This window comes from Phaethon aethereus, assembly GCF_964289735.1.
Source record: "Phaethon aethereus genome assembly, chromosome: 26".
Taxonomy (NCBI): Eukaryota; Metazoa; Chordata; class Aves; order Phaethontiformes; family Phaethontidae; genus Phaethon; species Phaethon aethereus.
The window spans coordinates 3206842-3332720 of NC_138602.1; the positions used below are offsets into that span (position 1 = coordinate 3206842).

The following is a 125879-nucleotide window of genomic DNA, read 5'->3' on the forward strand; positions in this document are numbered from 1 at the left end:
AACCCTGTCTCCTCTGCCTGTCGGCAGCCAGGAAACCCTGCTCCTCTGCAGCCCTGCTGCTAGCTTACAGCTCTCATTTCAGCTGCGTCCTGGGGTCTGCCCACGGATGAGGCTTCTGCAGCTACATGCTTCTCAGTTGTCCCAGTCCTGTTTGGATTCTGTTGAGAGGAAAGAGTGCAGGTATGTCAAGGATTTGGAGGATCAGGCCCTTATGTTGGGTCCCACTTTTAGGTGCAATTCCTTTCCCTGCTCTGTGGTGCGTCACAGCTCAACATCGTCTCTTTGGGGACCAGAGGCCACATGTGACACTGAAGCACCCCATCTGCAAGTGTTCATCTACTGCAACGGAAATGATCTTGTTGATCTTCCGTGGCATTTACTCCATTAGTAACCTGCCACGATGCCATGATCACCTTCCCCGGGGCAGACACAGGCACGAGAAAAGATGATTCAAGGGTGAGGAATGCACTGCTTTGACTTCTGTTCCTCCATTAAGTCAAGCCTGGGCTTCCAGCAAACTGTTTGTCCCTCTTTTAGGAGCTGCAGCGCGGTGTTGTCTGGAGCCCAATGAGGGGACAAGTCAGCCTGTGGTCTTTGCCATTTGTTGCTGTGCAAAGTCCACAACATATTTGCTGACAGCCCCATCTGTCTCCACTGCCTGGAGACTCTGCTTCCTCATGTCCCTGTCTTCCTCTCCTCCACCGCTTCCCCTTGCTGGGAGTGGTCCTTGGGGTAGCAGTGGCAGAAGTAGTTTCAGCTGGTCACATCAACTCAAAGCACTCTTTCCCCCTCATGCTCCAGCTTCCTGTCAGCTGCAGCAGCCTTGTCCAAGGCCACACTCTGAAGGAATGGTGAGTGTCCGTGAGACGATCCTGCAGTGCTGGGTGTCTGGATCCACAGCAGTGATGGAGCAGGGCCATGGCAGAGATATCCTGTCGTGTGCTACCCATCTGTTAGTCTCTTTCCCCAGTCTTTGCATGCCAATCTCTGAAAGCAGCAGCCTTCAAAGTGCTATGGCCTTCTGAAAACAGCTCTCCGGTGAAGTACCGAAAGCTTCAGCCCGACTCTTGCCTCCCAAGAAACCCCCCTGGTCTCTCCAAGACTTCAAAGTGCTTTCCTCGTTCAGGGCATGCTGCAGCTCTCTGCTGCCCTCACCCTGCATCAGCAGAAACAGGAGTTACCTGTCTCGGGCTGCCTGGCTGCCCAGCTCACCCTGAGGGTTTCCCAGCCCCTGCTTCCCTTCCAGCAGCTTACCTACCCTAGCATAAGGGCAGGCGGCAGCAGCTCAGGCAGGTTCCTGCCCTAAGCCCCAGCCGGCTTTGCCCTCGCTGCAGGGAACAGCCTGATGGGTTCTTGGCTGTGCTCCCAGTCTTCCAGTTCACCTTTCTGCCGGTTTTCAGACTACAGGCTGGTTTTCTGCACACCCTTCTGTTCCTCCCTCTACAGCTGCACTCTTGCCTCACACTGTGTCATCTGGGCCTGCTAAGTGTGTCCTCTCCACCTAGGCCATTTCCGAGACCCCTATTTTTGCTCCCCCAGTAATCAGAAACACAGGCTTCCTTTACATTACTCTGCAGTCTTGGGGTTTGGCAAGCTTGACCCCAATTATTTTGGAAATTGGAGCATTAGGGAGGGCAGCATTTGTCTTGGATTCCAGCATCATCTTTTCATTTTGGTCTTCCGATGGGTGGCAAAGATCTTGTCCAGGACAACTGAGTGCAAAACAAATAACATCTTTGAAATACATTTGCTTAACCTGTTGTCGATATCTATCATGCAGCTGGCCTTCTGCAAGCTAAGCAACTTGGTCTTACCATGAGCCTTTTAACCATTTAGAGTGTTTGTACCTCTTGTGATGCTTCTTGTGGTTTTATGGGACCAGCCCCCCTGCTATTTTTCCCAGAAAGTGCCATAAAGGCATTATAAGGGCTGGACTATGAATCCTAATAACTGTAATGGGGAGACTGTGCTGCCTACCCAAGGATAAATTGGGCCCCCTTGGAATTGATAAGATTGCCTATCAATTCTTCTTCATTCAAGACTTGTTTTAGTGATGTTTCTCAGCTGGTAGTTCTTATGTACATGCCTGGACTTTTGTTTCTCCTAAAACATTGTGCCAAAATGTCACTTTGAGTAGTATTTCCATGGGCTGTGAGACTGGTAGAATTTTGTCCTGCTAATTGCAGCTTTTTGCAAATGAATTCAACAATGCTTTAAGTTTTCATAAACTGAACTGGATATCCCTGCTGGCAGGAGGACCGAGATATTGTTTCCTCACAGCATGAGGCATTTACCAGATGGCAGAACAGTGTTTTCAATCAGAATTGTAACTCCAAAGAAAAGAAATGCCTCAATCTGAAAGGGAGGAAACTAAAACTCATCTGCCTCTTAGAAAACTGCAATATAACGAAGTCAATGTTCTTTTTTCTGACTTTCTATGGAAACCTGAGGCTCACAGGGCTTTATCTCACTGACACCAAGTTCTCTGTAAGTTACTCTGGCAATATTCTTGTTTTAATGGAAGAGAGGACCTTAAAAGGAGAGCATATATAATTTAACCTCTGATGAAATCAGTGTTCCATTACTACAATGATCTAGAATTGAGCCTTATTTTAAGTGATTTCTAGACCCAACCGAACAGTGTGTAGGCTGCAGCACAGTTTTTGCAGTATGTGGATTCACTGAATGAGTAAAAGGTTCTCTAGAAAGTGGGCTGCTTCTCTTCTGACTATGATAGTTCTCGGGATGCTACTAGTCACACGCAGCAACTGGCTGGAGCCTTTTCCTTGAACAGCCCGTGTCTTACAGTAAGACTGTGTTCCTTGCACGGTGATGGGAACTGCCGAGGGCAAAAGAAAATGTCCTATGTATCCATACACACTCAGATATGTGTATATAATTCTTAAATGGACATGAGACACGACCCTAATGGGGGATACGGTAGGGTGAAATGCAAGGGAGTAAGGTGCTATCAGAAATGTATTTAGCATCTGAGTGTCAAAAAGTTGACATGAACAGCTAACTGTTCAAATACACAATCCTTGTATGTCAGCTTCATGGGACAGAGAGCACTCAAGGAAAGAAGGGTCAGGTCTGTATCTTAAAGTGGCTTTTTTTGACCTTCCTATGGTACTTCTATAGAGATGTAAGTGATGCTGGAAAAAAGTCTGAAAGAGGGTAGTAAATGTCTGTCGTTAAACTGTCCTGCATCTGGAAGTCATGAGGGATGTGGGTTCTCCACTACTCTGGAAATGGGTGACCGAATATGGATCCAGGTATGCTGTTAGGCACCGCTAATTTGAACTTTAGGCTAGGAGATCCAAAACTGAGATGCTTTAGATATGCAACCCTGTTCTTATATAGGTGAAAATAGTTTTTCCAATACTCAGCCTTTCCTCCTGCTCCCTGCCAGGTCTGTAATGTCTGATAACCCTCTCAGGCTGTGAGAAGGTCTTGCTGCTGTGGTAGGTCAAGGTTAAGACTCTAGTGCATCTACAAGGGGAAAAAATGACATTCTGGGAGGAAATGAAGCCTGACTGCGGCAGGTCGCAGGTCAGATTCGAGGCTTTTGTGCGTTGACACATGCCTAACCTTTGGTACTAACCTAATCTAGGCCAGTGACTTTCAACCTGTGATCTGTGGTTTTTACTGTGGGATCCCCAACAGATCCTAAGAAAGGAGGGGAATAAGGAAGAGGCGGACGCCGCTTAGGAGGCTTTCGTGTGCCGTATGCATTCTCTACAGTGGTCTGCAAATCAGGGGGGTGAGCGGGTGCTGCAGCCCTCTGATTCTGTATTTTTTAATGTGAGAGGTTAGCTCAGTGGGTGCAGGGCAGGGTATAACACGGGAAATACTGTTTTGCATTTATCTTCAGTGCGCCTCGTGTTCTCTTTGTCCGTAGAGGCAGGGCAGCGGCTCTGTGGGGCCTCGGCAGGCTGCAGTGTTGGCGGAGCTATTCTGGCAGCGCCGAACCCGCCGCCATTCCCGCTTTCTCACCGCGGAGTCTTTCTCTGCCACAGTCACCAATTTTCATGCTTTTATCCTTCTTTTGAAGCTGACTCTTCTCAGAAACTTCTTGGTTAATAAACTGCTTACGGTTTATTCCATCCGATGGCCACCTTAAGCAAACTTTATAATTTTTAATTTCTTCGTAGTGTTAGTAGTTTGGGGGAAAAACATACCCCCGGACCAGCCCTTTTTGTTGGCACACGCAGCCACGCGCACGGCCCTGCTGTGTCACCCCGGCCACGTTTTCATGAGTGGGACCATACACAAGCCCCAGAAACGACCCGGGAGCTAACGGCCTGGGGAGTTAGAGGCCTTTTGATGGATTATTCGGATTATTCGGATTATTCGCATGGCGGCAGGGCCTGCAGCTCCCTGGGGGCACTAGACTCCTCGGGTGAGAGGGTGCCTTGGGAGGGCGGCTGTTGGAGGGGGAACCATTTGGGTCTCCTCTCCCGCAGGGCTGTCCGTGGCCTGGTTTTTAGGACAATAACCGGCACCGTGGCCGCAGCCCCGGAGGGCGAGTGGCTTTCCCGGCGGCGGAGCCCGCCTGGCGCGGCCGCCTCGGGATTTTGGGGGGGTGGGTGTTTGCCCTCCTTGGCAGCGGAGCGGGGGCGCCGGGCCGGGCCGGGCCACTCGCCGGGGATCCCCGGTGCCGCCCCCGGGGAGCGCCGGTTCCGCCGGGTCCCTCCCCCTTCCCCGCGGGGCGGTGCTCCCGGGAGGTGGCGGCGGCGGCCCCGCCCCGCCCGCTCGTTCCCGCCAGCGGTGGCCAATGGGCGGGCGCCCGCCGCGCACGGGGCTTTTCCGCGCCAAACTCCAAAGCCCGGGGAGAGCGCGGGCGGCGGCCTCCAGCACCGCCACGCCGGTGAGTCCCGCCGGGCCGCCCCATCCCGCCGCGGGACGGGGAGCGGCCGCCGGTGGCACTGAGAGAGGGCGCAGAGGTTTTTGCCGCCCTCTCTCCGTATCCGTGCCGGGGGCGTTGCGGGGAGCGGCTCTGCGGCGCCCGAGCCGGTGACAGCTGCCGGGGCACGGTGCGCGGGTCCGTTGCTCCCCCCGCCCGGCTCGGGGCGGGTCTCACCGGGGGGTGAGCGCTCCGGTGCCGGTTGGCAGGACCGACCCCCCCCCGCCCCGGCCCTGAAACGGGACCGCGGGAGGGAGCGGTGTGACCGGGAAGGGTGGTGACCGGCGGCGCCGGTGGCGGGGCGCGGCCCGGCATCGCCCCGCTTGGCTTTCGGGGCTGATGCGGATCGGACTGGCGGCGCCCGGGCCGGGACCGGGGGCGGCGGGGGCCGCTGACAACCTCCCGTTTTTTCCGGGGCCGGAACGAAAGTGGTTCTCCCCCCACCCCGGTGTGAGCGTGCGGGCTGTGGGGCTGTAGCCTCCGGTACCCTCCGCGGCGCGATGGGCGGGGGCTGTGTATCCCCCCTGTACCCCGGGCGGGAGCTCCTACCGGCCCGCGGTAGGAGGGTGGGGGCCGCCGGCCGGTGAAGGCCCCTTTAAGACCGCCCGCTCCCCCTCTCATTTGCATGATCACGCGAGACTTGGGCCGTTGGCTGCGGAGGGCGGGGGGAGCGTTTCAATTGTGGCGCGAGATACAGTTGGCGCGCGCCGCCCGCCCGCGAGGCGGCAGAGAGGCACGGGCGCAACCAGAGCCGTTAGGCTCAGCGTGGGAGGGGCGGGATTAATCCTCCAGTAACCAATCGGTGCCAGAACCGGCCGGGCTATCGACCAATAGCGCGGGGGCGGGGGGGTAAGAGGGAGGGCGGGCCGGCCGGCTGGCTGGCGGGCCGGGCGGCGGGGCCGGGACGGCGCGGTAGGTTGAGCGGTCTCATTGATTCGGTGAGCGTCGGGCCGGACTTCGGCGGGTACCGTCGTTTAAACACCGTTTGTTTTCTTCCCGGTGTAAACAGAACCGGCGCCATGTGGATCCAGGTGCGCACCATGGACGGGAAGGAGACCCACCGCGTGGATTCGCTCTCCAAACTCACCAAGGTGGAGGGGCTGCGTCTACGGATACACGAGGTTTTCGGTGTCGAGCCCCACCAGCAACGTCTCTTTTACCGCGGCAAGCAGGTACCGACGCGACGGGGGGGGATTTGACAGCCCCAGCCCCGCAGCAACGAGGGAACGAGGGCGGGCGGGGGGGGCCCGCAGCTGCCTTATCGGCTGCGGGCCCCCCCTGCCCGTCCCCACCCGTCCCCACCCCCTCCAACCGTGTCCCCCGCTAGCTGGAGAGGGATATTTTAATTAATTTTTTTTGTAATTGCTTGAAAACGGGGTGTTTTGCTGCCATCTACTGATTCCGGAGGATTCAGCAAGATAGTGGTTTTTGGGTGTTTTTTTTTTTTTTTACTTGCAAAAGGTGGTGAGTTTTTTCCCCCCTTACTATTTTTCATCTAGTCTGCTGCTTTTCTGTCTTGACACCGCTCTGCCGAAGTCTCTGAAAATACAGATATGACCAGAGGTTTTGTGGTCTTAAAGTGCTTGAAGTTTTTTGAGCCTTGCAAATTTTACTGCTCTGAAAGCCGTAAAGATCCCGTTTCCCATTTTTCTTTGTAAATTGGGATAACAGCCCGTGATTTTTAAGTTCTTCTGCTCTTACATCACAATCTCATTAGGTACAGAACCCGCTGTAAAACCTTGAGTGGTTCATTAGCATATTATGTTCTCGACAGTCTGTTTATTAACTGTACAACTGCGATCGTAATGCACCTAAATTAGTATTAAAAACAACTGAAACTGTTTTCAAATACATTTTCCGTATCCTCCACAGTACTGCACTGCTAAACTTGCATGCTAAACAGACTTCTGAAACGGTGGTTTGTTGTTTAAAGAAATTCATTTCAGAAATAGCGGGCTACTTTAGACTGCAATGGGAATACTGTGAGATGGGTGGAGTTCGACAATTTCTTCTAGTCCCTTTTTTTCCACCTTTCCCTCCCTTTTAGGATAACTAGAGCTAGCTGTACATTATAATTAGTAGATGTGGCTGTAGGATATGGAAATACACCCGGATTTGCTTTAATCTAGCAAGCTCGGGTACCAGTAGTAGTAAAAAAAGAGGCTTGTAGGAATATGTAGCATCTCTGAAGGGCTTGTCACCTCGGTTTTGTTGTTAGTGTAGATTCGGGTGCAGTAATTACCCATTTGTTGTTGTAGATAAAGCGATAAGGGAGGATTGGTCCAGGGTACATACCAGCTGTCAGCCTTACTTACACTGAAGTCTGTGCAGATAACTAGGGTTGAACAGATTTTCAGTAGAAGTGATAGCTTTTTTCAGAAAGGATGCACTTGCCTTGTAAAGATGATTCCTCTTTGTGTAACTCCAGTAGTTCTTAGTTTAGGTGTGGTTTTAGACAGAAACATTTATCCAGTGTGATCTAACCTCTCTTACTCATCGTTCCCCTGCTGTGCTCATTTGTGCTTTGTCTGGCTTTTTGAATCGTTAGAAATGTTCTAACTACTAGTAGTAAAAATTTTAAAATTATGTTAGGAAAATAGTTGTTCATTAAAAAACCTGCCTCCTTTGTCAGAGGTACGTTTTCAGATGCTGGCACTTCTTGCAGACTCTCCTTTGAACTCCCGCAGTTTCACGCCCTGTTCGTGCGCTCTGCTTTTCCATTTCTGTGTGCACCTGTCGTCACTTGTGTTCTTTGGTGATAACTACTGTTGCTAATGATACCGTATTTGTAATATTGTCTCTTTGTTAAGAAGAAACAACCGATTTCTGGTTTGTTCTTGTGTATCTCCGTGAGTTTTCATCTCTAAACCAGAAAAAGTCGAGATCGCTCCCTGCACGGTCAAATTTCCAGGGATTGTTCCATAGCCATTTTATGCCATAAATCAGAATTGAATTATCATAGTGATTCCCGTGAAGTGTAAATTTTTGTGGTTTTGCTCTGTTTCCCCCTGATAGAGAACAAAGCTCTGGGGATTGCATTTTCTGGTGGTTTGGGCTGGAAGGGGATGGTCATTTCCTGTATAATTTCTTAGTCAGACCTTAAATATGTGGTGAAGCTTGTCTAAACTTATAACTGCACTGTGGTCTCAAGTATTACATTTTAACTCTAAAACGGTAGTGCTCCTCAGAGTTCTTGAAAGGTAATTGAAAAAACTGTTTGGTCCTCTGTGCTTCTCTTACTTTTTGCAGGGGTAGGATCTTGATTTGACTTGCAAAATAAACTCTTAAAATTAGACAGAGTGTGAAATTAGGGCATGCCTGGCTGTGCTACAACGTGATTGGGTAGTTTCAAGTTGAATTGACTCTTTTTTGATTTTACTCTCAATGGAAAAATTGTGTGCTTGCCCAGAGAAAAGTAGGTGATTAACTCTTTGGCTTCTAGTTAATGCCACGTTTAACAGAGCGATGTTGTAACAATGACATACACAACTACAATATAAAGACCAGTCTGCGTTAGTGTTCATGTTATGGGATGTGTCTGATTTAAGGAAGAAAGAGCTTCCTTTCGAGTTTGTAGGTCACGTGGAATTATCTTTAAATCCTGATAGGAATTTAGGGGATCTGTAGTTCTTGAAGTCCTTCTTCCCAGAGTTGCTATTTCTAGGGAATGTACTGCAAACCTTTTCAGACCTCCTAGAATGCTGTGGCTTAATCTGGGTAGCAAGTCTACCGCAGCATGGAAGTCTTGTTTTTCTAGCTTGGAGAGTCTCTTGAAAAAAGAACATTTTAAATATGAAGAACAACAATCTATAAGTAACTGTGATGCTGAAGAACTGCCAAGTTCCTTGATTGTTAATGGTTTTCAAGCAACGTGCTCTTTCTTGGCACACAGAGACAATTACAGCATGATGGGTGGTTTTGAATTGGAGAATCTCTGTTGAACGAAATAACCAGATTATTTTGATGCTTTCCCTGTAGATGGAAGATGGTCACTCCCTTTTCGATTACAGTGTTGGACTGAACGATATTGTTCAACTCTTGGTCAGACAAAGCCCAGCAGTGCTTCCTGCTGTTAGTAAGGAAAAGGATTCTGAACTCTCTGACACAGACTCTGGCTGTGGCTCAGGCCAAAGCGAATCTGACAAAAGCTCTCACAATGGAGAAGGTGCCATGGAACTGGAGGGACAGCCGAGCACAGCGGCGCAATCCGACTGGACTGACCCGGGATTTGGTCTCTATAAGGTGAGTTGATTAAAAAGCTAAGATTATTTAAAACTTGCACTTTAGGAGGGGAGTTGTTTCTCTGTAGTTGAGAATTTCTAAAAATCTTTAATGCCCCAATTGTGTGGGTGTTTTCCCTTTTTTTTTCTTAAACGCTCCAAGAACAAACAAACAAAAATACCAACCAACCCACAAACCAATTGAATGCAACATGTTGTAGGTCAAAACATTTTATTTTTCATTTTATCCTTTTAACTAAAACTACAATACATGAATTGATTGGCGGGGGGGGGAAGAAAAGGCATTGAGAGTGCCTGTTTTGATTTAAAAAATTTTCCCAATATTTTTGCTTGGAGTCACTGCATTTGTCAAAGCTGAAACTTTCTTGAATGAACAAAAGAAAATCTCAACCAGCTGTTCAGAATAATTTTACTTGTCTCTTTCCATGGATTTTATTACAGATCTAGTGATGTCTTTGCCAGACTATGAGCAAGACAGTCCTGAAAGTCTGTTATAGACTAACTAATAATGATTTATACTAGATAAGAAAGCTGTTTGTACACATGGTGGTGCAGAATGTATATTTAGCCTTAGAGGTTCAACCTGAGAAGACTGTAGGGGTGCACAATGGGATCAGGAAGGCAAAGGAAATCTTAATTTTTAAGATGATCTGTTAAATATCTTGATAATGAAGTTCTTGAAATGGTTAAATCTTCAAGTAGACTTGGAAATTAATACTTAATTTGAAAATCCATTTTTGGTGATCTGTACGCTTTGCTTTGTATAGATCAATGACTTGGTTGATGCTCGAGATATGAATATGGGAGCTTGGTTTGAAGCCCAAGTTGTAAATGTAACCAGAAGAAAACCTGCAAATGAATCGGCTGACATTTGCACAGATCCTGATCAGCCAACAACCATTCCTGAAGAAGATGTAATATACCACGTGAAATACGAAGAGTGAGTTTTGTTACCTTCTTGGTTAATAAAGTCATTTGGATCATGATGTTGATGGGAAATTTTATTGTAGAGATCCACAAGGTAAAACAGAACTGGGCTGGCACAGTTGTTACATGGCTGAACCCTGTTAACTGTAAGTTTGTCTTACAGTTGGAATTCCAACTGGAATTCTACTGGGCTGGAATCAAGTTTTTAGAAATATGAAATGCCGTTATCCAAGTTTTAAATGGTATACAATAGTAGCAAAGTTAGACTGCCTGATTCTGGCTGTGTCTGTGTGGGAGAGGGGGATTTTGTTCCTGATGGTATGCTTGTGTGTTGTGTGTGGCATCAGTTGTTAAATTGACCTGTCTGGATAAAATCTATCACTTATAACAACTTGTGATGTTGAATCTGATTTTTCTTCTCTATCCCCCCCTGCCTCTCTTCTACTTCAAGTTATCCAGAGAATGGAGTCGTAGAATTGAGTTCGAATGATGTACGGGCTCGTGCACGGACTATTTTGAAGTGGCACCAGCTAGAAGTAGGACAGGTGGTGATGGTCAACTATAATCCCGATGAACCAAAAGAGAGAGGTTTTTGGTACGATGCGGAGATTCTGCAAAAAAGGGAAACGAAAATGATCAGGGAGATAAATGCAAAGATATTACTTGGGTAAGCAAATTCATAAAGAATAGAAATGTGGAATAAATTGAACTCTTCAACTCTACTTAAGCTTTCATGAGGTCCAAGTGATTCTGCCAAAAAAACCAATGCAACGCAAATGGTGCAAGAGAAGTGCTGGGGAGACACGAGAAGCTGGGCTGTCCTTTTTGGGTGATTGACTTCGTCGTACTGCACTTTTGATTAACTTCTACTGGAGAAATTGGACACTTTAAGGCAACAACAGGGCACGCTGATCCGTGGATTCACATAATGCTGGGAGGGTGTGAAGCCCCATATTCACCAAGAGGCGAAGAATTGTTTACTGTGTTAACTATCCATAATGGTTTTACAAAAACTTCAGTGCAATGATTTGTACTAGATATAATGTAGGCAGAACCCTCACTTTGTAAAGATGATGATAAATTACTCCGATTTTCACCTAGAGGAGAAAATCAGCCTGTATATAAGGGACTTTCATCTTCAGGAGAAAAAAGTATATATTTTTTTAAAATTTCAGACAAGTTTCACAAGGTTGTCACAATATTCCTCCCTTCTCCTCTCACCACAGTGATCTTGACTTTTTAACTATAAAATGAGAAGACTTAGTATGAAATATTTGGGGAGGAGAAGAGTCACTAATGATAACTGGAATGTTACAAGTGTCTGGATTCTTATTGCGACAAAAGGGGTTAAGTTTTAATCGCATGAAAACGATTTGACTCATGCTGATGCTGTCCCAGATAATGTAATGCTGTAACAGGTTTCTTGTGATACAGGACTAATACCAGACCAGTCTGCATTACCGATGTACATGTACAGCTGTGAATTCATGCCCTATGATACTTTCAAAGTATGATCTTTTTTCACTTTTACCAACTTATAGGGATGCTGGTGATTCCTTGAATGACTGCAGAATTACATTAGTGGATGAAATTTATAAAATTGAAGAACCAGGCAGTGCTTGTCCAATTAGCACCGGTCTGTTAAAACGTGAGTCTGTTGCGTAGTTCTTGCATGTCTCAGTCTCGGCTTTGTGAGGATCAGAGGTCTAAGAGTTCCGAGACACTTGTAGTTGTGACTCCTTTGACTGTTTCCAGTATATCTTGGCACTTTCTGGAGCCTGAATATGTACTGAGGTTTCTTTTTGCTAACAGGACAAAATGGACCTGTGTGTAAAGCGTGTAAGGACAACCCAAACAAGACCTGCAGAATTTGTGCTTGCCATATCTGTGGAGGTAAACAAGATCCGGATAAACAGCTTATGTGTGATGAGTGTGATATGGCTTTCCACATCTACTGCCTCAACCCTCCCCTTAGTAGTATACCAGATGATGAGGATTGGTAAGTTCTAAGTATGTGTGTGTGGTATCGCAATTACCATCTAATTAGGAGCAGAAAGTGAGGTCTAGGGCTTCATCTTGCCCTTAGGTGGCAAGATTCTGACTGTACAAACTGAAGAGATGTTTGTGCGGTTTTGGGTTTTTTTGGTAGGACTTTATAGCTTTTCTTGAGCATCAGTTTAGTGAGAGTATGTTCTAAGCTAGTGGTGTTCGAATTTCTTTTCCTAGTTTTGGGACCTGTATGCCTATTTGAAGAGAACTGGAGCTACCTATAAACCAAGTGCAAACCTGATGCCAGGAGGCTTAACTTGTATAATGGTTTTTATGGGTCACTTACAGGTAGTCCACAGGCCCCATCATCATATTAGACTGATGATATCTACTGTTTTATATATGAAATATATATGGTTATAGATATATAGAGATAGTGAAATACATCTATCTATGTACATATAGTGAGGCCAGCAGGGACTAGGGCAGTGATTGTCCCCCTGTTACTTGGCACCGTTGAGGCTGCACCTTGAACACTGTGTTCAGTTTTGGGCCCCTCACTACAAGAAAGACACTGAGGTGCTGGAGCATGTCCGAAGAGCAGCAGCAAAGCTGGTGAGGGGTCTAGAGCACAAGTCTGATGAGGAGCGACTGAGGGAACTGGGGAGTTTGGCCTGGAGAAAAGAGGGCTGAGGGGAGACCTCATCACTCTCTACAACTACCTGACAGGAGGGTGTAGCGAGGTGGGTGTTGGTCTCTTCTCCCAAGTAACAAGCGATAGGACAAGAGGCCAAGTTGCACCAGGGGAGGTTTAGATTGGATATTGGGGAAAATTTCTTCACCTGGAGGGTTGTCAAGCACTGAACAGGCTGCCCAGGGAAGTGGTGGAGTCACCATCCCTGGAGAGATTTAAGACGTGTAGATGTGGCTTGGCAGTGCTGGGTTAATGGTTGGACTCGATGATCTTAAAGGTCTTCTCCAACCTAAACAATTCTATGATTCTATATAGAGAGTGAAATATACTGTTTTATTCCTTGAGTCCTGTTTCAGCATTTTATACCATGTTTTTTATGATACAGCCGACTTCCTGACACACCTGCAATGGCTTAGAAGATTGTGCAAGGATACTAGCTAATACAGGTCTAATTCCAGTATGGAGAGTTGTTTCAGTGTCCTGTCTAGTTTCACATGGGGAAATTGTAACATAACTCAGTATGTTTTGAGGAAATTCTCTTTTAATTTAAGGCTTTGCTACTAGTTAATTTTCATTGACTGGTGACTTTAGGTATTGCCCTGAATGTCGAAATGATGCAAGTGAGGTGGTTTTAGCAGGAGAGAAATTAAAAGAAAGTAAAAAGAAACAAAAGATGGCATCTGCTAATTCATCCTCGCGGAGAGACTGGGGCAAGGTCAGTTCAAAAGCTGTTTTATTTTGAAGAATAGTGTGTGTTAGTTCCCTGTAATTCTTGGCTGATTGGTCTTGCTCTTTGAAACAGGGTATGGCATGTGTTGGTCGCACAAAGGAATGTACCATTGTCCCCTCGAACCACTATGGACCGATTCCTGGGATTCCGGTTGGCACCATGTGGAAGTTCAGAGTTCAGGTAGGAAGCTGAATCCTGGCCTGAGACACTGTACGGAAAAATGGGAATGATCTATGTCTTATGAGAACCTGAAACAGTTAATGCTGGAGTGTATGTCACTGGATATTTAAGTGCAAAAAGGAACGAATTCTGGCTTTGTGTAGACCAAGTGTTCCATAACTAATGCTGCATTGTCCAGGCATTTCAAGTGTTTTTTTCCTCTAGTGCTTTTTTTGGTAACTCAAAACTCCCAAACCAAATATATGTGTTTCCAGTAGTTTGTCTTGGAGGTGTGTAGTATCTTCCACTTGTTCTGTTGGTAAGGGTGTCTCTTGGATATCTAGATACATTAAACAGAAGTTTTTCTCATCCTGTTAGAAATTTGGGGAAGAAAAAGCACTGACCTATCCAGATCTTGTTTTCAAGTATTAGATGAAGGTTGCTATTGCAAGTCTTTCAAACCCAATCCCCTTTTACAAACTTTTAATATCTATATTATTCTTAAATTCCTGGAGCTTTTTAATAAGCAATCTCAGGAAGATCCAAATTTCTAAATTCACATAATAAAAAAATCCCATGTGCTCAATTCACTGAAATATTCAATGGCTTATTTTTTAAAAGCATTTTTCTTTCTTCTATTTGGAGCTTTTTGGATGATAGTGGTGAGAGCACAATTTTACCCTGTAATATATGCAAAATGAATTTGAAATAGTACTATTAGTTAACTTAGTTCCAAGACCAAAGGGTAGTCATACTGTCTGTAGCCTGTTGACAGCAGTTGCCCAGCAAACGTGTTTGGCTTTTTTTTTTCCCCCAGGTGAGCGAATCCGGTGTTCACAGACCCCACGTAGCAGGCATACATGGCAGAAGTAATGACGGCGCCTACTCCTTGGTTCTGGCAGGAGGCTATGAAGATGACATAGTAAGTGAATCTTGATTATTTATGCCTGAGAACCAATTACCTTGTAGTTAAAAGAAAGACTTGGCCTTAGTTAGGTTTTACACTCTGTATCAGACATTTCCCCATCTTGATGGGGGAATAACACTAAGAAGAAGAACTATGTTCTTCAGAAGAAAACTAGGCGAAGGAAAATTACAATCCAGTAATATGTGCCAACCTGAGAAACAGGATCACCTGAATTATGTTTAATACCCATACGACGGCTTTCAATCCAAGAGTCCTTAGCTGCCTTTTTGGGGTCTCCATGGCATCCACAGTTTGGACAGTCTCACGGTATATGCTTCCTGTGTCGGGAGAGTGTTCAGAACAAAACTAGGGACAGAAGTCCTACTTCTGAATACACCTTTTGGTTCTGCTAGCCAAACCTAAGCTGTACCAGGCTCTACTGCTTGTTCTTTTTTGCAGATCACTGGTGCATTACTAGCCTGTACACCCTTACCCTATTAGAACTCGGGTAACAGGTAGCCCACAAATCTCAGTAGCTGTTCTAAGTCTTAATTCTGAGTGAGGCACAAGTTACACTATCTTTATCTAGAACATGCCCCTGCACTTCCAAGCAGATTCTGAGTGGTGTGCCGCTCTCTTGGCGGAGGTCTCTGTGCTGTTAACATGTGTGACAAGGCAACAATTGTCACCTTGGCTCTTTTGCCAATGTAACAGAGGAGCATAGACTGAGTCTGGGAGCTTAAATGGAGGAAGCATCTTTCCTTTTTTCAGAACAGCCTATTAAAGCTACTTGATTAAAAGACTCTTCTGCTTTTATTGAATTATTTTTGTGAATGCGTTGAAACCATCCATGTACGTTTCAGGATCATGGAAATTCCTTCACATATACAGGGAGCGGAGGGCGTGATCTCTCTGGAAACAAACGCACAGCGGAGCAGTCTTGTGATCAAAAACTCACCAATATGAACAGGTCGGCAACATTCGCACTCCATTCCTAACCCTAGTGGCTGGCAATCTGTCAACCTGAAAAATCGTTTCTCCTGTTTGTATCAAAAGAAACTGGCTAAGTGGAAAAGCTGTTGAAATTGTTTCCACTGTGGTGTACGCTGCAGATCAGTTGCACGATAGAAGTGCTTCTTATAGCACACTATAAATGAAACAAAATTGTAAATGGTATTGGGCTTGCATTTAATGTTGACTGAAACTTAAGGAACAGAGTAGTAAATTAGTGTAGACGTTTTCATACTCTCTTCTGAAGACCTTTGCACTCACTGGTGTATGAGTCACCTTGGGAGTCGAGATCATTTGTAATTCTGAACTGTTACTCTCACAAATAAGTGTGGACTTAAGTGGAGGAGGTGGTCCACGCAATTACGTTCAGGTAATGTAATGAATACTGAGCGTATTTAAAACGTGGTCCCCACTCAGGAGGCTTAATTACTATCTTCCAGAGTTCTTAGTGTTATACAAGATATGTGAAAGTGCTAGTATTTAAGACAAACAAACAAAAGCCTGGCTATATCCTTTTTCCTTGGAAGAGATTCGGAAGGGGCTCCTTCTGTATCTGCAAAGTGGCAGTAGCTTCCAGTTTTTTGGTAGCCGTTGCTGTGGTTCAGCACAATGCCAGTATGCTGCTACTCTTATTATTGTACTCAACTGTATCAACGTGTTGCTCTGAGTTAAATAGTACGGTTAAATTTATAACTTGTTAGTAGTTGGTTTACCATGCAAGCTTTGCTTTGCTTTATTTTCCTGCTGATTCTGAAGAGTTCTGCCTGGGAAATACCCTCAGTTGATTGGACTTTCTCTTGCAGAGCTCTGGCTCTGAACTGCAGTGCTCCCATCAATGACAAAAATGGAGCTGAAGCCAAGGACTGGAGAGCTGGGAAGCCGGTCCGAGTAGTGAGGAATGTAAAAGGAGGCAAACATAGCAAATACGCTCCTGTAGAAGGGAACAGATATGATGGAATATATAAGGTAAGAAGGATTTGAATTTGAATTGGGGAAAAATAATTTGGCTATGGACAAGGGGTTTTTATATTGTATGATTGACTTGCATCTGACTTTTTTTTAGGTTGTGAAATACTGGCCTGAGACAGGGAAATCTGGGTTTTTAGTGTGGCGTTACTTACTTAGGAGGGATGATGAAGAACCTGCTCCTTGGACTAAAGAAGGAAAGGACAGGATGAAAAAGCTTGGCCTAACAATGCAGGTACACTTTTGGAACATCATCATGGTTCTCCTAGACAAGGAACTTGATGGATAGCAGGAATTTTTCTATTACACATTCTCATTGAGGATGATCTTCTTCGCCTTGCATAAGAATCAAGACAGCCCCCCTTAGACTGAGGGGCACACCAGTGCTTTCAGTCTTATGGTTTGTTTGTTTTCTTTTTACATCAGGAGGCTAAATGGACAAAACTCACTTTCTCATAGAGAATTTCTATAGTCTATTCAGTACCTTGCAAGAGCAGGGATCTGCTGCTGCAAATAGAGAACCCCTGGAGCAGTTCCAGAGGTCATCTTTCTGACTGGCAGTAGTCTACCGACACGTTTGCATTGGATGCTTTTTGTTTTGTGTTTCTGTAGTATCCTGAAGGGTATTTGGAAGCTGTTGCAAACAAAGATAAGGAAAAAGAAAATAATGGAGATGAGGAGTTTGATACCCCGGGAAAAGGAAAGAGGAAAAGGAAATCAGCAGGTTTGTGGAGTAGGCAAGTGGATATAGAAACCCTTGTAGGTTTTTGTGCATTTTACCTAGTTTCTCTTTTTCTGGTTGCTTTTTGTTTGCTCTTTTACAAGTTCATTGTGTTTTCTTTCAGGTGGGGAGGAGAAACTCATTACCTCCCCTACAGGGACTCCAAAGAAAACTAAAGTTGAGCCATACAAGCTGACATCTCAGCAAAAATCTCTTATAAAAAGTGATGAAGCCAATGAAAAACTGTGGAATGAAGTACTAGAAGCTCTCAAAGATGGACCGGTAATGTCATGCTTTTTTTTCCCCCCTGAAATAAAGTGACAACTATTGTACTATCCCTAGACACAAACCTTTTAGCTGCATTAAAGAAACAGCCTCAGACGGATAAGTGTTTTTTTAGTGTAGACATCCACAGCATAACTTTAAAGCCCTGTATTTGATGTCAGTAAGACAGTTATCAGAACTCGTTTAACGTGACTACTTTTTTTCCTTGCTAAGCTTTGTAGAAAAACTTTCTATGACTAAAGTAAGCCCTTGCATTTAATGTGAGGTGGTTTGTTTTGGGTTTTTTTTTTCTGTATCTTCCAGAGAGTAGTAGCAATAAATTGATTAAAATGTTCTCTTTACAGAAATTTCTAAATAAAGTTGAAGAGGCCTTCTTGTGTATCTGCTGTCAGGAGGTTGTGTTTCGGCCAGTCACAACTGTATGCCAACACAACGTGTGCAAGGTGAGTAGCTGATAGCACTAAACAAGTCAGCTTAAGGCTTGTTGGCTTAACAGACCTCAACAGAAGAGTTCTGAGAGAGGAGTGTGGGGGGTGTCTAGGTTGTTTTTTTTGCCAGTAGTCTTTTAGTATGAGTCAGGTTTATATATTAAAACTTTATGATTTGATAAAAGTTCTTTGATACAGAAAAGTCTGTGCTTTAAAGGAAGCTCCACTATTGTATTGCCACTATCTGATTCTTTTAAAAGATGATGAGAGCTTCTCTGTGGGCTCAGTGATGCTGGTAGGTGATGCTGACAGATTCAACAGTGTTATGGAGCGTATGGGGTTTTGTTTTTTAAAGAGTGAAGTGTTTTTGCAGAAGCTTCAACGGTCTTTAACAGCTGCAGGGGATTTCTTGATCTTCAGAAATGTAATTGAATGAAATCTCTCTACCATATACCTCAACACCGTGTCTGTGACTAACGTGCTCTGTTGAAGTGCACGTGCTGTTGCACATAATGAAGAAAGTTTTCTCTCCAACTGCCAGCCTTGCATTGCTCTCGGCCTTTCTCAGCTCTTGTCAATACCTGGGTGAACTAGGATATAAAAGGAATCTCATTCTCTCCAGTGGGGGCTTTGTAGAATAAGTGAAACTGCACAAGCCTCTTTCTTAACCAATTTTTTTTTTTTGTCCTTCACCAGGATTGTTTGGATAGATCCTTCAAAGCTGATGTATACAGTTGTCCAGCCTGCCGCTACGATCTTGGCAAAAATTATACCATGCAGGTGAATGAAACACTGCAGACCATTCTAACTCAGCTCTTTCCTGGATATGGCAATGGACGGTGATTCTGTAAAGCACTTCTAATTTTCTTTTTTTCAAACTTATGAATGGATTTTCAATGGGCTTAATTAAAAAAAAAAAAGTAGTCTGTGTTCTCCCAGACCCCTAAAAAAGTTTAAAGTCTTCCTCGTTTTTAAAAAACTATAAACTTCAAGGAATATCTTTTTGTATGTTTGTGGATTTTGTTTTTGTTCTAAATGTTGAACTCTGCGTTCTCCCTCCCCCCAACTGCCATTCATCAGCACAGAATTATTTTTCTTTAATGGACTTACAAAGTGTTTCCGGTAAGGCTGCTAATGATTATGAAAGTTCTCAGAGTGCCTCCTGTGCCCCCTCTTTTTTTTTTTTCTTAATTCAAAAAAATGGCTTGGTTGCTAGAACAATCTTCAATGTTTGGGGATTTGGCCATAAAGGTAGACTTGTGCATCACCTTGGCAGCATTTTGATGCTCAATTTGTACAAGATGGCTCCTGGCTTAATGATCTTTTTACCACAAGTGTGTATTTGCTACTTTTTTTAAAGAACTGTTTTTTATACATTTGACAAACCTATAAAAAGCCATTTCCTACGAATTTTGTATATCAAAAAAACAAAGCTGCTTGTGTATAGCCAAGTGGTTGGAGCAATATGAAGTACTACCTCAGCTGGACTTCTTTCTTATTAGGGAACTAGTTGTTCAGCCAGGTGCTGTCTTCTATCCAGAAATGCCATTGTGGAATATACTAAAGCCATTCTTAAGTGCCTTTTGTCCTTTTCTGAAAGACTGGGCTCTGAACCACCATATATATATTTTTCATAAGCACTGAATTGTTTAAACTTGCCAACCGGATTTTATTCTTTGGATAAAATATAACACTGTAGCTGTAAATGATTAGCATGGATTTGCAAACTTTCAGGTTTCCTCCTAATGCTAGGTGTATTATGGTAACAAGAGGGTTTTTTTTTTCTTTGTTTCTCTGCATTTCTATCTGGAAATGGAGAATAACCAATTCTGACTTTTTTTTATGAAGCATTTTGTTTATTGTACATGACACCGAGAAGGCGTACTTTTGTGAATGGGTTGTCTTTTTCTAACATTACCAAAGTTTGCAGTTTGATACCTCAACAAGACAGGGATGTTTTTAATCACACTTTACTGCAGACAGACTGGAACAAATGTGCCTATTTTTGGTTTTCTTAACTCTTACCCTTTTTAAAATTATAATGTTAATATGTTAGGGAAAAAAACACAAAACATTTTATAGTTTTTTTCTGAATTTGTCAATTTTTTTGTACAATGTGCAAGTCGAAGTTCTCAAAATAAATATCTTTTCAGATGAAAATGACTGTTTTCCTTAATTCTTTTTATTTGAAGCAGGTTTCCAGACGTAATCGCTTGTGCAGGAATTTGTATTTGTGTTCCATTATGCTAAGCCTTTTGTTTTCTAAGGCCTGTTATTTTCGTTAAGATTTTTTTCCCTACCAAGAACTTGGGAATATACTAATTTGATACTCTTGCCTCCAAAATATTTGCTTCTAGGCACTAGTGAAAGGCATATGTCATGTTCAACTAAAAAACCCAAAGATTGCCCCAATCTCTCTCTTTTGGGGACATAACTTGCGTTAGATTTCTACAGCACTGAAATCCAAATACCAACTGGCAGTTGGAATTGCCTGCACACTTAATGAATAAACCCAAAATTGCTAGAACGTCGTGTCATGCATCATATTGGCAGTGTTTATAGCAAGTAGCGTGAGCATCTCCATCAGCGTTGCAAACCAGGGAAATAAATTAAAAGACTGAGGTTTTCATAAACAAATGCAGGTAAGTAAATGCAGATGAAGTAAATGAAGAAAACGTACAGGCATTTAAGATGTTGAAAGCAAAAGCTGTGAAATTGTGCAACTGCTGCTTAATCTGCCATCTTTAAAAATAAGTTGATTTTAAGGTTAGTATTAACTTTAAACCCCTTCAATTTCAGCTGTTTAGATTCCATTGAAAATGTCCTTCCACTTTTTAACCTATATTGTGATGAGAAGAATTTGGGGTGAGTGGGTGAAATTGAAGAAGTGTGCATATGTGTATTTAAATTGAAAGAACCTATTGCAATGACTTCCTTAATATATTGTTTCTATTATTATTTGGAATTTGGAAAACAAACTTTGTTTTCCTATATAGGTTTCAGTCTACTGTTCTGAGTGTTAGTGTGTGTTTAGCATGAATTAGAATGTCTTTGCAGATGAGACACTTTATAATTTGAGGCTTGCAGATCTCAAATCTCCAACAGGAAAATCACTGTGCTATAAAGTGAGCTGGTATGTGGCTTTGGATATGAAGGCATTGTGTGCTTTAATGGTAGAGGTTATTAGTAGGATGATGCTTCATTTCCTGTACATTTGTGTTGTGAAATTCTGGAGTAAATAACCAATACGTGACTTGGTAGAGTAAGTGTTTTGTGGATAAGGAATCTGGAAGCAAGAATAACAATGTTGGAAAAAAGAACCCCAAACCAACACAATCTTTCTTCTATTTTGGGAATTCCCATCTTGCTTCACAGCAAGTATACAAAAATCTATGGTCTGCACAGTTTAATTGAGCGCAAATTAAAAAATGCCCCTGATAGTTCTTCGTCCTGGCAGGCTTCCATGGTCCTGTAATTGCAGCCAGTTTGAAAAGAGTTATCTGTTACGTGGCGATGGTGGCTGCTGGAGACCGGGATGTGAGCAGACGGCGGGAGCTTGGGGCATGGGTACTCACCAGGACCTGTGGCATCCCTGCAGCAGCAGGGGAAACTGCAGCCCTGAGTCCGGTCCTCTGGGAGGAGGATGCCACCCCCAGCTGTCTGAAATTGGGTTGCCATGATAGCATGGTACTGCTGTGTCTTCTGGGGGGGGGAACTGGAATCAAGTGTAGGTAAATCCCACTGCTTTTAAAGAATAAACTGGTGGGGAGAGGCTGATTCAGTGTACTGGCAGTAGCTAAGTTAATTTTTTTCTTTTTTAAAAAAAGCTCCAGGTACTGGGGTCTACAAGGAGCCTAAAAGCACCACCTGAACACTGTGAGAGCTTGAGCACGTGTACTCCCATCTCATCTTTTCATCTTCATTTCGCCCATGAGGTGCTGCGGATCCTCTGGTCCTTCTGGGGCTGCCCAACCCCCTCGGGGTGCAGGTGCCAAGTAAGAGGGGAGGCGGGGGGCCCTGAGCTCTGCCCTGGCTGTGTGCTGAGAAAACCCCAAGTTCGCCAGAGGCAGACAGGCCGGGCGTCGATGGCGCTGTGACTATCTGTGAAATGTAATGTATGCCATCTTTTAACATCCTCGTGCTACCCCCCCTGCGGGCTTCCCTCAGGGGCAGAGTGCCTGCAGCGCCCCGAGGGCCACAGCCGCGGGCAAGGGGCCCGGCGGGCAAGGGGCAGCTCGGGCGTGCGTGGGTCTGCCTCAGCATCACTCCTTAGGGTGCGACGCCATGGCCCCGAGGCCTGGGCGCCAGCCCCGGCGGAGAGGGGCTGGGCTGAGGAAGCAGGGCAGAGTTAACGGCGGGCTCAGCCCCCGGCCTCGCCGAACCGCCCCGCCGGCCACGAGGCCGCCACAGGCCGCGGGTGGGGGCGGGGGGCAGTCCCTCCCCGCCCCATTGGCGCAGGGCGGCCGCAGCCCCCCCCTCCCCGCGCGCTGCTGTGCCGCTCCTCACGTACTCACCGCCCCGCGCCCCCGCTGGAGCGCAGAGCCGTGGGGCGCTGACAGGCACCCCGCGCCGCCTATCGAAGCCCGCCTTACCCCGCTCTCGCCCAATAGCAGCTGAGGGCGAGCCGCCGTCTCCCAACGGCCGTGTCCTGTTGGCGGAAAGCGACCGAGCGACGTGAGAGCGACCGGCTGCTCCGCCTGTTGGTGGGCGGGCCGTTACACAGAGCAATTCGCCAATCAACGGGCGCTCTCGTCTTGTTGTTCGGTGACCGGCTTCACCATGGGCAGCAACAGCCGCCTCTCACCGGCCATGCGCCCAATCGCCGCGAAGGTGGTGCCGGCTGCAGCCAACGAGCGGGGCGAGGAGGCGGGCGGCAGGTGCTGGCCGCGGGGTGCTGCGCTCTCTTCGCCGCCCCCCTTCCGCTCTGCCCCCCGCGCCGGGCCGCTCGGCGCTCTGCTGACGGGCAGCCCGGGGCCGCCGCCGCCGCCGCCGAGGGGGACCGCTGGCGGGCTCAGGTACGGGGGTGGCCGGCGCCTGCCCCTCTCCCTCTCTCCCCTCGGGGGCCTGCCGCCGACTGCGGCTCCACCCCCGGGACCGCGGCGCCGGAGCCCCCCGCCGCTTGGCGTTGCCCACCCCTCGGTGCGCCGGTGCTCCGTCCTGCCGGCCTTCTCCCTCCTTTTCCCGGGGCGAGCCCCTTCCCCATCGCTTCTTCTCAGGGCCGGGCCCCGGCTTTGCCTCTCGCTTCCGGACGGCGGCCCTCCTCGTCCTCGCGGCCCGGCCCTCGGCCGCCGCCGGGCCCCGGCCCCGGGGGGCCCCGGCCCTGTGCGGCCAGGGGCCGGGCCGGGCCCGCTGCGGCCCGCTCCTCCCGGCTCCGCCGTCCGCTTTGTCTCAGGGGTGGCGCGGTGGGAGACCCCCCCCCCCCCCTCCACTGCCGCCTCCGTATCCGCCCCTCGCCGTGTCCCCCCGCCGCACACCCTGACCCGGGGCTCGCCGGGGTGTCCGCGGAAGACTCCGCGTCTGGGCGCGGTGTGTCACCGCAGGATTTTTGGTGTGGAGCGGGGGGTGAGGCCCTGGGTGGGCCCTTACACCCCCCCCTCCGGCGGTACCGGCAGCGGGCGCCGGCTCGGCGACGGTAGTTCACCGCGACCGGGGGTTTACCGAGGCGGTGGATAATCCGCCGGCTGGTCGGCGGCTCTCGGCGGGAGCTGCGCTGGGTGCGGTGGGCTGTTGGCGACTAAAAGCTGCCGATGGGTCTGTGATTCGGGCTTTGACCTCACGGCGCTGTGCAGCAGGCCCGGGTGTAAGGAAACCCGGTGGCAAGAATGGGATACCGGCATTTTTTTCCTCTTCCCCCTCCCGGCACTGTCAAAGTCCAGGGCCAAAACTAGCTGGTTCTTTTTTTTTCTTTTTCTTTTTCTTTTGTGGTATTATTACCAAAACTGACGTTAATAGAAAAAACGGTGGCTCTATGCAGAGGTCCTTCCTCTTGCCGGGAGCCTTGAGCACAGACGTTGCAGGGTGAAAAAGTGAGGTGACGGGCTCTGAAACAGTCGTGGTCTGCAGAAACTGTTTGTCCGGTCACGCTTTGGTGACTTGCCGTGGGTTTTAGCTGCTCGGTTTGCCCTTTTTTTTGGTAGTAAAGAGAAGATATATTAGGCTCTTTTGGGGTGTAGTATGTGCTGGAAAGGGGAAACTGTTCAGGAAACCCTTCATTTTAAGGTAGTACTTTGCTTTCCTTTAAAGCCGGCTTTGATTCTTGTTCTTGAAGATAGTGTATATAGCTCTGTAGCAGCTAGCCATAGACTATTTTGGTCCCCTTTGTTTTAAAGGGTTAAAGTCATGGATTAGATTTAGTTCTATACATGTTCTTTAACTTCTGTGCTTTTTAATAAAAACCTGCTGTAGCGAATGGGTGCTGTTAGGGGCACAAACTGTTTTTGTGTTGCTGTTAAGGCCATTGGAGTTTTGCTGCGGGACTCGGTTGGCTTCGTACTGGGGCAGTGTAAATACGTTACCATGTTATATAAAGCTTGACCCTTCCAGTGTTAAGTTTCCTTTAACCAAAAGGAGTTAATTTTAAGGAACTCCGGTCATCGGAAACGTAGTAGCGTGGTGTTTTTTTTTTTCCCTTTTCACACATAAGTCACTTCTTTCTGAGGAAGTTTTCCTTTTTTCTATTGTTTCCTTTTCCCATTTTATTAAAGTTCACGTAATCACTAGAAATTTTAAGACTCGAATTAAAAACTTACAGTTACATTTCAGCAATTCCATAAAATAACGGTTGGAGCATGTAGGGGTAATTGCTTTTTGACAGTAAGTTCCTAATTCTTAGGTTCCCCTGTAATAAGTGAAAGAAGCTGAGGCAGGTAGACTGACTCCTCCAGTGCCAAAAGGAATCAACGGCTTGTTTCTCATTAGTGGTAGGAGTTACTCCTATGCAAAATACACGTAGGTGGATATACGTGATTCCTTGTTACAGAGCTTCTGTTCACGTAGAAGACGCTCACTGAAACATCTTTTAACAGAAAAATGCTGTCCAACACTCAGTAATGTATTACTCTTTCTCCTTGAAAAGGGAGAATTCACTTTAACCTATCCAGTAGGACCAGCATATATATGGTCTGATATATAAAAAGTATATATATAAAGTTAGTTTTGTCAGTAAGTTAGAATACATGGGTAAATGTATTTGTGTACCTGTCAGTACACAGGTCTGACATTCAAAGTTTGACTTTAGGGTAAACACGGGCTTTTATAAGTAAGACCTTACATATGTAAGAGGTTTCATTAGCTTTTGAGGAAAAGTTGGTAGGAAAATGCACTTTCAGGGAGAATCCCACCTATTTCCTCTAGATAACGCTGGTTATTGGTTTGAGGCGAATAGAGTATTCCCAAATACTGGGAACTACTTAATGGCCTGTTAAACTGAACTGTTGGGGCAAAATGAAGTGAAAACTATTTCTAGCGATAGCATCAACTCCTGTCATTTACCAGATAACATAGAGTGATTGTTTACAGATCTGCAGGCACTAGGCATTTTAAATCATCAAAAATACAGACAACTTCTGAAAACTTTGAACTATTTCCATATAAGAGCTCTCAAGAAATTTTCTATGAGTTGGGAGAACCAGTTTGTCCAGACATGCTGGATAAGCATGTTAGCTATATGGGGCTTTTTTGTGCATCTATCAAGACTTATGTATTCTTATTTTCTACTAGAACGTCCAGCTGTGATACAATACACAATGTGTTGGCACGCAGGTAGCTGTAATTAGCCTTCAACGTTTACATCTAATTTCGATGAATAGGGAAGTTCACATGTAAGTAGAAATAATAGCTGTCTTGCTGCAGGCGGAGACAACCATGCATCAGTTAACACGTTCTGAAAGTCTCTTTGCAGTCATAAGAGTTAGAAAATTTATTTCCTTTTAATTATTTCTAGGCTATATAGAAGGACTGCAGACTGGTGAATTTTCCACCCTTTCTGACTCGCTTTCTAATGTTCTACTGTGTGCTGTTGAAAAGGATTTGCAACGCCTGTTACTGTCTGTCCGGTCGTTGTCTGCTCGTGCTATGCGCAGCGTTACTTGCAATTAGCATCTGTTAATATCAAAGATGGATGACAGCTAAATATGTCACTGCAAGTGAGGGATTTGCTTAATGTATTTGGATGCCATCAGGATTCTCTGTGGCTGTGCAAGGCACTGTTTGAAGTAATTATTTGTCATCTATTTAAGAAGCAAAAGATGGTTTGTCCATTTGAGGCACTGTCAAACTGAAATTCTTGAGTACTGCAAAATATTGGCAGGAGTCTTGCCATTTTACATAGGTTTAGTGATGTTGGTGTCATGTTATTCTCAGTATAAAATCATTGTGGGATGAGAAAGGTGTTTTCCCATTTTCGGTATTTTTCAGTAAACTGCTCATTGCTTAGTAGTTTTTTTTTTTAATCTTTGTTTTGGACCTAATATGTTCTGTCTTGTCACAACTTGAGGATACAGTCACTTATTACTATTACTTATTTTCATTTATATTTTCACGGAGCAAATTACTCTGTTTTATAAATGAAGCAGCTCCTCAGTTATATTCTTACTGAATGGCTGCTAACACAGAATGCATTTGTATTCTGTTGTAATATTTTTGCTAGTAGAAGATCCTTACTTAGCCTGTGTGTGCCTCAGTCATGGCAAAAATGACGTGCAAGCTAATTATTGTTTTTTCTTTGCTGCGTCAGAAGGCTCATGAACAAGTCATAATTCCCAGTTTCTTGGGAAGTATAGGCTTGCTCTTTTGTTTCCTAAACCTATTTGATAGAAATACTGTATTTGAATATGGCCTGAGACAACACTATTGGAAGTTGGTGGTGTGTTAAGACGATTTTCTGAGGTGTTCTGATATTCCTTTACAATTTCCGATATGCATTCAGAGTAGTTGGGAGGATTCTGGTGGGCCTCTGTGGTTTGGGGTTTTTTTTTGTAGATAGGAAGCTTATACGAAGTTTGCCATATTTGTTCTCGGTTCTGTGTGGGCAAAACAAGCAGTGCAGCTTTGGCTGTGATGTATGTGTTAAGGTTTGGAGCTGTAGCTTCAAAAGAGAAGAACTGGATAAAATTGAGCCGGGAGAGATTAAAATTGTCGAATGTTACCTTGAAGCTGCTGTGAAACTAGCTTGGTGTTCTCCTGGGTTTTGCTTCAACGTAGGTTTTAAAGTGTCACTCCTTTTGGTTGCAGCTTTGGTTTAAAAGTGTTGCATGGATATGAAATGAGATACGAAATGCCGAAGAAAAGACACTGAGGTTTTCCCCACTCCTCTCTGTGCCCGTGAGGAGTTGAAGTTGTTTACAGGTGCAGCTGAGGATGGGTGTTCTGCCGAACGAAGTGCTCTTCTGGAGCTGTACCAGCTCTGTTACGCTTCTCGGTCCTCTTCTCTTCTCCCCCTGCTAGCTTTGCCTCTTGCTCAGCCTCTCCCCGAGCACATAATTTTCTGGCAATGCAGCTGCTCTTAAGCCTGGAATCTGGGTCAGTGTGTCACACCCACTCTAGGCAAGACCTAAAGCACCTTGTGCAAAAAAAAATGTGACCAAGATTTTGATTTTTATGTTGGCAAAATAGTCGAAAGCAGTTACAACAATCGCATTAGTTGAAATTTTGTCTTACAAAAATCTGAAGCAATCTACGGAAAAAGTTGAGCAAGTTACTGAGAACGTTGCTGCAGGCTTGTAGTTCTGGCAGGTTTGTTGAAGGAAGGCTGTTGGGAATTAGTCCTCATTAAGGTATTAATCTGATAGAGGAATTACCTTTTTGTACAAAGCGGTGCAGTTTCCTGAAATGCATGCAGTTTCTGATAAGAATAATAGACTATGAGCTTACTTTACAGCATTTTAAGGGTTGCATCACTGCTGCATTGAATTCAAGTGTCACGCATTGAGACTTTGAATTCTTGTTCAGACTGAACAAGAATACGGAAAGAAGAGGTACTTCCCCCCCCCCCCCCGCCCCAACTGCTCCAGGTCTGGGCAGGAGGTTTCTCCTTTCACTGTGGTCTTGCAGTTTGAAATGGTGAGCTCCTAAATGCGGCTCGTCATGTTCTAGCAGGGTGAACCCAAAGATCCAAGTCACAGTAGAGCTGCTGGGAAGAACCAGTCCAGATTAAACGCCCCCCCCCCCCAACTTCTATAGCCTTGCAGTAAATATAATGAAGACAATAAAAGACAGCAGAGATAACTGTTGTGTCATGGCAGTAAACCGAACCAGGTATTTTACGAACTTCTAGATTCTGTCTCTGTAGTGGTGTGCCAATTTGTGTGGTTTTTCGTATGAGTTTATCTTGCATAGTCAGTAAAACAGTGAATTTGAGGGGGGAGAAAGTTGGATACTGATTCTGAATTTAGTCAGAAATAAACATTACAGAAGGCTGTTGACTACCTTGCTTCAGGCAATAATGAACTGTTTTAATTTCTTACAGATTTATTGCTCTTAAATCTAAGCACTTTCTGCTTTTAAATGCTGTTTCTGACTAAATGATTTTGCTGCCGTTTGAAGAAATGTGTGAGTAAGTGTATGCTTATATAGCTAAGAGGATTTTTTGAGGGGAAATCTTATTTTACTTTAATGAGCTACATATGGTGCTTGATTTCAAGTACAGGAGAATCTGGAGTTCTGGAGAAGCCTTGTGGAGTGTAAAATTTAATAGAAGGTACTCTAATTTGTCAAATCCCCAGCACTGTAGATCTCGATCCGCTCGGCTGGTGGCTGCTCGCCGCGCCCGTGTGGGAATGTTCCTCCTTCCCAAATCTTTCCTTTCTTATGTTTACTTAGACCTTATCAAGGATATACAAAAGTCAAAGCAGTTCGGAGATTAAGATTGTAATGAATTGAATATATAAATAATTTTGAGAAAAAGGTGTTAGTTTTAAATTCTTGCTGTAATCTTACAGTCATTTAAAACCGGGCTGGGCAGCACCACAACGGCCTGCAAACTTACAAATTTACACTCTCTTTGTTTAAATGCTGTAATCTGATTCTCGGGAAGAAAGGAAAGTTGTCTGTCGCAGCTATGCTTGCAACACATGACCCTTATCTAAAACTGATGATACATAATTGCCTATTTTATAGACAGTGTTGATGTTTTGCAAAAGTCTCTTTTGGCCTGCGAAGAAACTTTTGGTAGTGCCTGATCCGTGAGAATCTAGATGTAAATTTGAGTATAATTAGTTGGCTTACTGAGAAAGGAAGTACATGGAAGTAGAAGAATCTGCCCTCTATGTTCCAGCCTAATGCATCCAAAAATGCCATTTCAAATAAACACATGAGGTTTCCATTAATACTTGTGTGCAGTACTTAGTAGTCAAATAATGAGTTAAGAGTAAATTTAAAGAATTCTTTTTTGATCAGGGTTCTTACCTTGTTGTATGTGAAATGCCTCAGAAATACTAAGTGAGTCAGAACAAGAAGTTCATTCAGGCACACTTAAAATCTGTATTTTGTCGGGTTTTGGTTTCATTTTGTAACTTCACAGCGTTTTCGGTGGAGGATCAGATTATATTTTTCCCTTAAACTAAACTTATTTTAAGTTTGTCAGGCACTTGAAGTAGATTTGGGCAAAACTCACAGACCGTGAGCTTTCCTGTTTTTTTAATCCTGAAGGGAGCCTGCGGGCCAAGCCCCGTTGCAGGTCTGAGCCTGGGGATGCGGTTCCCAGGGCTGAAGCTCCCCGTAAGCATTTCTCAGAGCCCTTCTGGCAAAGAGCAGGGAGAGGTAGAAACTTGGAGCAAGGCTGTGAATCCTGATGCCTTGTGCTGCCTACCGCATGTTTTTGTTTTTGCAGAGAACAGTGTGCGTTGCTGCAGGTGAGGGAGGCTGCTCTGCCTCCTCCCACCCTCCATCAGTGCCCGGCTTGGCCTTATCTCCCTGAGAATGGGCATAAAACCAATCTGATTGACAGTTTAATTGAGGACGACGAGATAAATGACCAAGTTTAAGTCCTTTGTTCAGTTTTTCAGTTTTCCAAGCACTGGCAGAAGTAGGTGTGTTAATGTTTTTGCCCACACCTGTGGGGAAAACAATGATGTCCCACCAGCGTGGTCTCACTTGAAAGAGGAGCTCTGGGTACAGCTGCAGAGCCAGGGCACTGTGACCTAAGTGATGAGGTAAGGATGGATTTCCAGCTGTTGAACATTCTGCAGGAGTTTCCAGAGGGTGCACAGGGGTATATGCGTGGTAGCTGGCTTCTCAGTCATGGGGAGGTGAGGCAAATCGTCTTGGCTAATGGGGACTGTGTCCAGGTAATGAGGAATTCTTAATATGCTGTCCAGCCAGCCCTAGGATGAGGAATCCTTGGATGAGTCAAACCTCTCTTTTTCTAGTTATTATTGAAAGGGCAGGGGAGATTTAGTAAATGTATTTGGATCGATAGACGTGAGTTTTCAAGGGAAATTGCCAGGTAAGGCAAGAAGGTTGAACAATTTTGGGTGTTGAAACAAGATCAGAAATTTGTTACCATTGATATTCAGTTTCCCGTTGTGTTACGCAATGCTGCCAGGCTTTGTGCTCAGACGCATCCAGAGGGTTATAGTGAAAAATGGAGGTGAGGAGGGTTTTAAGATTTTGTTGTTATGATTTAAAAACCTTGCTTAAGATACGGCATCTCTTTATCTTTCTAAAATATTGAAACGGTAAATTATTTGCCTGATAGCAGCTTCCTCCATTCAGAATGCACCCAGAATTTCTTCGCCAAAGAAGGAGCTGCTATGTTTTCAGCATTGAAATGAATAATTTGTTATATATTAATGATTTTTGTGCTGGATACATCTTCTTGATGTCCTCAATTATCTAAGCTATTTAGATGTGCCTCATTTAGATCTTCTCATTATATCGCCTGTTTTTTTCATCCTTGATATCTGGGGCTTACTACACTTTCTTGCCTTAGTTTGGCATGCATTGTCCTTAGATGGTCTCCTGCAAGGCTGTATAATTCACTGTCCTTCCGTAGTGTAATGAGCTGTGGAACTTAATTTTCTTAACTGCTAACAGCAGTTTTACTGGTGGTACAAGTGTAGGGATGTTTGTTGTCTGCATTGATTAGATTAAGAGTTAGTAGGTTCAGTGTTCTATAATAAAAGGGCAATTTGACTGAAGAGCACCAGTAACCCTCAGTCCATTTTTTGGCATGTACAAACTCCAGTCTATGTAGGAGTTAACAAGCTCTCCTGTTTGGGGAAGAGAGACTATGTTGCAGGAGTTTTTTGTTAAAGTGTGCCTTCTAGAAAAGTTCGATCCACTAAGACTTTTCCTATAACTGTTTCAGATGTTTGAAACTGTTTGTCACATGCTGAGGCTGTGGTTTGAGACGTTGGTTTTGCACTATTGCTCTAAAAGTCCTACCCCTGCGACTACACGCTTGTTTTAAAGCACAGCCACGTAACCAGTCAGCTCCCTGATCATTTTGCACTGTGGCACCACATATCATCATATTTGGCACAGGAGAAGAACAAATGGCCGTGGATGGGAGCTCGGTAGCTATCCAAGTTGGTACTGCTGTGAAATTTCCTCTTGCTTCAAACTGTGGCCAGCGCTTTGTTTATTCTGTGAAATTTTGATGGCTGTGGTTCTTTTGCCTTCAGCAGGGTGATACCGGTGCCAGCGTGCGTGCCCACCACCAGTGCGAGCAGGCTAACGTGCGTATGTTCTGCTCTGAGTTGGCAGCAGGCTGCAGGGTGCGCTCGGGGGGATATTTCTGTGTGTCTTTTCAGCCCCTTCCAACCACAACCCAAGTGAAATCTTGCAGAGTCGCTGTGGATGCTGTGTATCGTCTTCTCACAAAGTTATTTTTGCTGCCTGTGGCTTGCATGCAATGGTTTTGTCTACCAGATTTTGAACGCCTACTTTCTCCTTTTTTGCTACAGGCATATGTTCCAAAGGGCCTTTTCCTTCATCTTTTGGAATTTTGGTTGTGTGGTTTCAAGGCATTTGGCAGAGAGCCAGTAAGAGTTTTCGGGGGGGTTGATGGTGAAAAACTGCACCTTTGGAGAGACAGCAAGTTGTTGGAAAGTTGTTTTGCCAGTTCTATACAGTGTAACGTATATGGTAGCAGGGCATACATCACTTGTGTAGGAGTTTACGTTTAGACCTGGTGCCTTCTTTAAAGGGCTCTGAAGGTGCACGCATTCTGGTTTATTGAAGAAACCCAGACAGTTTGTTAAGTTAATAATAATCCCAGAGAGCATGTTAAGTTTGTTTAGCAGGATTAAAGATGGTCTTCTAGTGTTACTGTATAAACAAAGCGAGTCCTTGGTCATAAATTCTGCCATGTTTTTACTGTTCCAATCCGGATTGATAACGGAGGGTTTATAGCAAAGCAGCAGGACTGGTTTGCTTTCCGTTTTCAGGCGTTCCCCTGCGTGTAGGTACAGTATTTAGCTCCAGCGCTGGTGCCTAAAGGCAGGTTCATTTCCAGTAATAGTCACTACCTTCAGTGAAAGTTACCCCCGACTCAAAAGCAGAGGAGAACGAGTTGGCATTATCCATCCCTCCTAGATCAATAGCGGGGGACCAGCAGGGAACTACTTGAAAGTCCCAAGCCTTTCCCTGGAGGAAGGATTCCCCATCCTGGAAGTCCTTTAGCAAGCACCAGCCGTTGATCTCGGCTGGGTTTCTTGGTCTTTTTCTGTGCTGTACAAAGGTTTCTATCAACAGGTGTAGGATTTCAGTCACAAAAGTGTCTTAGCACGTATCAGTTTTGGAGGGAAAAGTCTCATGCAGAAGTCACTGAAATTAAAAATTCTGCTCTTTGTGTCCACTGAGATTATCCCTCTGGGGACAAGTTTTAGTGTTGCCTTACCGTGGTTGCAAATGAGAAGGTTTTCATAATATTTCAGGTTGTTACTCTCTCTTACAAAGAAACAGAACGCACCCAGCTGAGAAAAATACTTTAATACTTCTTTTTAAGAACTAATAGGGGGCTTAGACTCTTTCTGCAAAATCATCCTTTTCACTATCAATAACGAAGAGAGAAGAGTTTGTTCATATCGTCCCCATCCACCCTGCTGCACGGCAGAGCCGTGAATGAGAAATGCTTTCAGTGTTCTCGGAATAGTCGGATTCTGCTGTGAAAACTTCCTCAGTGATGCTGGCGAGCGCACTGTTTTATTGAGGCTGTCTCCTGAAAATCCCCCAAGGAAGGTGCAGCGCGGCTGGGCTCCTGCCGCAACCCTGGGCTTGTCCCGCTGTTTTGGCCTCTTGTCCTCCATGAGACCGGGAGCTGGGAGGGAGGTAACGGTAAATACACTAGTGCTGCTATGCGCAGAGCAGTTGAGAAGGAAACTCTTTTTCTCCCAAAGCTTTCTCTGGGGCTTGGGTGTTTCGAGCTCCTTGGGGCTGGTGGGGGAAAGCACCTACGGGCAGGGGCTTTGGACGCTGCTCTGACCGAAGCAGTTGAACTGATTCTGCCTTCCCGTCAGCTCCATGGCTACTTTTTTTTTTAATAGCTCGGTTTGGTTAGGTGAACATACGTTGCAGCAAACGCTATCTAGGGTATGTGTTAAGAGGTTCCGTAGAATAAAGAGATGGGATTAAACATGGAAAAATGTCTTGTGCTTTGCCCTCCCTGCACTACAGGGTTCCAGAGTGCCGAGCGACATTGCTTGTATTGAGGCGGTTAGGCCCTTTAATTCATTGATTAAGCTTTGCATGAAGTAGTTTTCGATCATCCCTCCCCCCTGCCTTGTTGGAGCATGTATTTTGACTATTTGCTCCCAGTTCATTGAATAAAAATTGGAATTGCTTGAGGAAAAGATGGGATAAAACCTGGCTTTGACTACTTTTTTTATTTTTTCTTTTTTCCCCCCTGGTTGTGGGTAAAGCTGCACATACTGGGAAGGCATCCCTGGAGCAGATGGTGCTGGCACAGATCCTCCTCAGGCCAGAATTCAAGTTCCTTTCCCTGAGCCAGATACTCCCGATCAGCCGGTGCGCAGTGCTGCTGCAGAGCGTGACTTGGTGCTTCCCGCTCGGCTGAACTTCCGTGCCATTTCTAGACCCGTTTTAAAAAGAATAGAATTATTCTCAGTCTGTGTCCCACTTCTCCAACAGTCACTTTTCTTTTTCTGCCGACTCTTCGCCAGGATCAGCTGTATTTCCCTGATGAAGAATGTTTTTCTTCAGTAGTTTGGAGAAAACCCATCTCGGGGATGGGAGATGCTGTTTCCTCTCTTGGTATTTCTGCAAAACATTTGTGTAGTAAATTGTTCTTTTGGGTATAGATCAAGTATGTTTCTTATCTTAAAGTGCTGATACTGAAATATAGCAATTTTTTTTTTTTTTCTGTATGGCAAGGTTGGAAGTTGCTGCGGGCAGGGCCACCCTGAAGATGAGAGGGGTTGGTTAAAGGGCCTTCTCGTTTTAAGACTGTGAGAATTTCTGTTGCAAATGCAGTTGTTAATCTGTCGGGGTGAAGGGAGTGAAATGATATGTTTTCCCTCAGTTTGTGGTTCTCCTCCCCCCTTTCTTTTTTTCCTCTGGGATATTATGCAGTGTTGGGGTTTATCGTTTGATTTTATTATGGTGTGTGCTGTGCACGTCTGGCTCCTGGCTTGGGAAGAGCTCTTCTGACATCAGCTTTAGTTTAGGGGTGCAGTAACGCCGCGGTTGAGGAGGCGCCGGGCAGATGCCGGTGGATAGGTAGGATAGGATGAGCATGTGAGAGGCTGCGATTTTATGCATGAAATTCCTTTAAAGACTGCATTGGGGAAGGGCTTACACTTGCAGACCATGGCTTTGAACCAAATTTTACATAAAAGTTACTCTGCAAAATCTGAAAATTTTCTATTTTCTAAAATTTCAAGTCAAAACTCTTCATTTGCTTTTGAAATGCAAAAAAAAAGTTTTACCTAGTTAAAACCGTAAAGGAAACCGTGGTACCGTGGGTGAGGTGGATGTTGAGTCTGTCCAAATTAGTGTGTGATGTTTTTAATTGTAGGAGGCAGGAGAGAGTATCTGCTGTCTCTGGAGAAGTGTGAGTTTTGTGCCATGCTCACTGACTAAAACACAGATATAGCAGTATTTCTCTGCTTTTGTTTTCCCTAACACAAAGAGTACTTTCAGTAGAATCTGGAACACTTCTTGGCTGGTTTGAAACCGGTTTAAATCTAAACATACTTTGCTTGTGATTTAGAAGTCACATTGGACATAGTGTTGCGCCTTTTATTCCTTTAAAGCCCCGCACTGCCCTCTCGTGATAGCTTGAGCATATTGTATGTGCTGTAGCTGCTTTTCTGACATGGAGAATATTTTCGTAGTTACATTTGCAACTGAGATGCTATTAAAACATTTTGTTTGTGTTATAAGTTTCCAGCATAACCTTACAAAGGTCCATTTTAAAACTTGTGATTTCATCCTGAATTGTGTTGTGTGGGGTTTTTTTTCCCCTGCAAATTTTGAAGTAAATTGAGTAATTTTGCTTTTCACATTGAAATATGTTTTGAAATTGTGCATCTACATTTCTCTTAAGAATTGTGTGACACTTCATTTTGTCTGTCTACGTTGCAAATACAAAGTGTAATGAAGTTACATTTTAAAAAAACCTAATTTTAGAATTTTTAATGTAGCCTAGCACATGAAAAAAAAGAACATTGGCCAAGCCTGTTGTTCTTGAACCTAGATATAGAAAAGGATAAAGCCTTCTGGTGGAAAACTTTGAGGGGCAGCTAGTTCCACACACGCACGGAATAGATGCTGAAGGTAGAGAGAAATTTGTTCGTGACCGCCATTCTGATGAGCCGCACTCTCATATGATGAATGGAGAGTGTGATGTTACGTCTCTGATCTCTATGTAGGCCCTATCAGAACTCCCAGATGATACTGGTATCGGGAGTTCCCTGACACCTGATTCTTCTTGGGGCCCTGCTGACAGGTAGACTAAGTGGATTTTTGGTCAGAAGCTCTTCATATCCGTGTTAGAGGATAGTACTTACAAATACTTTCTTGGGGGCCTAGGGGAGAGAATTGAAAAGTATATCCATGCCTTTCTGTGGAATTCACTAAAGCAAGTAGAAAGAAAAAAGTTTTTAACCCGTATTTTTTTTCTGCCTCTCTTCTTTCTTTCTCCCTTTGTGTTTTGCCTCTTCAGGCACTGCCGCCGCGCTAGAAATATGGGGTCGGAAAACCCAAGTCCGCAGAACCCTGGCTGTAAGATCATGACCTTTCGTCCCACCCTTGAGGAGTTCCGGGACTTTGGGAAATACATTGCTTACATCGAATCGCAAGGAGCTCACCGAGCAGGGCTCGCCAAGGTGAGTTGCCCTAGCTTAGGTAGTTGAAAGCTTCCTGAAGGCTGCCTTCCCGAGGCTCTGCTTCATGTAAGATGTCTATGAAGTTATGTCACTCGGAAGCAGTTTGCTTTCGTGTAGTCAAGGCGACTGTAGTTGTGGAAATTGTATTTGCAATCTCCGTTTTGGTTTACCGAGAGAGGAAAGGGAGAGGAGTTACAAGCCTTTCATAAGACTGAAAGAAGTGTTTATTGGCAGGATGTCTTTTCCTGATTCCTGCATGGAAGATGAGGACATTCCCAGTCCTTGCAGAGATGGGTTAAGGGTGTTGCCGTGTCCTGATGCTGTTGCTGAGGATACAGGTAGCGGTAGCCACGGTCCTCAAGGGCTGGAACCGTGAGGCTTTCGGCTCCCCCAGAATGTAGGGTAAAGGATCAGGCTTTTGAAGGCTGCTTAGGTTTGGATGGGGAAGTGGGCCTAAATCGTATCTATATGAATGGGTGCTGACTTCTTACTTTTACCTTTTTTATCTTCTGGGCTACCACCTTATGCTGACTTGAATCTAGACCTGTATACCTGTCCTGTGTGCGATTCCCAAAACACCTGAAAGCCTTTTTGACCTTTAGGAAGCGGTTCTCCAGCCAGCTCTGAAACATCTTTCTGCTTCCTTCCCATCCGCATCTTTAACTGAAGCTGCTGAAACATTATGAGAATTCTTCACGTGAAGTTTCTTTAACTCCAGTACTTGACATACAACTGCTTGGAAAAAAATCAGGACTAACTGATTAGGAAGAGTATTTCTGTGGCCATGCCATGTTGCACCATAGGCTGAGAGAGACAATTTGTTCTGACAAGGTAGTTGTTACATATGGCACTTAGCAGAACTTAATAAAGCACAGCAGCAAAATAAAGCTGTTGGGCATGAAATAATTCTTATTTCTTCTAAAATGTAGGTCAATTACTGCTTTTATTACAGTTCTAAATAGAGCTGGCTGTTGATAAAAAGCTCTCTAGGAAATGTTTCCTTGTCCACTCAAGTGTACTAGCAATTACATTCCATGAGTCTGCTAGGTAGATTATTTTAATAAAGGTTGTTGGTGAATTCCAGATGTTGTGAAGAAATTACTGTACTTGTAGGACTAAATCTCATCATTTTAAGTTAATTTTTGTGTGTCTCTCTTGCAACTGCAGTTCAGAGCCTTGTAGTGGAAGTAGAGCTCATCACGTCCTGGAGGAACCATGCCCACAAATATCAATAACTTGTCCTCCAGCTCCTGTAACTTTTTTTGGTTAATCCTTACATCAAATTAGATTGCAGATATTTTATTTTTTCATTCCACATGTCCACTGAATGTCCTACTGACTGTTCTCTGATCTTGAGCCTAGAATTGTTGGCAGCTCTTCTGTTTAAAATTACAGCTTTTTCTTCCTGATTCAATACTGCTTTGCAGCAGTTGTTTTGCACAGCCTCCAAGAGTGAAGAAAGAGTTCTGGACACGTTCCCCACGGTTTTCTTTTGTTCTTCTCTACCCTTTACCCCTTTTAATTTAAGGACTTGGTCTCTAGTGTGTCACCTACAAATACAGAAACGTCAGCAGCAATAATGCAACAGGATTTTGAGCCTTCCTAGTTAAAAAAAAACAAAACCAAAAAAACAACAAACCAAGCCAGACACCCCCCCCCGAAGAAAGCCCTAATATAAGTGATCTTCCAGATGGGATAGTTGTTCCAACTACTGTAAGAGGTTATGGAGTTGCAGAGGTGCAACATACTAATAAAGCTGCCTGAGTGTTCATGCAGCTTTGTGGAACGGTACGTGAGAGAGGAAAGCTGTTCTGGAGGGAAAGCATGTGCAGGCCTTCTGGCATGCAGCGTATTTCCTTAGTATAACTATATATCTTTTTATCATCACTGGCCGTCTTCTGTGGCACTGTACGGATGGGACTGCTAGCCCTCTAACCATGTCGGCTAGCCCTGCACTTCAGCAGATGCAGGACAGATGTGCTGTATGTGTTGGTTATTTGAGATGTGCTGTATGTGTTGGTTATTTGAGATGTGCTGTTATCTGATAACCTGCAGCAGCAGCATGAAATACCTTCCACTTACACAGTTGTTTCTTCAGTAGAGCTTTTTTTTCCTGTTGTGAACATGAAGTGTTTTTTTTTTTTTCTTTTTTCCCCAATTCCAGGTTATTCCTCCCAAGGAATGGAAGCCCCGAAAAACCTATGATGACATAGATGACATGGTTATCCCAGCTCCTATTCAGCAGGTGGTTACTGGACAGTCGGGGTTATTCACCCAGTATAATATACAGAAGAAACCCATGACTGTGGGAGAGTACCGGCGTCTGGCTAATAGCGAGAAGTATGTCGGTGTTAAGTGATGCGCTTATATTGGGACTGGGGGACTTGTGCAGAAAGCTTTTCTTTCTAGAACAAGCTGAAAAGAAAACGTAGCCTTGCTAAACAGGAAGCATTTTTGAGGAAAGTGCTTTTTCTTGAATCTCAAACAAATTTGTAACTTGATGGCTTTTGGTGTATCTTAGATCTTTTTCTGGGAGTTGATATAGAAGGATTCTTCAAAGTCAGTATTTGGCTAAGAATCTGCCTGAAAAGAATGGTTTGTGACTGAAAGAAGAGCTCTCGGTGTATTAATGGTTGTTCTGGAAAATGCATTCCATTGCTGAGGTAGAAATACAGGTATTTTGCAGTGTCTTCCGAAGTGACTGGGAACTTTGCGGAGCGTTTCATTTGGCTGGGACAAGCCACCTGATACACGCTGCAGTTGCATCCTTTTTCCAGAGTCACTTTCCCAGAGCTCTGGAGTACCTTGGGTTTTAACTCAAGCAATACTGACGTTGTGCAGTCAACTCTGAAATGCTGCTAATACAGCACATACATGAGTGCTTCACCTGCCCTCAGCTCCCTGTGTAATAACTTCATCTCATGCAGCCTTAAGGTGGGATCTGGTGCTTCACAGAAGCCGGCGTCCTGTTTGTCAATATGCCCTAAGAGGTTTTGTAGAAAGATTTAAAAGGCAGTAAATGATACGAATCTGAGTAGAATTAAAAATGAAATGCACCTTCAGTCACCTCCTGCGTGTGCCTACTTTGAAATGCATAATTCTTTTCAGTTGTTTATATGTCTGTGACGAGTGTTCTTCAGCACTTCTTACATCCTTATCTTTTCCACATTCTTATCAGGTATTGTACTCCACGCCATCAAGATTTTGAAGACTTGGAGCGCAAGTACTGGAAGAATCTCACGTTTGTCTCACCAATTTATGGGGCTGATATCAGTGGCTCGTTATATGATGCAGTAAGTGAAATGCTCCTCTTTATTTTAAATATTGCTCTTTTTCTGCGTTACTATTCCTTAATGAGTATTTATTTGATTTAGCAACCTTAAGAAAAGGCAAATAATATCTTTATTTTTCCCTCATTACGAAAGTGTTTGCTAATCTTCCCACCTTCCCTAGAGGTTCAGGATAATACGAGTCAATGGAAGCTAAGAAAAGCTTAGTTGTACTAGAAAAATGAGGAAAAAAGTTATTTAAACAAGTTCTTATGAAGTGTGTGGCCAAAGATTGTGTATAGCTTACAGAAAACTGGACTGGTATCATAATGATATGCCCAGATACATGTGATGGTATGCAGGTAAACTAAAAGCAAGCTACTGATCCTCATCTCTATCATGCTAGGGATTTGTGTTTTGTTTGTTTTGTTTTGTTTTTCAGGGAATAAAATAGAGATTTCTGCTAAAGAACCGTAGAGAGCCAGAAAAGCAGCATTTCAAGGAATCGTGTGCTTCATCAGAAATACTTTTTGTCATCCCTTATTGCATTTTTTTGATTCTTGACACAACTGAAATATTTGCATTTAGGTTTTTTTCTTTGTAGGCAGCTGTATTAGGATACAATGCACCTGTGTGCTGAATTATTTTACAATTCAAGCTGCTTAAGCTTTTTCTTGGTGAAATTGAATCCTATGCTTAAAGTAATTCTGTTGTGATTCCTTCTGCTGTAAACGATAAAGGTTGCTTTTCTTCTTACTGTATTTAGGCAGCTAATCTAAAGCAGTGCCCTTCCTCTGTAGTTTTGAGAGGAAAGTGGCCTGTTTTTTTGGGTGATGTTGTTTTTTTTTTGGGGGTGTTGTCTGATTGTCTGCAGTATAAACTGTGTGTTAATGTAAAAGTGTCTCTTTATCATCAATACAGCTTAATATGGAGTTAATTGGAATAAACATAGATATCTAAGGTATTCACAGCCATGGACATCAAAGTCATCCATAGTATTTGGTGCTTTGATGAGAGTAGAATGTTCTTGTCCATGGTATGATCAGGGAAGGTGACAGCCGGGCACCAATGCAAGCTTTAGGAGAAGTAGCCTCTGCAATGCACTGAACGTACGTTGTGTTTCCTTCAAGTTCTATAAGCAGAAATTAAATAATTGAATTACCAGTCACACCTAAAGAACATTTCTTATTGTCCGATTACTGACATTGCTGAAGGCATTGAGGTGTGAGAGTTGTGTTCTCCCTCTGCATCATTTCACTTTTCATCTCGCTTTTCAGCCGCTTCCTTTCTTCAGCCCTTTCTTCCCTGCCCCGTTGTATGTTTTTTTTTCAGGTTGATTTAGAAAGTTTCAAGGTTGAGCAGCTTGAGTGTCACTGTCTTGCGGTTACTCCAGCAAGCAGCGGGAAACTGGGATTGCTCGCATACCTATCGATTACTTGCATGCATTTTAAGTACACTGGGGAAACGGGGTGTGAAGGAGACCGTTAGTTTCCTTTTGGAGATTCTATTACTCTTGAGTCAATCTCAAACTTAGATTTGTACCGGTTTACGGTGACTTCTCTATTTCATATTGAAGTAGAGAAAACAGAGTATCAAATTTAGAACTTCTTATTGCTGTTTCTGTTTGGATATTGATGATAACAAAACTGTCTTCCCTATTCTTTATCTGAAGCACTGAGCTGATGAAGAGGCCTCTGCCACCTTGGCCACATTGAAGTCTGGTGTTCCTCATCTGCTGATACATGTTTATCAGATGAAGAATATCTGGGTGGAATATGTCATTGACAGAAGTGTTATTTTACCCGTAGTTCAGCTTGTGTTTATTAGCAGAACAGTAACTTAATGGTAGGGTATCACGTAGTCCAAGGCCCTCTTCAGGGAACACATCCAGTGGGAAGCCAGCAATCGATCCCTTTGCCACAAAGGAGTGGTAAAGCATCCTTTTCGTGGTTATTGATGAACATTAAAAGTAAGCTTTCTGGAAGCAGGTGGAGTTAAATTAATGCAGATAACACTAGGATATCCACATTTTAAGGTATTGAAAGGAAGCTGTGGTCTGTTATTCTGCTACAGCAAGTCCTGATGTGTTCCAGTAAAAAAACATTTCTTTTGAATTACAGGATGTGGAAGAATGGAATATTGGCAATCTGAACACCCTCTTGGACATGGTGGAACATGAATGTGGCATTATCATAGAAGGTGTAAACACTCCCTACCTCTACTTTGGGATGTGGAAGACAACATTTGCTTGGCATACAGAGGACATGGATCTCTACAGTATCAACTACTTGCATTTTGGGGAGCCGAAATCCTGGTAAGTGGTAGAGTACTAATAGATGGTGGCTATGTACCTTTGCCCTCTACTTAGAGACCACTGCAATACTCTTTTCTTCAGGTTTCCTTAATTCCATCAGGCTTACCTAATCTCTCGCTTTCCATTTTTTTTCCTCCTCTTCTACTCCACATCTGAAAGCAAATTTTACTTACTTTCATGCTGACTTGCTTAGAAGCCTAATTCCCGACTTTCTAGAGAAGTAGCAGAATTAGGGAGACTTGTTGACATTACAGTTAAAAACAGATTTCAACAGTTGGGGCTTTTTGAAAACTAATGCACAGGAGAGCACTCCCACTAATCTGAGAGGGCAAATGGTGACAGGAATGTGTGGATGCTTCAGATGCACTTTAATAGTGAAAGACTGTTTTTCTTGCATTGTGCTGTAGGCAGCAAACATCTGTTACTTTAAAGTTTCCATTATTTAAATATGTAAATATGCTTACAACTCCAGGGATGAGGTAGGTCAAAGGGTTACTTTTTCTTGGTCAATTCGTAGAATAACAGTAAACATTTTTCAACACTGTTGATGCGTAGACTGGTTGGAAAAAAACTTTCCACAAAAAGAATCAATAGGTAAGGATGAAATTAATAACCTAGGAAATCCGGAGTAAGTTACCGGTACTCTTCTTTCTCAGGCCTCCTATTTAAAAGTATAACCACAGAGACTTAGCAACCTGGAAGAGCTTTGCTGAAGATCTTGATGTGACTAACAAATATTGACATTTGCGTGCAAATTAGATCTTAAATGTCACTGTGAAGCTGTTGTCATTGTGCCCTGGCAGTGGCAGACAACGTTCTCCCATGTCTCTGCAATACGAGTCCCCAGTGACACCACGTATCTCCAGGCTGTTAGTGCCTGCGGGCATATAAAAGCTACCAACAGCAGAGAGGCTGTAATGAATGGATATAGTGTTCTTTTACGGCCTTGCAAAGGAGTGCAAGGAGGAGATGAATCTATAACATTCAGCTATAGTCTTAATGTGAATTTCAAAAATCTTTCCAATGTGTCAGAAAATCTGTTTCCCCAGCATACCTGAATCTTAGTCTCCCTCTTTCAGGCAGATGCACAAGGATTTTGCAGAATCTCCTACGATATCTCTGTTAAACAAGCTTGATCTCAGGAGACATAGCTCTGGATGAGGAATGAAATGTGACACGCTTTCATTTTACATACTGTCAGTTTTTTCCTTCATCTTCAGATGCAGTTCATCAAAACTGTTTTTATTCGGTCCGCATCTCCAGGAGGTGGTGCCACCAGCACACGAAGAGCACGTACTCTCCTTTGCCCATACAGTGCAGTGACCACCAGCAAAGCCGACGTCATCTTTAGCGTGGCGGTTTCCGCACGTCAGCCCACGAGAGTTGGCTGCTCTGAGTTGTACGAGCAGCTGACGTGAGGTTTGCGTTAGGGTCACGCGATCGTGGCTGTCTCCGACCGCTCCTTTCATCCTGCGTGATCAGTTCTGTCTCCTCTGTCTTCTGCTTGCTTTTTATTCCGAGCCCAAAATAGAGGGTTACTGCTTTCAAAAAGTGGAAATAAGAACAGATTACCTTGAAAAGAGAAGCTGGTTACAGCATGAAAAGAATGGCTGTTCCACAAATGCTCACATTGTGAGCAAAAGGTAGAGAACAGATGTGAAATGAAGTATACACTAAGTATTTGTAGCCCAGCCTAAACTGTTTTTCTTCTTGCATGCATCTTAGGAACCTCATGCTGTTTAGTTGGTGTTGTTTAGTTTTTATGCTGTTTAGTTTTTTGTTTTGTTGGGGTTTTGTTTGTTTGTTTGTTCGTTAGGCGGGGTTTTTTTGGTGGTTTTGGGTTTTTTTGGTGTATTGTAGATACAGTATGTGGATGTCCACGTACTGTGTATATCATAAGGATGATAAACTCATTGCATGAAGCTGTTAGCTGTTGCCTCATCTTTACTAAACAGTGTTTTTTCCATATGTTTGCCATTGTTTCTGTGGGAAATACAGATTGTGTAGTAGAGAAACAGACCAAAAAACCTCCGAACAGTAAAACCTGAAACACCTTTGTGTAGCACGTTTGTGTGAAGAGGTTAAGAATCGGAAAGAAGTGGAAATTGTAGATGCAAAATTGTAGATGGCAAATATTGCATCTTAGTTGTTCTTGGTAGCTTTTGTTTCTGTCTAATCTTCCTAGGATTTTGGGGAACACCTAATATTCTCCTAAGAGGGGTTCAGTTGTTGAAGAGTTCAGTCACTACTGCTTATAATTGGAATAGAGAAGAGAAATCATTAAATCTTCTTGTAAAGGAGATCAGCTGTTGCTGGTTAAAAATCAAACCAGGAACATGCCCTGCACCTGGTTGGTTTTTGGTTGGTTTGTTTTGTTTGTTTGTTTGTTTGTTGTTTTCTTAAGAAAAAGGTACTTTTACCCCACTTAAAAAAGAGGGGAGGATCTCTATCCAGCTATTCTGTGCTTGTGTTGTTCTTTTATAGTAACTAGTTCCATAAACCTTACATGGTTGAGGAAAAATGAGGATTTTGAGGACAGACCCTGTTTTGGGCAAAATGTTTTCCCGTTCTGCTGAGTTTTCTTGTATGGATGACAGTGTGTAATACAAAACTAGATGTATTGTGACAGGATGCCACTGCTGGTTTGGCAGGCCTCCCTGCAGTTCCCTTAAGCATAAAGCAAGAGTAGGCCACTTGCCCAAGTCATTTTTCCCTTGTTCTTTGCTATGGCAGCTTCTGTTAATGAGTTCTCAAGTTCTTCTGTGAACAAGCGTTGGCTTCTGAGGAATAAGTCTGAATACCACTTTGAGAAGACCTGGAACTTTCCAGGTACCTTAGCAATTGCCCATCTTCTGGTTGCGATTGCAGTCATCCCAGAGCTCAGTTGGGGGAGCTCTTGGACTTCAGTGATGGAATTCCAGTGGTGCAGCCTGGCTTTGCTCAAAGATGGCTAAAATGTTAGCTCTGTTTTTCTGGCACCACCTCTGTGGAAATTTCCCAGCTTCCTTCATCCTTTTTATAGACTCTTTGACTCCGAAGTGATCATCTTAGAAGCACCTCGGGGAATAGCAGGAGTGTGGAGTGTTACGAAGTGTACCAGTTTGGGGTTGAGCTCTAAAATAAGAGATAGAGTTCTTGTTTGGCTGTCGGAGATGTTTATATAGTGAAACCAAAGAGACTCTATATTGGTAGTATTCTGTTTCAAAATTGTCTATTAAAAACCATAACTCTTTCTTCATGTCTCAAATTATTTTCGGCTACTTTAATCCAGACTAGCATGTAGGAGTCATGAGAAGCCACCAGCTCTGTTTCCTTATGCAGGCAAGGTGAGAAAGGAATCGGACCGAATGAGATTGCCTCCCCGACCTCATTCAAGTGGGTTCTGCAAGAAATCTCTATGTTGATTTGCTGTGGAGGAGGTGAAGTGCCTTCTCAGGGAGGTCTGGATGACATGTTCAGACCATGAGAAGCCACCTCAGTGGACAAAGATGAGCTGAGAAAGGAATCTGTCTCACGTGTCAGGGAGGATATTTGCTGAAGTGTTATTTCATAAGTGTCTTTCATTTCTGTCTTTGGAATTTGGGGTTTTACCTCTTACAAAACAGCTGCTTTGGGGACTGTTGGGATTACAATTAAAATAAATGTCTGTGGCTTAACAACTGAAGATGTGTAGCCTAATGAGCATCTGCTTGGTCATACAACTCCTTGATTAACGTGTGTCTTTGTCACTGCAGAGAAGTTCTGCTGCCAACACTTTCTTGTACCTCTTCTTTCCATAAGCAGAGTAGAAGAGGCTGCAGCAATACAAGTTATCTACGCAGAGGTGTGTCACTGGGGATGGAGGTTAAAAAATTGTTCAGTGCGAAGTACTTGAGCGGTAAAGGGTCATCCAGTGATGAGAGAGAGGAAGGAGTGTGATGGAAGGCAGCTTTTTTCCTGCTTCCAGTCTCATTAAATGATTTATCTATGCCTGTAGATTGCAGTGCATTTATTTCTTAAATTCGGTCGTCTTGTACCAAGAAGAATGAGCACTGTTGTATGTCTTTAGCCATAACGATCGCTGCTGCAGACAACATACCCATACTGTCCTTTTTGGGTTATACTTGCTTCATATCGAAGATGCTCATCTTTCTGATGCGCTGTTTCTCAGGTGCATGCATCTGGTCGACATTGTAGTCACGGTGGTGTTTTTAACTGGAAAATCAGTCTTGACAGGCTGAAGAGGTAGCCTGGACGGTGTGGGCACCTTCCATCAGACATACCAGGAACTGGGAGCTGTTGTGCAACTTCATGTTAAGCTTTTTGGGCAGGGAGCTGCTGGATTGAGTCTCTTGCTTGCTTGTTTCTCAAATTAAAATAAAATGTCCATCTCCCATTCATAGTTTAATTACAACCTTTCCATAGTCTATCTTCAGTTTTTTCAAAAGTTTGAATGTATTTTATTTTGCAGCCCTACATTAAACCTCTTGTTGTAGGAGTTTTTACTGTATCAATTATACATATTATGTATAATTACCTTATACATTCATATGCTGAGATTTAAAATAGAGCATATTGTTAAAACGACGCTAACAGAAGACTGATTTTTATAATGACAGAAGCAACAAAACTGGATGCCAAACCTAAATACTTCATGGTCGTTAGAGCGTTTTATTGAGGAACGTATGCGTCTCAGCCCTTGCAATTTCAAAAGCATATTTTAAACACTGAGATACTCCACCGTCACTTCATTTCATCTCTAGAAAAACGTGCAGTACCTACCTTGAGGCCTTCCTGTGGTTGGGAAGTGCCGAAGGAAACTTTAAATCTCAGTAATGTGAATTTGATGGATACACTTTGGAGGTGTAAGGTGTCTGTCTTGTTTTGTCAACGTTGTAACACCTGCCTGGGTAATAAGGTTGTTTTTCTCAGGTATTTTATGACCGATGCTGCTGTATAGCAACAATATTTGATATACCTTCTCTAAGTACTAATGAGATGTTATACTGTATTCTTTCTCTCAGAAACGGCGCGTGTTAAACCAGAGTGACACTGAGGACAGTAATTGATTTTATAAAATGTCCCTGTTTGGTTATCATGATGGATGTTTAATCCCCTCTAATTAAAATAGGGAGCCTGCTTTAGCTTTTAAGTTATATGGTCTCCTCTCCAAAACATTCCCTTGCTGAAAGTGGATCATGCCTAATCTGTTTGACTTTGATATCACAAAGTACACTTTATGCCAGAACAGCAGTTTATGAAGAATTAAGGACAAATTACCAAAGGAATTTTAAAATAGTATGATTAGTAGAAAGTGGTGGTCACAGATACAATTACATTTTAAAAAACACTTCTGAAATTCTGTCTTGTAAAAGTCTTAAGGCTGCTTACTTGAAAGTACACAGAGTTACCTGAAAACTTTGTTGGTTAAAGTATTTTAGAATTTTTGCTTTGTTTCCTCCAGGTGTCTAGCGGGGTTCCCTGTGTAGGGTAGGTCTGTCTGTACAAATTGAGGAAAACAAGTCCATGGGCGGACTTGCTTGTAACATCTACCATTTAATAAATTTGTAGTGTCTGTTACTGATGCCACCATCAATAAGGAAACCTTAAATTTTTTAGCAGCATTATGATGGGGAGATTTAAAGCAAGACATGATTGTTCCCCTGGACGAGGATTATAAGGGGAGCGCTCTTTATTCTTGGCTGAAAGCATATACTAAAGCAGCTGCAGATACGCAAGTGCTGAGGATCTCTCTGCTGATTTTATTTTTCATTGTTGTCTTAGGGAGCATTGCAGCTGTCTTAGTCAGAACTCTTGTCCTATCCTCCCCCAGGATAGAAGATGTTAATCCCTGGGAAACTATCTTGGAGAAAGAAAATGACCTAATAGAGTCATGGAACTTAACTCTTCCTCCAGCTTCTCTCCTTCTTCATTTTCAGCACAGGATACTGGGTCCTTCTCCCCATTTCTCCCATTTTGCACCATCCCTCTGCTTTAACACATGCTCACATATGTTGCAGTTTGGGAGCTTGGTGTAATCTCATTTAAAGCAGCTGGGTTCAGTGTTTGGTACTGAATTGTATGGCAGCAGGGAGGAAGGGCACTTGTCCCTTGCATCATTTATTGCCTTCTAACTACTACATTCCCGTAGGGGGCCATTGCACAGGGCGATTGAATTGCTGAATTGATCAGATGTGATTATAAGTCTTGATTATTGGGATCTCAGTAACCCTTGCACCCTGGAGATCCCGTGAGTTTCTTAAAGTTAGATTAGCTGCAATCATGTATGCCTTTTGCCCTTGAGGGAACTGTGGGCTCGGAATTTGTTATACTATAACTTTTCATTTTGCTCCATACAGAGATTGTTGGGTTTTTTTTTTTCCTCCTGTGTTCTACTTTTTCTATTTCTTGGCAGTCGGGAATTCAGAAGATTCTGCAGCCTTTCCTCCCTTGATCCTGAAGGTCTGCATCAGCCTTCCATACAAAGCGTGTGAGGTTGCCTCGCTCTTAAATATGAGCGCACATTTGCTGTTTGTGTGTTCCAATCCTGACAGTAGAGATTTATAGGCTTGTTGGGGTGGAGTAGGGGAGAAAGGAGGGGTAGGGGCAGGCCATTTGGCCACAATGGGCTCCTTGCAGCTCACAAATTTCCTTCCTGCCTTTGCTATCCCATGTAATCTGTTTTACAGCTCTGCAGTTTTGGATGGAGAAAGAGTAGAATTTATGGTGATGGTTGATTTATAGATTAACTGCAACACCATTTGCTCTCAGGCAGATTTGGCAAAGCAAGACCTTTTTCTGTTGATAAAAGAGGTAAAGGAAGGAACAGTGATACTCATTAAAAGAAATAAAAGGAAAGTGAGATAAAGTATGGCCAGGCAGAACAGCTTTTCACTCTCCTACCCCTTCCAAAACTGTTAGGTGAAAGCTGCTTTGGAAGAGGCTTTCTGCATTGAGAATACGTTTGCATGTTGATTTGCTCTGAGATTCATTAAAGGAGTGATATATTGAGATGCAGAGTTGCATCCCCCTGTAATTCACTGATAAATGAGGGCAGTGCAGCAGTGAGTTATTAATACAGCCTTTCAAGCTTCATATACCGCAGTCATTAGTTAATCAATACAAACCACACTATACTACTAATACTCAAAGAAGCCTTCCCCCAGGCTCCCCTCAGGTCTGAGGGGTCCTGTTTGTCCTGGAGGTGGTGCTGTGGGTGAAGGATGGTGTAAACCTCGTTAGAGAGGGAAGAGGGCTAGCTGATAGTCTGCTTTAAAAATCCAGGGGATTGGCATATTGTACAGAGACTGAATCTTGGGCGACTGGAGTGGTTTTAATGTGGTTAAGTCATCAAACCAAACTATATGAAGAGTTACGAGCTCTAACTTGTGTTACGTGGATTATCTTCCCAATCAGGTGCCTGCAGTTGGAATAGTGGAGTTTTTTTCTTTTTAACAGACTTAGATTTTTGTTTCGTGTTATTATGCTGTTGTAGACAGATTATTGAAAAATAATTTTTCTGATGCAGAGGAGGCATGGTATTTTGGGGAGGTAGGACTTGCATGTTGCCTTTCTTCATTCACTCTCATCTAACTTTGACAGAAAATGCTGTGAAGATCAAGCCAGACTCTTGGACTGATGGGGTCAACCACGGAACTTGTCTGAGGCGGGGACTGTTGCTCTGTAAGGGAATAGCTGAAACGACCTCAGCGAGCCAGCTGGCTGCTCGTACCCGTTCAGTCTCCTTCCTCCTTTCACTCAGCTCTGTTCTGTATATGTACTTCCCCCTCCAAAGTCCTCTTCTCTTTCTTATTCTTGGCTAAATCCACTGCAGAAGACGTGGTATTGGTACGTACTTTGCTGGCATTTTAGTTTTCAGTCTGTGCATTTTATGTCCATCTTTACTGTTTAGTTAGTTTGTTGAAGTGATAAACCCTTAGAGCTTGGGGTTCATCCGTGAGTGGTTGTACCGAACCTAGCAAAGTGGAGATCCTTCCGATCTACGGTTTGTCTTTGTACCTTTCCGTAATGATCTTGGAAGGTGGTAATGCTGATCTGTGATCACATCCTCATTTTTACTGCAATGTCTTCAAGTGGGCTCCTGCTCCACTGACGCACTGTTTAATGCGTGTACCGCTGTTTCTGCCAGCGCTAATAATTCATCACAGCTCAGTAGTCCCAGTCTGGATTGAGAGAAGCATGTCTTTGATCCAAGAAGGCTCTTGCTGCAACTCACTCTTGCGTTTTGAAAGTGTCTGCTCAAAGCTCAGGCCTGATTTGAAATGAAGATCTATGGAAGTCTGACAGGATCACAGATTGGTTTTAATAACTGAGGCTTTTGAACAGTGCACTCTGCCACCGAGACAAGATGGGAGGGAGATGTGCTTCCATGCTTCATATAACTCTTTCAGCCTGATCTGACTTGGGCCCTGTGGGAGAATGAGCTTGCAAATTCTGGCTTGGCATGGCACTGAGAGCAGGGGTTGGAAAGACCAGGAGGACCCAGCAGTGGTACTGCAAAGCTTTGTCTTTATTCACATTTTGTTAACACATTGGCAGAAATCAGCGGGGATTTTTTTCTTTACTCAGCAGAGAAAATTGACGTTGGGTGATGCCGAGTGTAGTTTAAAGTAACAGAAGCCTATAGTAATGACAGTACTTAAATACCACTCCGCGTCGTCCGAGTGCTGTGCAATTGTTAACTAGTTAATGTTCTAAGTAATATATATTCCGGGTTTCTATCCACTTCATTTCCAACTGGCCAATCAACGTGACAAAGAGCATCAAGTAGAAGAAATAAAGGAAACTTTACAAATGGAGTCACTGATCTTTATCAAATCTTAACTATAACGCTTCTAGCTTTGATGCTGAGGAGAACATAGGCGCTAGCTTCAAAGTAGTAGCTGTAGTTTGAAACAATGCAGTTGATGGATGAGGAGCATTAAACCTTTGGAATGCTTTTTTCTTTTCCCCTCTGAAAAGAAAAAAGTGGGTATGTAGAGGCATTGCACCTCTAGCACGAGGGGTTTCCTAATCCAAAGATACTTTTCCTTAGTCCTGAGCAGATTTCTTTTGTTCTGCTGTAGGCAATTATCTGTATTTTTTTCCAAGAGCAGTGAGCAGGAGCGTATGTGTGCCCGTGCCCAGTAAAGGAGGCAGCTCTCACAGGCCAGTTAGTACAAGGTAGGAGCATCTGTCATCTCCCCTGGTTACGTTTTTTCTCCTTGTTTCTTGAGTTGCAATGTGGCGTTTTGTTTTTTAGACTATAAGATCTAAAAGATTTGAAGCATAAACCTTGCTTTGCTTTATATTCATACAGTATCCATGACAAAAAGCAACCAGTAACTAATAATCTGATTACTAGTTTGGGGAAATAAATCTGACGTGAACAGGTTCTTCAAAACAAATAACAGTGAGTGGCAAGGGGATGAATATTGTAGTCATTCATCTCTGTTGAATTGTATACTAATTATCTTTTTGACCAAACTGAATGAATAAATGATTTCATAATGTTTTTCCCAAAACACCTTTTCTTAGTAAAATATCCTCTTCATACTGCTCATTCACTGCATGCAGAAGCAGACTGTGGCTTTATTTTGTACATGTGGAAGGAGAGTCACTCCACTGTGACTTGTAATGTTGTGCTTTGTGTCTGGCATTTGTTGCTGTGAAGCTAACTGGCTTGGTACGTTGATAATATTTTCAAGAGCAGATGGTTGTTCATCTTAAACTCTCTGTTTTAAAATAGTATTTAAAAATTGAATTTGAGTTCTGGAAAAATGTCCTTTTTGTATTCATTCTGTTTTGGGTTAGCGAAACACTGTGAAAGTAGCCAATTGCTCAGTTGTTTTCTGCAAATCTTGTAGTTATGAGTTCAGGTCTACCTCTTAAATTCTTACTGCTTTAAAATCAGAAATTTAAAAAGCTCTTGTCTAATGTAGCTTTTTGAAATTAATGCGTCTTTAATAGTATTTCTAGCTCATGGCCACTTTTAAGTGTTAAAGAGTCTTTTAGCAGTATGTGATTGGCAGAAGTTAGGTTTGACTCTAATCTTCCAACAGTCAATCCATAAGGATTTGATTCCACCTCCAGAGTTACTGGAAGACAAACTGAGAGTTTGCAAGTGCACAAACTTTAGTTTCTTAAGGGAAGGAGGAAGTTTCTCGTCTTGCTTACTGTTCTGTTAGCAGCAAAATTGCTTGCCGTTTCTCCTTGTCGCGCTTGGCAGTGGGGTTGATAATTAGGCAGCTACGCGCGTGGAAAAGAGATCTTACTGAGGGAAACGGGCTCTGTGGTGTAAGTGCTGAGAATGCTTACTGTTACTCAGGCCCTTCCTGAGCAGGTTTTGTCCTGATTTTCTTCCTGTGCTGGTTCCCGAAGGATTGTATTTGAGCAGCTTTCTGCAGAGCTCATTTTTCTCTGGGCTTTAGAAGACAGGTTGATTTGGTGTGTTTGTGTGGTTGTAATCTTGTTCTGTCATTACCTATTTACTCCTTATTATGGCTTTTTGAGCAGATACTCCCCAGCCTCTCTGTTTATCTTTCTCCCTGTGTGTATTTCAATAAAAATGTCATTATTTGAAATCATTGACACTGCTGGTTAAAGATACTGAATTCCATCATCTATTGTCCTGTAAAATGATCCATTAAAGATAAAACTGCAGGCACTCGATAAAGGTTCTTTCCTAGGAACAAGGAGCGCTCTGATCTGTGTGTGATCTTATCTCCAGAGCACGTGTTTGCATTCTTGATGTAAAGGAGCCATAACAGAAGGGGACAGAGGAAGGAGGCCGGAGATTTTCCTGTCCAAACAGTGGTCTTGAGAAGGGAAACTGGATGCTTACAGCAGATTCACTGTTGGGTAACATCAGATACTGATGAGGAGAAGAAGAAAGGGAGTTGATTTCTGTCTTTTAACAAACTGGGAGGGAGAGAGGGATGAAGGGAGGTTAAACATGGAGGAAAGTAAAGGTGAGGAAAAGAGAGGTGACCGTGAAAGGGAGGGAGATGACAGCGCTTTCGACAAAGGAGCAATCCATTCTTCTTGTTGAAATGCCTTCCCCCCCCCTCCCGCCCCATACAGGCTGCAAAACAGCTTAAACATAGTGTGGAAAAAACAAGTTTTGATGCTCTCTGAGCTTTACTACTAGGAGGTGCAGTATTATAAATACTTTACCTTGTAGAAAAAGCAGGCCTTCGAAGCAGGATATGAACTTTCCAAATGAGGGACCACCCTGTAGGCAGTGGTGGTTCTTAATGGCTTCTGTTGGGTGATAAATATTCTCAATACACTAAAGGGTTTTCTTTGGAGGCATTGCTGCTGTCATGGGTGCTAAAGATGTTGAAGGTCAGGGTTCAGATTATGCATTTATGGACACACTTTGTCTTGCAGAGATTGAAATAATAGCTTTTTATTCTGCCTGTCACCACTGGGAGTAGGTTGGCATTTGAATCTTCGAAGGGTCAATATTCTTGGCACAACTAAATCTGCTTTGAAGACAGATAACTAACCCCCAGCTTGACACATGGTCTTAGGAATTTTGAATGTGCTGTTTTCTTTTTGTTTCTGTTCCTTATTTCAGTAATTATGGTGTGTTAAACTGTGTGGGGCCTGTTTGGCCAGACCTTGTGCAGACACTGTGAAATTAACTTTCGTACCTTCTCACATGAATTGGACTGAAGTGACATTTCCGGAGCCTTGGGGTTGAACCTACTCCTGCTCATGGTGCCCGGTCTCTAGTAGAGGGTGGGTGCATGAGATTTAGTAATCTAATCACTGCCTAATTGCTCTTTCTTGGTTTAAGGAGAGGCTGATGTGTAATGAGGTGGGGAGGCAAGGTGTTATAACTATCAAAAACTCTGTGTGTGACAACTGTAGCAAGTAAAGGTCTTGGAAGCTTTGGGGTGGAGGTTGAACTAAGGGACAGGATGGTCTGGTCCTCTGCCAAAGCCAGTGATAGCTTCAGGTGAGAACAGTTCTTAAACAGAGGGAAACCAGCGGAGAGGGTATGAGCAGGCTGAAGATTGTCTTTCACAGAATCATAGAATCTTTGGGTTGGAAGGGACCTTTAAAGGTCATCTAGTCCAACCCCCTGCAGTGAGCAGGGACATCTTCAACCAGAGCAGGTTGCTCAGAGCCCCGTCCAACCTGACCTGCGATGTGTCCAGGGATGGGGCATCTACCACCTCTCTGGGCAACCTGGGCCAGTGGCTCACCACCCTCCTTGTGAAAAATTTCTTCCTTCTATCTAGTTTAAATCTGCCCTCTTTTAGTTTAAAACCATCACCCCTTGTCCTGTCGCTACAGGCCCTGCTAAAAAGCCTGTCCCCATCTTTCTCCTCAGCCCCTCTCGGCCCTGGCAGCTGCAGGAAGGTCTCCCCGGAGCCTTCTCTGCTCCAGGCTGAGCCCCCCCAGCTCTCCCAGCCTGTCCTCCCAGCAGAGCTGTTCCAGCCCTCGGAGCATTGCTGGGGCCTCCTCTGGCCCCGCTCCAGCAGGTCCATGTCTCTCCTGTGCCGAGGGCTCCAGAGCTGGACGCAGCACTGCAGGGGGGTCTCCCCAGAGCGGGGCAGAGGGGCAGAATCCCCTCCCTCGCCCTGCTGGCCACAGCCTTTGTTATGGATAAAGTTTTTAATAGCTTTCAGTAGCCAAGAGGACTACGAAATTGAATTGCACCCTTTCTGAAGAAGCAGAGGTGAGGACAGAATCTGAGCTAGACTGAAAAGTCCCTGAAGAGCACCTGATGCTGGAAACTGTCGCTGCCGTAGTGAATTCCCTGTTATGTCATCCCTTAATGGCTTCTGAACTGGTCCTTGTATCCTAGGATGGTCTGTCTGTTCTTTTTTACTGACACACTCATTTAATTCTTAACTCACAAGACATTTGCTTATTTATTTTCATTGTTCCCGATAATAATTCTAGGCCATTAGAGGGGAAAATTGTATTCAAAAATGCTGTTTCACACTTTATTTGTTTGATGATTTAGAGTGATAGAAAATAGCACATTTGCTGGCTTTTATAGTCTGATAATTATCTGCATCCATCAAGCCATTCCAGGGGAATAAACAAAACACCAAGAAAATTACACTATTAATGACATCCTTTATGGCAAAGAGGAGGGATCTTTCTTTTCTGTTAAGGGGACTGTCCAGTTAAGCTTACGTTAACAAAAGCAAACTACCAGTGTAGGGAAATGATTATCTAAGACATTTGTAACTTTGGGGCAAATACCTTCTGGACCCGCAGCTCTGATGCCTGGTGATTACAATCAGAATCATAGAACCGTTTGGGTTGGAAGGAACCTTAAAGATCATGTAGTTCCAACCTCCCTGCCATGGGCAGGGACACCTTCCACTAGACCAGGTTGCTCAAAGACCCATCCAGCCTGACCTTGAACACTTCCAGGGATGGGACATCCACAACTTCTCTGGGCAACCCGTTCCGGTGCCTCACCACCCTCATAGTGAAGAATTTCAGTTTTGCAGGATACTCAGGAAGTCAGAAAATTACACGGACGTAGAGATCAGAAATGATGATGGAATTAGGTTTCATGAAACAAACTGGGAAGCTGAAAGTCTTTCAGGTAGAACTGTAAGTTCTGTATTTGTAGAACTGATACTTAATCCATTTCAGGAACCTGCTTTTGCTTTGGTAGAAAGAGTAGAAAAAGGTAATTTAAAAGGATCAGTATATTACTTTCAGAAGATTGTTGATTTTGGGGTAAGATGACATTTGAGTCATACAGCTATAATTTTTTTTTATCTTGAGATTTATTTCCCCGCCTCCCCGTTCTGTAAATCTTGTGTTCCCTGGCAAAGCAGCAAGACCTTATTCATGCCGTAATCCGACAAATTGCTGAGTGTCAGGTTTTCAGGTTAAGCTTGGCCCTTTGTCTTGGTCAGCCACTGCAAAGCTGACCCTTGGAAATACATACTGAAGGCATTGCTCTCTTGGTTTGTTTGCAAGCCCAGTTTCTTGGAAGTTTGATATATCTTAAAACAGTTGCTGATGCAGCACTATTTATGTAACTTCGCTTTTATTGGGGAACCAGGTTGAACCAGCAGGGAAAGATTCTGCACTTGAAGCAGTGGCTCAGGGTCAGCTTTTTGTCACTGTCCTGTTTTCTGTTGGCTGTTCCAGATGTTTTCTCTGAAGCAATAGTAGTTTATAAAATGATGGTTCTTAAGAAGGGCTGTTAAAATATCTATGCTGCCACCACTACTTCTATTTAGTTTGTTTGGGGCAATGGAAAATCCTTGCTCCATCTTTGCTGTGGTTAAAAGGAAGTGTCTGCCCAGGGCTGGATCAAAGTTAGTCCTGCTCTACTCCTAATTCGGTTTTCCCCAGGCAGAGGGATGACAGAAGCAGTTTTGTGACAACAGGCGTGAAGCATCGGGCAGTTCTAAGTCCGAGAGTCTCGACAAAGCCCAATACAAGATCTTTTGTGGGTGCTGTAGGCTTATTTTGGCCAATTGATATAAAAGTGGTATTTTGTTCTGAGTTTTTTTCTTCTCTTTCCGTGTCTTTGTGGAACCCATTTGTGCTATGAACTGAATGGTACAGAGAAAGGAAGCAGCATATTTTTATTTTTTTAAGATTTTGATAAAGTAGGTTTTTTTGTATTTTTCTAGAGGAAACCTACTACATTTAGTATTTAGGCTGGTAAAAAAAAAAATCTTAAAAGTATTCAAAGTCATGCATATAGAAAAGGAAATTACTGGGTGTGCTTTGCCATGCATAATCTTGTCAGTTGTCTCGGGAATTAAAGATATTTTGCTGTTGATCTGAGCCCCAACCTGTGGGTGCAAGAGGGAAGGTAACAAATCGTACCGAATGACAGCATTTTGTCAGTTCCCTCTGTCAAGGATTTTTGTCCCCAACAAGTGCCTGGCCATTTTTCATAGTGAAAATGGGAGGATGCTACTGTAAGGTCGTACACAAAAGCCAGCCCTTCGTGGATGTTTATACGCTGAATAACAGCACTCCTTTGATTGCAGCAATTCCTAATCTTTCCGTGTCGCCTCTGTTGTTATTCTGCTTTGTAATCAATCATTTTACGTCTATGTTCAGCTAGCTGGCTCGATCTGTGTGGTACTTGCAGAAGCCTTCTCTTTCTCTTACTGGTTTTAAACAGCAACCCAAATTCTTTCCTTATTGCCTATCTTTATGTAAAGCAGTCAGATTTGTGAGCGTAACTTAAAGCAGAATTTGACCGACACTTAATTGTCTTCTGCAGTTCATTTTGTGAATTCCTAAGAATAAATGTATAAGGATGTATAGGCTCTGCTTACAAGACTGGCCAAAGAAAAACCTTAATTTCTAAAATTGGAGTCACTCGTTACTGAGAGGCTGTTCTGTGGTGGGGTATTCCGATTGGTATATTATTACATGTAGTTCTTTTTTATAAGCTGGAAATTCCTCCTCTCTTGCTGGTTTCTATCCAAGCAAGTCCTTTTTCTTTGTCTCTCCATGGACCGTTCTCTCGAGCTCAGCTTGGCTTTTTGCAGTCTGCAGTTTCAGATAACACAGTAACCATGTTCCGATGTATTAAACTTTTAACATCCTCAAGATTCAATTAATCTTATCTTTACAACTCCCAATTACAGGCACTAATTAAGTGAAGGTTGCATTGTAGACTGGGGATATTACATTAATCATCGGCAGCCTTGTAGCCATAAATTAGTTCTTTCCCAATCCTTCAGCATTTTTCCCAGAAGTAATGGAATGTCTCATTTTCCTGTTTTAAGGGACATTAATCCCACAAAGGAGCTTTGGAACGGGATTAATTTTTATTTAGTTTTATCCCATTTATGTAGGTTATGAATGGTCTTTGTAAAATGAAAGCTACTAGCAAATGAAATTGAATTCTTTGATAATTATGCAATTTAAGGCACCGTTAGAGTTTGGTCAGAGGATGTTGCAAGTCCATTGCTATATTTATTATTTTCCAAGATTAGGTGCTACATAGTGTTTTCCCTTAGATTTATTTTTTTTGAAGCCATCAGTTTAAATCTGCTTAGTGTCTAAATCTTGAAACATCCTATGTATGATTTCTGTCCGTCGTTATCCTTTCTAACCTACCTGACCGTAGCAGGTAAATTTTGGTTTTGTACACAAGCAATACGGGACATGACTTCTATCTGACATTGTAGATAAAACTTTAGACTTGAAAATTGAGAAGCTGAGCAAGGGTGGCTGAAAGGGGTATTTTGAGAGATCGTATCATAAATAGAGCAATACTGTTTACCTGTTGTGGAGATGGTGCAGTTTCCCCACTACAATATCCTGTTTTCAGCTTGTTATAATGAGACGTGATGGTTTTGACATCTTTATTGGAAATAACAAAAATAATGCATTTTTTATTATTCACATTGCACAAAAGTTATAGCTGGCAATAAATGTCATTCCCTTTAATGTAAATTTTCAAAACTCTGTGTTACAAAAAATGGTATGCGCATTTCATTTGATGGAGTATGTCAGCAACTATTTACAAAACTCCATTGGTATTGTTGTGTGTGTCATCACATTAAACATGTTTAAGTGTATCATGGTATTTAGTTCCCTCCTTATAACCTGAACGCATAAAATCTTAGTCACCTGATTTTTGCTACTGTGAATATTGAGGTAGTATAAATTCAAAGCAGCAAGGTAACTAACAACTTTGGGGAAGAAAACCCACCATTTGAAACTTTCTTGATTTTTGTAAATAATCGTCACACCCAGCGCTGTTTCTGCAGCGCTTGGAAGCTTTTTTTGCAGTTTTTTTCTGAGTGATTTTTAACATTTTTGTTACTTTAAAGCATGCTGAAGTGTCCAAATTGCCTGCAAGAAAACAGAAATTGCTTGGTTTTACCTTTCTGAAGCGGACTGAGCTTGTGTGCAGCGGTTACAAGCTGCTACGCACAGAGCAGAGCTCGGTGGAAGGCTTCTCGGGGGTAGAAAGGAACAGTCTTCGGTTTTCTGTACCTAGCGTTTTCTCTCTTCATGTGGCAAAACTGTTCTAGAAGTAGGACTCGGTTGCTGTTTTCCAGTGATCACAGGAGAATATCGCAGTTAGGCTTGTGTGTGATTTCAGGCAGTTGATTGTGTATCTATACTTTGCACTTGCGGGGGAAAAACCCCACATTTCAATCAAATTATTTTGCACTCTTTTTACCATCAAAACTAACAAAAACTGTCTTTTAAAAGTGCAGAAGTTGTTCCCTATGCCCTTTAATGTTGTTTTCCTCAGAAGACCTTGCTTTTTCATTCGCCTCATCAAGAAAGTTATCGAATAGTTTAATTCTGTTATTTCACATCAGACAACACAGTCCAGCGTAGATTCAAGGAATGACTGCTTCAGCCGTTGTGAAGAATGTTTACTTTTTTGAATAAAATGAAAAGTATTTACACAGTTTTCTTTGAAAAAGGTTATCTTAATTTGCCGTAGGTATGCCAAGACACAGAGACCTTCCCTCACACCTTCTCAGCCCATCCAGAATTTCTTGTGTGTTAATTTTTATCACAGCCTCATGGTTTTCTTTTGCTGGTATCTTTCCTGCAGAAAACACGCCTGCTGTTCCCTATACTGATCTACTTCTGTTTTTTTCCCAGTGCTGTAGCATCACTTTGCCTTCTTGGTTCTCCTTCTACCTTGTGAAGTCCTGTGATGCTGTTTAAAAAAATTGCAGGAAAATATCACACATCATATAACATGTCTAAGGACTTTTATTAAAATACAGGCTTTCTTCCACGTATTATAATTGTGTGTTACTGAGACCTTCCAGACTTCTAAACGTTTGGTTGTATTTCCAGAGGTTAGTTGTAAGTGTTCTGTGCTAAAAGCTATTACCACGCTGGTTTCTAGCCTTCCTTTTCTTTCACTGTTTTTACATTATAGAGTGATTTAAAAAAATGTTTTCTTCTTTGTTAACTTCCTCCTAGGTATGCCATTCCTCCAGAACATGGCAAGAGATTGGAACGCCTGGCGAAAGGTAAGCTTTGCTTCCTCCTTCGTTTGGAAAAACACATGGGTGTGTTCTCAGTGAAAACTGAGGCATCCCAGGGGAGAATCCTACCCTTGATTTGTAAACGGATTGATAAAGAATTGACATTGAACTGGCTGGTATATTTTAATGTTGCAAGAGCTGCTTGATGAACCTGCTGCATTGGTATAAAGCTTCAGAGTCAGAAAACTTGTCAGGGAATTTTCCTGCTAGTGCAACTGTTTTCTCAAAGCCTCGGTCTTCTGGCACACCATGACCCTAACTAAAATCGATAGAAAAAAACCTTGAATTTTGAGGTATTGAGACCAAATGGGTTTAATAAAGAAATGGGTTTAATAAGAGACCCATCGTGCATCTCCGTGTGTAATATGAGGTTTGTCACGGTGAACTGAGAACTGTTGCTTCAGCTGCGTGGAGTGCAGCCTGGGGAGTCTTCCTGATGCCCCTACAGACACGTTCTGCGGCAAAAAAGGGTGCTAGGAACTATTCTTTCTTCTTACACTTCAAATGTTACATATACAGTATTAGCATTCACATAATCGTAGAATAGTTTGGGTTGGAGACCTTTAAAGGTCTTCTAGCACTGATGACTTTACGTCTTAAATAGGAAAGTGCTTACAAATTCAGCAACAGCATTCGTAGAGAATAGCTAGTGGACTTCTCGCTTTCCTTTGTAATGATACACACTGTATGTGGTTGCTTTCCTTTTATTCCGGTCTCATCCTCCTTTGTGTTTCAGTGCAATAAAGGCCATCTTAAAAAAAGCAGGAAAAAAAAAAGGAAAAAAGCGGGGGGGGGGGGAAAGGAGGAAAGAAAAAGAAAAAAAAAAAGAGCAGGGCTGGCTCGGGCTGTGATAAACTTCCACCTCTCACCAGGCTGGCTGTAAATTTTTGGCCTTACAAAGCACCAGCCTCAGCTCCCGAAAACCTTGTATATGTGTTCTTGCCCGACTACCTGCCAGGGTCGCCTGCGAAGCGGCCGCCAGCCGCGAGCGCAGCCTTTGGCGTCCTGGCCTTGGCATTTCTGCCGATTTCTGGTTGGTAATGCTGGAAGCTTCAGGGAAGATCTCTGACTGCAGAAGTATATGGTTTTTAATTTGTTGATGTTGTGTTTGCTTTTTGTTGCTATTTTCGTTCACTTGCAAATGTTCTAAGCGCTGCCCAGCTAAAAAAAGATCCTGTCCCAGAATAATTAACTCAAAATCTACATATTTCATCTTCATTGAGGCATACTTTTTAAATCTGTTGTTGAAGTTAGTGCAGCAGAAGCGGGCAGAAAAATCGGGAAGACTGTTCTAATGCAAAATGAAGAAATGCTCTGTTTTTCCAGAAAGACACGTTCATAGTAATGGCATTTCTTGCCGATAGTCTGACATGCTATTGACTGTTTCATATGTGAATAAAAAAGGGGAGGATGTTGAAGGGAGCAATGGGATGTGTACGATAAATGTAGAGTAAATGGGTATAAATGTCCTAGGGCATGGTAGTATTGTTTTCCTGTGCACTGAGCGCCATGATCCCTGAATAGAAAAAATACTGAAAATTACTGCTCAGAAATGTTGCGTTTCACAGCTACACTTCTGTTTAGTCATTTGCCAGGTTTTATAAAAGTTACTTTTTCATCTACTAAAAAATAAAAAAAATCCAGATTACCTGCGTTCTATAGAATCTGAAATATCACACTGAAGTCTGACTTTGTAACTTATTCTTACTGACGCTCAATTTTTGACACACGTCAACGGTTGGCAATCTGTAAACTAGAAGCAAATTATCAATGATCTCGTCTTTATTTTCGCTTTCTGTTAGTACCTTTTGGAAGCTGGGATGGGTAATGTTTTGAAACTACAGTGAAGCCGTATCGCTGCTTGGACATTCTCCCTGTCCTATGCATCAGCGGTCTATACTATGAAGACGTTTACTATGGAGAAAAGAGTAGGCAATTAATATGGAAAATGAATAGCTGAGCTGTAAATGGGCTCACTGGGAGAGCTATGGAGCCCATGGAGAGAATGTTAATGTCGTTGCCATGTTATTGGTGCTAATCACTTAAAATGTGCTTCTTTATTAGTGGCTTTAATGAGAGCCACTTAAACTGTGCATTAAAAAGAGGAACTGCAGAGAGGGATGACAGACTGGGTAGCAGACAGTCATAATTTTAATTGAAATGCTTTTAGTACAAAAACATAAGAAAACCTGGAATCCAGTAATCCTTTTCACTTTCTGAAACCTCTTCCATTATGTCTCATCAATTAGTTTTGTTTCCAGAGCTAGGGTTACTTATTTTTCTAAATGGTGATGTTTTTTAATCCCTATAAACACATAATTTGTTGTTCAGTCACCCACTTGGAGTAGAACACGTGGTCTTGAAGAAAATGGTGTTACATTGGTTTAGCTGGCATTTCTGGGAGCGAAGTGCTGACATCAAAGGGTTAGTCAGTTTTTACCACAATTTCAGTATTTTTAATTATTTGTGATTTGTTTTAATAGCTCAGTGTGGATCCTGTAGCTATGGTAGAACTTAACACTTCATAGCGCGTAGATGCTGTCTGAGTCGGATCATACTGTCTCTGCCAGACTTGTTAGTGCCCACTGTGGCCAGTGAACCGGGTGGCCTTGTGATGGATACGTTTTGTTTCCTTTCTTTTGACCAAATATTAACATCTGCATGCTTATTTTTTCCTTTAGTGGGTGGTATGTAGGGCAGATTGGTCTAGAATATTACGAGTTGCATCACTTTCCCGGGAATAATATAGCAGCCCATCACAGGAGGTATAAAAAGGACACAGCAGTGTTTGGAGTAGATGGTGATGCTTGTTACTCTTCCCTTGTCCATATTCAGAAAAAGGGTGGCTCACGGTTTAGGGTACTACCCAAAACTTGAGACAGCTTAGTCTGCTAGGGTTTTACTGAGATTTTGACCAAGTTGCTTATTCCCAGACATAGAAGACTTACATGCTAACTCTTAGCTTGAATGGAATGTTGCGTTCAAAAAAACCCGTGGACGTGGCACTTTGGGACATGGTTTAGTGGGCATGGTGGTGTTGGGTTGATGGTTGGACTTGATGATTTTAAAGGTCTTTTCCAACCTTAATGATTCTGTGAATTTAGACGTAGGTGCCCCAACATGCACGTTTTTGTCACAAAATTGATGTGGTATTTCAAACAATGAGGCATGTGCCAATTACTGACATCTTCACTTGTACGCCTATTGTTTTGATCTATATCAAGTATTGAGGCAGGTTTTAATTTTGCCAGCTTGTTTCTGCTTAAGTAATGATTGGATATAATATTCCTACAGTGATACTCGTCTTGTTAATGTCTCTGCAGGATTTTTTCCAGGAAGCTCTCAGGGATGTGATGCTTTCCTCCGTCACAAGATGACCCTCATTTCGCCCTCCATCCTGAAGAAGTATGGCATTCCTTTTGACCGGGTATGTACAAAGGATGCATTGAAGACATTGGCAAGTTGTTGAGGTGCACAAAGCACAGCACCCCAATTTTAAGGAAACAATTCATTGCAAGCCACTGGGGAGCAATTTGCTTAATTTCTGAATGCATTATGATGCTAAACGTATCCTATCGGTTTAAACCAGGTGGCTGCCTGTAAATGAGGATTTGTGGTTTGGCTAAGATGCTTTCTGTGAAGTGGTTCTCTTCATTAAAGCTTTCGCTAGAACTAACTTTGTCAATTAAGGAGCCTCTCCAGGTAGAGAGGGGCAAACTGTAATAGAGACGCTGTGGCTTATCAGTAGGCAGCATAACTCATTGGTAATTCTTGAACACAGTCTTTTTTCTCCTGGATCCGGCATGAATCAAAAACTGGAGTTAGACGTGCTGTTTCTCTGTTGTGTAAGCGTTCTCTCTAAGCCAGTAAGGATTCGTGAATCCTTAAGTCCTCTTATTTGAAGTCTCTTATTTGAAATGAGGGGTCATGTTTATTTGGTATGATCTTTTTAATATGCTTATTCTTAAAGTCTTCTGGCAAGAAGTAAATCTCCTCAGCCAAGCATGCTTACCATGGGTTTAGTATCTGTGCAGAATCAGTCAAACAGCTACTGCTGCTGTGTGTTACCGGCACACACAGCCTGTCCTGCCAGGGTGTCCTGCCTTTGGATGTGGGAAAAGCGATTGAGTTAGAGGTACTGGGATCTTAACTGCAGTGGGAAGTGTCAAAAAATGCCCGATTCAAACTGATTTCATCCTTCCCCATCCCCTTTGCATCATCATCTGTAGATATTATGGCCATCTTTTTCTAGGTAAGAACTCTGCAGTTCTGATCTTTTTTTTTTTAATTTATTTTTTTAAGCATGGTTTTGTTAGAGTTAGTCCACCTGAGACAAAGTATAGCAGCTATTTGATGAGCCTGGTGATTCTTTGAGATGGAAGTAAAAGATCTTGGTTCTTTTATAGCATAAAAACTACGAATTCATTCAATTTACTGCTCCAGAGACGGTTTCATTTTTCCTGGTGGAAGGCTATGATGAATGAAATTTGAAGTGTGATCATCTGGCTTGTCAGATGAGTTTGCTGTCAGTGCAGGGGAGACTTTTATGAAGCAATGTGGTGCTTATGGTTCAACATCAGCAACTAGACTCAGCCTAGTTTGCACACGATGGCTGATACTAAATTGTTCATAGAGAGCAACAAACGTTTTTTCTTGTAATTCTGTCTGTGGAACCTAATTCCCAAGTGTGAAAACACAGCTACCTGCTACACTTGGTTGAAAATAATAATGAAAATAACTAATTGTGGGGTCTGAATTTTTTGGTAAGGATTTTCACTTTACAAATTTCAGGACAGTGGATGTGTGGATTGGAATATGGGAGGCATCTCAGTTTAATGCATAGATGAGAAATTACTTTTGGTAGATGATAAAAGACATTCGGTATCCCGACCGTATTCAGAAAAGAGTAAAAAAATCTGTAGCCAGTGCAAGCTCCTGAAAAATCTGTCTGACTTTATCTTCATTTATTGACCTGAACTGTGAGGTTTAAGGGTTTCATATGCTTTTTTCTGCTTCGGTGTCAGGTGAATGCTGTGTCTCGCTACTTCTCGTGGTGTTTTCCTTATGAAGTTTTTAACCAGAAGCCGTAAGTGGTGCAATAATTGGCTGAACAGAGCCTAGAAAGGGTGCGCTGCTTATCTAAAGAAGCAGCTGAAAAGAATAATTTTAAAAGTACCTGTTGGTGCACACTAGCCATTCTAAGTGAAGTTCAGCGTGTGATCCTCTCGTGACATGCAGTCGTCCTGCAGAATGGAGGAGGATAGGAAATGGGAATTGATTTCTGCCATTTCATTCAAGCAGCATCCTGGGGCAGTGCTTTTGGGGCTGCTGGAGGTCAGAAGGTGAAAGAAATTCTTGCAGGACTTCAAGTGTTTGAATATTGTAGGTGGGCATATTTTTCTCCAGGATAATACATTGTTATGTTTGCTTTTCCATCTATCTGAGGAAAGTGGCATTGACTAGTAATTATATACTAAGTGATTTCTGATCAGTAACCAACCAAGAGGAGCAAAGGAGTTGGTAAAAAAGCAGTGGAGGAAAATTTCCCTTCCAAGCTTATCCCAAGTCAGATTTACTGAGATGTAAGATGATAGGGATGGGATACAAAGTGGTTTAAATAAGGGAGCTAATTTATTGCTTGGTAAAAAGTCTTTCCCTGCTTAGCTAGGCTTCCCACTGTGAATCTTCCCACTGTGATTTGTGACATGAAGGTTTTTTGCAGATTGATGCCTGGTGTCTCTTTCATACTGAGTGTACATAGAAACCTTTAAAATACGCACTATCTGAATGCTAAGAATCTGATTTTTGTCGCCCTACTCTCCAAAAAATAGAAGAGACCAGTGTACACATAGAGGACTAGGTTACTGTTGAAACCAAACTTTTTAAAGGAAGGGGTATTATAAACACATTACTTAAATCAGGATTAGGAATTCTATTTACAGAGTATGAGAGGAGCGTGTTTTTTATGATAGCTTCTCTCTTCTCTCTGGCAGTCACTGGAAGGATGTTTTTAAATGTAAAAAGGAGGAGATCTCTTTTGTCTGAGCAGCCTATATGTGAATCCCTCCTGTCCTGAAATAGTAGCTTTCGAAGGAGGATCACTATTATTCAGAAACAGCGAACACGTGCCGTTTTTCTTTGATACGATCCCTTCGTCTCAATTCCTGGCAGATTTCAATGAAATGAATAGGCACGCATTTATAAATCTCTATAATGGTATTTACTTCTGGAAAAAAAGAAACAGATCAATACTAGGGCTTTTTAATAATTAAAAATGTGTGTTTCTGTAATCTCCTATTGATTTCTCCATTTATTCTTCAAGAGCTTGCAGAAGTCAGTAAATTTAGGGCTTTCTTCATGAGTGGCAGTTTGTGTTGGCTTCCCTTCAATAGTTATTACTTTTCTGCATGGCCTATCCATCATCTTGAGTGCTTTCTAATTTATTGTAGGGATAATGTTGACAGCAGTGACACGGAGGACATACACTGTGGGCTGGAAATGAAGACACCAGGATGTAGATTTCCTGACAGAAACATAATCTTTCCATCTTCTGAAGTTAGCAATCTACCGCTCCACTTTGATTTATGGAGGGGGCTGGATGGGAGGATGCTTCGTGAAGCTGGGTACAGGCTGGACTTCAGCATCTCTCATCCAGAAATACTGCGGAAGCTTCTTGTATTATCATACCAGTTTTTAGTCTCCCCCCCTTTTTTTTTTTTTGTTTTAAATTATTCTGCTAATAATAACATGAGCAAGTCTAGGCGATAGTGCAGCCAAGTGAGTAAATGTCTTAATGCTTTATATTTGGACCCATCCTTGTGTTCGTAGGTCTAAATTCTTTGAAGTCTCTGTAGGCTCTGAACTGCTGTGTTGTGAGTTACTGCTGGTGGGAAGGAATCCAAATGGAGTTGCTTGTCGTGTGACTGCCTTGAAAGGTCTGTCAGCACTTCTGGGTTGGAAGGACAGGGAAGGTCAAATTTTGCCTCTTTCCTAATCCATCGAAGGGAGATGCTCTCTTATGCTTGCTAAGCTAAAGAGCTGGACTGGAAGGATTGCTCCAAGCGCGCCATGTCACTGCCAGTTGCTCTTATGATCTGTGCCATACTCTAAGAATGAAATTCCTTGTTTTCCCCCCAATGTCTTCTCTGCATAAGTTTTTAAAAGAGGATTTTCTAGAAGCATTGCAAATTGATGGGCCTCTGATTACAGCTGTAATCTGCAGTGTTTTTAAACCTTATATTAATAATGTCCATAGTTCTTATTGTTGTTTTAATTTTACTTAAGTAGACAAATGGTGGGCTGTAATTTTTAGGGTGTTTGACTTATGGGTGAACAAACGGGAGTAAATGTGATTGGGGAAATGGAGTGAAAGGTAGCATGTACTGCAGTAGGACCCTGCAATGTAGAGTGTGTGTTAGGAGGGAAATTCAGTTTTCTTGGCTCCACTAGCGTGGTGGTGGGAGTGTTGATTTGGACCTGCCATGAGCTAAAGTAGTGACAGTCTAAAGATCTTTTGGAAGTCTGCAGCCTGAGACCCTTTTAGTAACTGAAGCCTGTGAGTCTAAATAGTTCAGATGTTGTGACCTCTTCCATCATTGTACTGTTCTTTTTTCCTTAAAGGAAATACTTCCGTATTTCTGCAGTTAACAAGAAATTGTTCTAGGTTTAGCCAAGAGCTGGTAATGACTGTTCTGCCTACCCTCCCGTTGAGAGAGAGAGATTTAACCAGTGCCTTTTTTTTTTTAATAGGTCTCTGTTCTCAAGCTGCTACGTCCAACTGATCTGTGGGGTGTCTATTCCTTTTGGTTTTGTTTTTCAGATCACCCAGGAAGCTGGAGAGTTCATGATTACATTTCCGTATGGTTACCATGCTGGCTTCAATCATGGCTTCAACTGTGCTGAGTCTACTAACTTCGCCACTTTGCGATGGATTGACTATGGAAAAATGGCAACCCAAGTAGGTGTCTGTTTGGATGAAGGCTTACTTAAAACCACTAGGTCGTGAAATACAAAGGAATGAGAGTGGGAGACTTACCCTTAAGAAGAAAATGGAAAGTGCTGTTGTTTTGACAAGGTGCTCTTTCATTGTGCCACGTTGCCATTTTATGCCTGTTGATAATTCGTGTCATTTTTGAGGGCATAGTAATGACTTTCTCAAATGCTAGATGTTACGTACACCTTGTGAAGAGGTTGTTTTGAGACAAGTAAGTCGGAATTAGTTTTCTGATGCATCTAAACTGCATTTCACAGTGAATAAGGTGACTGATATAACTGAATACAAGTCATTAGGTACACACTGAAGGGGAAGGAATAAGCTGGAAATACTTTTAAGCTTTAATAAGACTATGGTAATAAGCTTCTGAAAATATCTGAATTTCTCTATGCCCTGTACAAGGGGAAGAAGTCAAGAAGTCTCCCTGAAGGGGAGAGTCATGCTGGAATGGCTTTGTGCGACTATGCCTCATTAGGGCAAATTTCTTGTATGTTTTGTTACTTTTGACAGTTCTGAAGTCAGTGATGGTTTTCATGGCAGCGCACATACTGCGTGCTCTTGTTTTTAAGTGTGAAGTATAACTGATCAGCTTAACTGGTTCAATAGGATCTGTGAATTTTTGAATCAGGGTTCTATTCCACACAAGTCTTTGGGGAAAGGAGAAAGGATTACAGTGGGGTAGCGGTTTAAAATTGCCTCACATGTTCCCTTCCAGAAAAGCAGACTTAGTTTTCACTCTAGAATAGCATTTATAGTATCCCCTTCACTTACTTTTCTTCTTCTGTCAACCCGGCTTGACTCTGTAACTTTTGTAATGCATCCTAATGCTTTGTTCTGGGCAAAACCAACTCTGTTCAAAACGAACTTCAGGTACATCTGTGTCTCAATCTGTGGAACAATGTAGTGATGTCCATTTTTCTTTTACAAAGGTTTATATTTGAGAGTAGTAAAAGGTAGATGATTACTGAATGGCGTCGTTTTCTTCTCAGCTTTGGGATCCTGGGGTCTTTGACAGTGCCTTTTTTAACCCTCCACCTTTTTGCTGTAATGCCTTTGGCCATTTTTGAGCCAAGCTGAAACTTCTGCACAGAATTGTATTCGGTAGCAATCAGTGTTTTGTATTAATCAACCTGAGTGGCTGCTTTGTGACGAATGTGAGTCACACTTCTTTGCTTGGGAGGCTCGTGCTGTTTCTAGCACTACAGGCTTCAAGGGATCTTGTAGAATCACAAAAAAACCCCATGCTGTTTCTTCCTATTTTTCCATTTTAATAAGTGAACATCATTAACCCAACTAGAAAAGGAAGATGGTTGTCATCCCACAGGGGGTTTTTTTCCTGCTTTTCCCCCTCTTTGGTATTCTCTGTCCTCCCTCAGCAGCTGCAGGCGGGCAGTCTTTGACTGTCCAATGGCTCAATAATTGGTGTCTGAGAAGCTCATCCCACGGAAAGCTCAGCCCATCGGTTTCCTGAAAGGTGAGGTGTCTGTCTTGTTTATTTTTTTCAGTAATATTCAGCCCATAGTTTCAAGGACTCCACTGTTAGCCAACAAATTTGATATCTGAGCGCTCTCCTTTTCTGAAATGAACAAATAGATTTTATGATTTCGTTTCTGAAACTACAGTGGTGTAAAAGCATCTTCTGTTAGGCGTGCTAGTGGCTGTGCCATGAAATATAAAAGTGAAACACACCGTGAAATATAAAATACATGAACTCACTGTGCCAGTGGGGTAACACCTCTAAACTGCTAGTAACGGCAGCTGAAATGATTCTTGTAACAGAAACATCCTCATGCTGAAGAGTTATGTATTTGTCCTCTCTGTCCCCCACCAGCGTTCAAGTAGTGAACCCTGTGTTGGTGCTTGTAATCTCTTCGTATCCCATCGAGGCTGTAGACCAGACGCTGTGGCAGTAATCAAGGCTCCAGCGCTGGGTGGAGGGTGGAATGGGAGTTGTATGTTTGAATTTGTTCTGGAGTTAGAGGGATGGAGGGAAGAACCTAGAACCATAAGAAGGTTCAAATCGGTGTTAAGCGTCTTGAACTTAAAAATAGCCAAGCAAACTTAGTTTGAAAATTTTAAATACCATGTTTGTCTGCTGTGACCTTGTATACCAGGTTTATTTGTAGCAAATGGTCATGGTATTACACCCCAGAAAATGGGGTTTATCATGGAAATTCTGAGACCCTTAACTACAGCAGTGCCAGCAGGCACCACTCTAATATTAAAAGCAATTTTGGGTTCAGCCATGTGTTCACAAACAAGTGACATTTGGGAAGTGCAGTTTTAGATTGAGCCTCCATGCTTACATTGTTAAGCAGCGTAGCGTGAAATTACTGAACAAGCAGCATAGAGAGCTCTGAGCAAATCTAGGGAGAGAAAGTTGAAGTGTGGAAGGAGACGCCCAATTTATTTCCATTGCACTCAGTGACACTTGTCTGTTCAGAGATTTCCATTTAATATTGCCTAAACCATGCACTGCATGCATGTTAATTAACCCTTGGATACCTTACGATCAGGTTCCAGATGAGGTATGAATGCTGTTACACTGTAAGGGCAAAAGGTTTGTTTAAATCTCATTTTAAGTTAAACAGGGACTTAATGAAATACCAGCTGACTGTGTACACTCGAGCTGCCTGCACGGTTCTGGAGAGAGAATTCGTGGAGATGTCCTGCAGTGTGTGATTTTTGGTTATACTGCAGGTTTACTAAATTTAAAAAACAGCTATATTGATTTCTGTGCTCTCGGGCACAATTAGATGATTCTTGCCCATGTCCAAGCAGTTTGGTTTTTTTTTTTTTTTTCCTTGTCATATACTCATTTCTAAAGTTCTTGGAAACTCTCGACTGGACGGCGCTCTGCAGGTACATACTCTTGCTGCACTGAAACCAGTTGGCTGGAAGGTGATTCTTCTCCTTTCCTCAGGTTAGCAATACAGTTATCTTGTCCTACCAGTACTCATGAGATTGGTGACAAGGTAAGGTTCAAAATTAGCCAGTTGTAATGTTCTCCTGGACATTATCCTGGGGATGAAATTTGGATTCTGCTCTACTGAGAGCGATATATGTCAATGGCATAGTGTAAGAGAGAGCTCACGTAGGAAGGTAATGCCTCACCTTGGAGAAACATAGACAGAGCTGTGCTAATTGCCTGCCAGATGGATGAAATGTTCTGCGAACCACAGCAGAACCTGCCTAGGCTGTAAAAAAATACATAATAACCAGACTGAAGTTTGAAGATCAGCTTCTTAGACACTGGTTCTGCTCTAATTGTAGAACAAGCATCAGCAGTAGCAAAAAAAAAAAAAAAAAAAGGCAATGGCTGCAGAGTTGGGTAGGAAACTAATAGTGGGTAGATATGCTTGTGTCTCTGTAAACTTGTAACCAGGATAAACAAGATGCTTAAAAACTCCAGTGGAAATTGATGTGGTGAGTATACCCAAGTGAATAAACTAGCTGTCCTGTTTGGTTCAAAGGTTTTTGAGAACCTAGGGAGAGGTTTTGGAGTCTCTTTCAGGACTGCTCAGGTGAAGCTGATGTGAAGGAACTGGAAGGGTGTATGTGTAACGGTAACTAGGGTGAGATGCTGGGTTTCATGTCTTTAGATGGAAGTTGTAACCATTGCTGACGAGTAGTGTCTTGCTGTAAGAACACATTGACCAAAACATCTTTATTAACTAAACAAAGGGCACATACACAGAGGTAAATTTGCGTCTTCATCTGTATCAGATGTCCCTGGTATCTGTTTAGCACGTTCCACGATTGGGTGGGCAATTTGAGAGCTGATGGCTTTTGGCACCTGGTTACCACAAATGTTCAGCAGAATTCTCTGCTTTCTCTCCTTAGGTTTTCCCTCATCTTGTTTCAGCTTTTTAGTTATAGCAGGTGCTTGCGTCTTAAGTCTGATTTGCTGATCCTTCTCGTAATTGCTTCTCTAGGCTCAGTGCTGAGTGCTGGTACGTGACAGACAAAATTCATGTCATCTCTCATGATGTGTATAAATCCTCAGGACTGATTGCTCTCTGTTCTTAGCAAATGTCAATCTCCTTAGATTCAGAGGAAGGGTATCACATTCTCCTTTACTTCGTGTCTTTAATTATATGGTGGTGTACCACTGGGAAATAGATGTCTTGCCTGCAGCTGGACATTGTGCCCAGAAGTGTAAGAATTAACAGCTCCTTAACTGTTCTCCCATTTATTGTCAATGTAAATGTCTCTATCTGTCCTCGAGGAACCTTGCGTTGCAGCTGACTTCTTTCCGGTCAAGGTGACTTTGAGACCAACCGCAGCTCGCCTGTTCCACCTAATCTATGTGAAAAGCTGTGGTTGAACAGCACATCTGTCAGTTCCTTGTCTAGGGATGCGAGAGAGACCTTCAGTTAATCTTGGGGTCCCATAGATAATCCTGGTGTGCTGTCACTAGGTCTTTCCAAATACGTGATGGGAATTCATTTCAGCGTTCTTTGCAGATCAAACGCCAGCAGGGAATGCTCTTTTTAAGATATGGTCCTGTTTGACTAACGTGAGTATCAATCTGTCACAATGTACAAAAAGAGATCCAGAAGAAACAAGTTAAAAGGGATTTTCGTGGTGTTGGAGATACTGGCACAATATTTCAGGAGTCAGCTGTAATCTGAACGCTTTGCTTTAGACTTTAACATCACTGATTAAATAATACAGTTGAGCAGGGATGGTTTTATTTGTATATACCATAGTCAGTGTTTACCTGCATAGGCAGAGCCTAGAAAATTGGGCAGAAATACTTGCCTTTGTACGCCATAGCTGGATTTCTTCGGTCATTTATCTTCCATTAACTCTTTGTCATGTTGTTTGGGTTTTTTTTTTTTTGTTTTGTTTCTGGTTTTGTTTTTTTTTTTTTTTTTTCCTGTTTGGTTGTTGAAGAAGGCCTGATAAATGGAAGGCAGTGAATGATAATTTTTATTCCTTACCATCTGGGTTGTTTTTTTCTTTTTGTTTTGCTACATGAGCCTGCAGGTCCTTTCTGCATTACTGTTTTGATTCGCTTTGTTTCTGAAAACTCTTGGATGCAGCTGTCAACAGACAGAGGGTCTTACTAGCTGGGTTTTTGACTAAATAACCCTTTTAAAGCCAAGTGTTTTAGTAAAGTGTCCTTCTTGGAGTGGAGGTGGCCTTGTAAGTCTCCCAGTATTCAAAAAGACACTTTCAGAGTATACAATCTTATAAGAAATTTTATAAGAATTTATAAGAATATATACAATTTTAAAATTCAAGACCTCACAGGTCAGCTCTTCTATTTCTTTTGCAAACTGGACTGGAAATAAGTGGATGCGAGGGGAACAATTTCTTGCACTTTGCTTTGTATTAATAGCAAACACTTCTGGATGATAACGTCTGTGTTACTGTTGCTTGACATTTTCATACCTTCATTTCATCTCCTGTTTACTCCAGAGATAGTGCTGGAATTATCTATCTCAATATAAAACGGGGTCAAGTTGCCCTTCCTTCCCAAATCCTACATTTTATGTTCTGAAAGAAGTAGCCCTCACCTCATCCTGTGTGGTATTCCCGTGCAAACCTCCACGCCGCTGCAGTTCAGTCCTGCTCTGCTGCTTAGTCATTCCTCTGGGGGCAAGAAAACAAGTAAAACTCTTCTGTTTGGATTTTACTGATATATAAAGGCATCTTGAAGAGAGGTGCCTTTTGGATCTCAGACCTGTGGTCTTTTACATAGCTTACTGCTTCTGAACCCTGTCCTGCTGTGCTTCTTTTTGGTATAATATTGAAATAACAGATCTCAAATTTACATTTGGAGTATTTGTGATTTAAAGTTGTCTAGCATGTAATTTTTGTTGTAAAATTGAAGCTTATTTCTTACTATTCAGATGTTAGTAGGTTTTCTCTTAAAACATGTCCCTGTTTCCCAGGAAAATAAAATTCATGAGGTTTTTGCAGAAACTGTTTGGCAATACTGTAAAATTGGTCTGTGAAATAAGGGAAATCAGAATTGTATTTTTGCAGTACTTTGTTTGTATGCCTTAACTGAGTCTAATTAGACCTTTTAAGTTTAAAATACTTTAAAAACAAATCTAGTAAGGAAGATAATTTCCATAGTTTATTTTTGTAAGACAGATTCAAAAATCGCTCTGGTACAAAATATTCTGCCTTTTTGGTGCTTATTTTTTTGTGTTATTTGTAAACGTCCCTAATACCTTACTCTTCACAAAGCACTGATTCTGTGCAGTAAAGATGGATTTTTACAGCGTTTTTTACGCTGAGGTGGAAAGAGGAGGGTTATTTTTCTGAAACTCTTGGAGCTTCATTTTATCAGTTCTCTTCTGAGATCCTCTTCTGAAGTGCTGTTTTTGTTAATGAAGGAAGAACGCTTAAACTTTCAGCAGCAGAAAAAAATACGCCCCGGAGGTTTCCAGGATTTCAGTTCTCGGGATGCCCAGCTGGACCCGACGGCCGTGCAGATGGGTGGACGCTAAGTAGATACCTGTCGTGCCCCTTCTGGATGTCCTGCCCTGGAGAAGGGGCATCTGGGAGACTGATTTTTAAATCCAGAATGTAATTATAAACTGCTCGGGACTTTGATTCACAGCCAACGGGACGTTTCTACCTCAGGGCTGGGGGCGGCGGCGACTTCGGGCAGCTCGGCTCCCGCTCTGCTCAGTGTTTGTCGTAACACTTAGCGCGCTGAACTGGGAAGGATCTGTGTTTTTGGGGTTTTTTGGTATTTTTTTAAACAAACCAGGCCTATTTATGCTACTTCAGCTCAATTACTGCAAGGTGTAAGGGGTGCTGTTCTTGACTTTTTGAACGCTGCTTAGTAATGACTGTGCCAGCTCAGGGTGACTCTCCAAGAGCCTGCGATGGAAGCTGCCGGATCTCTGGGACGGAAAGCTGCCCTGAACCCGTGGAGTCCTGATGTTGCTGGGTTGACAGAGTCTCCTGCCCCTCTCTGCCTCGCTAACCCTGTGATTTATAGCGTGGAGGTTGTGGTGTGCTTCGTGGCCGCAGTAAATAGCGATGTGAAGGATGTGCTCCCTGCAGCTTATTCGTTCAGCTTCTCTGTCGCGCGCAGGCCCCTGATGAAGTCCGCCAGCCCCAATCGTTCATGTGTCAGAGCAGAGGCTTAAGGGTCATCTGGCTTTGGGGATGCTCGTATGGCAAGGCCATCAAAAATCCCTGTTACAAGCTGCCTTAGCATTGTGCTTTGCTGCGCAGCTGCTGTTGCTCCATTGGAATTGCTTCAGGGGTGACACATGGGGGCACGGATGTGAAGAAGAAAGAGCAGTCTTAACGTTCCACCCAAGAATAAGTAACTAAATAGTTATATATACACTGTTCTGTTCAAGAATTGTAGAAATGGTGATGTTAGAACTCCGGAAGGCAGTGTAAAAGTGTAAAGTAGCTGTGAATTGACATCAAACTTTCTCACCAGGTACCTTTCCTTTTTGATGTCCTCCACAGAAATTCTTTCAGTGTACTGAAAGGCAACGCTTTTTACCCTTCTGCCTCTTCGTTTTGTGCATGAAGAACACTTTAAAAATGAAGTCCACTTTTTACTATAGTGCAGTGAGAGTAGTTTCTTTATGAAGAGCCTCTTTTAATTTTTTTCACTCCATTTTGCTTTATTATTTGTTTTTCCTGGTAGCTGTGCTTCTTACTTTCTTCCAGCTTGGTTCCCTAGTGGCAGTTAGCAGTGTCAGGGTTTTCGTGGGGTGGGTCATAGCTGCGCGCTTCCTAACCTCGGTCACCAGGATTCAGATCTTGCTTCTGCTCTGTACTCGCCCGACTCTTAAATGCTTCGGAAATATGTGCAGGTGAGTCTAGATTATTACAGGAAAGAGGCAGAAGCGCTTCATTTGCTGCGGTTTTCAGGGGGATCTCCATTGCTGGTTCCTTTAGGTTTTGATATACATCATCTTGCCTCCTTTATTTATCTATTTATTATCTATTTATTTATTTCTTTATCTCAGCCCTCCCTTGATACCAAGTCGTAGCATTTGGAGTTGCAAAAAATGTATTTTCAGCTTCGTATCCTTTTGAAAAATGTTACTGAAGAATACTCATTATGACCAGGGGAAAGAATTTCATAGCGTGCTACAATCACATCCTGGGTTTTCGCTTTAGATATCAACACTTCGTATTCCACCCAACATAATTATTCACATTTCTACAAACTGCCCACAGATCTTGGTTGTCCTACATGGGATAGAAAATGGTGGATTTTTGCTACTTCATCTGTTGGCTTACAGGCGTGTAACACAGCACCGCATTCTGCTTGCTTTTAAAAAGAAATTAATACAAAGCAGATGATCAAACAGGAGGATAGAAGGATAACTTCCGACACTTAGCAAGAATTGTCTAGTGTGTCTGTCGCTTCGGAGCTGGAGGTCTTTGCCAAGCCACGTCAGTTGATGCTCGCTGGGTGCATGGATGCGGGGCGCTGGCCTGCTGAGGTGACACGCTTTCTGCCAACCGAAGCGGGCGGTGGGAGACTTCTTTCGCCAAGCGCAAGCCTGACAATGCGGAAGAAACGATACCTTGAGATAACCTCAGAATGGTGGTCGCTACAGCCTACGTCATGGCCGCTGGATAAGAGTCCTGCTTTGTTTATCCCTTGTGCTGGGATGAGTCTGTCAGAACAGAAAGGAGCTGGTACTTCATGGAGTCCCCTTCTTGTAGTGCTGCCGAGAGCACTGAATTGCCTTCTCCCTCCTTTCAGCCTTACCCGAGCCCTATAACTCAGGGCCCCACTGAGGTGATCCTCCCCCCTGCCCCTCCGCCGTGGTTGTGTTTGTCTTGCAGGAGTGAGGGTTGCGTGCGTTTGAGGGAGACTCGGGAGTAGTCGGCATCCTTAACGTGTAGGCTACAGAAGAGTAAAAGAGCAAAAAGAATTCCGGCAGAGGCTGCAAAATGGCTTTGCCAAAACAACCGAAAAAACCCAACCCAAACAAATCTCCATGTAACATATCAGCACAGCCTGCTGCCGGTTGGGGTGGGTTATTATTTTATTTGCCTAAAATGAAGCACGTTGCATTAGAATTTTATATTGCATCTCAAAGCAGAATCCTGTTATTACGAATGGAGAGGAGCGGTGTATATCTGACTCCCCAGCTAGTGCCACTTGCCGCTTACCCAACTCTTCTACCCGCAGAAATCCCCACGGAACGTTCCGGAAGCAAGTTGAGGAAGCGCCCGAGGAGAAATCGTGCCCTGCAGCCAGGGACCAGGGGGAGGCCTTGGAAATCTTTGCCTGATTGTTTTGTTTATGAAACTCTGTAGAGGATTTCCAGTGCGTTTCCTAATGAACTGGTTCGATGTTGAGACTTACGGCAACGCTCGTAATTACACTAGAAACAGGGGGTCAAGAGTCATCCTCTTTCCCACAAACTTTCAACTACCAACCATTAAACTATGCATTTTAGGGTTTTTTTTCCTCAAAGTTTAACTCTTCATTTACCTGCATTTACCATCGGGCACATACTTGCAATTTATGTGCCTTTGTCGCTCTTGAAACCTTGGCTATCTGTGAGAGCATTGCTGCACAGCGGCTGCGTGGAAGGAAAACTAAACTGGAGCCCAGACTAGTTTATTCTGTCACATTGGATGAGCATTAATTAGATCTCAAATAACATGTCTGTAATATGATAACAAATTGGAGAGCTGTTTAAGAGAATTATACTGACGTGACTCTGCGTTTCTCCCAAAAGCTGAAACTCTATACCTTGTCGAGAAATTTATGGAAAGAAGCTTCGGAGTGTTGTCTGCATTAGCAATACGTGTTCCTATAACACACGACAAGAACTTCTTAGCTGCCTTTTGAATGTACCCTCCTTTCTTTCCCGGCAACTTGCTTTTAGGCTTCATTGTTATGAAAAAGCCGATACAAAAGCTTTAAGCAAAGATTTTGGTCTGGCATTTAGCGGTGGCTAATAGCTGAAAAGAACTACAACTTTGAGCGCCTTGGGTTTTCCTGTATTTAAATTTCCATTGAGGCAAGGGGAGGCTAGGTGAGTCTTAAACTGTGCGGTGGGCCCTGATCTCATCTAAATGTGAGGGGGTTTTGCATGGGAACCAGAGGTGCCAATTTAAATAGATCATTTTGGTGACTCTTTCTACATAAGGAGTGGGGTTATTTTACATTAACTTTTATACGTTACGGAACAGATGGGGTTCACTTTAATGTTAATAGCTGGGAAGCGAGGGAAATATCCTTACAAAACTGACGCTGAAGGTTGCGGTTGAATGAGACTGCATTTTTCCATCTATCGTTTGATTTTATTACTTCGAGGAGACAGTCTTTTTATTTGACTGTTATTTTATATAGACCTATTAGTGTTTTTATTTTTAAAAAATATTGCAAATAAGATAGCGGTTACACATTCAGTAGCCACAAATTTCCTACTATCAATCTCTGAGTTATAATTGATGAGACAGGGTTCCTGCTGTGGTCAGATATTTTACCACAGTCTCCAACTTTGAGTAGCAGATAATAAAATAATAAGTAGAGGAAGAACGTTGGTTTTCCATGTTTGAAAAGTGCTTCACTGTGCATTTCCTTATAGTATTTTTGCATGTGCTTAGATTGCAAGTTGCCTTTGCATGTTTTTATCCTGTATGGTTAACAAAGTCATTAGCTTATGAAAAAGAAGAGATGAGGCTAGGAAAAGCCTTCAGAAGATGGAACAAATGAAGTTCTTGCAGATTTGGTGAATACAGAAGCTCCTTTTGTCCTGTTGCTCTTTTGGGTCTCAGATCCCCTGTAACTGAAGACAAAAAGCTAACCCCGAAGTAGTTTTGATTTTTGTTTTCAGTTTTTTTCCACTCCCATTTTCAGGACTTGCAGTCGGTCCTTGGAGATCCCGGTTATGAATATTCTGTTTGTTCTGGTGTTTGATCTGTCGCTCTGACAGCCGTGCTGCTCCTGAGCAGTTTGGTGTGGTGGTCTGGCTGCCACATGGGGAACGATGGAGGAGAGACGGGAAGATATTTGATTAGATCTGAGAGCTCCTCAAATTTCTCACCCGTCATTTTGACGTGACGGGCATATCCTTCATGTTGCCATTTAGTCCTGGTCTGTGCTTTGGGTGACCGTATTGCTCTTAAATCTTTCACAGGTCTACTGGTATGTAGGAATTCTGTGAATACCTGAATTGGGGCTTTATGCTTCAGTTTTGGCTCCGTTTTGGTTTCGTATCTCTCCTCAGTGGTGGTGTTTAAGTGTAGACATTTTCTTTTTTTTTTTTTTCTATAAAGTTTAATAATAATGGAATATGCCAATGTTCTAGTTTGCAGGGGGAAGATGCACTATGGAAGGATACGTTCTGCAGAAATTGGGATAGGGAGAGACAGCGGTGGGAGTGTAGGCATAATATCTCTGAGGAAATACATGTGTTTATGACCACAGTTAAATACTTCGAAAGGAATACAACTCTGTGTAAATGGAAGGGGAGGCAATTCATGGAAATGGGTATCACTGACAGGAAAACACAAGCTTGCTATTTTGTCCTGCTCTAATGGAATAGAGCACGTAATTAATTGCAAAGGAAACATCTTGCCCTTTTCTACCCACAGTCTCCTCTTCTGATGTCCCCTGTTCTTCCTCTCCCACCCCTCACACACACGCGCACGTTCCCTTGTGCAGTTGTATCGGAAGCATGTGCTGTATTGAGCAGGATCTCGCTGCTGTGTCGGAGGGAAGGGTGTGGAAAAATACCCTGGCCGTTACGGGAGTGGGAATGCGATGCAACTGCAGCAGCTGAGGAAATAAAACTGTACGGTCCAGAAGAAGCCCCAAAGGAAAGAGGCTCTGTAAATTATTCATGCTTGCTAGTGTGAAAGCAATGAAATGAAATTAAAATTGAAATATAAATATACATCATGTTAGATTTGTGTAAAGAAAGGAACTTGGCTACTGTAGGCTTCTGGTGGTGTGGTACGCTGGAGATTGCAGCCCACAGTGTCATTTCTCTGAATAGCAGTCTGAATAGCGTCCAGATAGCCCAGTATGTGGTTTCTCGATAATCTGCGTATACTTTACATTTTTGTGAGATTCTTAAGCTGGCGGTGGTTGGAGACCCTCCTTGGAGACCTTCAGACCTGTCTGACTCGGGGTTTGCTCCGCTTGACGTGAAGGAATTGACATACGTGTGCTGCAGCGTGTTGGTTCCAGGTTAGGATCAGAAGATGGACCGTTCCCCTTCTAAGCCATTTTTCATACTTTGTAAAGGCAGAGGAGGTCGATCTCCATAGCTCATTGATGGTGTGTGCTGGGGGATGCTCTTCTGTATTCCTCTTTGTAGCGGCGCACAGGTGCTTTTAAAATTTCGTGAGGAAAAGTGATTGAAAATCTGCTCAATACAAATCCCTTAAGCCAGTATTGATGGAGGTGCCGGTGAGAAGCTTCTGCCTGGCCAGGAATTTGAAGCATGGGTATCATCTGTGTTCCTGCTGTTCTTTGGCCAAATTGCATTTCCAGCCTTTCTGTCCCGCACTCTTTTTCATTAAATGAATTGAGTTTTCCTGAAAGTGCCTGTCCATAAATACTCCTTCCCACTCAGCGCACTCAGGTTATTGCTGCTCTCCCAGTCACAGCCACAGAAAGTAGCCAGCAGCCTTTGCAAAATGAAAAACAGGAGTTAGGAGGGAAGTGGGATAGCCCAGAACTGTCCGGAAAGACACACTCCTCTCTTTCTCTCAGTGGCTTCTTAACGACGGCCATAAATCTTTTAATAATGGTAGTGAAAAATGAAAGAAGAAAAGGGAGAAGCAAGTTTAATTTCATGCATTTCTGCTAAGAGAAAGGATAGAATAGTTCTGAAAAGATGTGGAGGAAAGGTGGAAAACAAACTCCTGCAAAGTGGCTATAACTACCTCATTCTCAAGTTGAAGTTGAAAAGCAATTTAGTGCAAGTGCATACCCAGCAGAGCGTTGCACCTTAGAGCAGAACTAAAAGGGGACGCAACTTTTCACACACAACAGCAAAGCCGTAGGTGCAGCCCCCACGAGGCAAGCGCGTATTGGTGTGTTGTTGTGTCCTTTTCTATCCCATACATTCTTTTGGTTTAAAAGCTTCAATTTTCAGTCTGGTATCTTCGTCCCGGTTGAGAATCCCCTTGCAACACTCAGTCTGTCAATTCTGTGCTTCGTCAGAGCAGACAGGTATCCAAGTAAAAATGCCTGTAATTAGTCTTTGTGTCGGCACGTACAACGGCAAGGGTGTAATTCCAGAGGTTGATTTTAATGAGCATATGCTAGTTGAAGTGAATAATACACATTTTCTTTGACTCAGGCATATGTGGATTAGATGCAGAATGTAGTTATTGTTGTAGTCTTTTTTTATTTCTTTACAGTCTTGTGAATGATTTATGTGCAACCTCCTGATGTATAATTATGAAATTTAACTGCCTCGTTCACTAGGTTAGTCTTTTGTTGCTTTAAGGCTTTTTTCAGTTATAAAGTGATATTAATAATCTCTTTTCAGCCTGAGAAACTGCACAAGAGATTGGCTAATGGGGAGAACGTAGGTTTGAGATCAGACTCAGACCTGGTCTACGTCAGCCATTATTGCTGTTTAATGACTGTAAGGCAGTAGATGAGGAGTATACTGGGTATCGGTCGCCAGAGAGTTTTGGTTGGTGGGCTTAGAGGGAGAAGAAACTCTTGGGAACAGTGTCTTCAGCTGCCCTGGGAGAGCGTGGCAGCTTGTGCACTCTCTGGTTGTGCCAAGGGCAGGTACAGTCGCTGCTTTCCATTTAGCTGAAATACCCACGGGTACGTCACTGTGATTCCTAGCGTTGACCCGCCCTAGTAACCCACCGTAGGTCTTACCGACAAAATTGGCGGCGTGTTAGTTTGCCTCTGGAGAAAGGCCAGCTCAGCTGACGGGCAAAGAAAACGTTCCTCTGATCTGACGTGCTGTTGGTGTCTGGATTTCTCTTGCAGTGTACTTGCCGCAAGGACATGGTGAAGATTTCCATGGATGTCTTTGTGAGGGTTCTGCAACCAGAACGTTATGATTTATGGAAACAAGGAAAGGACATTGCGGTCCTGGACCATATGAAACCCACGGCTCTGACTAGCCCAGAACTAGATGCCTGGAATGAGACGAAGGCAGAATTGAAGGCTAAATTGCTTCGCAGGTAAAGAGGAAAAAAAGAAGGAAAAAGTTGTGTCTTAAGCACTGTGTTTGATTTTAATTGCTAAGATTTTAAACATTGTCATTCTTAGTTTGAGAGAGTTCAAACTTTTTTTTTTTAACACCACTTCTTGTAATTTTTCTTGGGTAGTATGCTCCCTCATTGTTCTGTTTCCTTTAAATGTTACAGAAGCGCATGTTTTCTGAAAGTAGCACACTGTGTGCCCCCTCGCGTCTCATCTCTTATCCTGGAAGACAAAAAAATCTATAGTAGACATTTATAGCTTCACTTATCAGAAAGCAGGAGGGGAAAAAAACCCCCATCAATTGCAAAAGGGATTTTATGCATGCCTTTCTGTGCTTCCTTTGACGTCTGTATTAATTTTCTCCAAGTTTGTGGGTTTTGTGTGTTACAGCATGCTTGAATTGAAAAATTGGCATGCTAACCTTTTACTGTTGGAATCTTGCTTTATAGGATAGGAGATGAGGAAGAGGACAACAAACACCGGTATGTGACTTCCCTCAACAACTTAAATGACTTCATTCTTTTTCCTGTCAAGTTTCTTAAAACAGTAACTCTGAAAGTGTTTTCCTTTTGTAGTTGGTTTTTTCACCTCCGCTTCCTTGAAAGGGCACAGAGCATTTTTGGGCATTGAGGTTTCTCAGACTTCATCTTGGTTTTGTGTAGTTTTCCGAGATCTCCTCTTGCGTCATTAGAGAAGCTCAGTTATCTCATGCCTCTTCTGGTTTTCTGTTCTTGAGTGTGCAGTTAATCTACCAAATTAGTAGTGACGTGTAGTGATTAACTGGTTGTGGATGAAGCTAGCTGGTCACTGAAGCTGATAGCTAGTAAAAAACTGCTGCTGTCCCAGAAAGTGGGCTTGAACTAGAGTGTTCTAGACATGGGCTGCCGGTGGGAGAACTTTCCTTCCTCATCAAGCTTGGTTGAAGAACAAGACTCTGTATTCTAGGAAATGGAATTATCATAAGGCTTTAGTGTACTCAGATGTAAAGTGTGTGGCCTTCCATATGCTCCCTTACCCTTCCTTTACATCCTTCTCATTCCTGCTCTGCCTGTTGCCCAGAGTGCTTGCAGTGTAGCACCCCAAACTGACTACTTTCTGCTCTGATCTAGTATGCGTTGAATTTCTGGTGTGAGGTTGACAGCCTCTGGAAATTGTACCACTTCATCCGGATGTAATATTCTGCTTGTAATTTCAGTTCCAGTGTCACTTCTTTGAAACGCAGGAAAGAAGCTTTAAATAGACTTTAGTTTTCTGGGTCCCTCTTTGATAGGGACTTTGAGTAACAGTTTAAAAACTATTGACCTAATAATTTGATGATAGCTGATTTATTTAGGCATTCTATCAAAGAAAAATGATAACATACTAGTTACGAGTAGTCTCTAGTACCAGAGACTAGTAAGAGTGTCTCTCTTTCTCTAGCACTGGTCTTTATTGTCTTCCAGGAGGTTTTCAGTCACCTGGTCTTACATTGGACTGATGGTCCTGTGTCTTGCCTTTTCTATGTGAAATGATGTGTCCATTATTTTACAAATGCTGAAATGGGATAGCGTGTTCCCCACTAAATCCAGGCTCTGAAAAGACGTAAGAAATAGAGTATTCTGACAGCTAACTGACCTCTGCAATGTTGCTCCACTCTAGAGGTTATCTTCCTAACATGTTTTCCGCTATACCTTCTATAGTGAGCTTCAGGAAAAGCAATGTAGTCAGAGAATCAGAAGTTGTGATTTCTGCTCTATGGGCAATGATTGTCTGAACTCCAGTGGGTCCCTGGATCTTTTTCTTCCACACTTGGAAATTGGGAATCTCTTCACTGCCTGTGGCTATTAAGGGTTACTTAGATATATGTAATGTTTATGTAAGGTACTATATGAACACCAAGGATTATTTTCTTTCTGCTTAGCAGAGAAGCCTCTCTCTTAACCTGAGCTATTGCAAAAGATCTGGGTATTTTTTTTCCTTATCTATTAATTGTTTCCTAGATCATTTCAGTATTATCCTGAAACAGGTTTGAAGCTGTTGAATACTGCTTAGCAGTAGTCTCTCTCCTATGGAAAGACATAATTTTACTTGAAGACTGACTTTTCTCAGCAGGATGGACTTTACTGCAAGAATGGGATTCACCTCTGCCTAAACCTCTTCACAGTTGTATCTGCTTAATTTAAGTCACTTTGTGGTCTGTTCTTCAAAGAGTACAAACGCTGCTTTTTTTGCCAGCTCTCTTGGAAAATGTAGCTTTTAAACTCTGCAGGGAGATAAGTTATTTCTTCTCTAAGGTCATTTATACTTAGTTACCTTGAAAAACTCAACTTTGTTTACTTTATGGCTTCAGCGAGAGACTCTCTTAGTCTAGTCCACAAAAATCCCATTTCTGGTATGTGAGTTACGTCAGATACAGAACATCTTCACTTCTGGAAATGTACAGCCTTCACCTTGTAGTTCTGGAAGCACAGTTTCTGTAAATGATATGCTTTCTGCCTCTCTTCATTTTCCCACAACTTCAGAATGAGAAGAGCACTTTTGCAAAGAGATCTTTTCTATCTACTGTGAGTAGAAAGCTTTGTGATTTAATTTTTGCCTGGCGTTTCTACACCAGGGGAGTAAAACCCACGCTACTAAAAATAGCCTGTAACCCTTGATTCTACTCCAGGGCTTTCTTCACCAACTGTGGAAAGTTCCAGCTGCAACGGAAAAGTCTTACAGGTTTATGTCCTCCTCCCACCTTGCTTTTCCCTGACAGAGAAGGTGGTGTGTGCTTAGAATATGGGTGAGGAGAGAAGTTGACCCTTGTGGGTTCAGCTCTGTGTTCCTGCTACTGAATGTCTTGCAGGTGTGAAGTTAACATCTATACTTGGAGGGCCACCATATGGTGAGAGTCTGCCAATTATAAATTACTGTGCATATGGATCAACTTTCTTTTCTGTTAATCATTCATCTCAGGTTGAATTTTTTTCTTCCTTCCTTGTTGGTTACCTGATTAAGTTCATTGTACTCCAAATCTAATGGGAAGCTGAATTTCAGCTTTTTTAGAGTTTTGGGCCAACGAATGCAGTGTGATTGCGTTTTACAGTTTGTTACACAATGGTAGATAAAAGGGCCTGGAAGAGGGAGCCCGTATGGAGGATTCTGCTTTCAAAAAAATCATCTCTACGTGCTAAAAATGGCATCAAAATTGCAGGTCTCTGAATCAGTCTCTTTTGAGAGTGTGCTAGACTTAAACCCAACATTCAAGCAGCCATTTGGTAGATCCTGTAAAAATATTGTGCTATGTCTGGCTGGGATGGAGTTAACTTTCTTCATAGCAGCCCGTGGGGCTGTGTTTGGGATTTGTGGCTCCAACAGTGCTGATAAGGCACCGATGTTTTGGCTATAGCTGAATGCTTGTGCAGTCTCAAGGCTTTATCCTTTTCCCACTCTGCCCAGTGACTAGGCTGGGCGTAGGCAAGAGATTGGGAGGGGACACAGCTGGGACAGCTGACCCAGAGTGGCCAAAGAAATATTCTGTACCGTAAAACATTACGCTGAACGATAAAAACCGGGGTAGAGAAAGAAGGGAGGGGTTGGCTTCCAAGGTGGATGCTGTCTGGAGACTGGCTGGGCATTGGTTTGCCAGTGGGAGATGGTGAGTGGATTTCCTTTGCTTATTTCTATTTTTATTCTTCCTCTTTCATTCACCTATTAAACTGTCTTTGTCTCGACCTGCAAGTTTTCTGGCTCTTGTTCTTCCTGTTTTTCCTCGCTGTCCCACTGGGGAAGTGGGGAGCGAGCGAGTGGCTCTGTGGTCCGCGGTTCCTAACCAAAACGCATTATCCTGACTTCTGAATTTGTGTTTGTCTTTGCGTTGTGGCTGCTGTAACACCTTAGTGATGTTGACTTTTTAGAAAGAACAGCATCGCTATTGGCTTGTTAGTATTAGTCTGATGATATTAATATGCATTTTTTTAGTAGACTTCTTCATAGGCCTTGACCCTGTGAATTATTACCAGCGAAAAATCATAGGCTGCCTATAGATTATGCTATAATCACTCATTATACTGTGTTTTTAGAAACTGGCGGTGCTGGGTAGTGTTTCAGAGCTGGAAGATGATGCTTTGCAGGCTTCCAGCAGTTTGCTGGGAAGGGAAGCACATACAGAATGACAAGAAATGATGGAATGGAGGCAGAGGGTGAAACAAAGATTTATAACAAGTTTTTATCTGTAGCTTGGAATACAGGCAAAATAGATTTAAAATACAATTAAAATAATTTTAACTGCAACTTGTGAGCTTATGTTAGTAATGGTGGGAAGAAGATCTTCAAGAAACCTGGGCAATTAATGGCTGCTGGGAATGGATCTTAAATGATGTGTTATGCGAGGTTCATCTGTTTCCTTTCAGATATCTGTTTTGCCCTGTAGCTGTTGTTAGCTACCTCGTGTTTTCTCTCCAAAGAAGATCCTTTTGTTTTGTATTCAGCTTTTTAAGTCAGTGATCATTTTCTATATTGAAGGCTGTTCTTTTATGTCAAATCACACTTCTGTACTTCTAGGTCTCACAGAAAAAGAAGTCAACCCCGAAGACATAAAACAGAGGATCAGAAGTCTCTTGGGGATGTCATGGCTATTGAAACTGCCTTGGAAGATGTGAAAGTAAAAGAGGAGCTGAAAAGAGGGCCAGATCTAGAGGAAGAGGAGAGAAGCAAAGTGATTGAGGGAGAAGGTGAGAGCCCAGCTCACTGCTGGCGGATCACTTCAGTGAAGAACTGGGGCAAGCTATCTCTCTAAAACACATTTGTAAATAACTTGTCTGCTGTTGTTTATTTCTGTTGAAAGATCAGTGGAGTCTTTCCCAATATTAAATCTATGCTCACTGAAATACACCATCGTTTACAGCAGCAATTGATTTTTCCCTCTCTTAAGGATTCAGTCCAAATAGCTTTCTTGGCAGGGCTTGAAATTTCTGCCAAAACTATTATAGGATTGTAAAAATATATATTATGGGAGGAATATTTTTAAATATTTCATAGAGAAACAAATAAATATATTTTGTGTCCCACTCTGAAAAGGAATGATTTGTGCACTCCCTTGTGCAATTAATCTTTCCCCTTTCCCTCCCTTCCTCCCCATTTCTTACAGAGACTGTGAAAAAAGTCAGCCTTAGCTTGTGCGAGATCTGCAGCTGCTGCATGAGCGCAAGTTGCAGGTTTTCTGTTCTTCAAGTCTAGCTGTAGGAGGGAAGCTTTTCAGCTTGCTTTGCCTGGCTGAAGTTAATACCAGTCCATGACAACTCCCAGTCCTTTATGCGTAAAAGCGCAGATGCCAAACTGTTTAGCAGAAAGCAAAGAGGAATAGGAGCTGAAGAAAACAGAGCTGTTTTCCACAAAGCTGTGGCTAAATTTATGTGCAGCCTTTGATAAGTCACTTAACCTTTCGCTGCTCATTGCCACATCTGTACAGTGGACCTAATATTTTTTAATACTATGGTCCTCCTGTAAGGAACAGCGTCTGTAAATTCTTTGAAGCTGTTTGTTGGAATACACCACGACTTAAAGCAAAATATAGTTGAAGGTCTGTTGCAAAACCAGAGAATGTCTTGGTTTCTGTTTTTTGTGTGGCATGTTCCTAATACGTATGATCAGTCCAAAGGCTTGACCTCAGCCGTCTTGCCGGAGGCTTTTTTTGTGATACTTCTTATTTTTCTTGGCTGTGTATGAAAGGTTGCAATTCTTGCTGGGGGTAAGTTGTTTTTTTTCCCCTAATGTGCGTGGTTAAGTAGTTGATGTCCCTATGATGCACTCCCTCTTTGAGGCACTCTTGAGCATTTCATAAACGCAAGTTTATTTTCATATATTGTATATAGCCAGTGTTTGTTTAGCATTTGGAGAAAACTGACGCTGCAAACTGTTTGGAGGACTTTGATAATGATTTTAAAGGAAATCTGTGGAAGCTCTGGGAAAAGAATTGAGGTCTTTGTTCAGTTCCAGAGTCTCTTAGCTAGACAGTGTATTTTCTCTTTTCATGGAAAATAAGGAATTTGAAAATCATTGTTGTACAGAGCAGGAGTAGCACAGCACAGATAGCTAATTCCTATTGCCCTAAGCTTGAAAGTGTCAGCAGTGTGTTAAATTGTACGCTTTTAGCTCTTGTACAAGTTTCACAGTTGATGCTTGTAATAAATGGCCTGAAAATGTTGATATCCCTTCAGAGACGAGAGAGAAGTGACAAGGAGAGATCCGAGATCCTTAGAACGGCAGAGGAACAATAAAGACTCTGTTCTAGCCGAATAAGTTCCAAATCATACACTTAGACTACATGTTAAGAGCTCTTTAACTGTTAGCACAGGAGGGAAAGAACTTATTTTCAGCACCGTTGCAGAAAGCATCGCTAGAACTAGACTATTTGCCTTGCGGTTTCTGAGGGGTCTGGTGCTCTGTGGCTGTTAGCAAGTATACAAGTTTCTTAATGCAATACAGCAATTAAATACCCCTGGATTCTCTAGTTTTCTACATCCTGCTGTCTGCATTACCTCTCACAAGTGTCTTACAGTTTCATCTTGAAAAAGAAAATAGTGTCTGTTCGGATGGCTCTGCTCGTGGCAGTTTAACTTCCCCTCACCTTCACTTACTTTTTCTTTTCCTCTGGATTTAATTTGACTTGATTTTCTACTTAACACCAGAAAAGATGACCTTGGAAAGGAGGAAGAAAGATTTCAGAGTAGTCATTGGTAGTTTCAAAGTAGGTCTTATGCTTCATGTTGGTTATTTGGACTAGATGAGTATTAATAACTTGAGGTTTTCAGAATTTCTGACCCGGATACCTTAAGGTGTTTTTATGACTCAGCTTTATATTTATAATTTATTATGTTGCTATTAATGCGTTTAGAATTCTTAGCAGGTTGTCTTGGGACTTGGAATTAAAAAGGAGAGTCTTTAAGCTCTGCTTTTCTCTGGATGTGCTAAATACATCCTATGAGTCAGCAGGTGTTACCTGCCATGCTGTGCCTGTCAGAGTCCTGCAGACCTGGGCTGCAAACCGTGTATCTTACAGGAGGATTCTTCTTTTTCTCATGTGAGAAGAAGCAGTGAGATGCCTAGCTGCAAAATAGTTGTGTGTTGTTTTCCTCCACGTTTCATTAAATGCCATTCCCACATGTCCTCTTGAGTGCTGCAGTTGTAAACTAAGTACGTAATTACATGAAGCAATACTGTGATCGAGATGCCAATGAACCAGAACTGAGAACTTTTCTGCTGTTATCTGTATGCGATGGCAAATTGGGGCATAACTGAATTTTAGATGACCATTCGCTACGTGAGGATTTTACTTCAGTCAAGATCTCAAGAACTGGCCAGCTGCCAAGTAGTGGTGGTCTCTTGCTGTTTTTTCTCTAGTGTTGCTTAAGCTGGCAACGTAAAATCATTAAGAGATGAGACTGTTTGATGTGATGGAAGGACTATCATGAAACAATACCATAGCAAGAGTTTGTCGTGGAGGCTTTCTGGACTTTTCTACCATCATGTAGAAAAAATAGAGCCTTTTCAGAAATCTGCTAGCAGTTGCGGTGGCCATGTACATATTTGTAGCATGTGCAGTATGAAGTTCTGACAAGAACTGAGCAGACACAACCCGTCGAAGCAAGTAGAAGGTGTTTTCCTACCACTTCTACTTTCTGCTCTTGGATCAGTCATGTTCACATACTCTGTTAGCCATAGATGATGTACAGGATATAAACACTGGACGTGTAGGGATTGCTTTAGGGCAGTATTCTCTTCCTAGAAGCAAGTAATGCTGTTTAAGTGAAAACGTGAACTCGGTGTTTAGGAGGAACCTGGAACGGTGGAATAGTCTTTGTGGTTACTTGATCTACCACACAGTCTCCCACGTGGATTGAAGAAAAACCCTTGAGTGCAACCATTACACCAGCACGGGCATCTTCTTGAAGGACGCAGTGCTGTATTAGACTGTTTTCTCCCATGTTCAGTTTCATCTTATCTGTGTGCTTCTGCTAGATTAATACGTCTAATTTACAGTAGCTTTCTGAGCTGTTGACAGTACAAATTATTTAAAGTTGTGGTTAAATTACTGAGGCTGAAGTCCATCTCTAATTGTCTTTGCCCGGTACCAGAGAATGTTGCCCTAGCAGATGAAGTCCATACTCTTACACAACTTTTCATGATCTCATTGTCCAAAGCTATATACGGTCCTAGGTAAGTGGTTTGGTTTCTCCACCAGCACCTCTTCCCCTCAGAGGTATTGTATACCTGCAGCTTTAATGAACTCCCTATAGTATTGCAAATTATCTCTAGACAAGTTTTCACACTTTGAAAAACCACTGTCAGCTGCAGTTTTCCATGGGTACGAGCTCTGCTACTTGTGCCTTTCTTCTTCAGCGGAAGGACGGCTGATAGGTGTTCCTCGGTTAACCTACTGCATTGATTTATGCATAAAGATCCCTTTGCTTTCTAGAAGTATTCATGATAGCCAGAGAGGGACTTTGCATTTTATCATACCTTTTTCCTGGCTTCTGATTTTATAGATTCACTTGCAAACTAGTTTGTTCATCTTAATACAGAAACTTTTAAACAAAGTTCTACGTGCCAGCTGCTGTCAAATTACCCATTTAGAAGTCAATAAAGCTGGTGAATGGCATTTGTTTTGTTGTTGGGTAGAGAATTCTCCGAGCGTATACAGAGTAAATATGATCCAGTTTTGTGCAACTGGGGAAAAAATCCAATTTGCCTTTCGTTCAATATATTTGTTTCTCTGAGGAAATTCAATATTCCTTTCTCTATGATAAAGCAAACCAGTTTATCTGAGGGACTGCCTACACAAGTGCAACAACAATAACTATTTGGGCTGGACTTGTTCCCATTTTTATAAATTAGCGTAAATAAAGTCATTAGACCAGACTTCTGGGCACTGTTGAGGTTGAGGTATCCCCTAGAAGATTTCAGCAAGGATTTTAGCACTTTATCTTCCTGTGGGATTATTCACCGTCTCTTTTCAAACCCTTCCTCCCGCAGATACCTCGTTATCGTGTGATGGTTTATCTGATTTTCCATTTATGAGGTTTGGGTGGTCGACTTTGGTTTGGTCCTTAGTGGAGGAGTCCGAGTAGGTTGGGCTTGGTGAAGCATCCTTATTAGGGTGAATAGTCTTTCTCTGTCTTAAATGTCGTCAGCCCTCCGCCCCATCCTGTTAGTGCGAAAATGACCTTCTGCAGCAGAGTCATCTAGTCATCGCATCGGCAGGTGAAAAACAATCTCTTACGAAATAAATTGAGCACCGGCATCTTTCTGTGGAGCATCTATTATTTACTTTCCTTTTAGTGAACTGATAACTTTGTTCATGAAGTGAGGGAGGAGTTGGGCGAAGGGAAACATATATCATTTTAGATGGAATAAGGCAAAATGTGAAGGCATCTCCTGTCCTAACCTAGAGACGCTGGCTCAGTGGCCAGTAGGAATTTTAATTGCTGCTGTAAAATCAAAGTGTGTGAATCCTTTACCAGAGCTATATTGGGAAGATAGGTGGGGAAGACTTTCATGGGTCATTACTGCTTCTGGTAAAAATATTGAGATGTCTATCTGTTCGAGAAGTGTTTCTGTTGTCACAGCCCTGTAAGAGACCCGCGGTGCTATGCAGACAAGACGCATGACGCTAAGCTGGGAGAAACAAGGTCGAAGGGAGCGAGTGTTAGGAAAGGATATCTCAGTAACCGGCCCTAGCATGGTGTCTGTAACAGGCTTAGTTCAACGCTGTACTTGATTTATGCTTTAAAGGCATGTTTTAAAAGGACTTTACAGTAGACATCTTTTGGTAATAATGATTCAGGTATCTTTGTTTAATTCTTCATTTCCTAGGGCTGTTGAAGGCATTGACACGCAGTAATACTCAGATAAGAGCTATGCTTGCAAAAAGAGGGAGCGGTAAATGGAGGTGGTCCGGAGGTTAGAGCAAACCAGTGATATAAAATGGTGGTCTCCAAACTTTCTTGATTGCACCCCTCCACCAGCAAAAAAATTTTGAGCACGCCTCCCGAGATATGTATATTTATTTATAAAATCTGTACATATTACTGTGCTGATATATTATGTATGTTATAAAACATGCACAAAACCCAGAAAACTTAAAAAGGATGAGATAAAGATAAAATACTATCTTAAAAATATATTTGATTTTATTTGTTAATGGTACAAAACTATTTTCTTCTTGTACCCCAGTGGAAAAAAAACCTCAGGGTTTTTCACACCCCACTTTGGAGACTGCCGATACAGAAAACTTGAAATACAGAGTCACAGCTAATGTAATACAGTATATGTTTTCTGGCACACTGTCCGGTGTCTTAGAGGTTTAGATATTTTCCCTCCAGGCAGCATTCATTTTGGCAGCCTTTCTGCTCCAGTCGAGAATTAAATAGTCCATAGGAATGACGCAAGTCTTTTACTTCTAAAGTGGGCTTCTGCAAGTCGGTGCTGAGGTGCAGCTGACAACGTCTACAGCTTTCAGCCTGCCTGTTTGAAGGGAAAAATAATACCATGATGTCATGTGTTAGCCCAACGTGGAGCTTTGTGATGAAAGGAGAAAAATATTAAATGCCCACAAATCTTGGCATAAGAAGCTAAATGTTGCCTATTGAAACAGGTGACTGCAAAGTAAAGGCCCGTCCTCCGAAAGTAAAAAGCGAGAGGAAGAGGAAGCACCTTTTCCATCAGCACCAGCACCATCTGCAAGCCCCTCAGCCTCCTCTGCAGCAGCAGCCGCCGCCGCTGCCACCACCGCCTGCGCCCCAGCAGCAGCTGGCCGGGGAGGAGGTGCCGGCAGCGCGGCCGTCGGCACCCGCCGCAGCGCCCACGGCGTCCACGGCAGAAAAGAGCTTGCCCCCAGCTCCCCTGAACGTTATCCAGCCCTCGGAGGCACCGGTTGAGGAGGAAGACTTTAAACCGCGGCCGATCATTCCCATGCTTTACGTGGTTCCACGGACCAAAAAGGTGGTGTTTGACAAGGAGCGCATGTCCTGCCAGCAGGCGTTTGAGCAGTTTGCCACCCAAAAGAGTCCAAGCTGGCGGGAACAGACGGTCCCTATGGAGATCCCTGTGAAGGAGGAGGAGAGTGTGGAAGCAGAAAGTACAGAGCTTGCTATGGAAGTCAGTGATTTACAGGTATGCATGACCGAGGAGGTGACTATAAGGTTTGCCAGTTTTAAGCAAAAGTTGAGGACTAAACTTGGCGTGAGGGGAGTCCTGAATTGTGCCTGAGCCTCCAGTGGAGTAGTCCCATGTTGGAGAGCCACAGGGTGCTTTTACAAGGAGAGATTGATTATTTTCTCACAGTTCAGACCGTAGTTCAGTCCATCGTTGCATCGATGCTGGCTGATTAATCAAACTTGTTATTGCCTTCAAAAGAGAAAATAGAGAATCTCTTTTCTGCTACTAATAGTACAGATAATACCGAAACGATCATCCCCAGCACTAGGCAGGAAGACCCAGCACAAGCAAATGGCTGCTGCAGAGCAACTGTTTTGAGAGTGGTAAAACCAAACGATCCCAAGGGGAACTTTGCACCAACATTTTGATAATTCTCCAGCTGATAGCATGCGCTTTATGCTTCCAGCCGTTGGCCTGCTATATAGTGTTGCCTGGGGATCTTTTCCATCATGACATTTAGAATTGGAAAAGTTGGCAGAAAACTTTTTCATGGACAATACAGTTCATGGCATGTAATCTGTCTCGGGCATCTCTTTTCCTTGGAGAGTGCTTTCCTTAGGACAGTTTCCAAAAGAGAAAGAAGAAAACATTCAGTAATTAGCAGCAAGTCCGAGAATGCTTTGAGTATTTACAATGTTGGATGGTACATGGGGCAGTGAGTACAGTACAATATAAATATGCTTGTCCTAAAATGCACCATAATGTTCTAGTAAAATGTTTCTGATCCTATGTGCCCTGTACATAATTTTTGTGCTAGAGTTCCTAGCTGTTTATATGATTGACCAGACTTTTCATAAGCTAGTGGAATTGGCAGGCTTGAAGCTGTTCTGAGGCTGTTCTGGTTTTAAGAAAACACTGTAGTTTACCTTTACCCGACATCCTAAGAGATAGCGTTGGCTTTATCTACTGCAGTAATTGGCTTGGGAGGCTTTGTTGATTCCAGCCAAAAGGCAGTGAAAAATTTGCTGTGTAAATTTGAGAACTCTTTATAAAGACAAGGATTCTGCCTCTCTTGTCCTGTACTCTCCCTTGCTTGCCGAGATATTTTGGGGTTCCCAGCTAGCTGCTTCTGTTTGTTACAGACTGCCTCTGCTTTTTCAAAAATGAAGATGGAGATAAAGAAGAGTCGTCGTCATCCGCTGGGCAAACCACCAACGCGCTCCCCATTGTCGGTGGTTAAACAGGAGACCTCGAGTGATGAGGGTGAGTGCACTAGCATTAAGAATGTGTGTGTGTCATGTCTGATCTGAAAAATTGCTGAAGCCATTAACATAACTGGAGGGCCTGAAACTTTTTGTGTTACACGTAACTGATAGAAAATGCAGTATGTTCCCATTTTGATAACCCAGCTGGAAACAAAATTCATCTGTGGGAGGTGTCCCTTCTCACCTCCCACCCTTTTTGCTCTCCAGAAAAATATTTTGCTGGCTGCAGAATGAGGCAGCATTTTAGGCAAAGGGGGAAAAACATGTTCACAGAAAATAACATCATTAAAGTAAAAGCACCTCCTTAGGTATTGCATTAAAACGAGATCTGTTCACCTCGCAGGGTGGTGGAGGTTAGGTCTGCTGTTATGTGTGTAGGGAAAGTTAATTCTAACTCTTTGGTTGGCTTTTTAATTCACACAAATGTTGGGGTCCAACTTTTCTTGGCAGATCTGGAAATGAGAATTAGAAAGTCTCCCAGTGCTTAGCTGTACACTTTTCCCACATTCCAGTCACTCTGAATGCCATAACAGTCTAGAGGGGAAAAAAAAAAAAAAGACTCTTACCTCTCACTTCTCTTGTGTGGTGTAATTCACCACTTGTGAGTCTTGCTCACATTATAAACTACTCGGAAAAGTCCGCAGTAAGAAGGTTTTGCGTGCTGGGGCAGGTACGTGAAGGTGTAGTTGGCAGTCCCTATTTTTTTACTTAGAACTTTATATTCAGAAGGACAACGTCCTTCCTGTTCACTTTCCTTCAGAGAATATACCCACTGATTTTAGAGAAGCTTTGTGTCGGAAGGGGATATCCCCTACCCCCGTAGCTCCATTTGCTTACCAAGGGTGATGCGTTTGATGTCTGGCATGTGTGTAATGTGAAGCATTGAAAGGCAGTTGAGACTAAGTTATCTTTTGGTGTGAGACCTTGCAACAAACTCTGTGCCAAAGGACCCTCGTTAGACAGATTCTTTTCGCTGTTTTGACTTTTTGGATGGTGTACAGGGACTGTGCTGTCTGACTCGGGAGCAACTTTCTGTTAAAGCTGCCGTTTCTTGGGGACTGATTTCCAGCACTGTTGGGCAAAATCTGATCAAACAGATTCTTCTCTTCCCTGCCAGGGAGTAGAAGCAGCTCTCTGCACTCCTTGCTTTTTGGGGCTAATCTGTAAGGATGATCTGGAGGCTGCAGTGAGGAAGAGTGAGCATGTGAATTAAGGGAGTGCATATGCTCCACTAAGATTCAGCTGAGACAAATTGTTAGCCTTTTCTACTTGTCTGTAACTTGCTTGAAATGTAGGAGCTGTTCCCTGTCTCACCTAGAATCCATCCTGGGATGAGTGACGGTGATGATAACATGCAACAGGAATTTCCTTTTTTCTCTGTCTGTCAGTCTGGATTATGACACTAGTTTCATTGATGTCACTGGTAGCATAAATCCTTCCCTGTCTCCTGATGTGCCGTGACTAAAATTTGGATAGAACATGTGGTTTGGTTTTTGGCTTACGTCTTAGAATGTTGTTAAAGGTGCTTGATACCGTCAAAAGGTGAGGGTTGAGTTCTGCTTTGAAAGTTAAGACATCTTGAAAGTATTGATCTGCATACCCGAGCTCACTGGTCTTTTTAAATTTTGTTTGTGCCTTATACGAGGCGCGGACACGTAAGCACGTGTAGCTGAAGTTAAGACTGTAGAACATGTCTTTGTAAATCTGTTTTGTTCTGGGGGCCAGCTCTGGTCTGATAGACGCTGAGCTGGCAGTCGGCTCCTGGCACGAGCAGTGTCTTCCTCTAGGAAGGGAAGCCTAACTCGCCCGCTGGCAAGGCTGTTCCTACTTGTCTCCCTTTCCAGCAGAATCCTATGTAGAGCTGTGGAAAAGGCGATGGTATTAGCAATTATTGTTAGCCTACGGACACCAGTTTTAGTCTGAGATAAAAATATAGTAAGAAAGCAAAGACACTTTTTAGGAAGTAACCTTCATTTGAAGCATGACAGAGATACACAGATATCGTTCGTCATCTCAAAAAAGGATTGGTTAATTAAAGACAATAAAATTCCCCACGTTGTCTGGAAAATAGATATCATATTAGTTGGGGTGAACATTTAGAATCTGAGATGTAAACTTAGGCATTAGTATTTTACTACAAGTTCCTTTTATCATTCCTGGTAACCTAAGAGTCTGAAAATCTTAAAAGGGAGGTAGAAATGGGGAGGAGACTTAGACTTGTTGAGAGCAGAACATTAACTGCGTATTTCCAGTAACTAACAGGGAAGCAGTGAACAATTTGGTTTAATGTACTGAGCTTTGGGGAATAATGTTCCACTAAGATGTTTTTGAGTTCCCCTGGCCGGAGCTTTGCAGATTGACAGTGCGGTGAGTGGTTTACACTTAGTCTTGCATGGAAAATTTCTTTAACACTTATAGTGCCTCAGAATTCCTTAATAAGGAATTATAAGAAACTTGGACCCCCAGACTGACACAAATGGATTCTGTGGTGCTTTAATCATAAAATGCCAAGGGCCTTTTAAAGGTTTAGTAGAAACAAAGAATTAGCGAGCTAATTAGCATCTACCAGAGCTCTGGCAGAAGAAAAGGTGGTGGTGAATGCAAATGGAAGGCTTAGTGGTGTACACCTGATGGAAGGGGCTGTGAAGCAGCTGCAGAAAAGTGAAATGTAAAACTTGAACCCCAGAAATCCCATGGCCGAGATTTGTGTTTGCAGGAACAGGTATGGGATGCACTTTGGGAAGGTTGAAACAGGCTTGCTGCTGGCCGGTGGGAGCTGGGAGCTGGCCTAACCAAACCGGCACGCGCTGCGTGCGCGTCTTTCAGAGAGCGCAGCTCCCAGCTGGAGAAGGGAAAGGGAGATTTCCTTGTGCTTGCATCACACATTTTGAACTTGGCTTCATTAAAAGAATGCTGTAGGTTTCCACAGCTGGAAGGTGGAGAGAGTTACCAAGGCAGTAACTCTAGATTCTCTTTCTTCTTCCTCATGGCCAGTTCCATCAGGCCATCAGTGTCTCCATCTTGTCTATCCTATCCATAAAGTGGAGATTCTGTCCATTAAAGGAGGTATTTGAGGCACGCACGTATGAAGAACTTTGGATGAGTTGAATGTTCTTATTTATTGGACGACTTCTGTTGTTGAAACATTAGCTGTTTAACCCTACCTGGCTGTGTTTTGCCTGTACTCTCTGTAGACTGTTTTGCCTTTACTGACTGTTCCTTGTTTTGGGATTTTTTTCTTTCCAGAAACATTTCCGTTTTCTGGGGAGGAAGATATGAGTGACCCAGAGGCTTTGAAATCTCTACTTTCCCTCCAGTGGAAGAACAAAGCACATAATTTCCCAGCTGAAAGAAAATTCAATGCAGCTGCGGCCCTGAGTGAGCCATACTGTGCTGTCTGTACCCTCTTTTACCCCTATAACCAGGTAATTCCTGATGCTGCTCGGATGGATGTGTCGGTGGTGGGTGCTGAATGGTGGCTACTGTGTAAGTTGTGATGCAGACCTTTATAATAAGGAACGAAGACTCATAAAAATTTGCACACCAAAGAAGTGTGCTAGGATTTGGCAGAGACAGCGGATGGAGCCTTTTTTGTTATCTTTCCTGGCGTCTCTGGCTTTTCTCAGCTTTCGTTTTTTAAATCGCGCTGAAAGAGCTTCGCACTGCAAACACTATTTCATGCAGAGAAATGATGCCGTGTTGGGTATGTGATCGCTCTCGTTTAGATATGGGCCCAGATTTCTGAATATATGCAAACGAGCGACAAAATAAAAATGTACTGAGTAAGCACAAGCATCACTTTTTGGAAACCACCAGTATGCTTTGGGATATGTTATGAGCAGAAAGGCAAAATTTATCAGATGAATTAGTTATTTGCCCAATTGTGTATTGATTTGTTCTTGCGTGCGTATAGAGCCAAATCTGGCTTTGTGTGTCCACTAGGAATATGTGGCTTAGACGCATATATATGTGTTGGAAGCTTTTTCTGAGAAAAGCAGAACCCACCTCCCCTTCCAATAAAATCTCTTGATTTATTATACAGACCAGAAATAAAATAGCTGTTCTGATTGCTGGATGATGTTGTATAATGGTTGTGAGGAAAACTGGGTACAGCTGGGCTGTTTTAATCCATTGTTTTTAACTCTGCTACCAGAAACCTTGAAATGTCCTTCAGGAGAAATTCTTGCAGAAAGATTAGGGGAAGGATGCCAAAAGGATGGGAGGGGGGAGGGAAGGTCTTGCTTTTATTAATATTTTCCCTTTTTTTTTTTTTTTCCCCCCTTCGTGTTTTCAGCTGCAATTTAGGAGTTTAGATTTTTACAGAAGAGAAACAGGGAAAGCTGCTCATTACTGTCATGCTTCTTTGAGCTTTCGAAATAAATTACAGATTTATAGGCCTAAGGAAGAGAGAGAGGAGCAAAAGGGATGGGGTGGGGGTGTGAATGAGCAGGCAGCATTTAAAGCTTGTTATTTGTACTTCATGGCATCAGGAGTTGGATGACTTTTTTTGCGAGGGGAGTGCTTTGACTTTAAAGTTAAAACTGTTACCAGGGAAGAAGCAATTCCATATGATGGTATTTGCTCTTTAAGTCCTTACAGATGGATAAAGAAGCTGTCCCAGTCTCTGTAGGGGAGACCACCTCTTTCATCCACCTTTCTAAATGCGGACAAAAGACCAAGCCTCTGATCCCGGAGATGTGCTTTACCTCAAGTGGAGAAAACACAGAGCCCCTTCCTTCAAATTCATATATTGGAGAGGATGGAACCAGTCCCCTGATATCCTGTGCCAAATGCTGCCTGCAGGTTCATGCGAGTGAGTGTTTCCTTCTTCACCAAGATGCTCTTTGGGTATTGAGAGACTCACAGATTTCTTTGTGTGTTGCCTATATTCGAATTCCTTCTTGGCATGCTTGCTATACCTGTCACTCACACTTCTTCCTTTCCTAGTACTAGAATGTCTGTATATTCGAGTCCATCTTGGCAGTCAATGATCTTAAAAATACACACAAATACTCCTTTTACTGTTTTGTTGGCTGATTCTTCTCTGTCTCACAGAAAAGATCCTTTCTTTGTTATCTTTCATTTTTTGCAATAAAGCAGAAATCACAAAGCTGATTGCACTCTTTTCGCTTGTTCAAATATTGATCTGCTGGGTAAGGTTGTATTGTACCTGTGTGCATCAGAGATTATGGAGTAGTTTCTGAGGTATATTTTATCAGCGTCTGTGTTACTGTTTGTAGGAATGGCGCTTGATGACAAAAAGGAACATATATCTGTTCGTTTCCCTGATAGTTATGTCTAAAAGAAGATCTGATTAATCCTGGCAGAGGGTACCTTCACTCTGGATTGTACCACATCTAGTTAACGTTTGCACTTGTACTAGGAGTTGTGATGAGTTACTCTTCAGCTGTTTGATCTTGACAGATGGGAAATCTTACTTGACTTGCATCAGCTGGAATTACTTTTGCTGTTCTGATTTTATAGTCTGCAGGTCACCATGCAGCTCGGCGTGACTATCTCTTGTGGAGAACTAGAATGCAACTTTTATTTCTGTAGTGCATCTGTGATTATGGTCACTTCTGGCTAATAAGAAGAGTGAGTGTGAGGATAAAGACTGCTTTCCTACTTGCACAAATTGTGGTCTCTGTAGCAGTCAGAACAGAGATGCTGCATCTTGCATGTCCATATGTCCTCAATGGTCCAGTCTGCCAAAATGGCTTCAGTGACCAGATTCTATTTAGGGACAGAGGGACGTGGGCAAGATGATGTTAATCTGCAGTCTCAGACAGTGTGTAGAGAAATTTAGTTTTCTATTTTGGCTGTGCTCTGCCCTTGGGGATAGGACAGAAGTTAAATCTAGCCTGATGTGGTCTCCAGTGGCCTTGTCGCTGTTTGTACTTCTAGACTGTGATATCCCTTCGACTTTGCTGCAGAGAATCCATTTGCTTTTATTATAGGACTGCAGTGTTGAGGTGTATTGTGGTTAATCTGGCAGCATGCTGTAAAACCAGTTGGCAGGCTGCTTGTCGTTGAGAAGTGCCCCCCCCAGCTGCGCTAGGTTATGACAACAGCAGGCGCGTACAGAGAAGAAAGCTTTTGTGAAGGTGTTGACAAAATCCATAAACAGAGCATGCTTTTCTTGGTCCGTTACAATCGTTGTTATGGGACAGTCTGGTGTCAGTAAGTGCGACTGTTTCTCCCCTCAGATCCCATAGTCCAGCTCCCTGTGGTCCGGAAGCAAGAAATCAATGCTGAAATCTCAGCCTGGTCTACACCGTTTTGAGCTCGCTCGGTATTTCAGTTTCTCTTTTAGCTCGGTTTCCAGATCATTCTTTTAGACTCAACACCTCTGCCCATTTTCTAGGACTGGGCTGAATCCGCTTTCTTGATTTGCCATATGGTGAAAAGAGACTTCATATGTGGAAGACAGCTGTGGATCTATATTATTGACTTTTTTTGACATAATGTTTATCTGGTTAAGTGGGTGATTTTTATAAATCAGGTTGCTCTGGCAATCTCAGTGCTTTCTGAATAACTTCTTTTAAGTTTAATTCAGTAATTGGAGACTCTCCAGCTGAAATTTTATGTTCAGTTTTGTTAGGATCGGTAAAGGCCATGGGATGAGCTTTGTGTTAGGATGCTCGCCAGCAATTTGCGATATGTTTAATTCTCTGCTCACTTGGCAAACTTGTGGGAATCGCGGAGATCCACTTTTTCCAAAACTATTTCTATGTCTTTCCCCCATTGTCTTCAGTGGCAAACCTCATTGCCTTTTACAGAATTTTAAGGGCTTTTTTGGTCTTATATCCCTGTCTTTATAATCGGTATAGTACTACTTTACTGTTTTGGTGCTGCAGAGAAGTATGCAGGAGGATTTGGTGCTTGCATGTTACCGTAGCTGATGCTCTGTAAAATCAGATGTTTCATATAACACTTCATATAACCAGAAATTAGTATTACTTTAAGTACTGTTAAACACGTGAAATGCATGTATTTAATTTCCTTGCAGTATTACTGGTTTTGTCCTTCCTCATAATACCACTTAGCAAAGGTAGCTGCGTCAATCCTGCTAAAATTCAGTGGTCCTGCCTCTTTTCATGTATGAGTACATTCCAGCAGTCGGAGCATCATTTTGAGCCCAGTTCTTGCCTGAGAATCAAAGTACTGCTATTCTCGTCCTTACAAAACAGAAAAAAAATTGTTGAGTGTTACCTGTGTGTGGGTTTTTTGTTTGTTCATTTTTAGACCTGCTGGTCCCAAATTCTTCCCCGCTTCCTAAAGATGACTTTCCTTATGACTTTTGCCTGAGCCTGGACTATTGAATATAGCTACTTGCATGCTACACCTGATTTCAAAGATGCTTCTGAACTGAAAAGTCAACAAGTCCATACTAGAGATAGGTTAGCAAAACTCTGACAGATACAACTTTGTTTCTTTCAGGCTGTTACGGAATACGTCCAGACTTGGTGAATGAGAGTTGGTCTTGCTCACGGTGCTCAGCCAATGCATGGGCAGCGGTAAGCATCTACCGTTCTGGAGGCAAAAGAAAATTTAATGTGGGAATGAATTAGATACTTCAAGGGAGATGGGTGGTGGGAAGGTACAGTTTGCCTTTGCGTCCCAGATGTGATGTTGTCATTTTTGGGGAAAGATAGGCAGTCTAGCAGAGCTTTTTGGTCCAGTTCTGAAGTAGTTCTGTTCCTACAGGAATGCTGCCTCTGTAATCTCAGGGGAGGAGCTCTTCAGATGACCACTGATGGACGGTAAGTGATGTTTTTAAGTAGTTTGTCCTTCCATACTGCATCTGATGATCTGGTGGTGTGAATTTGGTCTTGATGCTCAGCGTAACAGCTAATTTTGGCAGTATGCAGGTAACTGCTACTCACTAAATTGGCAGGATGAGCTTGAGTAACTGTGCTGTCTTACACTCTGCAACAGGCTTTTCAGTAGCAGGGGCAATGTGGGTCTGAACACTGTTAAATTTGGTTCATTCTCAGAGAAAAGTCTTTTCAGAGAGTGTTTAGTATCATGGAAGATCAGATGCATAAGAAAGTTGATCTCTGTTGTTCCAGAGACATTACCTTGTGCGACCGTGATGAACGATCAGTTAGTAATGTTGCCACGGCTGCCGACCACCAGAAATATGCCTTGATACTGAGGCAGTCAGAGAAATGTTAACTGCCCTCTTGAGTATGTAATTCAAACAATGGTAGACTCTGATTTCTCTTTAACTTTTTTTCCAGGTGGATCCATGTAATCTGTGCTATTGCTGTCCCTGAGGCCCGTTTTCTCAATGTAATAGAGCGTCATCCTGTGGATATCAGTGCTATTCCAGAGCAGAGATGGAAACTGGTAAGGGCCTTTTACCTGTAGAGAGTGTTTGTGAACAGGAGCCAAAAAAAAAGGGAAAAGAAAAAGGCTTCAACTAGTCAGAAAAACATTGTATGGGATCATAAAGTAGCTGAGATTGGAGGTGATGTTCTCGCTTTCATTTCCAACAAACGCAGCAGGAAGCCATGTCATTTGGATGTCTTCTCAGGTACTATCTCAGCGCTTTGACACACAAACAAGTTGCAATTACCAGATCTGCCTTTACTCTTTAGGAGTCTGCTTTTACCCTGGGCAGAGCCTAGGATGCTTACCCACCTGCAGTCAGGGCTAAACTACCTGAAGGCTTCATTTACTGAAAGTACTGCATGGCAGGCGTGTGAAGGGACGTGGTAACTAGAAGGAAGCTGACACATTGCTGACTTGCTCATCTCTAATTTGATTCGTCTTTCTTTACAATATTTTGCTTTTCCTATCAAGAAATCTCTTGTAGAAACTAATAAACATCTCTTTGTGACCATGACTGCAAGGCAAGACTGCAAAGATTTTAATAAGAGCCCAGCTACAACTTGTTGTTTAGTTGCACAGCCTCATCTGAGGGATTAGTAATGGATGATTCATTAGCTCAGAGCAATTAATCTTAATGTTAGTTAATGCCGCATCACTGTAGTGTGTTATTGCAAAATAAATTGTGCTTTTGCTTCTTTTTTTGTACAGAAGTCAGCTGGGTGCCAGTTGGGAGTGTGGTACGGGGGAAGGTGATGTAGCAGCGATACGTTGCTTAGCATTGATGTATTTGTTAACTGCGCAGCTATTTAGCGCAGGCAGCCCAGCCAGGGCCTGGATGAGAGATTAGGAAGAATCTCTGTCTGCCGCCAGAGTTATTTCTCTGTTGTGCAAATGGGTTTTGTACACAAATGTGAATGTAAAAAGCATTCATTATTCAGGTGGAGTGATGGAGCAGTGTGATGTGAGAGTGATAAATCTTGCAGCAGTGGTTCTTTATGGATCGTCTGACATTTCCAGCATGCATCCTCTTCATTACCAGCACTTGTAACGATGAACTAAAAATCCTTTTACACAAGACTCACTTTTATTGCTTAATGGAGCCTCACAAGGAAACATGACTTAATTCTTTAACTCTTCTGTGGCTACCTCACAATCCTATAGAGCCAGGGCAGTATTAACGTATGTAAAACTCTGTTGCTTCATCCTGCTCCGAAGCATTGGCTACACCACCCAAAGCCTCTGCACAGACCCGCTACACATCTTTCTGTTTTATTCCTCAGTTAAAGCTTCACAGTTTTGTTGATTTCTTCAGCGTTGTATTCCATTCGCACCTCCTGTTTTCTTCATGTCTCAGGAAAGGTAGAGAATTTTTATATGAAGTACCTTGACTTACACAGTCTAATGATGTGCTTTACAGGCACCTATTCCGTATGTTGAAGTTAGTAAGAGCCTGGCTTGTAGCTCAGTTCTTGTCAAAACCTGGCTTTAAGCACTTCACTCGAAAGTGTTGGCATGGATGGTGCCGCACACTGCTTCATTATAATCAGAGTAACTTTTCTAGAGGTGTAATGCTGTTTTATGTCTGCCAGGATCTGTCATGACTGCCAGCAGGGCATGTTGGCTAGTCCAGGTAGCTTTGCACACAGGTTTAGGTCTTGGTCTTGAGTTTATCAGCATGCCAGGGTGATCCCTCTTGTAAGATGTCTGGTGCCCCTGTACAGCTAGCCCAGCTGTTAGGATGTAAGAAATAGACTTTCAGCCCAATTACTCTGTTCAAGAATGTCATCAGGTAAGTATTGTTGTATTTAAACCGATCATAAAAATCTTCCTGCTCCGTTGGTCTATACTTGTGAACTCCTTTACAGCATGTATGCACGCACCATCGACGTCTGCTGAAAACAGTTGGTGTTGTCACCACATACGTTGTGGCTTTATGAGTGTCGTTTGCTACAGGAAAGAAAGCAAATAAAGTGTCTTGAGCTAAAATTGAAATGGGTTTTAGAGTTATGAATGAGGTAAAGATTAAAAAAAATTAATTTGGATGGCAGAATGTAAAGGCAGTGGTGCTTGTGACAGCAGCATTGGTATCGTGTGTGAAGAAGTACAAAGGAAATTTAAATTGGATGAGATTGTGTGGAGAAACACACTTATGAGCCATGGTGGAGAGCTCTAGGATTCTTTATAGGAATTTACAGGTAACTCATGGAGCACATGAGGAATCAGTGGAGGAGTTGGGCAGGAGTGTCTATCTTGGAGGTGTGCAGCTGCATTTAGGAAGATAAACTGAAGGTGACTAAAAGGTGGTGATGTTGGATCTGATGGCTTTGGCAATGATGGAGTTGATGCAGTACTAGATAAAATTGGAGAGATGGCCTTTGTTGCTGAAAAAGTGGAAAAGGAGAGAAGGAATGATGGGAAGGTTGGGGACAGCTGAAGTGAATGGATGAAGGTAGTGAAGGAAAGGGGGGTAGGGATTATCTGATTTTTTTTTTTTAATGTTCGTATGGTTTTAAGTTCCTGTGAGAGGGCTGAAGTAACAAGCAGTTGCAGTGATCTGTTTAAAGAGTATCTCCTGTTCTTTGAGCATGCACCAGGGCTCCCTTTCAATCTTAGGCTTTTCAGTCCATTTGTGGGTATTGCGTAATTTTAAAGAATGCAGTTTGTGCGCTTCCTGATTAATGGTGTATTCTGGGCCTGTGCACGTAAATTATTTATGACGTGGAAATTTGGAATAATTAGCTGTCATTCCTCAGCGGAGTAAATGAATTGCGGTGTTCATCATGCAGGAGACAGCCCATTTCTTACTCTCGGCTGTGACCCGACTCTTCAGTGTGCATTTATTCTGAAGGTTTTTCTTCTGTGCTTTAGACCTTCTCTGTTCCTGCTACGTCCCCTCGCACAGAAAATGTCTTTAAATCTACATGTGCTGCTTTACTGCAGCACTTCGTGCTGGTGCTTCTGTCCATCCCGTCTCCCACACTTCTGGATCTGCTACATTTTCACTCCTTCCACCATCTTCTACATTTCAGTCTCCCTGTAGCTCGCATTTTTCTTTATCCTTTGATCATATTTGCTTGGGGAGGAGTGGCTGGAGAGCTGCCCGGCGGAAAGGGACCTGGGGGTGCTGGTTGACAGCCGGCTGAACATGAGCCAGCAGTGTGCCCAGGTGGCCAAGAAGGCCAACAGCGTCCTGGCCTGTATCAGCACTAGTGTGGCCAGCAGGAGCAGGGCAGGGATCGTGCCCCTGGACTTGGCACTGGTGAGGCCGCAGCTTGAATCCCATGTTCAGTGTTGGGCCCCTCACTACAAGAAGGACACTGAGGTGCTGGAGCGTGTCCAGAGAAGGGCAACGGAGCTGGTGGAGGGTCTGGAGGACAAGTCTGATGAGGAGCGACCGAGGGAACTGGGGGTGTTCAGTCTGGAGAAGAGGAGGCTCAGGGGAGCCCTCATTGCTCTCTACAACTACCTGAAAGGTGGTGACGAGGGCGCTGGTCTCCCAAGTAACCAGCGATAGGACGAGAGGAAATGGCCTCAAGTTGCACCAGGGGAGGTTTAGATCGGATATTAGGAAAAATTTCTTCACTGAGAGGGTGGTCAAGCATTGGCACAGGCTGCCCAGGGAGGTGGTGGAGTCGCCATCTCTGGAAGTGTTCAAAAAACGTGTGGATGTGGCGCTTCAAGGCATGGTTTAGGGAACATGGTGGCGCTGGATTAATGGTTGGACTTGATGGTCTTGAAGGTCCTTTCCAACCTTAGTGATTCTGTGATTTTGCCTGTCGCAAGGAGTTTGTTCTTGCCACTGGGGTGTCATTAGGTGCACGCTAATCCTTCTGGCTTGGAAGAATCCTGGTCCCGTCGATAAAGGCAGATTCCTGATACCGGAGGGTTGGTGGTCCCTTGAGAGGTGGTATCGAGCACGCCGTGTGTCAGCACTTGTCCCTGCTGGCGGCAGAATTAGGTATTGACAGTTTAATAACGAGATCTCATTGCTATTGACCCGCTTTCAGTGCCGCGTTCCTGCAGCGCGCTTCGCTGCGGGGCTTATCTGGCTTTTGAACATGGTTTACCGAGCGATAAAGGCGTAGCTTATTAAATACTAAAGAACGCATTCTGGCAACACTGAGGCTCTGGCTTTGAATTTCCTGGCTTTTGTTGGTTTAAGTAAAAAGGCCAAATTAATCTTTGGTGTAAACATACTGACTTCAGTTAATTCACAGGAAGTGAATTGGACTTCTTACGTATACACGGGGGTAGACCCAGTCAGGGAGGGGTGATGTTGCCCAGAAAGAGGGAAGAATGCATCTCCCGTTCTTGCGCGTGTCCCGCTTTCAAGGAGCAGAGGAATACTCTTTGGGGAACGGGCGGTCTTTTATTTGTCTTGGCAAAGTGTTGTGGCTAGCGTGGGGGTCCCTGGCTCTTCGCTGTGATAACGCAAATAAAACATAACATTGAAATTCGGCAGTTCTTATTTTGCATTTACTGGGTAGTTTATAATACGATACCGCTCTTCATATTTCTGAGGGTACACATTTAAGACATCTCGGATCTAGAAGCAGAGTGAATTTGTACTTCTGGGGGTTGCATTGCCTTATTGTGTGACCTGGGACAGTTTAGGTTACGTTTCTAATCCCACGGGATGTAGCGATTCATACGGATCGTAAAATTTAGGTCATGTGTTCTGTAATGTTGCGTACTTCGAGCACTGCTTTAACGGGAGCGAGGTGGACGAGAGGCCGCGAAGAGCGAAAGCAGGGAAGAAAGGCTCTGTTTAATATCAGACGCTGCAGAAAGAAAAAGAACCCGTCGTTCCCGGGAGCGCAGTATGTTTATGGGACATTTATGGTGAGATGAGTGGGTGGATTGGGAGGGCGGCGGGGGATCCAACCTGGCGGGCAGCGGCTGGAGGCGGCGGTGTGGTGTGCTTTGGAGATGGTCATCTGCAAACGGTCATCTCCAAGTCACTGCTCTCCTCTGTTCCTCCTTGTACGTGGAGATTATTTCTTTGTAATAAATACATTACATAGCTCTATAGTCAGATTCATGGGCACATGATACCTCTCAGGATTTTATTTATATGAGCCATTGATTCTAGCAAGTAAAACGCACATTGGTCTCACACGTGTGATATTAATTTTTCCCTGATTTGCCTTGTCCAAGCCTCAGATAAGGGAAAGAAGCTGCCATCGATCAGTGGCAGATGCCCTGGACCTAAAACGTTAAAAGCTAAGAATGGTGTTTCCAAATGGTCCCCTGGAAACCTTACACAAGTGTCCAACTTAAATTTCTTCAGATCGGGATTCCCAAAAACTGGTCTTCTATATTTCTGAGGGGCTGGAAGGGCTGGAAACAAGAATTTGGTGCTGTTAGGGAATGAGGAAATGTATCTTCTTTGCCGCTGACACCCAATGCTTCCTGCCAAGTCTACACTCCCGTAAGACTTATCATTTTTGGCTTTGAAAAAACTTAGATTTCTTCTTAAAGTAGCCACACATCTAAAGTTGATTGCCTATCTGCCCTAAGCGCTGTCTGATTAGATTAGCCTAATAACTGGATCTGCTTTGCGGAAAATGAGTTTAAAAATACTGAAAGACTTCATGTCTTTTCTCCCCTGTAATTCTGGTGTTTGGTACAATGTTTTTATTTCTTCTGCTTGCAAAACAGTGACTGAATTCCCTGCAATAGCTAATCTGACGTAGATACCAGTAAAATATTTATGGTCGGTATGTTTATGTGTGCAAAATAAACACGCTTTTTTTTTTGTTCCATTACGTAAATTTATATTCTATTAGCTCTAATAGGTATAATATTCCATTAAATATAATAGAACTAATTATTATACAGTTATTCTGTGTTCTGTTCTTTCAAAAAATGAAAACATTATTTTCTAGCCGTGTATCTCTGAAGATCCAGCTGCTGTGTGAGTTAACATGGGTACATTTCATATATCGGAGGAGGATGAGTTTTGAGTTGTAGCCCTTCTCTAACAACACTGAGGAGCGTTGCCTGTTACGCCTCCAGTGAGCATAGCCTCGCTGTCCAGCGTGGTTCTGCAGGGCTGAACCACTGGTAGATGTCGTTGTGTTCAAGGGAATGATAAGTTAGTATCTGCTGTAGTTTCTTGGCTTATGAGTGAGTCTAGGCAAGTGCAGATAGGCAATTCTGGAAGTCTTGGACTTGACCTCTCAGCAGGAAACACCACCACGACTTTTCCTCCGTGTCGGGTAGCGGGTGCCTGCCTGCGTTGTGGTAAAGCTGCCGCTGAGTGCGTAACGCTGCCCTGTGTTTCTTTTCAGAAATGTGTGTACTGTCGGAAACGGATGAAGAAGGTGTCTGGTGCCTGCATCCAGTGCTCGTATGAGCACTGCTCCACGTCCTTCCACGTGACCTGTGCGCACGCAGCCGGCGTGCCCATGGAGCCAGATGACTGGCCCTATGTCGTGTCCATCACTTGCTTCAAACACAAAGCAGCTAACCAGAATGTATGTGTTTTGGGTTTAGTTTGGGGTTTTGTTTTCTTTTGGTGGTTTTTTTTTGGGGTTTGTTTTTTTTTCTTTTGTAGAACAGTTTCTCTACGCCTGTACTTTTGACGCAGCTTTTGTGATTGCAAATTGCAAATTATTCCCTTTTCTCCACAATGCAGTTTCAGTTTCGAAGGGAGGTGACCCTTGGCCAGACTGTGATCACAAAGAACCGGAATGGACTCTACTACAGATGTAAAGTGATCGGCATGACAACACAGACTTTCTATGAAGTCAACTTTGATGATGGTTCATACAGTGACAACGTTTACCCAGAAAGCATTATTGTAAGCAGCTCTCTGTGGACACTATTGCCACTATAGATGAGTACAAAGTGTCGTGTGTGCATTCCTCTTCTGTATGCTTTGGGGTGGAACAACGAAGTAAAACTTTACTTTTTAATTTACTTTTTTTTTTAAATTGCTGCTTGCATAGAAAAACTCATGCTGCACTTCATTACTGTTCTTCTTGCTTATGACATTATCTCATTTCTTTTTTTTTTTTTGTTCCTTTACAAAGATCTGATTTTGCTATATGCAGATGACCTAACAGAAAGCAATGTTTGGTTTAAGTTGCATCCTATTTGTTTTGTGGTTGAATGATCTCTTATTTTTCAACTGACAAGTGTGATTCATGGGGGAAGCAGATTGTCTGTAAGCACTTCTGGTTCAAAATAGGGAATTCACTTAACAGAAGGAATGTCTAGAAGAGGCTGACTTGTCAGCTCATGCATTCGCTTCCTGATCGTGCCACTGATTCACCATGTGAAACAGAGCAGGTCACCCCGCCTGTTTTTGCTGATGTAGGAGATCTGATGTTTTGGGATTTTTAATGAGAAATGTCTTGGAACTGAGTACCGTCACCAGAAGGAGGTGCAAGTGTTTATTTCTGGTCTCTCACTGGTTAATGGTTTTGTTTGAGACGACTGAAATTAATCACAAGGGCAGAAACTTTCTTACACTTAATTATAGTGTTGAGCAGCGATTTAAACACTCCTCTTTACCTAGTTCTTGAGCTTTGTTGGTGTTGGCTGTCTGACCTCTTTCACTCTGTGTCTTCAGAGCAGAGACTGCATCCAAATGGGACCCCCTCCAGAGGGTGAGTTGGTTCAACTGCAGTGGACAGATGGAATCATCTATAAGGCCAAGTTTATTGCAGCCCAGATCAGCCAGATTTACCAGGTGAGTATGGAAGAGTACTCACTTACTCCACGTCAACATGTCTGTTGCTCGAGCTGCATAGTTCACTGGTGTTGAATTCTTGCTCTGGTCATGAAGGGAGAATTTGCCTTCGGAAATTAATACTGTGGTAGCCTAAAGAGAAATATAATGTTAAAATAGGATTAGAGTAGAGGTTTTTGTGGTAGAGCGTGTATGTATGGGTAGACATATGTCTAGACTGTATCTGCTTTTAAAATATAAAATAAATTTGCCCTTTTCCTTACAGTTCACATCTGACTCGGGTCAAAAGTGACTGACTTGAACTACTCTGTGATGGCTTTTCTATGGCTGGAGCTGGGCTCGTGGTCTCTTGTTTCCCCATGAGTCAGTATCTACATAATTACAACTTTCCTTGACACTTCTAGAGGAAGTAAGGGAGAGGATGGGTCAGGAGACTACTTCCTGGGGAGGAATAATCCTCTGGTCACAGGAAGGTACTTTGTGGAGCAGCATCAGCATGTGGGAATAACGTCCTGCTGCTGTTGTGTGAGGAATTAGAAACCTTCGATCTTATAGTCTCATACACTCTCACCATCTCTATTTTTAAAGTGAGAAAAAAAGCAGCCAGTTTTTTTTTGAGTCTGTTCCACATATGGGATTTTTGTTTGTGGAAGGTTGTAGTCGTAAGGGAAGATTTAACCTGGTATGGTGCTAGTATTTCAGCACGGAAGGTTTTATAAGATGCAGTACATTCATTCGATTAAATCCATTTTAAATGATACCAAGAAGCTGAAAATTATAGTGATTCGGAAAGTATACTTTGTGCACACCCTTTTGAAAAATACATGCTTAAATTTGCTAATAATTGTTGTTTTAAAGAGATTAATGACCCTGGACAAAAGGCAAAGGAAGTCCCATATCTTGTAGTTGTTTGAAGTGGGGTTCTGGTTTCTGTCCTTTCTACGCTGAGTGTTTCATATCTGTATGCAAAGAGCACAATAACCCACCCTGTCAGTTAACAGTCTTTTTGGTGTGTATAATGGATGTTAACTGCTTCAGAGAAGCTGTGATCTGAGGTGACCCTGGTTATGAATAAGTACAATATATAGTTCCATAAAGATCTATTGTTATGCACGCTTTCCGGTTTAATCAAAGTATAGGAAATTGTCATTGATTTCTCAAAGGTACAATAATTTGAAATAGGCTGTTCCACTGATAGTGCCAGATGACAGAAAAATATGCATGAAGAGTCTGTGTTTTTCAAATCATGCAGTTACCTATAAGTAAAGCTCTTCTCCGTGGGGAAAATAGCCTGAATAGCTTTCCATATTGGTTCCCTATGTAGATGCTTTTTCAGTTCTTATGGTGCTTCTCTTTTATCTGTTTTGGAATAGGATTATATTTAAAAACACAGAGACAGTTTTGTTATAAGTGCATTCATAGGAAGACGACAGCATGGATTAGCTTTTGCATTTTAAACTTGTCTTATTTTGCAGTGGCTTCCCAGTTCACATCTCTTAAGTATTTTGTCTGCTAAGATTAGATGCGTAGGTCAAAAAAAAAAAAAAAAAAATTGAGCCCGAATGACTGTCTCTTAACTTGCACTAATGTGTGCTCCTAACAGGGGCCTAACCCATATCAGTAATTTGTAACTTTAATAAACAAGGTCCAACCACTCTGTTGTACTTTAAGATGACCCTGCCCTCGGTCGCAAATCCTGCCTGTCTACTAGAAGTTGAGCTCGTGTAGTGGAAACAGCAGTCTGCTTCTTAAACTTCATAATTTCTGTTCCCTTCTGACTCTGTTACGGTAGTGGTGGTCTGGGAAAAGTAAACGGGACCGGTAGCAGCTTAAACCACCTCAGCAGGGCTCGTCTTTCAAAGCCTCGTCTCCTCCTGCACAGTTTGCTGCTCGGTTACGGCACCTCAGCGTGCGTAACTGGGGAGCTGCAAGACCTGGGCAGCGCAGGAGGAGGAGTTCAGAGCACAGAAGCCTTCTTCCTTCTGAGTTTGTCCGATCCGAACTCAACATCCCGTATTAAGCTGTGGTGTATGTCCTTTTGCATTATCCAGAAAAGCGTAATAAGCTTTGAGCAAAGGAAATGAGACTCTCTTAAAAACTTTTAAGGGTTTTAACATTTTTGTATGCACGTTTCCACGAATAAACGTTCCTGTAACACCTGATGCATGATTCGCGATCTAATCAGCGCATAGCAGAAACGGGTTGATGTGAGGAGTTGGCCGGTTTTTGTACCTGGCTGCCTATTTCTGCTTGTTAAAATACAAATGTATTTTAGTAGCTGGAGTTGTTTCCTTATGACGTCTGAAAATGCTTTGTTTAAGACGAAAGAAGTTCTTATTACCATATTGCCTGAATACAGGGCTGCCTTTTACTGTAACTGAAAAGCTGCTTTTTTTCAGGATTTGAAGCAAAAATCAGTGGCAATCTCTAGTGCTCTGACTGGGAGGAGGGAGCAGAGGTGCTGGTCCAGCTGTAGCATAGACATTTTAGCATCCACAGGAGCACCGAATGAAGCCGCTTGGGCCAGATAAGACAGGGGTGCCTGAGCAGCACTGAAACCGGCACTTTCTGGGTTCAGCATCCTTAACACAGCTTAGGGACGCTCGTTCTGCAGCAATCCTGAGACATGCGGTGCCAAGAACAGGGGATCGTCCGTGGGAGCCGGCCCCTGATGCTTCCTGGGCCTTCCCGTGGAGGGGCCATACGCGCGTAGTCTGGGAAGGGGCTGTTGACGTACTGTGACTGTAGAGGCCAAGTTCTTACTTCATCTTCTGCCCTACTCTACAGGTCGAGTTTGAAGATGGTTCCCAATTAATGGTAAAGCGTGGCGATATTTATACCTTGGAGGAAGAGCTTCCCAAGAGAGTGAAGTCTCGCCTGGTGGGTATCAAAGTAACAGAAACAGCGGAACGGCTGTGATGTGCAGTGCTCGTTCACATTTTCTTAGCATATTGTTTAGACATTAGGTGAATGCGGCCGATTTCTGTGGCTGTAGAACCGCTTGTCATTCACAAAATACGTAGAGTAGAAGAAATTCTTGATGTAGATGCTTGGGAAGCATTTAAATGATTTTCCCTTTCGCAGGATCAGATCTGATTTTTGTTTTCTCTGGTTAAAAGATTATGTTTGTATCATTTTACACTCGTATGAATTTAGTTATATGGACTGCCATTCTGTCTGAATATTGCCTTTCGTCAGAAGAATTGGTCTACAGGTAAGCGGTTTCTGGAGAACTGATTAGCGACACGAGACCAACTTTTTGCACCAAATAGGAGATTTAGAACGTAGCTCTTGCCTATAAAGCTCTTAATCTAAAAGGTCAGGATGTCTTTACCTGCATACAATGGAATTACTGAGCCTAGAAAATATATGGGATTTATTTCATAGCTTTTTTGGTTCCAGGCTTGCTGGGTTTTTGCAAACCTGGTGCTTTAACCTTTAAAGCCATCTCATTTAAACAAATGATGAGACTGGTTTTCTCCGCAAATGGAGAATATACAGTTTTCTTCTTCATTCTAAATGTCTGTTATGTCAGACACTGCAGGGCAGGGACGGATCCACAAAGTTAACCTGGGATAAGGTTGTGGGCTTCTGTCTTTTTGACGAGACGAAAAACCTTCCCTTAAGAATATAGGAATTGCTGTGCCAAGTTAAACCAGTGATTCTGCGACCCTGCGAATCCATGGCCACTAGCAGAAGGGTGAGAGGCACTTTGTCAAAAATGGCCTGATGAGAGGCAATTCTGTGGAAGAAGCGATGACAATTTAGAGGAAACTTCTGCTTGCTTATGCATGAAATCTTCAAGGGTTTTACCTAAAAAACGCTTGTAAAATGCTTTCTGAAACGTAGCTCTGGATGGCTTCTCCATCTTGTTTGAAGTTGTTTATCTCTGTAAGACCTCATGGCATAAATTTGAGAGGTTAATAATAATTTACCTTGTTGTCTTTGAAAGAGTTTCGGTGGCAAAGCAGCACGCTAGAATTAATTTCTAGGATGTGCATAATATTCCAGTCTATTTAAGCTTGTCTAATCATAATAATAATAAAGACAACATAGTGGAGCCCTGAAATGCAGGATTTGGAAAGAAGCATATTCTCTGCAGTGGAGACATAGGACTTTATAACAGTTCCAGAGAAAGGAATGCGAGCTGGAAGGTGAATAGAAAGTTTCAAGTCTGGCTGAAAGCGAAGGCTTTTCTCATGTACTTTCTGCTGCCAGAAGCGTTAGTCTGTGCTCTGTGGAAGTGATGCTCACAGCGCTTTAATGTAGCACAGCAGAACAAAGGAACAAAGCAATAGGAGATAATAATTTCTACCAAGAAATGCATCTCATTTGAGAGTGAAGAGCAGGACGAACAGAAGCAATTGTTCGTACAGTGATGCCCAGATGCTTTCTTTGGGTCTTTTTTTTTAAAAAAGATATTAGGGATGCCCAGATTTCCTCTGTGCTTTCTACCAGGAGTGAATAACCTGAAGAGGCAGAGGAGGATAGGAGTAAACAGAGAATTGGCAAGAGAGAAGCTGAAGTGAAAGATATTTTGAAACAGAAAGAAGGCAACTCAAGGGTTTCTCTTTCCGGTTTGGTTTCAGAAGCTCAGAATTTTTAATTTCAGCTGTATGCTTTGCATGTTTTGGAGTTCGCTTTTTCTGCAGAAATACTCTGAACCAGATTTTTCACTTGCTATCCCTGCTGTCCTGCGGCGCAGGCATGCTCCACGGCTTGCACCCGTGTCTCTCCCTGTTCTCCTGCTGTGCCTCTAACAATTGTACTTTCATGTCTCCTGCAGTCCCTCAGCACTGGGGCCCCTCAGGAAGATGTATTTTCGGGAGATGAAGTGAGAGTGGCCAAACGCCCCCGGCTGGGGAATTCAAGAAATCCTGAAGAATATGGACAAAACCCAGATTACTTGGCCTTTATGGAGAGCCTGTTGCAGACACAGTACCAGCCTGGAACTCAGAGCAACATGTTTTAACCAGGATTCATTAAAAATATTAAATTAACCCTTTTCAAGCCTGTGGAAAAATAACCAGGAAACTGTGGAATAGAAGACCATCCTTGTGCAATAGCCTGCTGTGAATTCCTTTCATCTGCTCTTGGTTTGGACGGCAAGAAAATCCTGTCTGGCTGCACGCTACCTCTACTTTGCCAGACGTTGCTGACCAATAGAGTAGGGAGCTTGAAAAACCTTCAGACAGCATTTCACATGGAGACTTCGGAAGAGTTTGTATTAACGGAGCTTTGTGACTGGCTCCTTTTTATGAGGCTTGGAAAGGGTTAAAATTTGACAAAATGACTTTTTAAAATATGTCAAACTCTTTTGTCTTTAAAGGTGCTATTACATTGACTACTGAAGCAGCCTTTGGAATTGTGTTTTCTGTACATAGACGTCACCTTTGTGAAGTTTTCTATAAATGAGCATTATTAAAAAAAAAAGCAAACAAAAATAGGAAAAGAAAAGTTTCCACAAAACATTTTTCTAGATTATGGCTTTAAAACAGAAAATAAAGAAAATCCTCCCCCCTCGCCCCCAGATGAAATGTGACTAATATTGCAGCGGGGAGAGAGAGCAAGAGCAGATGTCTTGGGAAATTCTGGGTTCTTTTTTTGTAAAGAAACACTATCTTCTTTGTAAGCTGGGGAAGATGGGGAAAGAAATGTTTCATAGCTGGGCTGTTTCTTACCGTTAGTTCTCTTAAAGACATGTGATAGATGTGTGCGTTTCTGCCGTGTCACCAGGAAGGGACTTAGGGAAGAAATGGCCAGGTTTTGGTCATTCTTGTCATCTTCCTTCCCCATCTTTGCCATCACAGTTGCTTTCTAGTTAAAAATCAGCATGGCTTTCAGTTACAATATGCCACTCCGTTTGGGCAAGTGTTCTGTTGCTGCTTCTTGTGTTAGTTCCTTTACGAGCCATCCCCCTTCCCCACTGCAGACTAGAGCATCGAGGGATTGCTCTAGCTCTCTGGTAGGCATGTTTCCCATAGGAACCTTTTTCTTTTCTTTGTGTCTCTCTCTTTTTTTTTTTTTTTTGTTTTTTTTTTTTGTTTTTTTTGAGTTGTGCTCCTTACAGTTGTGAGAATCATTCCATGACAGAAGCCTGGGAGGTGTTTGTATGTTTTTCTTTTATCCTATTAAAGAAGAAATTCCCCAAACACCTTTGATTGTCGTGACATCCTTTACTTAAGTAAAGACTGAGCCTTTAAGATACTCCTGGGGAAGAGGACTGCAAGCCCTTCATTTGATTGGACTCAGTTGACTGAGAATTGAACGAGCGTTAAAGGCAAAAACAAATCCTGAAGTATGAAGTGGGCAGCTCCCACTTGAACACTTGAGAATCACCTCCGGTCGAAGAGCTGTTACGGAGCAGTGTTTTGTCAAAGAACCTGGTCCAAAACCCTGCTGAAGTCACTGGAAAGTCTTCCACTCTCTTTGGAGGACCTCTATCAATTCCGAGGGAAAGAAAAAGGCAGCCCTAGCACAGAGCTGGGAAGGGGACGTGGCTTCCACAGTGTCCGGGTGAAGGGGGGCAAGGGCGCGTCGTACTGCTCGCCTCGATGCCTTGGCCTGGCGGAAGCCGCTGTGGGGTAGCAGAGCTACCCAGAACGCTGCGCAGCAATCTTTCCCACTTAATTCCCTGAAATTACTGGACAGAAAGAGACAATATTATTTTTAAAAAAATTTTTTTAAGCCCATTCGCAAGGTGGTCATTGTTCTGCGGAGAGGTTTTTAAGCAACGTTATAGCTGGATCTTTAAGGGAATAAGTGGGAAGGATTTGTGGGCTGGCAGATGGTAGATTAGCGTCTTAAGAGACTCGATGGGTATTAAACTGTCCTAGTGAAAGAGTGGAGATAGAATAAAGCAATTTTTTTTTTTATTATTTTGGTTTTTGCTCTCCCTTGAGAGAATTGGAGTTCCCTTTATTTCTTACTGCCTCTGCTACGGGTTATTTTCTTTGTGTGTGCGTGTCTGTGCGCGTGTGCACGCGTGCGTGTTTGTAAGACGTTTGAAACAGGGTTTTTTTTATTTCTGAGTTTTTGACGTTTTCAATAGATGTCTCCAAGAATAAAAACAAACTGAGACTAATAAAAGTTTTAAAAATTGGCAAGGTTCTTAAACGCCTCGGTTGTTACTCCTACATAGCTGTCTCCTGTCGGTTAAGACGTGATTTAGTAGAAAACTTGCTTGTATAAAAGAATAAGAATGTTGCCAGGCCACAAGAGAAATATTTAAAAGAATTGAAAGAGAATTTAAACAGCAGAGGATTTTTTTTGGAGGTGGGAGGGGAAGGGTGGGATGGAATGAGTGGTTGTGAGCAATGGGGAGTTTCCTCTGCATGTTGAAGTCCTGACTGAAATAGCACCGTTACTGTGTTCACATGTAGTACCTTTTTAAAATACTATTTATATTGTAAAAACAACGTGTGTTTCCTCACCCCATATTCAGATGCTGAGTTATGTTTAAACGTGAACCTGGAACTGTAGAATGCCCGCCCTTGTTGCAAGGGTTCTCCCTTTTTGTTTATTTTTAAATCCCTCTTTTTTTGGTTTAGGAATGACTTGTGCAGATTATCAATATTGACCATATTGATGCCCTCTGGGCATCAGACTATTGAAAAGGAAATGGGAAATGCACATTCCTACCCTCCCCTTCCTGCAGTGAAATATATTTGTAAGTGTCTGATGATGTGCTATAAAAACAATGATTTTTTTTCTCCCCCTAGATTAAGGATGTGATGTATTTTTTGCATATTTTTTTTCTCTGCCTCTAGGTTCATAATGAATTAAAGGCTGTTGAGCACTTCAGAATTACACTTTTTGGGGGGTTGAAGTCTCTTCATTTCTAAGTTTAAAGCTTTTTATACTGCAGGAGAAGGTGGCTCCTGGATCTGATGGGTAAAGCTGACTGATAAAACTGAGCCAAGAGCAGCTGAGACTGATAAAGAAGAAGGTGCTCTTTTCCTTCCTCTCTGTTAACCGTGCAGGAGAAGAGGTCTGTCGTTGCGCCCCTTCCCAAAATTAAGAACCAAGCTTGCAATGCATTTTTGTCCAAGATCCAGGATTTGCTCTAGCTGGCTCGTTCATGAGAACTGTGGTTGCTAAATAGCCAGAGGTGGTTCTAAAATCCTTTATCTTTTAAATCACCAGTTTTTATGTGCTTTTTGGAGTCTGCTTCATAGCCTTCCAGGAGCCTTTCTCTCTAGCCCTTGGAGGTCGTGCTGACATTGAACCTCTTAAAATAGCATCTTCCTAAACCTTCATTTAAACACCTTCATTTCCCACCCTAAGCTCCGATACTTTTCTACAAATTCCTCTCCAGTTGTTGCCGTATGAGGCTAATGCTGCAGCTTGTGTGAAAGAAAAGACACGTCCAACTTCCAGTCTTTTGCAGCTTAATAGTTTTTCTTGAGATAATCTGAGGAATCATTAGTGGGAAGAAGCTGCTGATATGAAGTCCCTTGGAATTTACACCCACGCAAAGCTTAGCTTTGAATTTAGGTTCTGCTATATTGCTGTAATAAGAACTAACGTAATTTTAAAGATGTCTTAAGAAGCAGTACGTACTTCCAAGTAACTGCCTGGATCTGTGATCAAAAGGCAAGGCTCAGACCTTGCCGTCGCGCTCTCACAGCCTCGCAGGCTGGAGTAGACGTTTCCACACAACCCCCCTAAGTCACCGTGGGTTTCCGTTCCTCGCCGAGATTGCTCCGTGAAAATGTGGGTGATGTAGGTTTACGGGAAATGATGCTGTGCCCAGGGCATCCTCGGGGAGACAGTGCGGGTGCTGCAGCGAAGGGCTTTGCTTCCTGCGCTTCCCTCCAAGTATCGTTGGGGGCTGGATGAAGGAGGGTAGACAAGCACGACTCGGTAGCCTCTTCTGAGCTCTCCACCTTTCTTATCCCTGGAGAAGGTGTATTTGTGTGTATCTTTTAAACCCCTGCAGCTGACCTGCATCTCTTACTGAGGCATGTTTCCGTTTCCTCCTGTGGCTTTTCCACGTTCTCCATTTGTGCCAGCTCCATCCTCCGGCGGTCCGGCCGGGTTGCCCTCCTCCAGCCCCGGAGCTGCACGGGTGCCCGCGCTCCCTCCTGCCCTGCGGAGCGCTTTGCTTAGGACGTGGCCCGCAGCGGACCGGGGTGGCCCAGGCGGGGACGAGGCGCCCGTGTGCGATGCTGTCGTGCGCGAAGGGCTGCGGTTTGTTTCTGGCCGCTTCGCGGAGGTCCGGCTCGCGTGGGCTGGCAGGCAGCAGGGTGCCTTCACACAAGCAGGGGGTTGGAAACCTGTAGCATCGGAAGCTGATAAAACTCCCTGAGTCGGTGTTGCCGACTGTCACACGCGCAATAAAGTCATTTTGTGATAATTGCTGGCAGCAATGGGAAGATGGGGATCGACGGGCTGCTTATTCCTGCTCTGAGGCCAACAGAGACTTTTGCCGTATGCCCGGAGAGTGGAACGGTGGGTGGAGATTCATTAACTCCTTATCTGGTTGGAGAAAGATCTTTAGCTCGGTGAGAAGAAATGGAGGAGGTAATTCCTTTTCTTCCTTTCTGAAAGGAATTCGATAATTCCTTTTTTTCTTTGTAAACATTTTTTTTATTTAGAAAACTACAAAAAGCAGTGCTGATTGGGATGAGGCTGTTTAGTGCTGGGGCTGAATGGACAGCCCCAGCTTCCAAAAAAGCTTGCTTAGATGTCTACCGCTTTGTCCTTTGCTGTGCCATGGTGCTCTCGCTCTGAAAGACTTCTTGTGGTAACTTCTCGTCCCGTTGAAACAATTCTTCTTGCAGATGTGTCGCTGCAGATCTCCGGCGTGCGGATCTACGTGCGCATGTTCGCACGTGGTATTTTGTAGCCTTCCCACTCACGGCCTCTCCTTCTGGCTTCCAGCTTTGCTACTTGCACGTGGGACGTCTTCACGGGATTTCAGGCACTCTCTCTCTGGTGCACTTGCTCCTTTCCCTTTTTGCTTTACTTTTGTGACTGTTCTGTTTAGGGAAAGAGCAGATGATGGAAAAAACCTTGTCACATGCTGTAGACATCTGTGCTTTGGCCAGTTTCGCAGAACTTCTATTTCTTGAAGTTATTCTGTGGGGATTTTTCTCTGTTCTTCTTCCCTCGCTGTTCGCATTAGTTCTTCATCAGTAGTTCTCCTTCAGCTTGAACAAATTGCACCAGTTTAATAAAACTCATTAAACAGGTGCAATTCCCTTCTGGAAGAATGCCCTTGCTTTGGTTGGAGTGGTTTACTTGGGGAGTTTTAGCTCGAGGTAATCGGGAGCCGCTTTGAACTAAACCTTGCTTTGATCTGGGCGTGCTGTTTCAGTTTAAGAGCAATTGGAGTTGAACTAGTGGAATTTCTCATTAGGGCATGTCTTCTGTGGTGGTGGGCACTGCTCACCTGAGGGCTCGGGGAGATGGGGATAGAGCAGCACGTTGCTTATGTCAGTTCTGTCTCTGGCTTGACTTTCTTCACAGCATAAGGCTGCTGTGGAAAAAAAAAAAGCATAAAAATGCTGTGAAAAAAAAAAAAGGCATAAGCGTTTCGTGCAGTAGGTTCCTTTGCTAGTGCTGCAGTAGGCAAGTCCTTGTTACTTTACTTCTTTGGGCTTCTTTTCCCTGCCCTGCGTATAGCTCAATGTGTTCTAATCAACTTTTTACACCCTTTTTGAAAGAATTAAATGATTGCAAAATCCTGACCTGCAAATAGGCCAAGATGGAAAGAGTGCAGATTTATAGAAGAGCTTTTTCAGGCACGCGATTGCACTTTGACGGATTAAAGCGAGGAGCAACGCTGCCTGCATGGAACCTGCCAAGTGCCAGAGCTGTCCCGCTCGCCAGGTAGGTGTGATAACAGCTACGTGCAGCTATTGCCACACTCTCCCGTTGTCTGACGCGTTGCTGTCGCTTCCCGGGGCGCTCGCCTGCGCGTCTGTCGGTGGGATGCGCGGAGGAGCCACGTGACGGTACCTCTTGTGACCCTTGTAATTCCCGTGACAGTAGTTTCATGTTTCTTGGGTTAGCAGGACAGTTCGTTGCTTTATCTCATTACAGGTTAATGAGGAGACCCTGCAAATGAGTTTAACCCCGTGAAATTTAAACAGTTACTGCTTCAGAGTACCTGATCCAGGTGATACCCACCAGTGCTCCTTGAGTTTGCCAGCAGGAATAAAGATTGAACAAATTACTTGAGATCCCAGCAGAAGCACTCGGAAAGAGTTCCTGTGGGCTCCTGATGTCCAGCCCCATGTCCAGGTCATCCCTCTTGCTTCTTGTCCCATGATCAACTGTACTGGCAAACACGTGCACAAAAAAAAAAAAAAGCAAACCAACTTTGGCAGAAAACCAGCACTGGAATGAGTTGGAGATGTTGAGCTAGAATTGTATGGCAGCTCTGATAGCAGGAAAAGGTAACTACTTGGTTTACTTGCATACCCATAGAAAATTCCTGGGAGTTATTCTGCATTAGAGGAGCAAAACAATTAAATTTTTTGTTTCCAAGAAGGGAAACATAAAGGTCACTTTTCTAGTGGAATAAAGAAGAATTTGGCTATGTTTCACCACAGTTGACTTTGGCTTACCTCTATACCCTAGCCTGGCCAGTTCAGGTGCCAGCTGCTAATATCCCCCAGCAAATGAGCTCGTAGCCAAGCTGTTTCCGAAACAGGAGTGATACCCTCCCCTGTGCCCCAGATCACGGTTTAAAAATAAATAAATGGAGAGATCCACTGCTGCTCCGTTCATTTAACGGAGCCATCTCGCGAAAACACAGCAAGTTTTCTTCGATGAGGAATGGATGGTCAGTTACCCGTGATACAAGCCAAGGTGCTGCTGCCGTTTCGAGTAGCAGGGGTTCATCTACCTGACTAAAAACATCAAATCGGAGTTGATTCTAGGTACAGAAGGATCACTGGACAATTTTCTGTGTGGAGAAGCAATGAGATGGGGAGAAGGGCCGTTGTGCAAGTCTGTTTTCCTCGCGTCTCCACTCAGAGCTGAGGTTTCTTTCTTTTCGTTATCTTGATAGCTCGGAGCCACTAGAGGATATCGAGGCTGAAGAAGTGGTGCATCTGATTAATCTGGGATTCAGACATAACGTGGAATTAACGCTGCAGTCCAGTAGCTTTGTGTCCTGGGTGGGTGATTAGCGTGAGATTTTTGTCAGCATGTAGTGAAAAATCTGCCTGAGCGCAACTGTTTCTGTGGGATCCCACTGCTTAGGGATGTTTCTGTTTACAGGAACAATTTATCGTAACAGTTTTTTACTGTTTCTGTGTAGCCAATTGGCTGCTTATTAAACGTACGATTTTTCTCACTGCTGTGATGTTCTCAAATCAAGGACCTGGTCCATTTTGTCCAAATTAATTTCTCTGCGCTTTTTCTCGGTAGTAAGAGATATCCTCGTTTGTTTTTCTAGCAGGGATTGAGATGCTCACGCTCAGACCTGAGTGGCTAAGTACCTGCAGACGTACCTGCAGGTCTTTGCGGAGCCCTGCGATGAGCAGCAGCACGTGGACTTACTACAGTGGCCACAGCTCCCTTTTTTGAAAGCTGCCCAGGGATTTCCCAACAATTGTGTGATAAAGCTGGGAAGGGAACCTTGACACTGAGCCTCCTGACCCCACTGCGGTTGACGCTTGTGGGTGCTTCCCTCGACTTTGGGCATAGATTGACTCTCAAAGCGCCGAGACCAGCCTTCGTGTCTAGTCGTAGCACCGCAACGATCGCTGCAATATTCCGCTCTCAACGGATGATTGACTGCAAAGAGGGGAAACAAAACACTAACTGGTTTCCTCTGGCACGCTGGGTTTTTCCTTACGCAGTGTCCCTTGCAGCCGGGGCTATCTCGGGTGCTCCTCGTCCTGCACCAGGCTATTTTTAACCTCGTGCTCCTGCCTCCCCTCCCTCCTCTGACAAAAGGGAACATCCCCTGGGGTTTCTTTTGTCGAGATGGCAGCGCGGTTGGGCCGTGGCAGTCCCCGACGGGAATGCGGCCGTCAGCGTCTTGTCACCTCGCTACCGTACTTCTACTTGCTGCCGCAGTCGGCGCCCCGGCAAGGCGAGGCGGCACCGCCGCTATTGACGGGCGTTGTCCTTGCGGCGGGTCTGGTCTTGGGGAGAAAATTTGTGCCTGGCGGAGCTGTCTCTCCAATAAAGAGCAGCAGTAAAGTCAGGAATTAATCCCCCGGCGCAAGACGGACGAGGGGGTCAGAGGGTTTGCTGCAGCCCCCGGGCTGGCCAACAAGTTTCCTTTCCTTATTCCCTGTTTGACTGGAGAAAGACAAAGCATTAACCGTTCTGTCGTTTGCTCCTCTCTGCAGATTGCCTGCCTCGGGTGTGTTGTGTCCCCGCTGGGGGACACCCACGTGTGCGTGGACCCCTCGGTCTTGCGCAGGGCAGGGACCACTTCTAGGCTGAGCCTGGGACCGCCGGGAAGGTGAGTTGGACCCACAGAGAAGGTGCAGTCGCACAGCTCCGGCTGCGGGGAAATGAATTCTCTCCTGCCACCGAGCGCTCGGGGGATCCCTTTTGGTCGCGTCTGGCTGACGTTCCTCGCTGAAGAGCGGGAGGAACCCGTCCTCCTCTGGGGACCTGGGCTGAGGCTCTTCCCTCCCGGCACGGCTGTGCGACCTCAGATGACGCTGCTTAAATTAAAGGCAAATTGCCGCAAGCTCTCGGTAGCGCGAGTGCTACCAGAGCACTAATTGCAGTTCACTTACAACCCGCTTTTCAAGCAGTTTATCGCTACGTGAGGAAAGTAGCATTGAAGTGTCTCGCGATCTCGGGCAGCAGAGGTATTTCGGAGACAAAGTTTGATGAAATTCAATTTCTCGGTTGCTTTTCCTCTCCCAACTTCTGCCTGGATACAGCTGAGCACAAAAAAACCCTCAGCTGAGAAGTTTTTATGGTTGCACCAAGATTTCTAGAACAGTTTCTCCTAAAATATTCAGGCTTAGTCACCCGCGTGAAGGAATAGCAAACTTCTACGGTCTGGGAGCTGCGCGCCGACGCAGATGTGCAAAACGCCTCCAGCATCGCGCCTGGGACCCGACGCCCCGTCAGCGCAGGGGTGAAAACGAGAGTAAAATTAGCTCCTGGGAGGCCCGGCCGAGCTGTGGGGCACGCCGGGCTGTCTGCCCCGCGAGCTGCCGTGTCCCGCTGTGGCTCGCTGCCGACGACGTTCCCGCCGTTGCCGCCTTCCCTAGGTACAGCGACTCGCTCTGCCGCCCCTCGGTTCCTAAATCTGTTCGGTCGGTTGTAGTCCTGCCATCCTTTTCCTCCTTATTTTCACGCCTGTTCTCAGCAGAGGGAGTTTATTCTTTTGAACAGCCTTGCTTTCAATTTAACAACTCTCAGCTTTCCTGCAGAAAATTGCAAATAGATTCTTCCAGCTCCTTTATTCCTACACCAGGTTAATGTCTTTCCTTGGGACTTGACGGCACCGTGTTGGGTGAGGAGAAGGGAAGTGCCTGCCGGGAGCAGGCTCTCGGTGCCCAGGAGCTCCTCGCAGCTCCTGGTCTTTCCCTCAGGGCTTGCTCCAGTCCAGAGCAAGGGGGGGAAAAAAAAAAAAGTTAAAATCAAGGTAGTGGAACCCAGCACAATATTTTACGCTTGTTTTTTATTTCAGTGTTTTCGTGACTTATTAACGCTGAAGTAAATCGGGGAAGTTGATTGCAGTTTGTACTACAGTAGCATCCTGCATACACGATTGAGATTAAGACTGTATGATACAGGAATAATAAAACATAGTTAAGACAGGCTTGTGCCCTGGAAGCGGTTTGCAGTCTCCGTTGGGGAGATACCGCAGCTCAGCCTAGGACGCAGCGAGAAAGGACGACGGTGAAAATAATGGGAACGTGTCGTTTGCCTTCTGGATATTTTCTTTTAGTGACGCAGGAGACAAATAATAAAGCATCAACGAAGAGTTGAGGCAGTTTGCCACTGCTAACGTGGTAGTGGTTACTCTCACAGAAGGATTTGAAGTTTATGTTTTCAGGGTGGGTTTGGGGCAAGAAGAAAGAGTATTACATGGTATTTCTGCCACCCTTTGCAGCCGCCTTCTCGTGGTGCCGTGCACCCAGCAGCGGGGTAGAAAGAGATTAAGAATGGATAAATTTAGTCGGAACGCTTAATTTACTTTAAAGTGATTATTTGCTTCCAGATCGTCTCTGCTGCGCTCTAAACGTACACCGCACTTCCAAAGAGGCGGATAAGCTCAGAAGAAAGCAAAATAAAACAGTGAATTCTTTTGGCATCGTGAACGTTTCGCGAGCCGGGTGCAGTCCCAGATGTTACGAGCCGAGGTGTAAAAGCAGCTTTGGTGCAGATCCAACATCCCCCCCCCCAGGAAAGGCAGAATTACCCGTGAGAGAGACATCAAATGCCCAGGCAAAGCTGGCTCCTGCTGCTGTTTGAATTCTCCGAGACAGAAACAGTTTTAGATTTTTTTTTTAAATGCTTTTTAAAAATTTAAAAATTTTAAAGATTTTTTTTTTTACGTTTAAAAAAAAAAAGTAAAAAGC

General features: G+C 43.2%; 2 protein-coding genes across 5 annotated transcripts; both read left to right on the forward strand.

The window, feature by feature from the left end:
- Positions 1–5925: 5925 nt before the first annotated feature.
- UHRF1 (ubiquitin like with PHD and ring finger domains 1) lies at positions 5926–19356 on the forward strand (the record flags this gene model as incomplete). Of its 2 annotated transcripts, none has more annotated exons than XM_082011016.1 (16): positions 5926–6078; positions 8885–9148; positions 9915–10087; positions 10526–10741; positions 11616–11722; positions 11887–12073; positions 13349–13472; positions 13560–13667; positions 14464–14568; positions 15417–15523; positions 16368–16530; positions 16628–16765; positions 17143–17263; positions 17376–17533; positions 17881–17979; positions 18661–19356. In XM_082011016.1, 16 exons carry the CDS (start codon positions 5926–5928, stop codon positions 18805–18807), a joined length of 2370 nt encoding a protein of 789 aa, XP_081867142.1. In that variant the 3' UTR covers positions 18808–19356. The 2 variants fall into 2 exon arrangements, with proteins under 2 accessions (XP_081867142.1, XP_081867143.1); XM_082011017.1 differs by having other exon boundaries at positions 17143–17254.
- A 16754-nt stretch (positions 19357–36110) lies between these two features.
- Positions 36111–115333, forward strand: KDM4B (lysine demethylase 4B; the record flags this gene model as incomplete). Of its 3 annotated transcripts, none has more annotated exons than XM_082011027.1 (22): positions 36111–36251; positions 38416–38591; positions 39430–39544; positions 41641–41834; positions 59733–59782; positions 63121–63224; positions 67617–67754; positions 81724–81920; positions 82392–82424; positions 86467–86636; positions 92558–93093; positions 94203–94323; positions 97572–97750; positions 98916–99138; positions 101766–101842; positions 102033–102088; positions 102569–102677; positions 108956–109141; positions 109303–109467; positions 110242–110361; positions 113149–113241; positions 115148–115333. In XM_082011027.1, the coding sequence occupies 22 exons, from the start codon at positions 36111–36113 to the stop codon at positions 115331–115333; spliced, it is 3369 nt and encodes a 1122-aa protein (XP_081867153.1). The 3 variants fall into 3 exon arrangements, with proteins under 3 accessions (XP_081867153.1, XP_081867154.1, XP_081867155.1); XM_082011028.1 differs by having other exon boundaries at positions 92558–93075; XM_082011029.1 differs by having other exon boundaries at positions 92558–93060.
- Between the last annotated feature and the right edge of the window lie 10546 nt (positions 115334–125879).